The 137,869-nt window shown below is 38.0% G+C and overlaps 16 protein-coding genes and 4 long non-coding RNA genes across 40 annotated transcripts in view; 15 read left to right on the top strand and 5 right to left on the bottom strand.

The window, feature by feature from the left end:
* The first annotated feature begins 3,959 nt into the window (after positions 1–3,959).
* LOC126603838 (uncharacterized) lies at positions 3,960–6,909 on the top strand. The gene is made up of 2 exons (XM_050270828.1): positions 3,960–4,117; positions 5,199–6,909. The coding sequence occupies exon 2, from the start codon at positions 5,457–5,459 to the stop codon at positions 6,675–6,677; it is 1,221 nt and encodes a 406-aa protein (XP_050126785.1). The 5' UTR covers positions 3,960–4,117; positions 5,199–5,456; the 3' UTR covers positions 6,678–6,909.
* Positions 6,910–7,809: 900 nt separating this feature from the next.
* LOC126603839 (uncharacterized protein At5g43822) lies at positions 7,810–10,744 on the top strand. Its single transcript, XM_050270829.1, has 6 exons — positions 7,810–8,127; positions 8,274–8,392; positions 8,695–8,877; positions 9,156–9,212; positions 9,725–9,789; positions 10,170–10,744. The coding sequence occupies exons 1-6, from the start codon at positions 7,990–7,992 to the stop codon at positions 10,211–10,213; spliced, it is 606 nt and encodes a 201-aa protein (XP_050126786.1). The 5' UTR covers positions 7,810–7,989; the 3' UTR covers positions 10,214–10,744.
* Positions 10,745–12,968: 2,224 nt separating this feature from the next.
* On the top strand, positions 12,969–24,123 carry LOC126602605 (uncharacterized). 6 transcript variants are annotated; one of them, XM_050269521.1, is made up of 20 exons: positions 12,969–13,086; positions 16,453–16,532; positions 17,161–17,265; positions 17,625–17,681; positions 17,791–17,861; positions 18,484–18,583; positions 19,115–19,185; positions 19,290–19,390; positions 19,465–19,568; positions 19,656–19,709; positions 19,849–19,904; positions 20,096–20,134; positions 20,234–20,384; positions 20,679–20,860; positions 20,946–21,013; positions 21,337–21,409; positions 21,485–21,546; positions 21,637–22,564; positions 22,772–23,062; positions 23,625–24,123. In XM_050269521.1, exons 2-20 carry the CDS (start codon positions 16,458–16,460, stop codon positions 23,899–23,901), a joined length of 2,865 nt encoding a protein of 954 aa, XP_050125478.1. In that variant the 5' UTR covers positions 12,969–13,086; positions 16,453–16,457; the 3' UTR covers positions 23,902–24,123. The 6 variants fall into 6 exon arrangements, with proteins under 6 accessions (XP_050125478.1, XP_050125479.1, XP_050125475.1 ...); XM_050269522.1 differs by lacking the exon at positions 16,453–16,532 and adding an exon at positions 13,682–13,761 and having other exon boundaries at positions 13,050–13,086; XM_050269518.1 differs by lacking the exons at positions 12,969–13,086; positions 16,453–16,532 and adding exons at positions 13,487–13,538; positions 13,682–13,761.
* A 1,865-nt stretch (positions 24,124–25,988) lies between these two features.
* Positions 25,989–27,684, top strand: LOC126602213 (mitogen-activated protein kinase kinase kinase 18-like). The gene has a single exon (XM_050269044.1). It carries the CDS (start codon positions 26,420–26,422, stop codon positions 27,470–27,472), a length of 1,053 nt encoding a protein of 350 aa, XP_050125001.1. The 5' UTR covers positions 25,989–26,419; the 3' UTR covers positions 27,473–27,684.
* An 8,609-nt stretch (positions 27,685–36,293) lies between these two features.
* Positions 36,294–38,390, top strand: LOC126604404 (pentatricopeptide repeat-containing protein At3g62890-like). The gene has a single exon (XM_050271653.1). It carries the CDS (start codon positions 36,402–36,404, stop codon positions 38,304–38,306), a length of 1,905 nt encoding a protein of 634 aa, XP_050127610.1. The 5' UTR covers positions 36,294–36,401; the 3' UTR covers positions 38,307–38,390.
* A 1,216-nt stretch (positions 38,391–39,606) lies between these two features.
* On the top strand, positions 39,607–50,796 carry LOC126604402 (uncharacterized protein At5g08430-like). 6 transcript variants are annotated; one of them, XM_050271649.1, is made up of 12 exons: positions 39,607–40,142; positions 40,467–40,663; positions 41,606–41,685; positions 42,232–42,419; positions 44,001–44,895; positions 45,616–45,728; positions 46,210–46,269; positions 47,297–47,347; positions 48,068–48,138; positions 48,847–49,103; positions 49,197–49,352; positions 49,991–50,796. In XM_050271649.1, exons 2-12 carry the CDS (start codon positions 40,569–40,571, stop codon positions 50,482–50,484), a joined length of 2,460 nt encoding a protein of 819 aa, XP_050127606.1. In that variant the 5' UTR covers positions 39,607–40,142; positions 40,467–40,568; the 3' UTR covers positions 50,485–50,796. The 6 variants fall into 6 exon arrangements, with proteins under 6 accessions (XP_050127606.1, XP_050127607.1, XP_050127605.1 ...); XM_050271648.1 differs by having other exon boundaries at positions 39,613–40,142; positions 40,488–40,663; positions 49,191–49,352; XM_050271647.1 differs by having other exon boundaries at positions 39,613–40,136; positions 49,191–49,352.
* Positions 50,797–55,792: 4,996 nt separating this feature from the next.
* Positions 55,793–62,213, top strand: LOC126605541 (uncharacterized). The gene is made up of 15 exons (XM_050272957.1): positions 55,793–56,050; positions 56,974–57,093; positions 57,211–57,281; positions 57,366–57,471; positions 58,559–58,642; positions 58,723–58,841; positions 58,958–59,059; positions 59,417–59,533; positions 60,095–60,160; positions 60,262–60,328; positions 60,777–60,830; positions 60,920–61,009; positions 61,256–61,303; positions 61,406–61,444; positions 61,612–62,213. The coding sequence occupies exons 1-15, from the start codon at positions 56,039–56,041 to the stop codon at positions 61,717–61,719; spliced, it is 1,203 nt and encodes a 400-aa protein (XP_050128914.1). The 5' UTR covers positions 55,793–56,038; the 3' UTR covers positions 61,720–62,213.
* Positions 62,214–63,675: 1,462 nt separating this feature from the next.
* LOC126603342 (ETHYLENE INSENSITIVE 3-like 1 protein) lies at positions 63,676–67,531 on the bottom strand. 3 transcript variants are annotated; one of them, XM_050270151.1, is made up of 2 exons: positions 67,364–67,531; positions 63,676–66,265 (listed from the first exon to the last, which is right to left on the bottom strand). In XM_050270151.1, exon 2 carries the CDS (start codon positions 66,117–66,119, stop codon positions 64,140–64,142), a length of 1,980 nt encoding a protein of 659 aa, XP_050126108.1. In that variant the 5' UTR covers positions 66,120–66,265; positions 67,364–67,531; the 3' UTR covers positions 63,676–64,139. The 3 variants fall into 3 exon arrangements, with proteins under 3 accessions (XP_050126108.1, XP_050126109.1, XP_050126110.1); XM_050270152.1 differs by lacking the exon at positions 67,364–67,531 and adding an exon at positions 67,207–67,303; XM_050270153.1 differs by lacking the exon at positions 67,364–67,531 and adding an exon at positions 66,721–67,169.
* A 2,991-nt stretch (positions 67,532–70,522) lies between these two features.
* On the top strand, positions 70,523–73,220 carry LOC126605339 (uncharacterized). Of its 2 annotated transcripts, XM_050272710.1 has the most exons (5): positions 70,523–70,820; positions 70,905–71,077; positions 71,277–72,410; positions 72,498–72,635; positions 72,727–73,220. In XM_050272710.1, the coding sequence occupies exons 2-5, from the start codon at positions 70,946–70,948 to the stop codon at positions 72,889–72,891; spliced, it is 1,569 nt and encodes a 522-aa protein (XP_050128667.1). In that variant the 5' UTR covers positions 70,523–70,820; positions 70,905–70,945; the 3' UTR covers positions 72,892–73,220. The 2 variants fall into 2 exon arrangements, with proteins under 2 accessions (XP_050128667.1, XP_050128668.1); XM_050272711.1 differs by having other exon boundaries at positions 70,523–71,077.
* Positions 73,221–76,971: 3,751 nt separating this feature from the next.
* LOC126601675 (pentatricopeptide repeat-containing protein At5g65560-like) lies at positions 76,972–82,099 on the top strand. Of its 4 annotated transcripts, XM_050268415.1 has the most exons (5): positions 76,972–80,020; positions 80,118–80,261; positions 80,933–81,049; positions 81,455–81,522; positions 81,647–82,099. In XM_050268415.1, exon 1 carries the CDS (start codon positions 77,208–77,210, stop codon positions 79,923–79,925), a length of 2,718 nt encoding a protein of 905 aa, XP_050124372.1. In that variant the 5' UTR covers positions 76,972–77,207; the 3' UTR covers positions 79,926–80,020; positions 80,118–80,261; positions 80,933–81,049; positions 81,455–81,522; positions 81,647–82,099. The 4 variants fall into 4 exon arrangements, with proteins under 4 accessions (XP_050124372.1, XP_050124371.1, XP_050124374.1 ...); XM_050268414.1 differs by having other exon boundaries at positions 76,972–80,261; XM_050268417.1 differs by having other exon boundaries at positions 76,972–80,261; positions 81,689–82,099.
* A 606-nt stretch (positions 82,100–82,705) lies between these two features.
* On the bottom strand, positions 82,706–92,004 carry LOC126601678 (membrane-bound O-acyltransferase gup1-like). The gene is made up of 19 exons (XM_050268423.1): positions 91,786–92,004; positions 91,648–91,706; positions 90,510–90,691; positions 90,377–90,425; positions 90,017–90,120; positions 89,858–89,922; positions 88,894–88,964; positions 87,830–87,889; positions 87,597–87,710; positions 87,302–87,426; positions 87,131–87,182; positions 86,404–86,466; positions 86,146–86,255; positions 85,965–86,057; positions 85,766–85,847; positions 84,175–84,252; positions 83,578–83,653; positions 83,443–83,492; positions 82,706–83,073 (listed from the first exon to the last, which is right to left on the bottom strand). The coding sequence occupies exons 1-19, from the start codon at positions 91,877–91,879 to the stop codon at positions 83,032–83,034; spliced, it is 1,569 nt and encodes a 522-aa protein (XP_050124380.1). The 5' UTR covers positions 91,880–92,004; the 3' UTR covers positions 82,706–83,031.
* A 1,589-nt stretch (positions 92,005–93,593) lies between these two features.
* On the top strand, positions 93,594–101,526 carry LOC126601677 (general transcription and DNA repair factor IIH subunit TFB1-3-like). 2 transcript variants are annotated; one of them, XM_050268421.1, is made up of 20 exons: positions 93,595–93,976; positions 94,343–94,421; positions 94,640–94,704; positions 94,813–94,876; positions 95,413–95,539; positions 96,661–96,736; positions 96,930–97,025; positions 97,229–97,273; positions 97,419–97,475; positions 97,639–97,794; positions 97,902–97,967; positions 98,284–98,407; positions 98,578–98,634; positions 98,772–98,881; positions 98,989–99,180; positions 99,281–99,394; positions 99,573–99,650; positions 99,780–99,827; positions 100,628–100,687; positions 101,167–101,526. In XM_050268421.1, exons 1-20 carry the CDS (start codon positions 93,875–93,877, stop codon positions 101,251–101,253), a joined length of 1,803 nt encoding a protein of 600 aa, XP_050124378.1. In that variant the 5' UTR covers positions 93,595–93,874; the 3' UTR covers positions 101,254–101,526. The 2 variants fall into 2 exon arrangements, with proteins under 2 accessions (XP_050124379.1, XP_050124378.1); XM_050268422.1 differs by lacking the exon at positions 101,167–101,526 and having other exon boundaries at positions 93,594–93,976; positions 100,564–100,675.
* A 4,578-nt stretch (positions 101,527–106,104) lies between these two features.
* Positions 106,105–110,065, top strand: LOC126601676 (pentatricopeptide repeat-containing protein At1g10270-like). 3 transcript variants are annotated; one of them, XR_007615785.1, is made up of 3 exons: positions 106,106–108,420; positions 109,586–109,809; positions 109,846–110,065. XR_007615785.1 is itself a non-coding variant. In XM_050268420.1 (2 exons), the coding sequence occupies exons 1-2, from the start codon at positions 106,249–106,251 to the stop codon at positions 109,610–109,612; spliced, it is 2,187 nt and encodes a 728-aa protein (XP_050124377.1). In that variant the 5' UTR covers positions 106,105–106,248; the 3' UTR covers positions 109,613–110,065. The 3 variants fall into 3 exon arrangements, 2 of the variants coding, with proteins under 2 accessions (XP_050124377.1, XP_050124376.1); XM_050268420.1 differs by having other exon boundaries at positions 106,105–108,420; positions 109,598–110,065; XM_050268419.1 differs by having other exon boundaries at positions 109,586–110,065.
* Positions 110,066–110,858: 793 nt separating this feature from the next.
* On the bottom strand, positions 110,859–113,881 carry LOC126601679 (glycosyltransferase BC10-like). 2 transcript variants are annotated; one of them, XR_007615787.1, is made up of 3 exons: positions 112,932–113,881; positions 111,778–112,497; positions 110,859–111,115 (listed from the first exon to the last, which is right to left on the bottom strand). XR_007615787.1 is itself a non-coding variant. In XM_050268424.1 (2 exons), exons 1-2 carry the CDS (start codon positions 113,460–113,462, stop codon positions 111,856–111,858), a joined length of 1,173 nt encoding a protein of 390 aa, XP_050124381.1. In that variant the 5' UTR covers positions 113,463–113,880; the 3' UTR covers positions 111,634–111,855. The 2 variants fall into 2 exon arrangements, 1 of the variants encoding a protein (XP_050124381.1); XM_050268424.1 differs by lacking the exon at positions 110,859–111,115 and having other exon boundaries at positions 111,634–112,497; positions 112,932–113,880.
* Positions 113,882–117,858: 3,977 nt separating this feature from the next.
* Positions 117,859–119,871, top strand: LOC126601681 (uncharacterized). Its single transcript, XR_007615788.1, has 3 exons — positions 117,859–118,166; positions 118,249–118,354; positions 119,727–119,871. It is a non-coding gene; the product is annotated as an uncharacterized LOC126601681 (long non-coding RNA).
* Positions 119,872–123,640: 3,769 nt separating this feature from the next.
* Positions 123,641–124,083, top strand: LOC126601683 (uncharacterized). Its single transcript, XR_007615790.1, has 2 exons — positions 123,641–123,717; positions 123,857–124,083. It is a non-coding gene; the product is annotated as an uncharacterized LOC126601683 (long non-coding RNA).
* Positions 123,962–124,541, bottom strand: LOC126601684 (uncharacterized). Its single transcript, XR_007615791.1, has 2 exons — positions 124,331–124,541; positions 123,962–124,197 (listed from the first exon to the last, which is right to left on the bottom strand). It is a non-coding gene; the product is annotated as an uncharacterized LOC126601684 (long non-coding RNA).
* A 2,435-nt stretch (positions 124,542–126,976) lies between these two features.
* On the top strand, positions 126,977–128,026 carry LOC126601682 (uncharacterized). The gene is made up of 3 exons (XR_007615789.1): positions 126,977–127,555; positions 127,687–127,750; positions 127,847–128,026. It is a non-coding gene; the product is annotated as an uncharacterized LOC126601682 (long non-coding RNA).
* A 6,137-nt stretch (positions 128,027–134,163) lies between these two features.
* LOC126603972 (probable polygalacturonase) lies at positions 134,164–137,461 on the top strand. The gene is made up of 5 exons (XM_050271004.1): positions 134,164–134,928; positions 135,189–135,309; positions 135,642–135,816; positions 135,958–136,028; positions 136,327–137,461. Exons 1-5 carry the CDS (start codon positions 134,479–134,481, stop codon positions 136,959–136,961), a joined length of 1,452 nt encoding a protein of 483 aa, XP_050126961.1. The 5' UTR covers positions 134,164–134,478; the 3' UTR covers positions 136,962–137,461.
* A 46-nt stretch (positions 137,462–137,507) lies between these two features.
* LOC126603973 (photosystem I reaction center subunit N, chloroplastic-like) overlaps positions 137,508–137,869 on the bottom strand; it is a 1,056-nt gene continuing 694 nt past the window's right edge. The window contains exon 3 of the mRNA XM_050271005.1: positions 137,508–137,761. Coding sequence (XP_050126962.1) covers positions 137,672–137,761 — 90 coding nt within the window. The 3' untranslated portion in view covers positions 137,508–137,671. The remainder of the gene's footprint in view (positions 137,762–137,869) is intronic.

Consider the following 137,869-nt stretch of genomic DNA (forward strand, 5'->3'; position numbering starts at 1 on the left):
TTGATTCTAGGATCGGGGTGTGTCAATTTTAAAATGGTTAAAAGCACTTTTAGTGACAATATTTTTTTATTCAATCTTTTGGTAAAAATGCAATGGAATCATGGAAAAGCACTTGAATTGTTTTTTTTTTGACAAGCAACAATAAATTTTGTAACGATCCGTCCCCAAAAGTTACAGTCTTTATAATTTTTAAAGTGAATTTATGAAAATGCCCTTCAAGGCAAATGCATTGACTTTTGTTGACTACCTTGTCAAGTTACGTAAGATTCATTTTCTTGGCGTATCCTCGTATTACTCGTCGCTAAGGACACATGGGCGCAAACGGAATGCAATTTGGAGTTATAACGAATGAGATATTAACGTTTAAAGTTGTGGGTATTTTAGTAAATTAATTAATATCAAGAAAGCTCCAGATTTTTGGAGCCAAATCTAGAAAGCAACATGTGTGGCTGAGATTGAAGGAAAAGAAAGATAAGCGGTGAAGATGAAAGATAAAGGAGAGAAATGAGGGGTGGGACGCCCAATTAGAAAGAAGAGAAAAAGAGGGTGACCAATGGGGGAGAGAAGAAATGAGGGGAAATGAGAAGGAAGAGAGCACGGGATCACCTTGATTTGTTTCCAACCTGCCGACCCGGTTCCTTAACCCGGTCCTATCCCCTTCATCCGATGTCCGTTTGAGGTGATTTTGGTGTCTAAGGAAAGCTCGCATCAAGCCCAACATCTCTGTGGTGTTAGAATTCTAGATTTCTAACCCAAATTCACAAATTGAAGCCACAAACCCACGAAAGCATCCGACGATTTTAATCTTTTTTCGATGGCTTCGGCGAGTTTCACCGTCGATGACCACCACCAAAAGACTCCTCTCAACCCCAGGAGCAAGGCCTAAGCTTTGGTAGAGGCATCGAAGTTCGATTTGGTGGCGAATCAACAACTACCCAAATTTAAGGCTTCCAGCGGGTTTTCGTAAAATTGGGGCTTTTCCCGGCCAAATTGGCCTTAGTCACATGTATGAAAGTTGCTCTACTAACTAAGATCTTCATTTTTGTGAAGTTTGAGAATTTTAAAAAATAGTTGAATTTTCCGGCAAGTAGGGGCGGCCGACTGCCACCTGCGGCGGCACATGAGCCGAGACGTCCCATGATCTTCCTAAGCTAAATTTGAATACCCTGGTTCCATTGGTGAAGTCCGATTGACGAATTTTCGTCATTTGAACGTAGTTCCATTAAGGTCCGCCACTTAATTATTATAGCAATCAACGATCTGACCATTGGATCGTCATCAAACTTTGATACGTTATAATACGTAATATTTGAGGATATTAAAAACTTACGAATCAGGAATCTGACGTACGGATCTTCTTGAATAGGATATGTAAGTTATATGTTCTATTGATAAGAATTCTAAGACATGATTTGATAATTGTTCTAGGCGCCGATTGTTTGTGACACCTTGTTGTTTGTGCTAGGGAGCTGTAGCGCGGACTCCAGGTGAGTGGGCTTTTGGTTTTCTATATATACGTATATATATGTTTTCCATTTTCCCAGAAATTGTTTTAAATGGATTTATGTTTTTAAATGCCATGTCAATTGCATTACATTTTAGTATATGCATTAGTATAGATATGCATATTATTGCATGACGCTGTGGACGCCCAGGTAAGCTTCGGGTGAGTGCATATTGATGATAGTGATTGCAGTGTGTATGGTTATGTTTAGATGCATTTAGTACTCATTATCCTGCACCTCGGTGTTGGTGCTCCGCCCGAGGCCAAGGCTAGCCTTCACGTGATCGTTCACCTCCCACACCACACGCTCACCTTGGATCCAAGGCAGGTGACAGCCTGTCGTACATACCACATTAGGTGGTTCCGACACGTAGGTGACTTGCAATACTTCGCACAACATTCACGTGATCGTAGCACTTGAGTGTATTTATTTAGACCCAACTTGTCGTACAAACCACATTAGGTGGTTCCGACTTATGTGTATGAATTGGTTAATGAGTTGTAGGTTCAGCCGTACAGGTCACGTTAGGTGACTCTAGCTGGCATATCATTTTACATTGATATATTTCACCTAGCTTACTTATTTCATTGCTGAGATACTTGACATGGCATATACTTGGTTTTCATTACTATTGAGCATGATTTCTATATACGTATGTGTTATTATTTTCTGGGAAATTATATGGGTTTTACGGCTAGGGCAAAAGGTTTTTATTAAAAAAACTTTATTTTTAGGCCCACTCGCTATTGTTTTGCACCCCTCCAAGTTTTAGCTGGTGAAAGTTCGTATCGACGAGGGTTCATGGCGAATCTCAATATAAGTATGATCCTTACCCACACTACTGTATTTCACTTATGCTCTGACGTCGCGTGTGAAATGGGTTCATTCTCGCTCATAGCGTACTTTTGTCTTTAGTCACTTTTAGGTTTAAATTTATTCACATTTTTCACATCACTATACTTAATGGTTTCGTCACCTTCTAGGTGTCGGCCATCACAGCTCGATTCGGAGTTCTACTGGACATTTCGGGTCAGGATGTGTCAAATTTCATTCAAAAGAATAACGTTTGAGAACACATTACAAGCACAGAAGGGCAAAAGCATCCCCCATAACTCACAACTCAACCTTGAACATCTTTTAGAAAATGATCGGCCATAAGGTCGGGATCCTCGAACCTAGACTGAGACCGAATCATGCAGAGTCATCCAAATTATTTTCTCTAAAAACTCTTTCAGTTATTTTAAAAGCACTTCTAAACGACTACATAGAGTCAACGAAATTCCATAAAACTTCATAGGGTTATAACTTTTTTTCAAAATTCTTTAAATTCCTAACTAAAACTTGCAAGTGGTTGGTCGGGTAAGAAGAGCAACCCAACCTTTTACAATTCAAGTGCGGGTTCAGTATCAGGTTTACTTTTCTTTTGTCAACATAATCGGGTTTTTAATTCGATAGGAAAATATTTATAAATAAAATTGTGGTTGAGGGGAGAGTCGGAGACTTGTGTAAATATTAAAATGATGACATGGATAGAATTTTCAAAAAGGTTAACAAGTTGTGTTCTCTTATTTATAGTAAAATAATGCTAAAATCACTATCACTATTAGCCAAGATTTCAAAGGCTCGTTTTGAGTTGCTTGAGTGCATTTTAAAAGAAGCACTTATTTTGTGCTTTTTATTTGTTACTTTATCGACTATAACTGTTTGAATCAAATTTACGCGCCTCCGCGTACGATTGAGTCATAGCATTGAAGAATATTTTTGTCAATTTGTATTTTGTTTGACCTATTGTGAAAGATGCATGGTATCTACTCTCTACAATCATTGGAGTAACTTTTACCATGTACGACACCAAGCCAATGGTGATGCTCATTAGTTAGCTCGTTATGCTCTTCACTGTGACTTGTTGTTTAACTATTTTGAGAATCCTCCAAATCTCATTTCAAAATTTATTATTTAACGAGTGTATCAATTAGTTGTTTGTTTGTTGGAGAAGTTTTATATTAATGCGGTTTTTTCTTATTGAATATACCTTTGTATTTAGAAAAAATTATTTTTAAGTTGTATTGTTCTTTACTTGTATGTGAAGTCTTAACTTCGATTATCAATGTCATGTTCTGACCAAATTATTACAACTAACATATTAAGAAATTAAAATTATATTTTTGCAAGGGGTTATGCTGTTTTAGTCAAAAATGTGTAGAAGAGGAAACTCGAGAATCTACTGCCCAATCTCCCAAAGAATTGTCCTCAACGGAAAAATAAAACAAAAAAATAAACGGCAAAAAAAAAACAAAAAGGAGAAAAAGGAAACTCACTGTAAACGCCGCCACGACATTGCCACGTAGGCTCGATAAGAAAGCGAAGCAAGTCTATTCAGATTTCGAACCACGAGGCTCGGACGACACAGCTGGAAACAGCCTGTCACCAACAAAGTCCCACTCACCTATTCCCCTAACTATGCTCTCTCTCTCTCTCTCCAGTCCCTCTGTTCTCTCTCACCCTCCCCTCTCTCCTCTCTCCATCTCTCTGTGCAAGTTAGGGTTTTCTGATCTTCTCGTCCGATTCTGCAATTCAGGCCTCGGCTTCAGCAGATCACGATTCTCGGCTCTGTAAGATCTCGATTGATCCCCCTTTTGCTTTATTTCGTACTAATTTGTGCCATCGTTTCTTAAATTTAGGGTTTCTAATATGTTTGCGGCTTGCTGTTCTCTTTATGTTATTCATAGTTCATTTAATTTTTCGGGGTATAGTTATTTTTTAGTCATTTTTGTGACTTTTGTTTTCCTGTACTTTCTTCTTGAAATGATTTGGAATATAATGTTTGTGTAAGGTTTACTATTTTGAAATTCGGTTTAATGTTTATGGACTGTTTGGTTGCTGAGAAATGGTAGGAAATGAAAAGAAACTAGATTATAAATTTAAACTATATTTTCCAGTTTTTGGGTCTATTATAATGGATATCAAATAAATGAACAACCTTAGGCTTCCTGGTTTCGTTTTTGTTTTCTTTTTTATGATTTGTTTGCACACGTCTATATAGCTCGATAGAATATCAGTAGTGTCCTTGAATGAGATGCAATACTAAGATTTTTGTCAGATTATAAGAGTATAAGCAGTTTAGAGCAAACACTCTTTTGTGAGAAGAGAGATATTGTAGCTTGATTGATATTTTCATAAGCTTTAATCGTTCGAAACTAGTTCTCACAATGCTGAGGGAAGAATGTTACGCAAGCAATGAGATTCCATCCGCGCTTCTTCTCTCTGGACATGTGATCTACAGATCTCTTCTATTACAAAGAGTAGATATTTGGGTGCGCAGACACTTTGACGTGCTCTAATTTTTTTATGCAAAAATTGGTACTTGCAAAATCTGACATATTCATAGAATCTGTAATCACTTATCATTTGCCTCGAGTAAAAGCTATTCTTTCATGTTTCCTCTTTTAAGTGGTATGCACTTGTCTTTATTATGTTTTGACAATCTTATATGGGGTTGGTTATTTTGTGTGACCTTTTTACCCTTTCTTACAGGTATGCCAGTTATAAATTTTTATTGGTGTAGTATTTTTTAGCTTCTTGTTTAATTAAAGTTTAAGTTGTCTGAGTTATGTTGATTGTAACCATAAATTTTTTAATCTTCAATCTCTGGAAACCCTGTGTGCTCATGGTTTTCTTCCATCTGTTTTGCAGGTGTGTGGGTCACATAATCAACCTAAGAGCCCAACATTGTTCAGATAGTGTTGGTGCTGTATGGTTGTTCATGGGAATGTCCTGGAAACATCAACTTCAGTAATTGATATATCTATGGGTGCGATGAGAATCTTCTGGTATTACTATTTAAACTGCTTTGATAGTTCTCGTTAATTCTGGGAAGGAAGCGTTTACGCTACCAGAGGATCATTGTATCCATGCTGGCAGAGAGCATGCGTGGAATCTGTGCTTCGGGTAATGCCCCTGACGAGTATTGCTGCCGATACACTCGGTGTGTTGACCATATGTCTAGTTGCTCTCTTGATCCTTCTTGGTTTCCTCTGCATTATATACTTGTTTTACTTTCGCTCTCGCATTCGTAGTCAGGGTTTTATTCAGCTGGGTTATTTCAGTGGCCCTTGGATTATCCGAATCACTTTCATCGTGTTTGCAATCTGGTGGGGTTTCGGTGAAATTGTCCGTTTAAGTCTGTTGAGACGTGAGGGGAGAGTGTTGAACGCCCTTAACTTGAAATGGCAGGAGACTCTTTGCAAATGTTACATTGTCTCAAACCTTGGGTTTGCAGAACCATGCCTATTCCTGACGCTTGTGTTTCTACTTCGTGCGCCCTTGCAGACAATGGAGACTGGAATTCTAAGCCAAACGTGGAATGGGAAAACAGCTGGTTACGTTCTTTTCTTTTGCCTTCCAGTGGTTGCTCTTCAGCTCTTTGTTATTTTAATTGGACCCGAACTCTACAGGAATGAGAGTTTACATAAATTGCCTTCCTACTTCACAAGTACAGTGAACAAGACTGATCACATTGCCCTCTGCACTTACCCCTTGCTGAGTACCATCCTCCTTGGGATTTTTGCAATCATTCTTACTGCCTACTTGTTTTGGCTTGGAAGGCAGATTTTGAAATTGGTCATCAACAAGGGTCTACAGAAGAGAGTTTATACATTGATATTCTCGGTTTCAAGTTTCCTTCCATTAAGAGTTACTTTGCTTGGTTTCTCTGTTTTATCTAAACCAGAGCACATTCAGTTTGAAGCTCTTGCTTTCTTGGCTTTTCTTGCACTTTTATGTTGTGCCGGGGTGTGTATATGCATGCTTGTTTACTGCCCAGTTGCGGATTCTTTAGCCCTGGGGAGTTTACAGGACTTGGAGAGTAGGAGAGTTAATGATGATCAAAATGATACCATTTCTCTTATTGCTAACCAGAGTCATATGGAGGGAAGTTCTGGAATCAGCCCATGTAGAAACTCTGATGCGTCAGCAAAGCGTGGATCAATTTCGTTTCGTACTTTGGAAAGGGAGGAGGGTTCTTCTAGGGTACCCTTTGTGGAACTGAGCCTCTTCTCTCCTAGTCGAGATGCATCACCCCCGGACTCACCTCCGCTGCTCGGGTGGCCCATGCGCCCCCTTCCATCATCTCACTCACCAGTAGTTGAAGTTCACGGAACCACAGCTAGATAGAAGCATGCAGCCGCAACTGAGTTCGCCTGGTCAATATCAATATCAATTTTGTGGTAAAGAAAAACTGATTGTAAAGGGTTTAAATTTTTGAATAAGGATTTTTGTTCTTGGTTTGTTTTTTGTTTTTCTAGTTTTCTTCCGATTAGTGATGGGTTTTTGCTTGCTTGATCGAATTCATGATATGATCTCTCTCTCTCTCTCTCTCTTAATCCACATTTCTTGTTTGCTGAAATGAAGATCTAATTGTATTATTATATGCAAAACCTTTCGATTTTGATTCGAATCTGTTGAGTTGAAACATGATTTTGTTTTCCAGTTGGATGAGATTAGCTACCAAATTGTAGACAGACTCGTTAGCTCTAAATCTGCAAGACTGGTTTGTTGTTAATCAATCCATCGATCGTGTGAGTGGTTGAAGTTTTCGGTTGTTCCGTGGTGTAATGTAATAGTAATACCAAGTATTTTAACTGAAACCTTGAAATTGCAAGTGACCTTATATCACAGTAGTGGAAAAGAGTGTTGTTCTTGTACCACGGCGTTGGTTCGAATTCTGTTGGCTCCTTAATCAAATATTTAATCTAACAAATCTATCGTTTAACAAAAAAAAAAAAAAAATCCTTGAAATCTCTCCAGTTTCACTGAGGTTTCTGTGCGGGGGCGATGTGTTGCTTGTGTTTCTGTGTGCTTAATTGCTTATTTTGCAGGATGGCTTGAGAGAGTATTGCTCCTCCAGCTCCCCCTTTACATTTTTCCATTTGAAGTTCCATCTTTGTAATTTTTGGTTTGAACTTTATTGCGGGTCCTCAATATGCTACTTCTGCTATGGGACCTATAGCTTCACAAGGGGTAGATTATAATGAGTAAATTTTAAAGTGGGACGAAAAGTTTGCGTTTGTGGGAGTAATTATAATGAGTAAATTACATTTTGCATTTTCAAGTTTTGATTTTATTACAACTTCACACCTTAATAAAAACACTACAATCTCATATACAAATTTAAAATTTTACTGCAATGTCATACATTCCTTGGTCATTTCCTCAATCATAATTATTTTTAAAAGGTTAATAATGATTAGGAAGAAAATAATTTAAAGTTAAAAAGTAAATGGGCCGCCCACCCACCCTTGCACGGTTCCACCCTACTACCCACCCATCGTCAATTCATTTCCGCCTCACCACCAACACAGCCGCAGCCTCATGCGAAAGAGGTGGAATCTCGAAATCGACCCGTCTCTACAAGCAAACCAAAATTTTAAAATTTCGGCTACGCTGTTAGAGTCCGTCTCTGACACTCTGTGTGGAGTGTGGTGTCATGGGGATGGAGGCGATGGTGAAGAGGTATCAGCAGAGGTTCAGGAAGGTGAAGGATGAGATGGATAGCTGGGCCCTGCTTCAGTCTCGCTTGATTTCGCAGTTCAGGAACGCCTCCTCCATCATCCAGAGGTTGCAGGTCTCGAACCCCCTCTTCTTATCCATTTGTTTTTTCCATACGCAGCCACGAAAAACAAACCCACCCCAAAGAAAAACCATTTCTTGATATGCCTTTTGTTAATTTACAACTTGGGTTTCATTTCTTAACTTTGCGTTTTTGATCAGGTGCTTCAAGATTCCAAGAACTACGGCCGTTTGAAAGATGTCGTTGGTATTGAAGAGGCACTACTGGCAAAGCAGATGGAATCATTGCAAAACATCTTCCTTTCCATGAAGAAAACCATGTAAGTTTCCTCCTGTTATCTTCTTTCTGGTACTGGTAACCGGGACTACGGCAGTCAGACATGGCCCAAAACCGAAAGCAGTCGCTTTTTTGGATTCATACAGCTGACCCCACTTGGTGGGATAAGGTTTTGTTGTTGTTGTAGCGGTAACTGAAATTTATTATGAATGCATCCATTTCAGTCCTAAACCATGATTATTCCAATTGAAAGCATAGCGTGCTTATTTGCGTATATCTAGTGCTACCAGTCATTTTTTAGGTGGAAAGGGGGGAAAATGGTTAAACTTGTGTTATTATTTTCAGGGAAGAGTTTCATGCTATTGTACTGTCTCTTGGGAAGATCCATCGTGATGGTAGGCAGATGGTAAAAGGCGGTGCTTCTGGTCAGCTGAGTGTAAAACAACTGCAGCAACGAATTGGTGTAAAGCCCAGTCTTGCAGATTGCTTAGATGGGCTTATGCTTCTCCAGGACATGCATTGCTCTGAGTATGTAACTCTTTGGTTTCTTAAATGATAATTGTTGTGTGCTAGCTTTGAGATGTCAAATGAGGTTTCGCCAGATGTCATTCCTATTTTTCTGTGACTTTATGGTAATTGGATGTATTGGAAGTTTAATCTAAATTGCTGCAAAATGTCTGGTCCTCTCCTGCCCACACGCACAGTCGCACACCACGCACCAATGTAATTAAACTTTCTTTTGGGGTTATATATTGGTTGAGACTTGAGATCATGAATAATTTTATCTTTTCCCCTTCCTTTATCAGGTACCTTTTGAAGTCATCATTGGTTTCAGCACTGTCAGAACTGACCTTGAAACCCAGGTGTGCGAAGTACTTATCTTCTAACCAGAACTGATACTTTTACCTTTCCAATTTGTTTAGGAACTTGATCCTTCCAAATGTGAAGAGATTCTGTTGTAGTTTGGAAGATGTTATTTAATGCAACTTTTATTCTTCTTTAACATATAACGTCGAGGGAGAATGAACTGTTAATACCAGCAGCCAGCTATGTTGAGATTCCAACCCCTCGCATCCCACCCTGATTTATATATTTGTAGTTCAACTTTCTCAATTTCTGAGTTTCCATTCCTTTTTTATCCGGGCTGGGGGATTTGGGAGCTGAGATCAGTAGACTGAACTTTATTTGGACCTCCATTCTACTTGAGTTTTTTATTGTTACAGTTACAAGTCTACTATAAATTTGGCACACTTTGGAACTCAGTGTAATCTGCAGATGCGTCAGCCATTTTTTAACATGGTCATATTTCAACATATTTCTTCCTACTTTTAAGAACTAAGCTTTTGTACTTGACGTTTGTTCATCAATTTTCCAGTGACAGTGATTTGGGTGCACTCCAGCAGCTCTTGGTTGATCAGCCTAACATCCCCAAGGAGGAAGGTAAGATACAATATGTGATAGGGTTAGACCAATCTTTTCAACTATATATATGCTTTGAGCCACTTTCCTTCCATTTTCTTGTACAAATATTTGTGTTACGACTGGTTTTGACAAGTTAATTGACGTGGAATTGAAACTGAAACCTTTGTCCTTTTGTTTCATTTGATATTTGGTCAATCATCTATCCTTTATGGTCCATGCGATTAAAATATTCCGACTTCTACTTACCTCGTTCTGTTTTCTCTTCAATAATTATTCAATTTGTGTCTTTTCGATATTGTTTATTTCATGTAGTTGTCATCTCTTTTAAGTTATATGGATGACACTGAAGTACGCAACTCATGCTCTCCTTGGTAATTCTTTCTCTTTTCTTTTTGCAGTTCAATTCATCTTTGATATCATATTTGCAGAAGAAATCTGTTGATGTTCTCTGAAACATTTCTGCCAGCTTTCCTAGATCTGGAAGGAAGAATTCATTGAAAACTCGAAACCAGTCAACACATACTTGTACTCAAACGTACCATTAATTCATGCAAGAGTTATTTGATTTGGAAAGTACCAGTGATGAGTTAGACAGCAAAAGGTCCCTGCAACGTTTTATGTTTGGAAGGGCCCCAGACGGAGAATTCATTGTAACTTGAACTCACCAGTATATTCCTGGAATTGACGCAGCAGAAGGTTGGGATACGTAAGTTGCTTGCCTCTGAAGAAACGACGTGTATCAGCACTTCTGTAAATTCTCAGTCCATGATGTTGAGTTGAGTTATTAACATTGTGCCTATTCGATTATGATTTTCGGGCCTCGTGTGTGAGCCGTTTGTCCAGTGTGGCACGGACTGCCGGGGATCAACTACCCTTTACTTTTTTATCCGAGTAAATCCCATAACTTTGAGATGGTTTTCTTGTTCTGGTATATAGTAAGATGAATATGCCTGAAGCTATCAGTTAGTTTTTACTTCTCAGTATTTTCAGTCCTGTGGCGGTTAAGTACTTGTCAATTTTTACATCCGGATCCTCTTTGTGTGGATCCGGGGATCCGTCAATCTTGTCCGTTCATCGTACATCGTGCGGTTAGAAATTATCTTAAATATTTTTATTTAAAATTAAACATAAATAGTATTTGACAAAAACTGATCGTATGATGTACGATGAATGAACATGATTCACGGATCATTGGGATCCTTTCCAAAAAGATTCGAAGAGGATCCTGTTGGGAAGTAAAAAACAAGGTTTAGTTTGATGTGGTACAATATTTGGGGCGTACGTTTTGGATTTGGATCCTCGCCGGATCCCCTCCTTGGGGATTCTAGGGGATCAATGAATATGGACTGTTGATCAAAAATCGTGTAGTCACAATTTTTTCATTTTTTATATTTTTCAAGCAAAATGATGCTGCTTTACTTTTAAAAATATAAAAAACATTTAATTGGGACCGCACGATTTTTTATCAACAGTCCGTGTTACTTAATCCCTAGGATCCAAATCCGTATGTTTTTCGGGCTGGTTTGGTATTGATGTGCTTTGAAAAAAAAATGTTTTTGTTGTGATGTGAGAATAAGCTCATTTTTGTTGCTTCACGTTTTCAGTTTTTTTTTTTCTTCATCCAAAACTATGAAAATAAGTTGTTTTTAAGTGTTTACCAAACATCATTTTGAGCTCAATTTTTTTTTATATCAACTTCTTATAAAAGCATCTCACCAGTACTTACTCTTATGCAATTTTTTTTTTGATGGGGTGTGCTATCCACACACTTCTCTTTACTTCTTCCACATCCTTTGTTAATTTCTATCCTTTAATTTTCTTCAATTCATTCGATCCGACGGTCGAAAATTAAGGGCAGTTTTGGATTTGCATAAAGATTTTGTAAAAGTAGCCTTTAAAAAAAAAAAAAGTAGCTGTTTTAAAAAGTTGGAACCTGTTTTGGACTTGCATAAAGTTTTGTAAAAGTAGCTTTTTTTTTAAAAAAAAAAAGTAGCTATTTTAAAAAGTTGGAACCTGTTTTGGACTTGCATAAAGTTTTTGTAAAAGTAGTTTTTTTTAAAAAGTTGGAGCCGGGCAAGGATGACATGCATAAATAAAAAAATAGTTAAATTTTTTTTAATGGTATTCATCTTTATTTGTAAATGAGAGATTTTAAATTTGATTCTTATCAAAAGTGGATATGAACTACATTATTGCTAACTCATTGTGAGGCTAAGCCTACCTCCTTCTCTTAGTGTAATAATATCATTTGTTCCAAAAAAAAAAAAGTTGGAGCCTTAATTATGTTTGGTAAATGTAAAAAAAAAGTTTTTTTTTTCTTTCAAAATCATGGGTCCATGATAGCAGAATCAGAAATAGCACTACACATGCTTCTAAAAAAAATGGTTTTTTTTTTTCATTAAAGCAAGTGAACTATAGTTTACCAAAAACTTACCGATTTTTTTTCACTGCTATTTAATTTCACAGCACAATAGAAGTAATTTGAAAATAAAAAAAAAACACAACAACCCCAAACTAGTCCTAATAGAAATGAAAGTATACTTATCCTTTTTTAAATGCAAATAATGTAAACTACAATTGATTTGTACTGAATGCAAAATAACAGATACGATATTATGACCAACAAGCCTAACTCACGTTTAGAGTGTATAATTTCTTGATTACCATATCTCAACAACTATACTTTAATTCGACATGAATCACCTTGGACTCTCTTTTAGCGTCGCAAAACAAATCAAGAAAAAGGAAAAATAAGAAGCCCACCGTTTTATGAGAAATTGAAGCCATGTACTATTTCAAAATCTTTATTTATTGACAAACGATAAGGTAATCCCACTGGTTCATGTTAATTTATTTTCACACAATATTTATTTTTACTTAAGCACATTACTTTTCCAACAAAAAATACTTAAGCACATTGCTTCCAAACTTTCATTTTTAAGTGATACATTGGCACAAGATTAAAAACATTCACGAATATTAAATTAATTGTCACATCACCATAGAAGTCGTTACAGTATAATATGTTTTTACAGTGGACCCCTAAACCATTAATTTGAAAACCGAGACCCCTACGCATCTCACCAACCGGCGAAAAAGAAGAGAAATAATTCCTCAAATATCAATGTCGTTGTCATGCTGTCGGAGTTCCAAGATTTTTTCTTGCGTTTTATTGCGTTCGGATTGGACATGCATGCCGGTCAAAGGCCGGCCTTTAACCTTTATGTGACCAAACCGTTAGCATTATTCACCATCTCTCTCTCCCTCTCTCTCTTCTGCGTCTCTGGGTTGGAGTTCCAGTCTGATAACTGTCAGGTTTGAATTATATACACAGTTTTGTTCATCCCTTCGGGTCGATTCTTTTGCATTTTCAAGTCGATATTTTTGTTTATGTTTATCTGGATTGTTGGGTCGGGTTCATGTTCAGTTGAAATCGGTCATGAAGATTTCTTATCTTGATTTGTATTCTTGTTTATTTCCGCAATTGGGTTCTGTTTCTTTTGTATTTTTGTTGTGAAATTTGAGGTTGTGTGAACTGCAAATTTCAATAATCCTGCGGAATCAGGATGCATTGCAAAGTGATCACCTAAAGTCAAAGGAACGTGGGTCCTACAGTTTTCCAAAACATGACTATCTGGGTTACCACTTCTGTAATTTTGATCATCTTGCAGAGAATTCTCTGAAATTATTTGCAGTAGTTTTATTTTATTTTATTTTGGTGGATGAGAGGATGGAAAAGGACATTTTCTTGTTGCCAACTTATCGAGGTAAAATGGTAGCTGTAATTTCAATGCCTGTGTTGATGTTCTTAACTTCCAGGTAACTGAAGGCACATGATAAGATGAAGAACATTATTAATTAATCATGTAGCTGCGGTCTGTCCGATTAAGTACTGTTTTGTTTGATACAGGAAACATGCCTGCGAAGAAGATACTGGAGAATGGGTTTGCTGAAAGAGATCACGAGCTTTCGGATTCTTCACTTGAAAAGGTATGATCAATACAGATTATTTGTAGATATAATAAGACAAAAATGAATAGTAATATAAAATATTGACGTAGCTTAACCGTGACCATACAAACAGGAGGGCACGGAGAGGGCACCAAAAGTGGAGGGCAGACAATCCTTGTCCGTAATTTTGATCATTTTGCAGAGAATTGTTTGAAATTATTTGCAGTAGTTTTTTACTCTAAAAAGACATTTTAACGAAAAATACATTTTTACTCTAAAAAGTCACTTATGTTACTATTCACTTACAACACATTTTTGTCATTTTAATTAAAACTTAAAGTTTTCAAACTCTTTTTATTAGTTTTCTTTTTGTTGTAAAAGTAACTTTTTAAAAAAGTTGAAGATTGCGCAAGGATGACTCGATAAATCGAGAAATGATCCAATTTTTTTTTATAGTGGTATTCCTCTTCACTTGTAAGTGATATGTCTTAAGTTCGATTCTCGTCAAAGTCGAATATGAAGCTGTTTGGGCCCAAAATTACACAATCGGTTTGAGTAATTGAGGCCGTTAGATGAGTAGAGTTTTAGACCGTTGGATGATAAATGGTTTTAATCATAATATTATCTCTTAATATGTGTTAGATTATCTAAACCTAATATTAGCTATATCCAGCTGGTTGTTTAAAGATAGATGAGATGCAAATTATATTTCCAAAGCAAGTAATGCAGTTCAATTTGATTTGAGACTCTTGGAGTTTGGACGCATGGTGGATTGGAGGATTAGAGCGTTTTATCAAGAGTTTTAATATATTGTGGAGTTGGTTGGCAAACGGATATTGATTGACACAGAAGATTAATGCATGCATTTAAATGGGATGCCAAAATGCGTAATCAGCAGAGAATCAACTCCACATGTGCTTGGAGTTGGTTAGCCGTGCATGCAAGATGTGGTATATTTCAAATTAAGATGCTTATCAGCATAAAGATATGTGCTAATAATTGGTACATGCTATTAATTAGCACATGGTGGTGCCGTGCTGGTAAGTGATAAGGCATAACAATCTTTCCTTTTGCATGAAATTGTTATGCAAGAGGAAGCGTTGGAATTGATGGCAGTTTTACAACACGACGACTATCAAGATGATAGTTTTATAAATACGAGATGCGTAGAAAACAGAAGCATCTCCAACTCAACACACAAATTGCCCTGCGCAAACCCTCGTTCTACGCGAAACCTCTAAAGTATCTTGAGATTTTTTATTTTCTTTTTCGCCAACACATTTTCAGTTTGAATAAACAACATTGTTAAGGCAACCAGCGAACATGAATCACCTTAATTCAACATGAATCACCTTAGACTCTCTTTTAGCGTCGCAAAACAAATCAAGAAAAAGGAAAAATAAGAAGCCCGCCATTTTATGAGAAAAATTCTTTATTTTTATTTTTGACAAACGATAAGATAATCCACTAGTTCATGTAAACTATGGAATGGGTGCAAGAGCAAATGCTTTTACTTAGCTGAGCTACGAGCCTTGCATTTTAATTTATTGTCACACAATATTTATTTTTACTTAAGCACATGACTTTTCTAACAAAAAATACTTAAGCACATTGCTTCCAAACTTTCATTTTTAAGTAATACATTGGTATAAGACTTAAAACATTTACGAATATTAAATCGTCACATCACCATAGAAGTCGTTAATATGTTTTTACAGTACCATTAATTTGCCTACCCGAGTATATTTTGTTGCTAGAACACTAAAAATTGACAACTTAATCAATCAAACAACACTAAACCTCCGATAAGTAAGGATTAGAAAAGATAAGAGTGTTAAAATAATGAACATAAAAGTCTCATTCCGAAATTTAAACGTCAAGAAAACCGGGACCCCCAGACATCCCCACTAACCAGCAAAAAAGAAGAGACATAATTCATTAAGTATCAATGTCGTTGTCATGCTGTTGGAGTTCAAGACTTTTTCTTGCGTTTTATTGCGTTTGGATTGGACATGCATAGCGGTCAAAGCCCGGCCCTTAACCTCTATATGATCAAACCATTAGCATTATTCACCATCTCTCTCTCCCTCTCTCTTCTGTGTCTCTGGTTGGAGTTCCAGTCTGATAACTGTCAGGTTTGAATTATATACACAGTTTTGTTCGTCCCTTCGGGTCGATTCTTTTGCATTTTCAAGTCGATATTTTTGTTTATGTTTATTTGGATTGTTGGGTCGGGTTCATGTTCGGTTGAAATCGGTCATGAAGATTTCTTATCTTGATTTGTATTCTTGTTTATTTCCGCAATTGGGTTCTGTTTCTTTTTTGTTTTTGTTGTGAAATTTGAGGTTGTGTGAACTGCAAATTTCAATAATCCTGCGGAATCAGGAAGCATTGCAAAGTGATCAGCTAAAGTCAAAGGACTGTGGGTCCTACCGTTATCCAAAACATGACTATCTGGGTTACCACTTCTGTAATTTTGATCATCTTGCAGAGAATGCTCTGAAATTATTTGCATTAGTTTTGTTTTATTTTATTTTGGTGGATGAGAGGATGGAAAAGGACATTTTCTTGTTACCAACTTATCGAGGTAAAATGGTAGCTGTAATTTCAATGCCTGTGTTGATGTTCTTAACTTCCAGTTAACCGAAGGCACATGATAAGATGAAGAACATTATTAATTAATCATGTAACTGCGGTCTGTCCGATTAAGTACTGTTTTGTTTGATACAGGAAACATGCCTGAGAAGAAGATACTGGAGAATGGGTTTGCTGAAAGAGATCACGAGCTTTCGGATTCTTCACTTGAAAAGGTAGGATCAATACAGATTATTTGTAGCAGCATTCCCTGTTTGTTTGAAACAAGTAAATTGAACCTGTTTTTGATGTGTATTAAAGGTTTTGACTTTTAACTCGTCCTTATATTCTTCAAAAGATGAAATTCGTGTACTTATCCAGCTAATTACTGACTTTGCATTCTCTTACGAAAAGCCTGTGACTTTTAACTTCTGCTGAATATGTCTTAGAGGCTTTAGTTTCAGCATCTGTTTCGTATGCATCTTAGAGGAGACGGATAATTGTGACAATGCAACTGTGCCAATAAATGAAGTAATTGTATTCAGTCTAACTTTTCAATGTCTTCAAGTATAGAAAGGAAGGCTGATTATATCGCATCATTTTATATTGAAGACCCACTGTGTTCATGTCTCTACTCTTTAAATATGAAAATTGAAGAAAACGCTTAGAATCTGTCACTGGGGAATGGTGGATTTGGCCAATAAAAATAGTGGGTTTTTTTTTTTTTACTTAACATAGTCTGTGTGATGTAATTAAGATCTGACAAGTGACCTAAGACTGTTGATTGAAATTTGTTTGAGACTTGAAATTTTGTGCTATTTGGCGCTCTCTAATATGTATTTTCTTTTGTTTATCTGGATTAAGGTCGACCCTGGGAAGCCTGCATCACTGACATGGCAACGAAAATTAAACAGCAAGGGCAGTGCACCTTTGCTATTCACTCTAAGTTTAAAAGAGATAATTCATTTGGTAAGTTTGCAAATTTCAATATAAATGTTTATTTAAAATCCTATGGGTCGTGCGATTTCATGTTCATATCTTGAGTTAGAAACACTTAATTATGTACTCTTTTGGAAACAGTTAAGGTCTTTTAAACAATATAGAATGAATGAAGTTTGAAGTACACCATATATGAATGTACGAAGTTTAAAGTGCACCATATATGAAGTTGAACAAATGACGTATTGACTGGAGATATTTCGCATGAAGTTTTGGCCTTAGGCCTTGGTGATGCAGCATATCACTGACTGGTGACTGCCATTTGATATCTGACCTTTACCTTCTCTTATTGTTTCTCTCAACAATATTGCGTGTTTCGTTTTTGGTAGGCTCCAATAGGTATTCGCCTATGGCGTCATTTACGAGAAGAAGCTGCTAACAAAAGGGTAATCTTCTTAATGAGCATAGTTACTTTGATGATTGCTTATTTTAGGGGATCCATCTACTTGGATTTCTTCCTAACACGGATGCACCCTGTTTGTTTTTTATCTGCAGGAGGGCTTCATTGATCCCTTTGCCAAGCGCCATCTAACATCTAGTCATGGTGTCCCACTTGGTGGTATTGGGTAACTCATCAATCTCTCTCTCTCTCTCTCTCTCTCTCTCTCTCATAAGCATAACCAATTGCATAGTATAGAAGTAAGACAAATTTTTATGCATATGTCTATCTTGTTGTGTGTATTTGAAGCTTGCTGGTTACATGTAGTTTAGGGTCCGTTTGAAAACCTTATCATTTTGGGTTTCAGTTTTTACTTTTCTATTAATTTGATAGAGAAGAAATATAGGGAGAAGGTCAAACTTTTATGGGTGCATAATATTGGCTTTTTTGGGGCAGTTTGCTTGGAGAGAAACAAGATGATTTTTTAAGACGTTGCTGGTGGTGGGGCAGATAGACATATGTTGTATATATCATACTTGAATATACATTTATTTGCATATCATATTTGAAGGTTCATTTTTTTATAACCAAAGACATTGTTGAACGTCACAAGATGCAGGGAATTATTATTGAAGCTAAATATATTTACTGTACTCTGTATCTATTTACCGTTTCTCACAGGAGAACTTTTGGTTTTCCCAATTTATTTCTTTTGTGTGTTTGTTTCAGTTGTGATCTGTTTCAACCATTTTAGCAGATCAGTTTGTTTGCAAATGTGTCTTATATAATCCCTTTGTTTGCTTTCTTAGGGCAGGAAGCATCGGAAGAAGTTACAGTGGGGATTTTCAGCGGTGGCAGCTGTTCCCTGGAAGATGTGAAGAGAAACCTGTTTTAGCAGATCAATTTTCTGTAAGTTAATTCTTATAGAAAGAAAAGTAGAAAATTATGTAAGTTTATTGCCGGCCATCTCAAGGCATTTCTTTGCTAATGCCTTCAACAATCAGAAGTTAGATAATATACACATCCTCTTGGGGAGAATTATGTACTTAATGGAGTGCAACACTCTAGAAGCATAATACATCTCCTCATGTGTTAGACACTGATGCTGAGTCTACAGTTGTTCAGTTAAGTGTGCAGAAGAACCTGCAAATTTAAGTCCATGATTTCTTTTGGAATCTTTTTCAAAAATCAATAGTTTTATGGTACCTCATTACATAACCTTCATTTGATTTTTCCTTAAGTTATAAGATGCATAAATGTCTGATACAACCTCAATAGACGTCCTTTTAGCTTCGCTCTTATCCCTTCTGGAACCTTCTGATGATATTTCATCATCATTTTAACCCAATAGTTGCAGTAGCCTTTCTTATTAGACCTTTTTTTTTCAAGATGATGTAAAAGTTTCTTCCCTTAATTACTGAATCACAAATGCTGTGCCAGGTATTTGTTTCCCGCACCAATGGTGAAAAATATTCTACTGTGCTCTGTCCGAGGAGCCCAGATGATCTGAAGTAAGTTCCTAAACATGAAACAAGACAACTTGTTTACTTTTCATTATAATTAGGAACCCCTATGAATGAATGAACGAATTTACTGATATTGTGTGCATGAACAGAGAAAGTCAAGTTTCAGGGATTGGATCTTGGGACTGGAATCTGAACGGGGATAATTCTACATATTATGCCCTTTTTCCAAGGGCTTGGTCTGTTTATGACGGTAAGATACATCAAATGTTATACATCTGAGTGGTATTATGTTCTTTGTGGGTCATAATTTTCTCTTTAATGCAGGTGAACCTGACCCAGCTCTCAAAATAGTCTGTCGTCAAATTTCACCTTTTATCCCCCATAATTACAAGGAGAGCAGCCTACCTGTTTCAGTTTTTACTTATACAGTAAGAATGATTCTGTGAGAAATATGTTTTCTTAAAATCTGGTGCAGCTGTATCAGGAGTTTTCTTTTTCTTTCTCTCTCTTTCCAGCTATATAATTCTGGGAAGACTTCAGCTGATGTCACACTGCTTTTCACCTGGGCAGTAAGTCATTTTTATTTTTTGTGAATTATTTTATTTATCTTTTTCTTTTTGTATGTTTTCTTGGCAATCTTGAATCTAGACTTATCCCATGAGATGCCATTACAACTAATTCAAAATCATTTCGGCATGTCCCATTCAGAATTCTGTTGGAGGGCTTTCTGAATTTTCTGGTCATCACTCCAATTCAAGAGCATTGTAAGATCTTGTAGTTAGCTTCACTTCTCTTTGGATTTCCAATTTAGACCTTTGAGTTTTCAAAATAACATGCATGTGTACTTATACACATGGTGGTGCATATAAATTTTTCATGATGTATCTCTAAATGTACCCTATTGCTCATCACCTTAACTAAAATTTATTCTAACCCACAGTATTTAACCTTTTAGGATGAAGGATGGTGTGCATGGCGTACTTCTACATCACAAGTAAGTTTTCTTTCTTGATGGAAAACAATTATTGAAATGATTTGCTCAATTTACGACATGTTTGATATTTTATCTACATGTAACACTCATTATTTGCAGATACAAGACTGCAAGTGGGCTGTCCCCAGTGACATTTGCAATAGCAGCACAGGAGACTGATGGTGTTCACGTATCAGAGTGTCCTTGCTTTGTAATATCTGGTGACTCAAAGGGTGTCACGGCTAAGGACATGTGGAGTGAGATAAAAGAGGTCAGCAGATTATGCTAACATTTTCATGTCATAGAAGTGTCTTCGTCCCTTTGTATTTTAATTGTTACAATGAAGTAGTTTATAAGGCTAGATTTCACTGTTTCAAACGACAGTTTGATTGTACCAAATATCTGGTCTATATACAACAATTTTGTCTTTTTATGGGAGATTTTCATTTAATCATTTGATGCTCTTGAAGGAAATGGTGCTGGGTGGGAGACCCATTTGATTTTGGTGTATTCGAACTTTTCTTATTCTTCATAAACCTTGATACTTGTGCCTCCTTTGTTACAGCATGGATCCTTTGATCGTCTTAATTCTGCAGAAATGCCATTACCTTCAGAACCCGGATCATCTATTGGGGCAGCCATTGCTGCGTCTGTGGCAGTTCCATCTGGTGAAGTACGTACTGTAACATTTTCATTGGCATGGGATTGCCCAGAAGCAAAATTTACGGGTGGGAAGACGTATCACAGGTGGGTGGCCAAACACATGGGGGAAAGATATGATATTGTAGAATAGTATTTAGTTATTTACGTGCTGAAATTTGTTTATAAACAGGCGGTACACTAAATTTTATGGAACACATGGGGAAGCTGCTGCAAATATTGCTCATGATGCTATTCTTGGTAATGGTTGATTACATACATTTCATGTTGGTGAATTTTTTTAAGGCTGTTAAATATAATTATTTATTTGAGTGTACCTAATCCATGGTCAGTCACTCTTACATAACCCTTGTGTCATCATCCAACCCTAAAGGAACATTGGTCTATAAACTAGGAAGTGGTCACATAGTATATTGTCGCCTGGTCACACAAAGGAGTGTGAAACTCACCTACTCCTTTAACTAGGAAATCCTAATTCACCATTTCTTTTGTTATATTATCCATTGATTGTCATCGGTTGCCTTACATCCTTTGTTTTTTGTTCTATTTTCCTTGAAACGTAGAGCATCGCCATTGGGAATCCCAGATTGAAGCATGGCAAAGACCAGTTCTTGAGGACAAGAGACTTCCAGAATGGTGAGTTTTAGATGTCTAATCTGGTTTGAGCATATGTCCGATAAGATTCCTAAGATTTGTCAAAGTTCTCTGCAGGTACCCTGTCACTCTGTTCAATGAGCTATACTTTCTAAATTCTGGGGGCACAGTTTGGACAGGTATTTGTTAAGTTTGAGATTTTTCGCAGTGAAATTTGACAGTTATAGTGAAACATTAGCTCATTTTTTTTCATATAAATCGTTTTGCAGATGGATCACCTGCAGTCCATAGCTTAAGAAGTATTATAGAAAGGAAGTTTTCCCTTGATAAGTCCTCATTAGGTTTGAAAAGCATCATTGATGCACCCGAACAAAATGATACTGCTATCGACATTCTTGGAAGGATGACATCAACACTTGAGCAAGTTCACATGCCCATTGCAGCAAACTCTGCATTTGGAACAAATCTCCTTCAGGAGGGAGAAGAAAACATTGGTCAATTCCTTTATCTTGAAGGAATTGAATATCAGATGTGGAATACTTACGATGTCCATTTCTACTCATCTTTTGCACTAGTCATGCTATTTCCAAAACTTCAACTCAGCATCCAACGAGACTTTGCAGCAGCAGTAATGATGCATGACCCCAGTAAAATGAGACTTCTCTGTGATGGAACATGGGTCCAAAGAAAGGTTCTTGGAGCTGTTCCTCATGATATCGGCCTCCATGACCCCTGGTTTGAAGTAAATGCTTATAACCTGTATAACACAGATAGGTGGAAAGACTTGAATCCTAAGTTTGTTCTCCAAGTTTACAGGGATGTGGTTGCCACGGGTGATAAGAAGTTTGCAGAAGCCGTTTGGCCCGCTGTTTATGTTGCAATGGCTTATATGGAACAATTTGATAAAGATGGAGATGGAATGATTGAGAATGATGGCTTCCCAGATCAGACTTATGATACGTGGTCAGTCTATGGTGTGAGTGCATATAGTGGTGGGCTGTGGGTAGCAGCATTGCAGGCTGCATCAGCCATGGCACGAGAAGTAGGTGACAAGGGTTCAGAAGTTTATTTTTGGCAAAAGTTTCAGAAGGCAAAAGCCGTGTATGCGAAATTATGGAATGGATCTTACTTTAATTATGACAACAGTGGTCAAGCTTCTAGTTCATCAATTCAAGCTGATCAACTGGCCGGACAATGGTATGTTGTGACTCAACTAACATTTTAGATATTTTGAATGTCATCTATTCATGCCAATTAAAAGATTCCTTTCACAAAACCATCACACACGGTGAAGTTATTCTCTTTAGTAATGACCTATTCAGTACTTTGGGGAAATCATGTGGTTATTTGTTCTTTAGTAATGCATGGCGATGAATTAAAACTTACTGTCTAGCTACTTTGTAGGTATGCCAGAGCATGCGGTCTTTTGCCAATTGTTGACGAAGACAAGGCACGAACTGCACTGGAAAAGGTTTATAATTACAATGTCCTAAAGTTTAAGGATGGAAGACGAGGGGCTGTTAACGGGATGCTACCTAATGGAAAGGTTGACATGTCAACATTGCAGTCAAGAGAAATATGGTCCGGAGTTACATACGCTGTAGCTGCAACAATGATTCAGGAAGATGCAATTGATATGGGATTTCATACTGCGGAGGGAATTTATGAAGCTGGATGGTCCAAAGAAGGACTTGGGTGAGTTAACTTACGATCAGTAATCCGAAAGCTCAAGATTGGTAGAAGTCGGACATCAAATAACCATAGGGTGGTTCTTGTGTAACCTCCAAATTTGCTCATATTAACCCCTCCCTTGTGCATATTTCGTTAACCAGATTTATCCCTGAAAGAAATAGTATAAAAGAAAAAACCTCTCATCACCACAACCACAAGTATCATCTCTGTCTCCAAGTTCAGTTGAACTTTTAACCGATAGGAACAGCTTCAGCCTGGTATCCATATTTTTTAGTTTTACCGTCACATAGTTTCAGATTGAGTTTCTGAGAGCATCATATCTGTTTAAAGAGTATGTCGGGTGTCAGCTTAAACAAATGCCAATACATGACTTCTCTTCCAAGTTTCTGAAATGCGACCATACTGGAGATTGTCAACAATCTCATTGAAGGGAGTCAAGGGATATATGATCCATTAAATGTTGGCTCACTTATTGTCAATTTCTTGCTAACTCAACGTATTGATGTACATGTTATCTGCTCTCTGTTTCTCGCTTCCTAACTCCTTTATCATTTTATATCGACAGATACTCTTTTCAGACTCCTGAAGCTTGGACCACCAGCGGCGAATACAGATCTTTAGCTTACATGCGCCCTCTGGCGATTTGGTCAATGCAGTGGGCTTTAACAAAACCACCGCTGTTCAAGCAGGAGACGGAATTAGAAGTGGATGAAGTTATTTTGCTTAGGCACAAGGCTGGATTCTCGAAAGTGGCTCAGCTTCTAAAGTTGCCACCAGACGAATCGTCAAGAAGTATTTTGCAGACTGTTTTCGATTATACCTGCAAGAGGATGTGGCTGTGAGTGATATTTCTGCCCTCGTATAGCATCTTGAATCGTGATTCTTGTAATAAATCGATGCTTATACCACATATTGGTGCTGTACATTCAATAAGGAGAAAACCAATTTGATTAGAAGGTATTTGTGTATATTACCACTCTATAAATCTCCTAAGTTGTATAAAAAGATCTGCAACTTCTTTGTGCTCTTCAATTTTCCTTATAAATTTTGGATCCAACTTTTAATAGTGGTTTGTTTTTATCTATATCTATATTATTAAGGCAGAAGGCATTATGGTTCAATGTTTTAAAGGGCGCCCCTTAGGGGCACCTAGGCGGCCTCTGATGCTGGACGTGAGGGTCGCCGCCTCTGTTTTGAGGGAGTGGGCGGAAGGCTTTGTCGGAGCCGCGCCTCAGGATGTCCAGGCATCTCTGTTTGGCTGCTTTTTTTTTTTTTTTAAATTTTATTTTTTAACTCCCAAACCCAAATTTTGGGTAGGTTTTAACTGTCTCATACCTCTTCCTTGCACTATCGTCTCTCAGCCTTTTTTTTTTCTGATTTTTATTTATTTTTTATAATGAATGTGTGTACTGTCTACATGCATTATTATGTATGTATTTATAATATATGTGTGTGCTCAAGGTGATTATTGATTAATAATCTTTTTTTAATATAATATATGTGTATGCTTAGTGTATATATTAAAAAATTTAGGTCCCGTGAGGCTTCCCCTCACACCTCACGCCTAGGCCAGACCATCCCTCCTCGCCCACGCCTCGGCCTTTTAATTCATTGTTATGGTTAAACATTCAAATAATCTCAAATTGGCCTCTGTTAATACAACCAGAAGAAAAAAAATCGAATATAAAAAAGTGTTCGAAATCAACGGAAAAACTTGACCATGAAACATCAAATTGTATATTTTAAATATTATTTTCTCTATTTTTAAACATGTTCAAAACATCTTAAGAGGCGTGTAATGCCAATTATAAAAAAATATATTTCGCATGCGAATAATAATGTGATTAAATTAATTATCAAATTATTGTTTTTTTGTTTAAACAAACGATATTATCTACACTAAGGGGATGATGGGTGAGTTTAGCCTCACAATGGGCTAGCAATAATATGATTCAATAAATTTTTTATTAAATATTATTTTCTCTATTATTACTGTAAATTCTATAGAGACCGATTTTATTATGTGAATTCAGCTGCTTTAATTGGTTTATGAGGGATTTCGTCTAGCATGATCTAAAATTATTCATTTACTTCAAATATTTGACTTTTCTTTTGTCAATTTACGCATATAAACACATTTAAAAAGTGTAAGTCGCACGTAGTACACCGTGATTCAAAAAATGCTTTCTGCACACGCGTGAGCGCTTTCATGAAGGCTAGTCTATATTATTAAGGCAGAAGGCGTTATGGTTAAACATTGAAATAATCTCAAATTGCCCTCTGTTAATACAACCAGAAAAAAACAATCGAATGTAAAAAATTGTTCCAAATCAACGGAAAAACTTGACCATGAAACATCAATTGTATAATTTAATGACCACAAAACAGCAAAGAGTTGCATTTTTTTTTTCTTATGTAACTAATTGATCTGTATACCCGTACACAAATACATGGAACAAAACAATAATCTGTGAGTTGGGAGCGACGCACGTGATAAAAAGGAGAGACTAGTTTCTAGGAACGACGTTTTAAACTACCATAATCCATTAATTCGTAGGGACGAAATTTCAACTTGGGTGAAATGAACGGCAAGAAATTTAGTGTCTCAATAACCGCTCTTTTTTATGTCCGAAGAAAATGAATTAAGTTGTAGTTACCGCCACGTGGCAGGTACCCATTACGTCTGGCCAATAGGACTCGAGGGAGTTCCACAAGGCTAGGATGGCCAACAGTTTTTTTTAGGGAACTTTAACGAAAAGCATCCGGTACTGTTTACTTTAACGAAAAGTCACATTTTTACACTAAAAAGTCAATCTTGGTACTATTCACTTTACTCTTTATTTTGTCCTTATCATTAAAACTCAAAGTTTTCAAGCCCTTTTCATTAGTTTTCCTGTTTTTTTTTTTACTTCCCATCAGACTTCATAAAAATTCTAAATCCCACATCAAATTGTATCTTAAACAAAAAAAGAGGAGAATATCAAACTTGTCTGCTTAGTAAAAACTTCAAGAGAAATCTCTTGCTGCTAGAGCGGTTTTCCATCGAGAGGGAAATTGCTCTACCATCATTACAGTTTTTTTCTTGAACTTTCTTTAATTGTTTTGAAAAATCTGACTACCATCAAAGTACGAATTAATTCCTTGTTTTGTTTACGTTTCCGATTTCCATTCAATCTGGAACTGTAGCCATGTTTTTTTCCATCATCCTGTTTTCTTTTGTCCTTCTTCGAATCCCCTATAAACCCAGCGGTTTTCGATATTCTACCATTCATGGTGTTTTTCTCTGCATGTTTCTAGAGGCACCAGAAGCATCATTTTTTAGTTGAGTTTTCTTGTCCGGTTTAAAATATCAAAAAGGACATGGCGGCGAATCGCAATCAGTGCACATCTCCTCTACCAGGTGAGTGGATGAAGGGCAAACTGGTTGGGTCTGGTTCTTATGGCAGTGTTCATTTGGCCATGAACAAAACCACAGGAGCGCTTTTTGTTGTGAAATCTGCGCAGTCAAGGGATGGAGTTGATGCTCTCGAGAAAGAGGTTAAGATTCTCGAGAGTCTGAATTCCCCATACGTTGTTAAATGTATGGGGAGGGAAAATGGTGAAGGGAAATGCATCAATGTGTTCATGGAGTATATGGCAGGGGGTAGTTTGTCAGATGTGTCACAGATATTTGGCGGCGCATTGGAGGAAGAGGTGGTTCGGTTGTACACCAGAGAAATTGTTCACGGCCTCAAGTATCTTCATGAAAGTGGGATTGTCCATTGTGACCTCAAGGGCAAGAACGTGCTCTTGGGATCCTCCGGGAATGTCAAGTTGGCGGATTTTGGTTTTGCGAAAAGGCTAAAGGACTCAAAGGTTGACGGGGCTTCGGTGCAGCATTCTTTGCAATGTATTGGCGGAACTCCATTGTGGATGGCTCCTGAAGTTTTGAGAAACGAAGAGCTAGATTTTGCTTCGGATATCTGGTCCTTGGGATGCACGGTGATTGAAATGGCTACCGGGAGGCCTCCTTGGGGGAATGAGATTTGGAATCCAGTTGCTGCTGTTTTGAAGATTGCATGTGGCAACGAGAAGCCTCATTTCCCGCAAAAGCTCTCGGATGAAGGATTGGATTTCTTATCAAGGTGCTTGGAGAGAGACCCCAAAAGGAGGTGGTCTGCTAAGGAGTTGCTCAACCATCCATTTGTGTCCGGAAACTCAATGCGAGTTTCAAGAAAGGGCGCAGCCTACTCACTGGCAAGCACATTAGACATTAGTCTTTATGAAGAGGCTTCTGACTGTTCAGATGAGGGATTGAAGATCCATGATCGCGATGAGTTCCTCAGCAGCTCGAGTAGACATCCTTTTTCAAGAAGGCAGCATGTATCTGAGAATCACTTGGAGTCGTCAGGAAATTGGATTACTGTTAGGTAAATGATTACGAGATCACATTACCGCAGCAGAAGAATAAAAACACAGTTTGTACATGATCAGAAATTTGTGAAAAGATGTAGAGACAGCTAGCCAGTAGAGAGAAAAAAAAACAGGTTTGTCTGTTTTTCCAAGTAGTTATTTTTGTGGAGGTATATCCTCTCTTTGTTCGTACACTCATAGATTTGCAAGCAAAATATTCAGTTTAATTTCAATCACTCTTCATATAACTTTCTCTCAGCCATTTTCTAATCAGTTTGATTCCACAAAATGAGAGATGTAGAAACTAGAATCACAAACAAACGCGATGTATATGAATTTTGTTCCATTCCAACATTAACATTCCTCTACAGCGTTTAAAAGTTTTCATGAAAAACGCATATCCAATGCTCGTTTAGAGTTTAAGGTTTAAGGTTGTTTAATTACTAAAGCGTTTGTACATAACATAGTTGAAAACAGTTAAAAGAACCGGTATAAGTATAAAGAAACTATTGCCAAACCCTAACTGTTATTGAACTCGGTATTAACAGTTGATACTTGAATTCTCTGCAACTATATCCACCAAATAGTTGCAAACGAAACATTAGTTTACGAACTTGAACACAAGAAACAAGCACAGATCGATCGAGTTCAAATAAGAAGAGGTACTAATATAAAGATTTATATAAATCCTTCCCCCACAAATAGACGACCAATTCACCATAATGATAGGCACAGGAGTTCATTTGCAAGGAAGCAATGCTTAAGCATTCAACATGCTGGAGTTTTTCTTGCACTCGTACAGCTTATCATTATCCATGTACCACTGACACTTGCTGATATCACTTAAAAATTCGTTGATGCACTGCACAAAGGTAGTCATATAGTTATTTGCCCAAAAAACCCAAAGGTCATCATATAATTAGTTTGTAGTTTTCGAAAAAAGTGAAAACTGCAAACGGTCCTTGACACAATAAATCTCGAGGAAAATAATGAAGGGAAAAGGACGTAGCGAGCATTGCATACATCTTGGAATGCCTTGGAGTGATACTGCAGGCATCTGAACCACTGATACTGCTTGTGTTAGCCATGGTTTGTAGTGTGTAGCAGCAGGAGCTGAAGGAGCAGAAATAGAAAGAACAGCAGGAGCAGCAGAAGCAGCAGCGCAGCTTCATGTTGGATAGTGACGCGACGAGTGTTGGTGTATAATCCTTTAGCTGAAGCTTGGCAGCAAGAATCAGGTTTCTATGTTTTGTTTCAGTTTGAATGTGAGCCATTGGATCATAGTCCACATGGCATTTTAATCTTGTATCTAGTCTAAGTAATAGAATAAGCCAAGTGGCATCATCTCATAGGGTGATAGCAATGAATGGCTAAGATTGTATTATATGTTGAAGAGTGAAGGATCTCCCTTCCTTTCTTCATATAACGGTTAGATTGTATTATGTGAAATCTTAATGAAATTCGAAGAGACATTTTGCAGCTTCTTCTCTCTGAAACTCTCTCCATCTTTGAAGACAACCTCCATTGAAACACATATTGAAAACACACACACAAACACTAACATGGCCTCAGAGCCTGGTTTCATCGTCTAATCTGGGCGTGAAATCTGTGCGATTGAGCTACATCTTTGAGCTTCAATCGAATCTGGAAATTGTGATTTCGTGTATCCAAGTCTCATATGGCTGGGTCCGGCAATGTCGAGCTTAGAGCTCCCGTCTTCAATGGAGAGAACTATGAATTTTGGAGGATTCGTATGACAACTATACTGAAATCGTATGGTTTGTGGGAGTTGGTAGAAAATGGGTTTGAACCACCAGATCCGAAGTCTGAGAAAGCTGTGGTCGATGAGACGAAGAAGGAGACGACGGATGGAGTGTCGTTCAGTGAGATCCTGATGAAGGATGCTCGTGCGCTTGGAATGATACAAGGTGCAGTATCGGATCAGATTTTTCCCAGAATCGTGAATGAAGAGACATCCAAAGGAGCTTGGGATGTTCTAAAGGGTGAATTCCGAGGAGATAAACAAGTAAGAAATGTAAAACTGCAAGGTTTACGTAGAGATTTTGAATATACTCGTATGAAGGATAGTGAATCATTATCTGTGTATCTCTCTAGATTGTTTGATATCATTAATCAAATGAAAAGTTATGGAGAAGAGCTATCTAGGGAGAGAATTGTGCAGAAATTACTTATTAGTCTTCCGAAAACATATGATGCAATTTGTTCTGTAATTGAGCATTCTAGAGATCTTGAAATTATTGAGGTGCAGGAGGTTGTAGCTTCTCTAAAAGGATTCGAACATAGGCTTGATTTACATACTGAGTCTTCGACTGAGAGGGCATTTGCAAGTCTTAATGTAGCATCTAAGGGTGTCAAAAGTGGTGGATTTTCTGGGAATCAAAGGTCTCAAGAGAGTTGGAAATCAAGGGGGAAAAATTGGGATTATAAACCAAACCATGTTCAGAAGCAGAGTAATACTAAAAGGAATTGGGATCACAAACCCAATTATCCTCAGAGACAGAACAATACTCAAAGGAATTGGGATCATAGGCCTAATTATGTCCAGAAGCAAAACAATGCTCAGGGTGATTGTAAGTGGTGTGACAGGTTGCACTATGGGAAGTGTTGGTATGAAGGTAAACCAAAGTGCACAGGCTGTGGTAAGCCAGGTCATTCTATGAGAGACTGTCATGAGAATAAATGAGTGCAGAAGGTTAATTATGTGAAGCAAATGGGAGAAATAGGATCACTGTTTTATGCCTGCAATGCAGTGACCGATGTGCAAGTCAATAACTCATGGTACATTGATAGTGGTTGTAGTAACCACATGACAGGAGATGAGAGATTATTGGTCAATGTTCAGAGAGATTTGACCTCCAAAGTAAAGATGGGAACTGGAGAAATTTGTCAAGTGGCAGGAAAGGGAACCTTGGTGATTGAAACTAAATTGGGAAGAAAACATATACAAGAAGTAATGCTTGTTCTTGGACTTGAGGAAAACCTTCTAAGTGTAGGACAAATGATGGAAAACGGTTATTATTTGTTGTTTGGAGGTGATGTAGTGAATATTTTTTATGGATGGTCACTGGACAATTTAGTAGTGAGGGTACATATGACCAACAATCGATGTTTTCCTTTGACAATGTTGCCTGCAACACAGTATGCATTAAGGGCAGGTATCACACATTGTTCTCAGATATGGCATAAGAGGTTGGGTCATTTGAATGAGAGAAGTCTCAAGGTACTTGAGGAACAGGGGTTGGTGCATGGATTACCTAAACTAGAAATGTCCCAAAGTGTGTGTGAAGGTTGCATGTTGGGTAAACAACACAGAGACTCATTCCCTTCTCAATCGACTTGGAGAGCTAAAGATCCACTGGAGTTGATCCATACTGATATCTGTGGTCCAATGCAAGTAGAGTCTCATTCTGGAAACAAGTATTTTCTGTTGTTTACAGATGACTGCACAAGGATGTCATGGGTGTATTTTTTGAGAAACAAGTCTGAAGCGTTTGAATGTTTCAAAAAGTTCAAGGCAATGACTGAGTTACAATGTGGATATAAGGTTAAATGTCTCAGGAGTGATCGAGGAGGAGAATTCCTTTCTGCAGAGTTTGACAAATACTGTAATGGACAAGGAATTCAGAGACAATTGACTATGGCCTACACTCCTCAACAAAATGGAGTGTCCGAAAGAAAGAATATGACTGTGGTGGAGATGGCAAAGTCAATGCTACATGAAAAAAACCTTCCATATGCATTTTGGGCAGAAGCAGTGAATACTGCAGTCTATTTGATCAATAGGTGTCCTACCAAAGCTTTGAAGAAGTCAACCCCATTTGAAGCTTACAGTGGCAGAAAACCTGGAATAGCTCATTTGAAGATATTTGGCTCACTGTGTTATGTGCATATCCCTTCCAATCTCAGACATAAATTGGAAGAAAACAGTCACAAGTGTATCTTTGTAGGCTATGGTTCAAGTGAGAAGGGTTACAGATTGTTTGATCCCATTTCAAGGAAGATTGTTCTCTCAAGGGATGTCACATTTGATGAGAATAAATCTTGGGATTGGAACTGCAATATAGATACTGGAGTGACATTTCCAGTTATCACTGAACATAAGAATGCTAATGAAATCTGTAAGGTTGATGAAAATTCTCAGTTTGAAGAATACAATGTTTCTCAAAGTGAGAATGTGCTTGAGAGATCTCCAACTTATGATGATACACAGAAGAAATGGAGAAGTATCAATGACATCATGGCTCAATGCAACATGTGTGTTATTGAACCAGAAAGTTATGAGGATGCAGCTAAAGATGATTCATGGAGGAGTGCAATGAAAACTGAATTGGACATGATTGAGAAGAACAACACATGGCAGCTTGTTGAGAGACCATATGACAAGCCTGTTATTGGTGTTAAATGGGTCTATAAGACCAAACTTAATCTGGATGGCACGGTGCAGAAGAATAAAGCTCGGCTGGTGGCTAAAGGCTATTCACAAAAGCCCGGAATCGACTATAATGAAACTTTTGCCCCTGTGGCAAGGTTGGATACGATTAGAACTTTAATTGCCCTTGCTGCACAGAAGAAATGGAACTTGTATCAATTAGATGTAAAGTCTGCATTTCTCAATGGGGTACTGAAAGAAGAAGTGTATGTTGAGCAACCTCAAGGCTTTGTGAAGGAAAATGAAGAAACAAAGGTGTACAAGTTGAACAAGGCTCTATACGGCTTGAAACAAGCACCAAGAGCCTGGTATGAAGAGATTAATGCATACTTCAATAGCGCAGGGTTTGAGAAAAGTTCAAGTGAGGCAACTTTGTATGTCAAGACAAGTAAGGACTCAGGTATCATTATTGTCTCTCTATACGTAGATGACATTGTATATACTGGTAGTAGTCCACAAATGCTTGAGGAATTTAGAAATGACATGATGAAACACTATGAGATGACTGACTTGGGCTTATTACATCATTTCCTTGGAATGGGTGTGCTACAAACTGAGAACAGCATTTTTATACACCAAAAGAAATATGCACAGAAACTAATTGAGAAGTTTGGTCTGAAAGAATGCAAGTCAGTTGCTACTCCACTTGCAATGAATGAAAGGTTGAGCAAAGTTGATGGAAGTGAACCTGCGGATGAAGGAGAATATAGGCAGCTTGTTGGAATTCTGCTCTATTTAATTGCAACTAGACCTGATGTGATGTTTGCAGCAAGTATGTTGGCAAGGTTCATGCATAATCCCACTAAGAAACATATGGGAACAGCTAAGAGGGTACTGAGATACATCCAGGGAACAATCGATTTTGGTATTGTCTTTGAAAGGGGAAAAGCTATTACCCTAATCGACTACTGTGATAGTGATTGGGCTGGAAGTGAGGATGATATGAGAAGTACTTCAGGGTATGCATTCACACTAGGATCTGGTATGTTCTCATGGGCTTCAATCAAACAAAACACTGTGGCACTGTCTACTGCAGAAGCATAATATGTTAGTGCAGCAGAGGCTACATCACAAGCAAAGTGGCTGAGATTTGTTCTAGAAGACTTTGGAGAAGAACAAGTGGAAGGAACTCAGATCTTGTGTGATAATACATCAGCCATTGCTATGGCAAAGAATCCAGTCTTTCATCAAAAGACAAGACACATCAACAGGAAGTTCCATTTCATCCGAGAAGCAATTCAAGCCAAAGAGATTGAGTTAGTGTACTGCAGGACAGAGGAGCAGATTGCAGATATACTTACTAAGGCTTTACCTAAAGATCGATTTGTGTATCTAAGGGAGCTACTTGGAGTTAAATCAGCCAAGGATTAGAAGGGAGTGTTGGTGTATAATCCTTTAGCTGAAGCTTGGCAGCAAGAATCAGGTTTCTATGTTTTGTTTCAGTTTGAATGTGAGCCATTGGATCATAGTCCACATGGCATTTTAATCTTGTATCTAGTCTAAGTAATAGAATAAGCCAAGTGGCATCATCTCATAGGGTGATAGCAATGAATGGCTAAGATTGTATTATATGTTGAAGAGTGAAGGATCTCCCTTCCTTTCTTCATATAACGGTTAGATTGTATTATGTGAAATCTTAATGAAATTCGAAGAGACATTTTGCAGCTTCTTCTCTCTGAAACTCTCTCCATCTTTGAAGACAACCTCCATTGAAACACATACTGAAAACACACACACAAACACTAACAACGAGGACCCATCAAAGCATCCACAGCCCTGTTGGCCACGGCATATCCAATCGCAAAAGCCGTACCTGCATGCAACAAGACCAATTCGAATGATTGTATTGTAATTATGCACGGTTATTATAAGCGATGTTTTAAAAGGCGAAAGCGTGGGTGAGGCGTTTGATGGATAGTCTCGTCTAGGCGAAAGCCTTCACCTCATGAGACCTAATTTTTTAATACATATTTTATACATATAAAAATATAATAGTCACAAACAAGTTTAACTTCACATAACCAAGTTTTAATCAAGCAATCAAATTAATCAATTTCAAACATCTATACTTAAGCAAGTGCATATTTATATGAGAGTCTTGGATAATATTTGGGTGGGATAGGTAATCTTAAAAAAACGAGAAATAAGGAAAAAATATAACAAATTAAAAAAAAGAATAATATAACTTTAAGAAAATAATAATCCAAATAAAAAGATGTTTTCTTTTCTACGGCCAATCATGAGAATATTCAGGAAAATAATAAAAACAAAAACAAAGCAATGCTTATCTAATATATATCTAGTATATGAGAAAATAAATATTAGAAATAAAAAGTGAAGAGAAAAGAGATAGTGGGGTAATAAATGTCTTTAAAGTGAGATTAGTTTTAAAAAGTAAAGATAATGGGGTAATAAATGTGGCAAAGTGAGGTCAGTTTAAGTATTAAAAAAAGAATAAAAATTAAAAACACAAACTCAGCCTAAAAAACCTAGTCGTCTTCTTCATCTTCTTAATCTCCTTTGTTGGTGTTCATGGCCTGTAACTCAAAACAGCTCTGCAACTCTAAAAAAATTCCTGATTTTTGAAACTTATAAAAGAAAAAGGGATGCACAATCGACGCCTCAGGTGCCTAGGCGCCCCCCAAGAAGCTTAGGCATGCATTTTGCCAACTCCCTTAAAACATAGGCAAAAATGGTGCAGCCCCACCTCCAAGGCCGTCTAGGTGCGCCCCAAGGCGAGTCTTTTAAACCACTGATTATATAAGCAACCAAACGAACAAAAAGAAACTTACCTATCTACGTATGTACGTGCTCTGAATGAACAAAAACATAAATCCACCATTACCAGTTGGAGCTGGAGCTAGAGATGGAGAACGATGAGCTTGGCGAATTGCATGTGCATGGTAACCTAGAGCCGGAGATGGATAGATTCAAATATCTTTAAATTGAGTATTTTATATAGTTGATTTTGAGTGTTTAAACATGAATTGTGAGAGATTTTGCACCAAAAATACATTTTGTAGAATATAAAGACGATAATTTGGTGTTATGGCAAGGGAAAGAAAAACAAAACAAAATAAAAAAAATTAAAATAAATGTTATGAAACTTAATGTGAATGCCACATATGTAATTATGTAAGGTAGCAAATCAAGTTAGACTTTCGATGGCAACCTTTAAAAGTCTTAGATAAAAGTCCTAGTATGGTAAGTTTTTCCCCATGCATGTAAGGATGTGTCAGATGAAAATCTCTATAAATAGAGGTGTGTTTGTAACCTTAATACAAAGAAATTTTTAGCTGTGATGAGAACACGGGTGATACATCACATGTTTTTATGCAAGTGGTGAGAAATTTTATTTTTTTTAAGTTATTAACTTTTTTAACACACATATCCCACCATTTATATAGCGACCACCTCGTGTAACGGTTACATTGAAAAATCTCTCCTTAATACAACACACTAGATCAAGAGTAAAAAGTAATAATACATATATCTCTTCCTTCTTTTTACGTGCATCCTTTGTGTGATACAGTTACAAAACAATCAGTGTGATACATGACACCCGTTCCAATTCTATTTATAGCAAGGAAATTGTAGCAATGATCTCTCAACTTTAATCAAATTGGAGCAATGGTCCTCAATTAAAAATCTATTATCATTGGTCCCTCAACACATCAAAATGTGTAGCTATGGTCTTTTTCGTCAACTTCGTTAGAATTTTGTCAAAATAAGTTATGTTGGAATGACCATTCCTACAATTGGAGTCTCAACTTATCAAAACGTGTAGCTATGGTCTTTTTTGTCAACTTCGTTAGAATTTTATCAAAATAAGTTATGTTAGAAGGACCATTCCTACAATTGGGGTCCCTCAACTCATCCAAATGTGTAAAGATGGTCATTTTCGTCAGTTTCGTCAAAATTTTGTCAAAATGAGTTATGTTGAAATGACCATTGCTACAATTGGGTTAAAGTTGAGGGATCATTGCTTCAATTGGGTTAAAGTTGAGTAACCATTTCTCTAATTGGATTAATGTTGAGGGACCAATGGTAATTGATTTTTAGTTGAGGGATCATAGTTGCCCATTCTGATGAGTTGAGAGACCAATGAAAATGGATTTGAGGGAGCATTGCTCCAATTGAGTTAAAGTCAAGTGATCATTACTACAATTTATCATCTCTAAAAAATGTTACCTCTCTCATTTTTGCCTATTTACAATATAAAATATATTTAAATAATGGAATTGTTATTAGCATTTCAAAAATCTCATTTTGCACTCCAAACTTTCTATAATTAGAAAGAAAAATACACTTGTGATGAGCGTAGAATGAGATTTTGTAATAATAATTCCCTTAAATAATAAATGAATAAATAAAATTGAGGGGGGGGGGGGGATCGTCCCCATATTTTGTAGAATATCTCCTGCTTTTTTCTCCGATTCAGAATTATGTGAAGGAAGAAACTTGGAGTTGGAGTTGGAGTTGCAGAGAGAAAGCTTCTTTATGTTTGCCTACAAACCCAAATCCCTCTTCCCATCTCTTCCAAAACACATTTCAAATTCCCTACTTTCTCACTCCTCCTCCTCCTCCTCACTTGTCTCTGCACTCCCACCGCGCCCTTCCCTCCGCCAAACCAAGCAAGCCCATGCTCACATCATCGTCTCCGGCCACGCCGCCTACTCTCCCCTCCTTTCCCACCTCCTCTGCCTCCTTTCTCTCTCCCCAACTACTCCATTTCACTACTCCCTCTCTCTCTACCACTCCATCAAATACCCATCTGTTTTCGCCACCAATAACATGATCCGCTGCTTCGCAAAGAGCGATTCGCCTCTCCTTTCCCTGCTTCTCTTTTCCTGCTCCATCCTGCGATCCTGCGTCAAGCCCAACAACCATACTTTTACTTTTCTGCTTCAAGCTTGCAGCAGGGCTATGGCGCTCACTGAAGGAGATCAGGTTCATGCCGTTGTTGTAAAACTTGGTTTTGGCGGGTATGTTTTCGTGAGGAATGCTTTGATTCATTTGTACTGTTCTTGCTCTAGAATTGAATGCTCGAAACGGGTGTTTGAGGAGAATGTTAGTTCCCGAGATGTGGTTACTTGGAACTCAATGCTGACTGCTTTTGTAAGAGACGAGCAGATTGGTGTTGCAGAGAAGCTGTTTGAGGAAATGCCCGCGAGAGACGTGATATCGTGGAGCACGATGATCTCGGGTTACGTCCAAAATGGAGGGTTAGAACAAGGGTTGGAGTGCTTTAAACGGATGAGGGAGGAAGGGATTAGGATGAATGAGGCCACATTAGTCTCTGTTCTTTCAGCGTCCGCGCAATTGGGGTTGCTCGAACATGGTAGATTAGTTCACTCGCTTGCTGAGTCTTTGAATTTTCCTTTGACAGCTTGCCTCGGCACAGCTCTGATTGACATGTACGCAAAATGTGGATGCATCGAACAGTCTAAACTCTTGTTTAAAAACATGACCCAGAGAGATATTTGGACATGGAATGTCATGATCTGCGGATTGGCATCGCATGGCCTTGGGAAAGAAGCACTTGCACTTTTTGACAGGTTCGTTGATGAGGGTTTCCGTCCCGCAAATGTGACTTTCATTGGTGTCTTGGGTGCCTGTAGTAGAGCAGGTTTGGTACGCGAAGGAAGACATCATTTTAAGTTGATGACGGAAAAGTATGGCATATTACCTGAGATGGAGCATTATGGGTGCATGGTTGATATCTTGGGCCGTGCAGGGTTTGTAGATGAAGCTGTTGAGTTGATTGAGAAGATGACGGTTTCCCCAGATCCTGTATTATGGGCAACACTCCTTGGTGCCTGTAAGATACATGGATCAATAGAATTGGGTGAAAAGATTGGGAACAAATTACTAGAACTGGATCCAACCCATGACGGGCATTATGTACAACTAGCCAATATATATGCAAAGGCAAGGAAATGGGAAGACGTTGTGAGAGTTCGGAGATTAATGGTTGAGCAAAATACTAATAAAGCTGCAGGTTGGAGCTTGATTGAAGCACAGGGTAGAGTTCATAAATTTGTTGCAGGGGATAGAGAGCACGAACGCTCTCTAGAGATTCACAAAATGCTGGAGACAATTGGAACACGAATAGCAGAAGCTGGCTACTCACCGAATGTTACATCAGTTTTGCATGATATAGGGGAGGAAGAAAAAGAGAACGTTATAATGGAGCACAGCGAGCGACTTGCGATGGCTTTTGGCCTGTTAGTGACAGAGGCTGGGGAGTGCATTCGAATCATGAAGAATCTGAGAGTTTGTGAGGATTGTCATGAGGTAAGCAAGATAATTTCGAAGGTGTTTGAGAGAGAAATTATAGTGAGGGATGGAAGCAGATTTCACCATTTCAAGGACGGAAAATGTTCCTGCCTTGATTATTGGTAGAGTAGGCTTTGCTTTCTGGAGCTATTACCCTGCCTTGTTCACTGATCTCCGGAAAAGTATTTAGTACCCATTTTGGTCTCCCTATCCTCTTCTTGTTATGCCGTTACCAATCGCTCGAGAACTACAATCTTTGGCTTTTTCAATGTGCCCGGACATGATCACCGTTCCACAATCTCTACCACCACTTTTATGTCACTCCCGTCACCCACCACGACAACTACCTCTGTTAGCATTGTCTTACCTTGCCTACCACTCCCATCCTCACCACCGCCGCTACTGCCACCACCACCTTCACTCTTACTTTGCTACGACCACCTTGTCACAACTATTACCACCACAACCTCCTATGGCCACCTTACCACCTCCTCCCCCAACATGACTTCCACCAACCCCAACATGACTACCACCAACACCACGACAGCTACTATCGATGCCGGGACCGCCGCCGCAACCTCGAATGACCACTTTGTCTTGATCATAGTCATCATTTTAATTAAAATCCAAAATAAGTCGCAAACTCTACTTCCATGTAGAATTCAATCAAAATCCATACGATAGCATGGAAGTCAAATAGCTTGTCGTATAAAGTTTATCATTTCCAGCCCAACACACAACATTCTCGATATTCAAACTTAAAATCTCTTACTTATAGTTAGAAATGAATATGTTAGACCGTAATATTACGTGGCAGGAATACCAAACATTTAAGTTAAAAAGAAAATTGTACCCAAATATGAGTGCATTTTTGCTCACCACCCTCAAGTAGTAATTCTCATCACTATATTTATTACCGTTAGATGAGTTTAATTTTGAGATTTATGCATCAATACAGATCTCAAAATTTAAAATAATTATAATAATATAATTAGCTTGAATTCCTTCCATCCCTTGGATAGATAGAGGGGAGGGTAGAGCTTTTGGTTTGTCATGTTGTCAAAGAGTTGAACAATGGTTTTTGGTGTTGTCAAAGAGTTGAACAATGAAAATAGATGGTGAGTGCCTGATCGAATTGATCGGGTCATGTAGGAACAAGGTTCAATTTTACCGGTCTGTTAAAATGCCTTAGCTGCATAAATGACTGCACTTCCACTTGACACCTATTGTAATGATAAACGGCTTGTCTAGCCATGACCTTCTCTTGAATTCTCAAAACTTCTATCGCTCCACTCCCACAGGGGTAGAAAACTCATCGTTGTCTTGGATGTGCTACCGGAGGCTCTGGGGAAGGCGGAATAGGACAACACTTATCTTGGGGTTCTGAAGCAAAGATATCCACGTGGCAGTTCGTCCTATTAAGATATTCACGACTAAGAAGTACTGGATATTTTTCAAAATTTTAACCAATTGTATTACACTTGGTCTACCTGACAGTATAACCGACGAGAGATTTTTCAAAGTATATAGAATACCGACACATATACCACCTGTCATTATCGATGATTTGTTTTTTTTTTTTTAAATTTCCGGACATTTCTCCACTAGAAGGTGGCGGTGACCAAAAATATTCTCTCACCCGAATATAAAGACAGTGTAAAGTGGAGGAGCAGAGCGACGGATGGAATTCCGCTTTCTTTCCACCCAAACCAAAATGTTCGAGGCAAAATTCCAGATTATTCTTTTGGCATTTGACCCAAACAGCATGGCTTTATTATGAACTGGCCCCCATTCAACGCAAAACGTCTGTTTCTCACCAATATTTTTTGTTTCAACTCTCACAGCGCTAAGCACTCTCGTCTTTGTAAGCTCCTCGTTCCCTCCTCACTGGGTCTTGCGTTTACAGAAAGCGCCATTGCTGCAAACGCAATGAACTTCTTCTTTGAAGGCCTAAGGGTAAAGGTACTCTCTTTTGTTGTTTCTCTCAACTGGGTCTCTTACATTTTCTTTGTTTATGGATTCTGTAATTTACTAATTTGGTAGAACTTGAATACATGAAATGCCGCATAGAAAGATAAACATTCCCAGAAAAAATAAATTGAAGAAGAAGCTTATTGATTAGAATTTGGAGCTACTGCATGTAATTGTTTGAAATAGTTCTTGCTTTCATGCTTTCATTTCGGTAACTGGGTTCTTTTTCTTTTCCTTTTTGGTACTAGCATTTGGGTTTTTTTTCAATAGATGATGAGGTTTTTCCTTGTTTTGTTTTTGGTACTGTGGTGTTAGGGGAAGCTGTTGATTTGACAGGTTTAGGGGAAGCTGTTGTGATACAAAAACTTGGGTTGTTGAATTGGCATTTTGGGGTTGAAGAATAGAGGGTTGATCAAAATGCCGAGAAAGAGTAAAAGAAGAAAGGAAGAAATTTGTGAAGATTATTGCTTTCGATGCAAAGATGGAGGAGCTGTGAGGATATGTGATTATAAGTGAGTTCTGAAATTTTACCGAAAATTGAAATACTAGTACTTCATATATTGCATTGAGGAAGGCAACTTCGTCTTTCCACAATGCTTTACAGTAGGTTAATTCAGTGGACCCTGGAATCAAAATCCTGCAGCACATGTTTTTTTGTTGGTGCTTATAGATGGCTTTATTTAAATTTAAAACAGGACATGCTATATGAATGATGTATTCATTTGGTAGTGTTTCGAGATGTTCTGTTGAATAGCATGATTTCTTTCCCCACAAAATTAGCCATGCACCCATCAGATTTTTTGTTGACTTTTAACTATGTTTAGTATAATGGTTTTTTGGGATTCAGAATTTAGGGTTCTTAGGATTTTGAGCATTTAACTCTAAATTCAGGAGTCCGCAATTGGAGAGCCCAAAAATTAATTTAATTAAGAATGCAATTCTCAATTTCTCATTCGTTACATTCCGTTACATTGTAATTTTAACTTAATTGCGGTGTATTTTTAAGAAGTAGCAGGCATGCTAAGATTTAGGACCTCCGGCAACCTGAACAAAGAAAGAATTAAGAAACTAAAATTTAAAAGTGGGACAAGTATGAATAACTATTAGAAATGCATTTTAGGACTGATTCTTATCATTAAGTATTTTAATAAGACCATATCATGTTCTATGTCATTTGATGAAAACTCAATGGTTATAATGAGAATGGATTACAGAATGTAGGTAGACGGTAAGCTTTCTGTGAACTTTTCAAATTTTATCTATGACTTAGAGCATAATTTGTTTCTCATTTAAATACATAAAGTTATGTGGCTAGATATTTCTCATCTAAAAGGATTTAAGATTTTCAAAAGGATGCAACTAGTCAAGGATGAGATTTCAAAAGGAAGAACCCTCCTCCTCTCTAAGTTTTTGCTTTTGGTCTTTTAGTTGAAATGCTCCCTCTAATCTTTCAGGGACTGTCTAAAAGTTTATCATCCTCAGTGTGTCGAAAAAGATGACTCGTTTTTGAAGAGCAAAGATCGCTGGACTTGCAGTAAGCTCTCAATTTATTCTATGATAATGCCTCAGCCTTACAACATGTCATTGTCAATGAAATATGCGCATTTTATGCATGGAAAAAGGTGCGATGCGTACAATTTTCTATGTTATGTTTGACACTCCCAAAGTATGTATGCATGAAACTTGACTCGATGTATTTTAGTTATTCACCATAAAGATGTTCTCAAATCTTTCTTCAACTGACTTCCGCAATTGTAGCTCTCATACCTTGCATTCAAATTGTTCTAAAAAAAGGAGGAGATAAACTTTGGTGAAATGTATCAATTTCATAAAGAATTTAACAGATATGTTAACTCTTGTAGAAGTTTTGATGAAATGTGGCCATGGAAGATAATACTTCCTTCAGTTCATTATTATTTCTTCTTTTTCGAAAATGTAGAGTGTTATCAGTTAATAAAAAGTAATTTATTTACTTGAGGTGTTATCTGAGTTTTAGTATTTATTATCTCGTCTCTTTTTGCTAGCATCCATTTGTAGAGAATAGATTAGCCAGTTAGTAATATGATTTCTTGCATTTCAGACCGCCATTCTTGCTTCATATGCCAAAGAATTCCCAAGTTTTATTGCTTTTGCTGCCCGCAAGCTGTGTGCGGGCGTTGCCTCTGTGATGCTGAGTTTGCTGTAGTTAAGGGGAGTGAAGGATTTTGCAATCATTGTTTGAAGCTTGCAATAATGATAGAAGAAAATGTGGATGTGGATTCTGATGGGGTATGGTTGTTTCTGATTAATGCTAAGAAAAGGCGTCTCTTGTTTCTTCTGCATACATAAATTTTGTTTCATATGAGAAATCTAAAGTAGGAAACTCTCCTAAGCAATTGTATTTAAATACGAATTCCAAAAATTAGATACTAAACCTAATGTATTCTGGGCCAATTAAATTTTCAGTCCTTTTGGTTTGGTCCGTGTTCTACTTTGGTCCTGTAGTTTCAGTTTTGGCCATCAACCTTGTAGTTAACTGATAAATTTCATTAGCAAAAGTCAAGAAGTAGTAGAATGTCCATGTGGTGTTCACATTTGCAGTTGAATTGTTTACTTTTTCTCTGAAGTAGATTCAATTTAAATCTGCTTGTTATGCTCTCGTAACATGGAAATATATTGAGTACAATTGTCTACAGCTACAACAACAACAACAAAGCCTTTTCCCACTAAGTGGGCTCAGCTATATGAATCCTAGAACGCCATTGCGCTCGGTTTTGTGTCATGTTTTCCGTTAGATCCAAGTACTCTAAGTCTTTTCTTAGAGTCTTTTCCAAAGTCTTCCTAGGTCTTCCTCTATCCCTTTAGCCCTGGACCTCTGTCTCGTAGTCGCATCTTCTAACTGGAGCGTCAATAGGCCTTCGTTGCACATGTCCAAACTACCGTAACCGATTTTCTCTCATCTTTCTTTCAATTTCGGCTACTCCAACTTTGCCTCGGATATCCTCGTTCCTAATCTTATCCTTTTGCATGTGCCTACACGTCCAACAAAGCATCCACATCTCCGTTACACCCATTTTATGTACGTGTTGATGCTTCACCGCCTAACATTTCATGCCATACAGCATCGCCGGCCTTATTGCCATCCTATAAAATTTTCCCTTGAGCTTCAGTGGCATACAACGGTCACACAACACGCCGGATGCACTCTTCCACTTCATCCATCCAGCTTGTATTCTATTGTTGAGGTCTCCATCTAATTCATCCATCCAACTTGTATTCTATTGTTGAGTACAATTGTCTATTGCATGAAAAATACCATGAATCATTATCGAAGGATTTTACTCTTTATTGTTCGAAGTTGACCCCACTAAAAGAAATTTATGGCTCCGTCCCTGATCATTCTTGTTTCTAGTCATTGTGCATATTTGAAGTTTCATATTAGCATCTAATGAGGGTAGAGAGTTAATAATCATGTCCATGGTAAATTTGTAAAAATCATATTAAGATTGGGGATATTAGAATCATAATTTTTAAAAATTAACTTTGTTTATAACTTTATATTATTAAGTTGCTTCGTAAAATTTGAGATCTATAGATAACGTAAGGTCCAAAAGAGAAACCTTGAAATACAGGATTTTTTTTTGTTTCTTTTAAATAGTGTATTATTTTGTACTTGAAGTTGTTATTTCTTTCATGTACAATTATTTGTAAATACGGAATTACAGATATAGTGACCTGTGGCCTGGTCACTTTTCTGGCTTGTCATTTTGGTTTGTTAAGGAAAGTGGAGCAGGCCTTCTGTGATTTGATGATATAGAACTCCAGACTTCTCCTCTTTGTCATCTCAGAATGTGCTCTTTTGTTTTTCAGGGGAGAGTTGATTTCAAAGAAAGAAATACGTTTGAGTTCCTATTCATGGAATATTGGGAAATAATAAAAGAGAAACATGGCTTATCTTCAGAGCAGGTTTACTCCGCAAAAGACTTATTGAAGAATGGTGAGAACCATACACATGACTCTGACTTCGATTTAAACGAAATTTCTCAAGAAGAAGAAAGTTTTACTGAATCTGATGAAGAAAGTGATGACGACAATTGGAAAGGTAGAGAAGAATACGTGCCAGTTGGCAAAAAGAAGAGATCCAAGGGAAACCAGTGTGCAATGAAAAGGAAAGCAAAAGCAACGAAAATAGAGTTTAGAGGATGGGGGTCAAAATCTCTCTTAGAATTCCTCATTTCCATCGGGAAAGATACAACCAAGGAGTTATCGCAGAATGAAGTTACCACTATAGTTTCAAACTACTGTAAAGAACACAACCTTTTTCACCCACAGAAAAAGAAGATGGTAATGTGTGATCCAATGCTGCAGTCTCTTTTGGGAAAGAAATCTATCAATATAAATAGGTTATATAACCTTCTGGATGCCCATTTTGCTGAGAATCTTGACTTAACCGAGGAGGATGAGACTGGCAGTAGTTCTGAAGACAATGATAAGAATCTTATGGTGACTTGTAATAGGCAGCCCAAGTTGGTCTCAGATAGACAACCTCAAAAGACAAATGTAGTTCCGGGTGTGCGGAAAACCTGTTTTGCTTCCATAGTTGCTGAAAACATTAAGCTTGTGTACCTGAAGAGGAGTTTGGTGGAGGAATTGTTAAAGCAACCTGAGACTTTTGATGAAAAAGTAGTAGGAAGTTTTGTGAGAGTCAAATCTGACCCAAATGATTATTCACAGAAAAATTCTTACCAGCTCTTGCAAGTCAAAGGTAAGTTCTTAATGATGGCTACTAATTTTGAATGGTAATGATTGTTAATCTTTTCGTCTGATATTAAAGAACTCAATTCTGCTTGCTGCAAATATTTTCAGCAGTTCGTGAAAGTAAGAATCCTGATACAGTAATTTTAACAGGGTTTTTATCCTGGCGTTAGCTGGGGAATACAACTGTTTGGTTTTCATGCAGAGATTACAATGTTTTTTTTCTTATACGAATATTATGACAAAGTAAGATATCATAAATAATGAATTCAATGTGTTAGCTTGATATGCATCATTGGCCCATTCCATACAGTTTAAGCTTTTGGGGATGGTTGTCCAACATTGGGTCATAGTTTTAGTTGCATGAGGTCTTGGGTTGGAAACCAACAATCTACATTTCCCACTTGTTTGATCTCAAAGGTGTATTGTAGGCATTTGCCTATGTCCGCACGAGTGCACGGATCAGGATGGGGTTGTATATGATGGGTGATGGTTGTCTATAAAATCTCATAACCATGTAAAAGTTAGACCACTAGGAGATTAACGAGATGCAAGGCTTAGGTTACCTGATGTGAGATTATTATATTCTCAAGACTAGTTGTAGGATGACCTCACTAATGAGCTTCCAAATGGAGAGGCTCCTGATTCTGATATGTTAGAACTGTAATCCTGCCAGTTTTCTCCTTGGATGATCACTTATGCTTTGTATTATCATTTCATACTTTTCTAGGCACACGGAAAACTTCGAGCAATGGTGAAATGAATACAGAAATTTTCATGCAACTTGTCAATATGCCAAAAGATGTACAGGTCTGCGAGCTGTCAAATGATGACTTCTGTGAGGTAATATTGTTGTGTCAATTTTCTTGTAAGATGGTGAAAGTTAACTGACTTGGCTTTTCTTTTCAAAGAACAAAACTAAAATACTTGGTTCATTCGAATGGCGTTTATGTAGGTCAAGTTTTTTCGTTGACCAAGGTTTGTCAGATATAACATTTAGTTGTTCATGTTTGTTAAGGGCACTTACTTTGATTCTTGTGCGTAATTGTCATTCCTTATGACTCATAGAGATTATTCTTTCTTTTCAAACACAAATTATGGTTACTGTGGCTGAGAACACTTACATACCCAAGACTAGAGTTAGAGTTTAAACCTCCCCCTCTCCCTACCCTTTTCGCCTCCTTTGTGCCAAATAGTAAGAAAAACAAATTAAAGGTGCAAACTCAGAAACCAAAATTGCATGAATCAATTAAAGTTACTGCTTTTTATATTTTGCAAGTATTTTTCACAGAATGAGTACTCAGTTGGATTGTATGTTATGCAGGAAGAGTGTAAAGATTTGCATCAGAGAGTGAAAGAAGGAAAGCTTAAGAGGCCCACTGTTGTAAGTTTTTGTTATGCATAATCAATTTAGTGTTTTCTGAAAACTTGTAGATAAATGAAAGCTTACCTTTACAAAAGGTTTTAATTGAACTTGACAAATTTATGCAAATATTGAATAAGATTTTAACCTATCTAGAATGAAAGAAAGCGGTGGCTTAGGGTAGGTAATTTGGTGATGGGGTCCTTCTTGGAAATGGTCCCGGAGTCTTAATATGGAGAGGGGGTTCCCTTTGGCATGCTCTGAGAAGTAAAAATAGTTTATATGGTAATACGTTGGGATTCCAAATTAGTAGTCTTCCCTTTTTCCTTTCTTTTTTAAATAAAAAAAACAGGAGTCCAAATAAGTGGTCAGGGGATCAATTTGTTGCCATGGAAAGATATTGAATATAATTCACCAGTTTGTGAATTATATTGATAATGACATTCAATCTGTGATACATCACATTGATATTGATAATGACTCAACCAATTTGTCCATTGATTCATTCCAGAATTACAAAGATTCTTACTCTCGTGGGTTATGACATTAACTCGTCCTCTTCTTTCGTTGTTTTGTGGTGGGAAATGGAGAAATATGTCTGGTTTTGCAATATTGGGCGGTGGAAGACCGTTATTCATCATTTTCACGTTTTTAAAGACTTTCCGGTTTTCATAGTGTTTTCATGAATAGCACGTGTGTAAATTCTTATTTTCCAGCCTGTGATGTCACTTTTCCTTATATATTTACATTTAAAAACATATTTCTTGTACAAAATCAGATGATCCAACTTGATAAATAATTTAGACAGCCAATTACAAACTGTCTATATCTTTTATTATTTTGTAGTATTTCTGAAAGCATTCGTCTTTCATTTATAAATATATTTAGATCGCCTATATAATTTGTATTTAAACTCAATTAATATAACTTTAAGATAAATTAGATTAGATATAAATTATAAAACAAATACTTCTGCAATACTTGGGTTTGCTTGCATAGAGTATTTGATATATTTCAACCTGTTAATCAGGATTTTCTTGTTTGATAGGTGGAGCTTGAACAGAAGGCTAGATGTCTGCACAAGGATATAATGGAGCGTGTGCGTTTTCTTGCTTTAACCTCTAACAAGAATATCTGTTTTCTATGTTATCTTAATTTTGAGATTCCCAATAGTTGAAAGTGTGACTATGGATGCCTCACACAAATAAGCTGGGGCATGCTTTGAAAAGATATTGACTTCATATTGTTTTCAGACTGTAATCTACGATTTGAAACTGTAAAAATGCAAATATGTTTTTAACTGCTAGACCAAAAGTCTATTTAGCAGTGCAATAATTTTTTCTGTTTCAGAACACTTGAGAACAGAAACAGTGAAAAACAAAACACCATCTTTGGAAAGTTTTTCAAAATACCTACTTAGAGAAATAAAATTACAACGTCAAAATGAGCAAAAGCAAAGAACCGTAAAAAAATATCACATATAACTGATACAAGTATTATGTTTCTCACTACTCTCTGTGTACTGTTTTGCCTAATATTTATTTAAAATTCAGCCAAACAGGCTTTATGAAATCATGTACGCTTTTTTGGCTTTGTGCTAGGTAACTGTCAGCAACACATCTCTTGTTTATATTTTCTACACTATGCCATTATGGAGTGTTTGACTATTTGAAAAGTGTCTATTGTGCAATGATCTGTTTTTTCATGTGACCTTCATACTCCAGTATTTGCTCATCTTTCTGTTGTGTGTGGATTTTAACGTTCTTGCTTGCCTTTTGATTTTATGTACTTCTGAATCATCTGGTCAAAAACATCTCAGTGGATTGCTAGAGAGCTGTCTCTGTTGCAAAAGCGCATTGACCAGGCAAATGAAAAAGGATGGAGGAGAGAATATCCTTTCATTGATGTTATTAACAACATAACAAAAAAGTTGGTGTATGACATATGTTGGGAAGTTTTAGTATATTATGATTGTTATAGTATACATGTATAGTTGTAGAAACCTGGAGATGTAGGGACAAGTTCATATTGTGAAGCAACGCGTTGACAAAATTTACTGTGCTAGATAGTTCTTGAATATGGACAGATCTGATATGTTCCTTGGGTCTCTTGCATTTCATTCTTTTTAGATATTTCGTTGTGTAGATTGTCTCGAGCTATTAAGTTTCGCATGTGACCCTTTGTTTTTCAGTGACTAGGAAGTATCAAGTGTGCTAGTTGTTATAAAATCTATATTAAGTTGAGATGGAACCAAATGTTTCTAGTCTTAGTTTCTCTCAATTATATATTTTCAGAAAAGGGTATTGGTTCAGCCCTTTGACTAATCCTACTGCAGTGTCTAGCACATTTCCAGGTCAGGCTTTCATCAAATTGAAATTGTTTACATTGTTAAATTAGAATGTTTGCAACATGAAACAAAAAATGACATTCCCTTGTTCTTTGGCTCTGTTTTTGACCCCCTTGTTCATTAGTTTAGTTTTTTCTTTTCCGTTTTACGCTGGCCATGGGTGGTTGACAGTAGACTCATATAATTTATCCCTATGTACTACTTTATCTAGATAAGAAAATTGTGACTCTTGACCTAAATTTTCTGAATACGCTTGAGCAATACTTGGATAAGAAGCTGCTTCTTGAGAAACCATCAGAACAATTCCGATTAATAAATGAGGTTCCAGAAGTAATTGCAGATGTAGAAAAACTTGAACCTACTCCTGAGAACTCTCTAAGCCAGGATCAAACAGAACATGATGGATCACCTGAATCAGCCCCCAGAGCCAGATGGTCTTCTCAAACTCCCAGAACTGGTCTAGCCAACAGAACTGTCTACTACGAAAAGGGCGGAACAGATCCATCAGGTTTGTTAAGCTTGTAATTTTAAATATTGTTAAGAAGCTTCTCTTGGAACACCGTTAGAACAATCAAGATCATTAAATGAGTCGCAGGTACAGAAAAATTTAAACCTACTCCTGAGAGCTCTCCAAGGAAGGACAAACAAGAATGTGATGGCTTTCCTGATTCAGCCTTCAAAGGGTCCTGTCCAACTCCAAACACTAATTTAGCCAGTGGAACTTTGTGTCTTCCAAATGGAGGAACTGATCCGGCAGGTTTGTTCTAAGCTTCTGTCTCAGAATGATGAGTTCTATATTGTTCACTCGGGTTCATTATTATTTCCACTAATCAACGGGAATAAGGACATGCTTGCATGCAGAAACAACGTTCCTAGATCATGACTAACTTTACCATTTGATTCTTAGTTCTGAGAGTGACAAGTATTGGATGTACCTCTCACAGAATTTTTAGTATCTTGACAATTTTAGACGGCCTAAAATTCTACTCTTGCTTCGGTGTGAGGTTGATGAATATGAAATTGAAATTTATGTCAAATCAACTGTCACTCTGCATAAATACTATTTTTGTTAACCCATTCTGTTTTCGATATATAGTGTTTTCTCCCTTGTTGCTTTCTGGTCAGTTTCACTTGGTAATGTGATTTGAGTAACTGGCTCTTTGTGAGGGCAACATCTTTTCTAAAAAGAAAGTGCTCTCAAGTGTTAACATCAACGTAAGATACTGTGCATTGGTAAAAACTGCATAATACTTTAGTGTTGATGTGTAAGAGTTTTATTGTTGGTATGTAAGTGTGGACACCATTTTGATGCATCTACTACAGAACATGGTAGTAACAATTCTGCCGGACTGACTGCTGTAAAGTTGATTAGACAATTTCATATTTTGAGTCCAGAAGTTCGAGGTGGCATTCGTCAAAAGGAGCACCAATTCGTTCAAGTGAAGAACAAGTCTCATAAAGTCTTGTTCTCTGAAGAGTTTATAAAAAAACCTCTTGATTTTGCTTCCCAAGGTAAACCTGATATCGACCTGCAAGAGCCGCACCATTTTAGTTCCGGTGTCGATATTAAAAGGCAAAGTGAAGAATGTGTTGAGCAAAAATTGAAAAATGAAAGCACATCCAAAGCTGAGTTAATTGAGCTAAGCGATGATGATGAAGATGTACATGATGAAGTTAAAGCACCTGCATCTGAAGACCCAGATTCTGCACTATGGCATTGTATGAGTCCTCTTGGTGAAACAAGAGGCCCCTATAAAATGTCATTGTTAAGGCAGTGGAACAATTCAAGTTGCCGTCCATTGAAATTCAAGGTTTGGAAGGAGGGTCAAAGCGAGGAAGAGGCAGTGTTTCTTGATGATGCCGTTCGTCAAAGTCTTCCCAATACGTAGATGTACAGTTGAAAGGCGATGGGGTGCCAAGTGATTTTCCAGAGGCTAATAGGTACGAGTTTTTTTAAGAAATAGAAGAAAACTTTCTTGTGAATTAAACTTTCAGCCTTTAGGGATGATTAAGCAGACATGATAGGGGGGCAATGTAAGTACCAAAAGCAAAAGTTGGGTATATTATGAAATGAAAGGAGTAAAATTAGGAAGAAGGCGATCAAGTGACAATTAACCTTGCAGCTTGTTTTGGTTCTAAAAGAAAAGTTACTAATATCCGTACATCAGTTAAAGTTGCATGGAACTTAGGCTCATTTGAAAGTCTCTTGTTTGGTCTGTAGTGCATCTGTAGTGTTTCCGTGCTTGAGTAGTTGGTTAGTAGTATCCTATCCTTGTAGTTTATTTTTAACAAGTGAGTCCAAAGTTTTTTGGTATTTTGAAAGTCCCTTGTTCAAACATACGCTTAAAGTTTGGGAAGAGGATCCTCTCCGGATCCACTTTGTGGGGATCTCATCCTAGCCTTTCATCATACATTGTGCCACCAATTTTCGTCAGGTACTATTTGTGTTTAATTTTAAATTAAAAAAAAACAGTCAAATGATTTATGACCGCACGATGCACGATGAATGACTATTTAGATCCGGATAGGATCCAAATCCTAAAGTTTGGAATGTGAAACCAAAATTACATCCCAAATTTGCTTCTTCACGAATGTAATGTGGGTTTTAATCCAGTCAGAGGGGCAGTGTGCTTAACTTCATAATGAGTTAGTAATAATGTGATTTAAATTTATCTTTGGTGATAATCGAGCTTAAGACCTTCTCTTATAATGAAGAGAAATATCATCTCAGAATGTAGTACGAAGTGGTCAAATATGTGTTGTTAATAGTATTACGGTGGTTGTATTTGAATAATTTGCCTCAAGTGGTGGTTTTTTCTGATGGATAAAGTATTTATTTTCAACTCACTATATATCGGGTTCAAATTCTTCTTCCACCCCTCAATGTTGATTAATGTAGAAAAATATCGCAATTATTAAACAAGATAATAATAATTCGCCTTTGGATAATCCAAATTGATTCCGAGCAAGCACAATAATTGATTTTTGGGTTAAATATAAATAGTACCTAACAAAAATTAACCGTACGATATACGATGAACAGATGAGATCACAAGATTCCTAGGATCCCTAGGAAAATGATTCTCGCCTAGGAAAATGATCTAGCGAGAATCCTTTTCCAAGAATTACTGCAATCATATTACACAAGCTGACGTGGAACAAGGGGGCCGCCAGGTTAGAATTTTTTAATTATTTTATATAAAAAGATCTCCATAATTAGTGGGCAATTAAGGTGACAACTGAAATGTCCACTGGATTCCCATGTGGTGGCATTAGTCTCTCCTTGTAGTTTATATTTGTCCAAATTGGATTATTAGTTTTTGTAACGATAGGATAGTTGGAAGATGGTTATATAAATAAATTAAGATTTAAGCTCATATGGTGAAGTTTGTTAGGTTTTATGACTAAAATTGAAAATTCCGTTACTTTCCATTAATTCTTAGTATGTGAGCCACACATATTAGTAGGCTAAAACGGAACTCTCCGTTAATTGTTAGCACATGGAGCTACATGTGAGGCTAATTTTATCTTTTTAGTCTCACATGTGAGCCTTAGGTGCTAACAATTAATGGAGATTTGACGAAATTTTCAATTTTGGACCTAAATCCTAACATACTTCACCGTATAGGCTTAAATTCTAACTTTTTACCATAAGGACTATCTTCCAACTATTCTAGCAATACGGACTAATAATTCAATTAAGCCTTTATATTTTTCAAATTTTGTTTGTTTTAATACTAGAAAGTTGCACTATCGCTAAGCAAATAAGTAGTGGCACTACAACTGTTAGAGATTTCAATAATAATAATAATTATTATTATTAATATGGCAAATAACACTTTAAGATTGTTAGATTAAATGTAGATTTATGGAGAATAATCCGAATAATGACTTTGAGGTACGATTTGAATCGTTTCCTTAAAGTGTTATTTGCCCCCACTCGAATGAGTTTGCTAAAGGGTTCTTGGCAAATCACTTCCAGGATACAACAAAGTATGGAATATTCGATTAGCAAAACCGAATTATATTCCCTTAGAAATAACTAGAAAGAAATTGTATGAATGTGATGCGTAGAGAAAAGAGAGCAAAGAAATTATGTAGACAACAAATTTCTGAATGAATTGTGTATGAAACATTATACCACAACATGTATTTATAGACATCAAAGTACCCGTTCATCGAGCCATTTCATTTTAGTTGAAGACACACAACTCTTCTTAATAGTGTTGACCCAAAAGACATGTGTTCTATTTAGAATTTTCAGAAAATAAATATTGACTAACAACAACGACGCTAAAATGATGGCACGTTTTTTTGAGAGAGGATCCTCAAATCACATTCGTTCATCATACACCGTGCGCCCAGTTTTCATCAGGTGTTGTTTATATTCAATTTCAAATAAAAAAATTTACAATAATTTATGACCACACGATGTACGATGAACGAATGTGATTTGAGGATCTCGGAGATCCTCACAAAAAGGATCCGGCGAGGATCCTCACTCCGTTTTGTTGGCCATGAATAATATAAACAATGGTTTGACATTTTGTTAAGGGTATTCAATTTTGTTTGCACTCGAGATTCTATGTTAGAATTTCTTTTTAGTAGTTTAATGTAGATATTTTATAGTTTGTAAAAAAAAAAAAATTAAAATCATTGTTGTTCTACTTACCTTAATATTTTCGATTAAAACAACAAAAAATATATGTAGGATGATTCATGCTTGATTGGAATTCATGTAATATCTTATTCTTTTTTTATCATTCGGTTTTTTATCATATATAAAATGATTTATCATGCGATAGATTTGACTTTTATGAATTGTGAGTTTAGTATTTAGTTGTGGTTGACATATTGTATGACTCAACCCCAAATATCGTTAATATCAAAATATAAATTTGTAACGCATCATTACCAAATTAATATTTTATCAACTAATACAATCGTCACCTGACTGTTGACCCCTAACTACAAGAGCGTTGTAAATATTAGGCATCTTACCCGGTGGAAAAGCTACATCCAGTACCAGACCAATGATTTAAGCGATACGCCCCAAGTTTTTTTTTTTTCAAGTGCAGGAACTCCAGGACCAAAAGTAGTAAGGTTTATTCTCATAGATATAATTCACGTGAATATATGTATGGATTAAGTACCTAACCCCCAAACCTTTTAATTTTATTCTTATTTGGTCTCAACCATTGTAAGCATTCCAAATAAGTACCAAATCTATTAAAAATGTCACATCCGTTAAGCTCTAATTAACTTTTCAAGCATAGATCAAATGCACCAATTGGGTACATCAACAACAACATTAATATTAGCTGCTGCAAAATCTAAATTTCACAAATAGATTATATAATATGGAACCTAATGATCAAACAGGAATTGAATCGAGTTGAATTGAGTTGAAAATGGACCCAAATTAAAATTACACCAGGAGGACAATCTCTTAATAAAGAAGAGGGTTAAGACTTTAGATTCAAAGAGCTTGTTTTTGCTCATGTGATTTCCTTATTCACCTATTCTTGGCTCGTAAAGCTTTTAGTTCTTCTTTGTGGCAGTGAAGATGGTGGCGGCCGCATCATGGCAATCCATATTATTTCAGCAACCTCCATGACCTTTTTCTCGATGTTGGCGGCTTGATTTGTAGGGTAGAGTCAGTGATTTTGCTTTGGGTTAGGAGGTGATGGTTTGTTGGTGGAGGTGTAACCGTTTGTTGGTGGAGACTATGCTTCCATGACTTTCTATTAATTTTAGAGACAAAGTAAGTCTAGTTATCTAACAAACTTTTAACTGTAGGTCAATGGATGTGACATTTTCAATAGGTTGGGTACTTGTTTGAAATCTTTAAAAATGTTGAGACCAATTTGAAATGACACTAAAAGATAAGTACTTAATCCTATATGCATTTATCACCATCTAACCGTCAAAATGGTACATTGTATTAATACATAAAAATATTATAGTCAAATCCTAAAATGTATAGTTTTGTGCAACTAACTTAATTTCCTAAACTAAAATTCCAAATTTACTTTTGACTTTCTTTTAATAATAATAGTTCACTTTCTAAGTTGGAGTCTCTCTTTCTAAAGGATATTCGGGTTAATTTCTTATGCAATGATTGAAAAGAAAAAAACAAAGACCGAAATCAAAATAAAAAGAGAAGGTAAAAAGAAGAAAGAATGATACCTGTTAGAAGCAAGTTATAGCGAGTATAGAGGAAAGTTAGACGAGCGATTAGAATAAGCAAGTGGTGGCGGCGCATTTCCCCTCCACTATCCAAACATTCCAGCGTATATAACACTCTCCCGCGGCGCACGCTTCGGTTTCCACGTCTCTTTCAAGTCGTCATCGTTATTTATTTTTTTATTTTTTTAACAAACAATATTATTTACTTATTAAAAATAAGAAGTTTTAATAAAAAAACTCATTTTAAAAAGCTTACGGTACTGTTTACTTTAACTAAAAATCATATTTTTACACTAAAAAATCAAACTTGGTACTATTCACTTTACCCTTTTTTTGTCTTTATCATTAAAACTCAAAGTTTTCAAATCATTTTCATTAGTTTTCCTTTAAAAATAAACTAACGTTTTGATTTTAACTCTAATTTAATTTAAAATAGTGTTATTTATACACACATTTTTATCTTAATTTTATTATTTGATCATATTGGATAAGGGAAAGAGTGAGTTTAACCTCACAATGAGCTAGCAATAATGTGGTTCAAATTCGTCTTTGGCGAGAATCTAACCTAAAATCTCTTACTTACAAATAAAAAGAAATATCACTAGAACGTAATACTAAGTGGCAAAAAAACTTGCTATGTTATTCATTAGCATCACCCTTTAATTAAGGACATAATTTTGCTCATCAGCCTCAAATAATAGTTATGCTCACCACCGTATTCATCATGATTTTTTATTTTGAAATCCGTGTAAGAAATAAATCTAAACTTAAAAATGTAAATTTATACAAAAATAATAAGCAGCGTCGTTACCACCATACAACGCACTCCTTAATTTAAACCCACTTCCATGCCTCTTCTTCACCTCTCTCAGTCTGTCCCCCTTCCAAATACACTAATTAATTATGATTATTTATTTATTTATTAATTATTTAATAGTTGGCTAACTGTCTCTGTCTGGTCTGCTTCTTCACCTGGGTTTAGAATTGAAACTTGGAAGTGCTGGGTTGGGTGGCTGTTTGCTTTCGGAAAACGACATCGTGTGATAAGGGCTTGGCACCCTCTTTGCATGCGTGCCTTTTGGCATATTACTTTTGGGTGTCGAAAGACCGACTTTTTTCTGTCCAATTCCTTTCTTTCCTTTCACATTTTTGTATTTACGAAACTTCGAACCCAATCAAACAAAGGAAACAAAACAGAACTTGTCTTTTCAACTTCTTTCTTCTTTTCAAAGTTCCCCGAAAGTTGCAGCGCCAATGATTAATCCTGTAAGCCTCCCTTTCTCTCTCCTCTCTCTCTCTCTCTCTCTCTCTCTTCTCTGATTATCTTTATCTGTTTTCCACCAACCGACTTGATATTTATTGTTTTCGGGTTTAAAGAATTTGGTTTTGTTTTGGAGTTTGAATGCACCCAATCCATTTTTCTTGTGTGCTGTTTGGTTGCTGCGAAAAAAGTAGTCGTTTTTTGCTGTTTGGTTGCTGGGAAAACGTAGCGGTTTGTGCTGTTTGGTTGCTGAGAAAGAAAAAAAAAAGGAGTTGAAATGGAAGGAAAATGGAAGTGTGGGTTACCCATGAGTTCAATTTTGTACAAGCTATGGAGATAAGAACTTGAATGTTAGCTGCGACTTTTGGTTTGTTATTTTGTTTCCTGAAAACAAATTATCTGGATGAGACTTTGTTAATAGTTAAGAGAACAAAGAAAAGTCTTCAAATTTGAGACGGAATTATGATTCTCTGCGATTAAAGTAGTAGGCTTGCAGCACATTAACTTGAGAATTTATTCGGGACAGCGAAAGTTGTGTTGCTATGTAGAAATTGGAATGGTGAATCGGTTGAATTGTTTTTCTCTGTTTGCTTATTGAGAAGGTTTGGAGGAAACTTACTGTTTGTTGTCTTTTAACTGCCAAGAGTTGAATCCCGCATAATTGATGGAAAATTTGCATGTTAAGTATTGACAAGAATTTCTTCGGCTAAGAAATGAATTCTTTTGCATTGATTTTAGTTTGGATTCTGGACGAATGTTTATGACTACTTGTGCATTGAAATGACTCCTATTTTCGTTCTTCCTTCATCGTGTTCTTTCCTATTTATCCTCTCCTGTCCTGATATTACCGATCAGCGCCCTTGATGGGATCAAGTGCAATACAGCGTGACTAACTTTTAAGATTGCTTTACTCATTGTTTCTTCTCAGGCCTCTACGCTGTCAGACCCAAAGAATAGGTCATTCTACTGCTGTCTCGTCATTGTATCTTCATTGATCTGCGGGGCTTACTTCATCGGTGGTGCATCCATTGCTCAGGAGTATAAGGAAGTATGTCTTTTTGTTCTGCTAGTTGTGTACAGCGTGCACCTTTTACTTCTATATTAACAAAAAAACAAAGTTCTGATGCCTTTTCTGTATTATCTGTTATCAATTAAATTGTCCCAGAAATCTTTCTTGCAGAAATTAACAAGATGGAAAGTGATCTACAATACGCAGAATACAACTTTGCATACATGTTTGCGTCTTACCGGGAAGATTAAGTGTTCTTTTTATGGCACTTTAAGTTACTTCTATTGCTGAAATTTTTCCCCTCTTCATCCCCAGAATCGATGCCAACCTTCAGGGAGTGAGGCATTACCGAAAGGAATTGTTGTCAAAACATCGGACTTGGAAGCGCTGCCTTTATGGGGTTCATCTGTGAAAAATGTATGCTAAGCTATGGCGAGTTCTACTTGAATGCTAGATTCATTCCGTTTATGAAACTATATAGTTCTTTCTTGTTGATTGATAAATGATAACGCATACTCATCCTTTGTATGAGAAGCATGACTTTCATGTTGCTAAGAAGTGTGTTATCCCATCTTCCGTGTGCCTTTTATGTATCATTTAATAAGTGAAGGGCATATTAGTATGCTGGAAACATGTTACAGTAATTTCAAATATAAAGACAAAGCTCTAAAATGTAATGAACTGTTCAAGTCCCTTTTTTCTTTGCGATATTTTTAGATGCAAATTTTCATCTTACCTTGCTTAGTAACCTTAGATAATATGGTCCCGTTTGATAATATTTCATTTTCTTAGTTTTAGTTTCACTTTTTGTGATCTCAGAGGAACAGATATGGGGAAAATGAGGGACGAAGAAGAATGATGGGATGAGAGGAAAATAAATAAAGAAGCATGAATGTAAACAAATCTTAAAACAACTTAGCATTCATTTTGTGTGCCTTTTGCATTTGTTCTACATCTCTTTTACCATCATTTCTCCAATCTTCTATATCCCTCATCTCTCCAATCTTCTACATCTCTTCCAATCTCTCCCAACTTAAAATGGTTGCTTGACTGGATTTGTTGTGCTTTCTATTTCCTTCCGGAACAAAATTGATTGTGGCATCTACTGTCCTTTTAAATTAAACAAGCCCTTGCACCTGTTTGCTTTGATGTAAATCATTATCTCAAATCAGTATGGAATTTTTTTACATATATGTTTCTTTGCAATAGACTGCAAAATGTTGGAGAATATTTTTTTGGACTTTTTGTGCAAATAAGAAAGCTTGAAATTTCTAGTTTAGGGACACAAATTCTTGCTTCCACCTGGTTCATTCCTATTAGTACTCATTATCTGCCTCGGTAATACATTAAAATGTGTTTGTTTGCATATATATATCTATATATATTTTTCTTTTATTCTTTTCAGGTGTTTTAGCCGACCCCACTTAGTGGGAAAAGGCTTTGTTGTTGTTGTATTCTTTTCAGGTGTTTATACTGCCTAAAATTTGCAAAATTCTTATTTCAGGAAAACTCAAAACCTTCTAAGAGCTTGCTGGCAATTGCAGTTGGAATAAAGCAGAAAGAGATAGTGGACAAAATTGTCAAAAAGGTAGTGATATAATTGGCTCATACCCTTCACATTAGAATATTTTCTCCATATTATTCTAAATATTTGCCGTTGTAATGCAGTTTCTATCAAGTGATTTTGTTGTAATGCTTTTTCATTATGATGGTGCGGTGGATAAATGGAGGGATTTACCTTGGAGTGATCATGCCATACACGTGTCTGTGATGAATCAAACAAAATGGTAAACGGTTATTCTCTCACATGGTTACTTAAACTATAGCTAGTTACCCTTGGGTGGGAATACTCTATACGTGTGCAGATTACATCTTAATGAAACAGTACTGTATGATGACATAGGTGGTTCGCCAAACGTTTCCTGCATCCAGATATAGTTTCGGAGTACAAATATATTTTTCTTTGGGATGAGGACCTTGGAGTTGAGAATTTTGACCCGATGCGGTAAGCATTGTCGCCTAACTTTTTAGAATGATCTTGGCATCTGTATAGTGATTACTGATGAATATTGCATATCTTGTCTGCTATGATCCTAATATAAAATAGACAATATGACATACACATGCGTTTATTTTCGGCTTACAAGACTTCTGACTGGACATCTGTACATATAACTTTAAAAATTTCCCATTTGATAATGTTCATGTTGACTGGAATATGGTAATTAAAATGTAGTTAACTGGAATATGAAATGGTGTAATCACAAAGTCATTCAATCAATGTTTGACAGACAAGAAAATAGGAAACTGATTTGATATCACACAGATATGTAATGCATTGTGTTTTGAACATGTCCTTCAGATATCTATCCATAATTCAAGAAGAGGGACTGGAAATATCACAGCCGGCACTTGATCCTGACAAGTCAGAGGTGTATCATCCAATCACTGCACGTGTGAAGAATTCAAAAGTGCACAGGTTAGTGTAGGATGTTTTCTGGAAAGTGGATTTCCTTGGTACCTGTAGTGTCTAATATTGAAGAGACCAATGTAGCTTAGGACTCTTAGTACTTGGACTGCATCCTTGCTTTAAACCGATCTCTATACATACTATAGTCTTGAACTTCCAAAATGAGAAAACCTAGAAATTCCAAATCGTATCATCTCTTTTTATTCCAAATTCTCTCTTCTTTGGTTATCTTATTCAAAACCTAGTATACATAAGTTCATTTGGAGGTTTTAGTTTTGTGGAGTTTTCTTTGTTCTGTTGGAATAACAGTTTTGTAGAGTTAGAGCTACAGTTGACTTTGAGAAGAATGGCCAAACCATATGTACTTGCTTTGTGCTCTTGTACTGTTACTTTATACTCTCTCACTCTTGCAGTGGTTCTTTTCATCAATTGCTTTCTGGCATAGCGACCGCTTTTTGGGATTTTGTATTAACTTGTACTTCTCTCAGTTTAAGATTTTATTTCACACTGTGGGATATCAAAGTATACATAGAATCGACTTTGATCTGTCTTTGCCTACTTTTTCAACAGACGGTTTTATAAGTATAAGGGCAGTGGAAGGTGTGACGACCATAGCTCTGCTCCTCCTTGTGCAGGGTAAGCAACTGCCTATGCGCTATTCTCTGCGTTGTAACTTTATCAAGCATTACTTTGCTGAAAAGTTTCCTTCGGGTGTTTGGTATGGTCTGTTATAACAGTTGGGTGGAAATGATGGCACCTGTATTTTCAAGAACTGCTTGGCAATGTGTATGGTACATGATCCAGGTATACAACCCCTACAAAACCAATACCAACCACCTTCACAGCATCATTACTTATTTTTTGGTAGTAAACAACAGTATACGACAGAAATATTGATGAGTATGTGCAAATAGATTTCATTATTTAAGCCCCGCCATTTTTTTAAATAATGGTGATGCTGAATAATCCGTGTAAGTTAAACACAAAAGGATGGCTTGTAGTAGAAACAACCATTAAACGGAAAAGAAATATTTTGGAGAATTTGTACTATTTTCCAAGAAGAGAATCTGGTTGGTCAGGTCAGTAGCCTTGCTATCAAGTATACAGTTACTATGCACTGTATTTCTTCTGAAGTTTCGGAAGTCAAATTGGATATGATAAATCTGTACTATATTTCTATTTGTTCTTTATAGTAATTTTCCTAGAAGAAACTTTCTCGTGATTATTCTCTGATTATTTATTATCCCTACAGAATGATTTGGTCCATGCATGGGGCCTGGATGTGCAGCTTGGTTATTGTGCACAAGTAATTTTCCTGCCTTATAGCTTCCATTTATAATTCTCTTAGTTGTTGTTCACAAGTACTTTGTGATAACAGAACCTTTTATCTTTCAGGGAGATCGAACACAAAACGTTGGTGTGGTTGACTCAGAGTATATAGTTCATCTTGGTCTTCCTACGCTTGGTGTCTCAGATGGAAATAAGGCAAGCATCATGGCATCTTGGGTCGTTTAACTATTTAAAATAGTAACGTGGAAGACTTGTCTTGATTGTTATTCCATACATCTACAGATGCAGCATCATTAGTGTGAAATACTTGGATTGATGCAATATGCAGTCTATAAACATTTCAAACATACTATTTATTTTGTTCTAGCAGGATAAGCTCGCCTATGGTCTTGACGTTCCATATTATTTTCTGACCTCTTTTCCATCTGTTCCTTTGCATAGGTGACTAATTCCCCAGATCCTTCTCAGAAAGGGGACTCGAAAGCATTGGTGTGTTTTGAATTTTTCCTGTACTAGATTGTTTTGTTTATTCAGTCAGTGTATTAGATTCTTTATTGACCTATAATGTGAGTTCATCATTTGTAATTTCAGGCCCCATCTGCCTCCGATAAAGTCAATGATAGATCTAAAGTAAGCATTCTTAATTTGTCTAATTTCGCAAACTGCTCTGTCCCGTTACAATCTTGTATTATCTCCCTCTCCGTGCACACCCACACATTGGCAGACAATGTAAATATTTTGTAAATTCATATACATTGTTTGCAACTACTTATCCGGTGAATGTTATTTGTTGGCAGGTTAGGATGCAGTCCTTTATTGATATGCAGATCTTTAAGGAAAGATGGAGTAATGCAGTAAAGGAGGAAAAATGTTGGGTTGACCCGTATCAACTAACAACAAACTGAAGCGAGTGTAAATCCTATTTATAGGACATCCATCATGCAAAATGCAAGGTTGGTGGCCATTCTTATACAGACAACAGAAACCAGAATAGCGTAACCGTGCATACATTTATCGCGTGAGAATATATCGCAATTGGTGTATAGAATTTTGTGGTGAGCCAAATTCATTTGAAATGCCGACTGACATGGAAGTTGTGATGTGAATTTAACTCACCAATGTTGTATAGCTGGTGTTGGTGCCTGGTGACACAATGCATTGTTGTATTCCAGGCAGGAATGATCGGACCAGCTTTCGTGTTGTGATCATTGTAAATTTCAGCATATAAAAGGATCTTCCTGTCGATGTGTGTAAACCTATTGATTCATTGATTTTTTATAACGTGTGTAAAGCGGTTCAGAATAATGTTTAGGGTGAGGGAGGTTTTGAGCTTCTGTTTTGTTCTGCGAATTTGCTGTCTGTTGAGATGCAATTGTGAGTAAAGCCACCCGTTTATCTTTGTTGGTTTCTCTCAATTACAACACAGATATAAGATTATATCTCAATACTGAATGACATGAGGTTTCGATATACAAAAACGATCTTCAGGGTTGCGTAGCGTCTGTGATAATACGTAGGCTCTTGCATGCGTGGGAGGCAAGTAGAATCCTACCCTAATTACAATTGAAAATTATATTTCCGTAATACATGTGATAATTACGGATGAATACATGCACCACAAACTGGGAAAGCCTGATCGAACAAGTTTGGAACAAAGAAAACCATGGTGAGGTTCATGAAGCGCCTTGTTAAGGAGGTCAGCAGGCTGATCGTAGAAGAAATCTAGCAAACTCAATGACTGCCAGGAGCTACATTTTCCAGGAACAAAATGATAATCAAGTTCAATATGACGTATGCGAGCATGATGAACTGGATTAGAAGCAAGGTAATCGGCACTAAGATTGTCTCAGTGCAGTAGGGGCGATGCCGATGTGCTACTTCATGGCGCTCTAAACCATTATGTTGACATCATGTGGCACTCCTCTGTTTGACTCTACCTCGGCGGCATGTTTTAAAGAAAGCAAATTTCTTAGTGGATGTCATTACAAACGTGTGCTATTCTGTTCGTGAGCACTATTTATGGATTTAAAACTCCCTTTAATAGAAAAAGGAAAACTAACGAAAACTTCAAAAAAACTTCTCTTTTAACAAAAAAACCTTTTTTAAAGGTATAGTGAATAGTGCCAGTTAAAGGTAAAAATTCGGTTTTTCGTTAAAAATGAACAGTACCTGGAATGTTTTGTTAAAACTCTCTATTAAAAACCACACACCGTTAGTCTGCTAGGAATGCTGTTTTTCTTAAGACCGAGTTTTCATCTATCTACTCGTACGAACGCGCGTTTTCTCGAGGAGCAGAGAACCCACAATGCATCTCTCGCATGTCAACGGTGAGCAGAGAACCCACAATGTATCCCTCGCATGCCATCACGATTGTGGTCGAATAGGTCAAAGATTCGGGGGTGGTAGAGGGATTAGAGACGACGCTTTCATTGCTTTCTTTACGTCTTCGAATTGGACACCATACATGATTTGTATGGCACACCGGTTTATGTGTTGCACCGACTTTATGAACGGCTAGATTGAATGTTTGGATTACAGCATGCAAATCTAACCGTCCATTTAAGCGGTGCATCCCAAACACCGGTGACTCATGCATTGTAGAATTTTCGTGCAACGGATCAAAATAAATGTAGCCGATAGCAAGAAAAGTTAAAATCAATCTCTTCCAAAGAAACAAGATACATGTGCAGTTAAATATATAATAAAAAGGAAAACTAATGAAAAGGGATTGAAAACTTTGAGATTTAATGATAAGGACAAAATAAAGGGTAAAGTGAATAGTACCAGGATTGACTTTTTAGTGTAAAAATGTGGTTTTTCGTTAAAGTGAACAGTACCGGGTGCTTTTCGTTAAAATTCCCTATATAAAAACCACCACATATATAGATGTCTTCTGTATATACATTACATAACTACATTCCAACATCGACTTAGCAGACGGAAAAATGTTTCCAACATTTCAACAAAAAGCACGGAACACCAGACTGGGTTTTCCGGTCCTTTATTGGATTTACTCAATACTGCAACTAGATATACCTATTCTTAGATGAGAGTTGCGGTACGGGAAACCCCGAGTTCTCGAGGGTTATAAACGTCTAAAAAGTCCAGCAGATAAATAAGCAACTAAACACAACAAGGCTTCTTTATTTGCTCAACCGTGTAAAACACCCGCAAACACAGATTTGGGTTATGACATATTAGGCATATAGACATCTAACAAGTCCAAAAGATAAGAGAAGCAAGTAAAGTTGAAAAGAAGCTTCACCTAAACTGTGGGACTCCAACGCGTATATATTGGAGCAGTCAATATAAGAAAAAACCCACTTCATGGGAACCAGGGGTCTTGGTTCAGAGGCGGGTCCATAACATTATAACCAACAGGTGACAAGTGCAAGGTGGAGCCAAATCTTATGTCGACATCTTCGTTGGAATTGTTACCAAATGGAGAATCAAATGCCATCAACTGATCAAACTGAACTTCCGGGGATGAAAAATCTGGATGAAGCATAGGCATTGGGGACTGTTCCGACATGTTCATGTTGCGTCCTATGTCCAGCCCTTGACCATATAAGTTATCATTCATTGGAAATTGAAAGTTAGCCTGCTGCTGATTGCAATCATCTACATCATTTATGTTTCCAGGATTGCAGTTCTTGTTTTGCTGTATATTACTATCATAGAATGACATAAGCTCGGATATCATTTTCTGCCCATCCTCAGCAATTCCAAGCCCCGAAGAATCAAACCTACCTGACTGGTTCACTGGTTGTTGAATTCCAATTCTCGAAGCATCGAACCTATTTGACTGGTTCACCTGCTGTTGATTTCCAAGTCCCGAAGCATCGAACCTACTTGATTGGTTCACCTGCTGTTGATTTCCAAGTCCCAAAGCATCAAACCCACTTGACTGGTTCACTGGTAGTTGAATTGCTGGTGTTGGTGGTTGAGCAATGGGTAGAGAGAAGTCCACAGGTTTCTCATTGTGAAGCTGAAAGCTTGACATTCCCAGAACTTGTGAAGAATTATTCCGGTATGGACAATTCAACTGATGATTGTTTCTTGCAGTTATGTCGAGAAAGCCTAGGCGATAATCATGATACGGGCACTGCAGATATTCGCAGGCGTAATACTTCTGATCTAACATCATTTGTGGCTCTTCAGCCAGCTGCTTCCTCTTCGGACCAAAATCCGAGTTGATCTCGATGTGCTCTCCCTTAACCTGAGGTACCACCTGCCTCTCTCTTTGTCCAGTCGCTCCAATGATGAAGTGATTAACAAGAGGTTTGCAATCCTCTATTTCAACATTTTCGTCATCATCAACCCCTTCAACATCATAATCACTAGTACCACTGATTGCAAGAGACTCACTCCCACCAGCAAATGGAGGTGGACATCTATCAGGATATAGCCTCCGGGCCAGAGCTTCCTCCTGGTTTATAATGGCTAGCCAAGTGGCGCTCTCCTTAGCAGTCATTTTGTCTTGCAAACATTTGGACTGACGAACAAGCTTGCGGATCTTTGCAATATCTGGCGACATGTGCTTAATCACAGCCGTGAGAACACCAACCTTCCAAGCCTTCTTCAGATCATGAGGCTTCTTGTATGGGGGAGGACACTGATCCTGGGGGAGATTTAGTTGCGGCCACCATTCCTCGTTACCAGTAGGCCACCAAGGAGGAGAAACACCCTTCTCCAACGGGAAACGTCTTTGGGGTGGATTGCAGTGCTGCATCAAAGCTGACAAAAGTGAACCAAGAGTGGTGTCTTGGAGCTCCTGTAAGGTGTGAGGAGTGGATGCCACTGCACTGAAGTCTTCATTCTTCCCAGGGATTGAATGATCTGCCTGATACTTAGAAATCGCAGCCGGGCCATTACGATCAAATCTTACTTTTTCCTTCCACCATGCTCGCAGATTGTCAGAGGCGCCACTCACTGGTTTTCCTTTTTCAGGGATAATTCCATAAACAAAACCCTGAGCTTTGCAAACTTCCATCATTTTCAGCATATATTTCAGGATTCCATCTTGTGCCCGTGACATCTTCTTCCTCCGCGCTTGTTCCTGTGATTGACGCTGTCTTGCATTGTCAACTCCTTCCTTTCCCTTAGTTTGTTCTTTCAGCCTCTTCAGTAGCATTCGATCTCTCCACATCCTCTTCTCGAGCTCATCAACATCCATTTCTTCATCACTATAATCCTCCTCCACAGTTGCCTCTTGTTCATGTTCTGGAGCTGCATCCCCTTCCCCAGATGGAGCCAAAAGATAGTCAAGATTACCAGAGAAACCTAACTCCTCAAAGATCACCATTTAGCACCGACACAAACCACGTCAACTTCTCCGCCCTTCTCTCACTTGTAAGAAGATTTCCAATCTTGCGCACAGTACTTAGCTTTAAAACTTCTAAGAGCCAAGGTTTGGCACTCAACCCGGAAATGTAAAGAAAATCAAATCTTCTGCAAATGAAATAAATTACAAAAAACTCAGTTCAACCCAAAATTGTAGCAAATCATAGATCAGGTACAACGAACTAGCAGTAATGACTTTAATTCAATGAAAGTTTTAAGTTTACGGCTAATCACAAATACGGCTAATCACAAATATAATACCGTAAAGAAATCAGAACCGCTACCATATATTATATGGGTATCAATCCAGCAACTAATGCAAACAAGGGAACGTAATGGATCTCCTTGTTTTCACATTCAAAATGAAAAAGAAAATAAAACAACCAAAAGATAATCCCAACACATGCCCCTCATCACTACAAGCAACAAAAGATGTGCGGTTCTTGAATAACCAATAAAAAACGAGAAAACAACAAAATGAAGAAAAACATATGATATCCACCAGGGTCACGAAAATCGCAAGGTAGTAGCAATAAAAGCCAAATATAAGCAACGCGTAATACCCTTCAACCGCGAACGGACTAAAGCTGAAAGAACAGAGCCAAGCACCTCCAGATCTACCATCATCCAGATTCATTTTCTTTACAATAACGCATTACTAACGAGTATTGACAGCACCAAGTTTCGGGTTTTTAATTACTGTTTACACAAACTGATATAGCTGATAACGCCGGTTTACAGCAAATATACCACCTATCAAACCACTAATCCGTTTTCATCATTTAATATAAATCCGGAAATTCAACGGATCTATCGATCCAGATCCAAACATATCATTTCCAAATTTTGCAAAACAAAATATTAAAACACAACGAAAAAAAAAAAAACCCTGGAAATATAAATCACACAGAAAATTAAAAACTATAGTAAACAACAAGGAACACCAAACAAAACCCAGATAGAATCTATTACATATAACTGGAAATGACTAAGAGAAGAACCCTAGAGTGTATGATGCAGTGGAACCAAACAGATCAACCATAAAATACCTTGAAAAGTCACAAAATTGAGGACAAATATATTTGTTTATTAATTAAGCAGATAAGAACAGATTAACCTAAACAATAAACAGAACAATCAGATATGAAAAAAAAACTAGTACTTAATAAATAAATAAATAAATAAAAAAGCAGAAAATGAAGGTACCTGACTGATTGATATCATGTGGTTGTAGGAGGCATTGGAGCTCCTGAAGCACTCTCTGATTGCTCAGACAGAGAGAAAAGAGAGATTTTTTTTCTTTTCTTTTACTGGTCAGAGGAGAGAGAAGAAGATAGAGTGGTGGCCACTAGCTGGCTGTAGGGACAAGGATATCAAGAGAGGCAAGCAACAGTGACCTATTTAACTAGGGTTAGGTTACGTTTTAACCGCGGTCGATGCGTGGGGTAATCTCTTGGTTTTTGGATGTGGAATAAATGAAGGGGTAATTGATTTCATTTTTGTTTGTTTGGGTTGCATCTTCAGAGAAATGTCAAAAAATCTATTCAGTAATAACAGTAAAATAAAAAGACAATGCTAATGATTTCTAATCGAAATGTCAATTTATATGTAGCATAACGTGAAATAACAGCCAAACTTTAGAATTTATGAGAGTGTCATGTGGCTTTCAAATTTGATATCCCGAGTCGTATTATTAAATTTGGATAGAATAGTTTACAACATTCACTAGGATATAGAATAATTATTTAGAAAATTATGTAGCTTTCTTTAGAAATGTTTTTTTTTTAATTGAGGTACACATCATTAGTGTACAAACTCTAGTTTTTTTTTTTTTGTAAAAACATTATTATCTACACTAAGACCATCTCCAACTTTTGGAGATAAAGCTTAAAAATTTAAGCCAAAAAATTTTAAGCCATAACCTAAAAATCGTTTTCTCCTCCAATTCTTATGGCTTAAAATTTTATCTCGAGATTATTAACTAATGATTTTAGCCTAATTTTTTTTCAGTAACTTTTCTGAAAATAAAATTTATATAGACTATCCTAATTTATTTTTATGAAAATTTTAATCTAAAAACTATTCACATTCCAATAAGTAATTAAAATTCATACAAATACACATATATTTATAAAATTTTAAGTGAAATTTGATTTTAAATAATTTAAGACGTTAGATTTACTTTTGAACCGTCAAATCTTTTTTATTACCATTAGATTTGATCTCATTTAATCACAGTCGTTAGATTATAAGTAAAAACACAAAAATGTTTGAAATATGACAGTTTAGTGGGTCTAAAATAGTTTTAAGTCATGCTTAAATCCTGTGGGAAATTAGCCCAAATATATATTTTCTTCCCATGACTTTAGTTTAGCCCAATAGTTGGAGATGGTTTGGGGGGATTTTAAGGCTTATATTTTAGGCCAAATTTTTTTTGTAGTCCCTGTGGTGACACACCACTTTTAATGTAACCCTTGTGGTGAAAAAGCTATTAATTAAACCCCTGTGGTGAGCTCTGTTAGCAATTAAGGTCCAAATCCAAAATTCCGTTAGTCTTCTGTTAAATAAAAACTATCAAAACTAAGTTTATTTATTTTAGAAAATAAAAGGACAAAAACATGATTGAATTAAAAAAAAATTACAAATAAAGAAAATTGTGAAGATAAAAAAACTCAACAGTCCCCGTATCTCATCTCGCTCCCAGCCACCACCATAGCCATTGGTGGACGTCCACCGTCGTTAACCATCACCTCAAATCCTATTAACCTAGTATTGCAGATCAAGCCAAATCCATTGTGAAAAACACATCCCACCCCTCAAATTTGCAGACCAACCAAAACCCAAGTGAAACTAAACTCGGAAAACCACTTCAATGGCTAGGAGAAGGGGTGAAGGTGAAGTCGCACCTAATTTCTTAGGTACGATTTAATTTCGTTTCAAAATCCTAATACTTCTAATAAACCATTGTTTATTTTTCAATGCCAACGCGTCTTTGATCATGAGTTAGAGTCTTAGTCTTACTTGAATTTTCATTCTTGTATCACTTTGTACATGTTCGAATGCATATATGTCTTTCAATTTTGTCTTTAATTGGTAGTGTGGTTTGATGTAGGCCCTAGTTGGCCAGTACTGCAATGCATAAGTGATTTTTTTGTATTACATAGGTTGAGATACATGTGCTATCAAATTGCAGGGGCTGATTTGTTTACACTCAAGTTCATATGCGGAGGGCAGATGATATATTTTGATAATGTAGATCCAGACTTGTTGTCAACTCATGAACTCAAGTATATGATGGAAGAAGTTGGATACAAACATGTGAAGAGATTTCATTTCACCAAGCCAGGAGAGGACCCTCAATGTGCTTTGCATCCACTAGATGGTGACAATGACATATCAGCTATGATTAACATTATCCCTAGTTCAAGGGAAATGACAATCTATGTGGAGCATGATGCGGACAAGCCAATTTTAGTTCCAGAACCAAACTTTAATGATTTTTTTCATGAGATAATGGGTGATGCGTCCAGTCAAGTCCCAGAAAAAGTGTTCTCTCACATTCAAAGCAATGCTCAGGTACAAGATGAAGTTCTTAATAGCCTATGGTCAACTGAAATTCCTAACCCTAATGTAGATAAGGGTAAAAGGGTATATGGAAATGTTTTAGAAGAAAGTGGGGAACAATATGAAGTCAATAGTGAAGGGCTATATGAAACCTTTTTACAAGAGGATGGGGAGATTGGTTATCGGTGTAATCATGGAACAGATAGTGATGATTCTGATTATGAGTTGTATGATTCTGAAAATGATGCTGCTATGGAAGATGATGATTTGTTGTTTGCTAAGTATGTGGACATCTCATCTGTCAGGACAAACACGAGACCTGTTGTAGAGAGGACTGTTACACCTAAAAATATTATTGATAATGAGCTACCTGAGGAGAAAGAGCACAACTCTGAGGAATTGCATAGTCCTCATAATTCAGATGATGATGAAGATTCTACTGAGAGAGATCCTGAGTTTAATGCAGAAACTGATATGGATAAACCTAGTTTCAAAATTAGGATGAGGTTTGCACAAGCTAAACACCTGAAAACCGCCATCAAGAGGTATTCGATTTATGGGGGTTATGATATTGATATGAAGAAGAATGATAGGGGTAGGGTTACTGCAGTTTGTGCAGTAGGGTGTCCTTGGAGATTGCATGCAAGTGTAATGCAAAATGATACCACTTGGCAAATCAAAGTTCTTAATGATAAACATATATGCAGTAGAGTGTGGAAAAATAAGTATGTGACATACAAGTTCATTGCTAAGAAGTATTTGAATCGATTTAAAGATCATCCGGGCATGACTGTAAAAACTTTACAGGATGTAATAAAAAGGGACATGGAGTTGGATGTTGGGATTAGTCAGTGTTTTAGAGCAAGGACAGAAGCCCTACAAGTGTTAAGAGGGTCATATGATGAGCAATATGCTAAAATTTGGGAATATTGTGAAGAAGTAAGGCAAACAAATGTGGGAAGTACTATGAAAGTGAGTGTAGATCCTCCATTCTTTAAGAGGTTATATGTTTGTCTTGATGCTTGCAAGAAATGATTCAAAGCAGGGTGCAGACCAGTGATCGGGGTAGACGGTTGTCATCTCAAAGGACCATACGAAGGTAAATTATTATCCTCCATCATTTTATATTATGACTTAAGTTGGTCAGAGACTCCATACTTAGTTTCTCTAGTTATTGTCACAGGTCAACTACTTGCAGCAGTTGGTATTGATGCTAATGATAATATGTTTCCAATAGCCTATGCTGCAGTTGAAATTGAAAACAAAGAAACATGGTCATGGTTTTTACAGTTACTTATTGATGATCTTGGACCAGTTGAAGAACACGGATGGACATTTATTTCAGATCAACAAAAGGTGACACTAAAACTAGTTCACCAAGACTGTTCTATGAATAAAGTTGTTTGCCAATTGATATGCTATATTGAAAAATACTACACAACTGAGAAGAGTAGACGTGTAATAAAATATAATTACATATTTAACTGAAAAAACCGATGCTCTATGTGTTTTATTTATTGCATCTAGTTTGACAGAATGCTCATTGCACTTGTAGGGTTTGGATGTAGCTTTTAAGCAAGTGGTCCCAAGGGCAGATCATAGATGGTGTGTGAGGCACCTATATGGAAACTTCAAAGCAATTCACAAAGGTAAGACACTAAAAGATTTGTTATGGAGTGCTGCAAGGGCACCTAATCGTGTTGAATTTGAAATAGAGATGGAGAAGTTGAAGAGTGTCAATGACAAAGCATATAATTGGTTGGCAGCAAGAGATCCTATTAGGTGGGCTAGGTCAAGGTTTAGCACTAGGGTGAAATGTGATATGCTTCTTAATAACCTATGTGAAACATTTAATAGCTGGATACTTACTGCTAGGGATAAACCAATTTTAACCATGATGGAGATGATAAAGTGCAATTTAATGAGAAGGTTGCAGGCTAAAAAGACAGAAATGAGTACATGGCCAAGAAGAATTTGTCCTAAAATTCAAACTAAGCTCAACAAGGCAAGATTTTCTGGTAGAAATTACTTGGCTGCACATGCAGGGAATCTTGTATTCCAAGTTGGGACTTACTTGAATGATCAGTATGTTGTTGATGTTGGTAATAGGACTTGTAGTTGTAGGAGTTGGGATCTGACTGGAATCCCATGCATCCATGCTTGTGCAGCATTGTTTCACCATAGAGCAGACCCAGAGCAATATGTGGATGAGGTGTATACTAAAGAAACTTACTTGAGAGCCTATGACTACATGATTTTTCTAGTTAAAGGAAATAACATGTGGCCTAAGTCTACCAACACACCATTACTACCACCATTAGTGAAAAAACAACCGGGGAGGCCTAAAAGGGTTAGGAGAAAAGACCCAGAAATGGAAAAAAAAGTCATTGATCCAAACAACAAACAATTAGCAAGTCGAAAAGGAAAGACAATAAGGTGCAGCAAGTGTTGGCAATGGGGCCATCACTGGAATTTCTGTAAGAACGAGCCTACGGATGTTCCACCTGGTGTATATGTGGACAAGAGGTATATGTATCCAAGACCTCATACTGAAGTCAGAAAAGGTAAGAAAGCTAGTGCAAATCCCATTGAAGTTGTTGTTGATAGTGGTAATGCAACTGGCAATTATCATGCTTATGGACATGAAACTCCTACTGCAGCTCAAGCACCTACAATGGCCAAACAACCGGTGAGCTACTTAATTTTGTACTTCTATGCAAATGTTGCAACTCCACTTGGATGACATTATTGTAATTTTTCTTATAAAAATATCTAGGCTATAAGGCATACACATGTGGAAACTACACGAGCAACAAGCCAATTCAAGATGGCAACTGCAACCACTGAAGGTCTAATGAGTGACATTTCATATCAGTCAGTTGGAAATTCAGCTCTAGTGCATACAAGGACTAAAGTAAGTCGTTTATTTTGTAGTTCTTCGCATATTATCTAGACACTTAGATGCTATTTTATTATTATAGTATTTAATTGTACAAAAATAACAGTGTAAGAGGCAGACAACCGTTGAAACTGTTGGAAGTTCAGCTCCATTAGTTGTATTGCCTTCAGTGATATCATCCAATTCCAACTTTGCCAATGCATCTTGGAGACCTCCAGGAATGACCTCTGAAATATCATCCAATGCTAAGAATCCTTGGAGACCTTCTTGAATGTCCCCAATGCACAATATGCAAAACCAACAAGTGAAAAAGCACCGTACCTTGCAAAAGAAATGACGTAGCGGAGGAAATTGATTTTATTTTGTGGGAGACAAGATTATTTGTTTATTTTGTGGAAGACATTTTCAATGGCATTTTGTTAAGATGAACCACAATATATTGTGGAAGACATACTTTTGTCTTTGCTTTTTTTTTTTTTTTTTAGGCTGGACATAATTTTGTCATCAGTGTGCAAAATATATTATGGTATGAAAAATGATGAAATTTTTTCTTTTGTGAATGGTTAATTATATTATCTCTCTTTTTCACTTGGGTTTTGGTTAGTCTGCAAACTTGGAGGGTGGGATGTGGTTTTCACAATGGGTTTGGCTTGATCTACAATTTGACTAGGTTAATAGGATTTGAGGTTATGGTTAACGACGATGGAGGTCCACTAGTGGCTATGGTGATGGTTGGGAGCCTGAGATGAGATACGAGAACTGTTGAGTTTTTTTTATCTTCACAAGTTTCTTTATTTGTAATTTTATTTTAATTCAATCATATTTTTGTCCTTTTATTTTCCAAAATAAATAAACTTAATTTTGACCAATTTTATTTAACGGAAGACTAACGGAACTTTGGATTTGGACCTTAATTGCTAACAGAGCTCACCACGAGGGTTTAATTAATAGCTTTTTCACCACAAGGGTTACATTAAAAGTGGTGTGTCACCACAGGGACTATGAAAAAAATTTGGCCTATATTTTAAGTTTTATCTCATGGGTTGAAGATGATCTAAAGAGGTATGATAGTGGGCTAAGTCTCACAATGGTCTATCAATAATATAGTTCAAATTCGTTTTTTGTGAGAATTGAACCTAAAACTTCTCAATTACAAATGAAAAATAATATCATTATACCGTATTACAAAGTGACTTTATATAACCTCTAGTTTAATGTCTCTTTGTTGCTTCAAGGACTTTGTATGTTATAGTTAGATGTGACGCCTCTAGTTTAATGTCTCCTTGTTGCTTCAAAGACTTTGTATGTTGTAGTTAGATGTGACGCTAGTGTGTAATTTTTTTGTTGTTGATGTCTCTTGATGATATCAAGCAACGTATTTTTAAATTAAAAAAAAAAGTTTTTCTAAATATTCACCTTTGAGTTTGGATGGATTTGTATACTATCCTATGTTCTATCTTAAATTTTTTAATAAAGCATCTTACTTAACAAAAATTTGAGAATAATATACTCCATCTGACATGGCCCATTTTTTAAGACAGATGAACAGAAAATGGTATAAATTGTTTCTTAATTTTAACTTAAATGAAGTAATAGTTTATCAATTAAAAATTCATGATCATTGATCTTTTTTTTTTTTTGAAGTTTTAACGAAAAGCCCATGGTACTATTCATTTTAACGAAAAACCACATTTTTACACTAAAAAGTCAAACATGGTACTATTCACTTTACCCTTTATTTTGTCTTTATCGTTAAAACTCAAAGTTTTCAAGCATTTTTCATTAGTTTTCATTTTTTTTTATGTTGAAATGACCATTGGTCTCTTAATTCATCAAAACGTGCATCTACAGTTCTTTTTGTCAACTCTTTCAGAGTTCCGTTAAAATGAGTCATGTAGAAAATATCATGGCTATAATTAGATTAAAATTGATGGACTATTGCTCCAATTAAGTTAAAATTGAGAAATCATTTCTCCAATTGTGTTAAAGTTAAAGGACCATTGATACAATTTTCTCATTTGGTTTTTCATATTTGCCCTTTACTAACGAAAGTGACGAAAAAAATGGTAGGTGCACGTTTTGATCACTATTGCGTGGGCAGCAAATAGTTTTATCTTATATAGCTGTGAGCATATAGACTCAATGAAACGGATTATTATGAGGTCAATCTTTTGAGTTATATGGCTATTAGATCGATCCAAATGTCAATTCAGAGAGACAATGAAGAAGGCACCATAAATGTCAACGAGGTATGTAATAATGTAGTAGCTAATGTCATTCGTATTCATTAGATAGATAAGATATTGTTAATATGTCGTTGATTTTTAAAATTAATAAATTTTTGGATAAATTACATTTTACACCCTCAAATATGGGGTTAATTACAACCTCATACAACATTTTTAAAACATTTCAATTTCATACATTTAGTTGTATTTTCTTTTCAGTTTCATACATCCGTTAAAAAATCTGTTAAATTAACTGTTAAGTGATGAAGTAGCAAATGTAGGGTTTATATTTACGCTGACATAGCTGTCAAATTTGCATCATGTGAATAAAAAATAATTATTTAATAAAAAATCAATTTATATTATAATTAAAAACTAAAAGAAAATTGAAAGGGGTATATGGGCAAAGCTTAAGCCCAATAACCCCATATGTTCCTTGATTTCATCCCATCTCCTCTGTGCTTGTCTGCAACCAATAATCCCATCTGGGTTTGGGAAGCTTCTTATGTCGCCCTACAGAACTTCAACCTTTTCTTCTTCGTCCAACCTTCTTCCTCCCTGCAAATCTCACGCATTGCACAAGACTCCCTGAACTTCCTCCCTCCATCGCCACGCACCAACACACTTCAAATCCCTGCCTCGAGATGAACTAAGTCCGGGATGGCGCCGGATAAAGAATTTGAGGACAACTACACGTTCTTTAGTGAAATCAGGTCCCTAAACGAAGTGGATATTTCGCCATTGATGGAATTGAGGAAAGGTTTAAGGTTTCAAGATTTTCAAGGAGTGTGAGGGAACTGGGTATCTTCCCCCGAAGCTTATTGCCGGAAAAATCGATGTGGGTAAGGTTTAAATTCATGTGTTTCAGAATGTTGCCGGTTAAATTGACGTCGGAAATGGTGATTGACCTGAGCTTCTTCAAGCTTCCGATGATGATGATGAAGGATTTGGAAGCCTTGACTTGGATGTTGGAGACGATGAGCTCGGTGAGGTTTTGGAAGCGAGCGAGCCAGACGCAAATGAGGCGGCGAAGGAAGTTGATGCAGGTGAAGGAGTGGAGGGAGGCGACGAGGTCGGCGGGGAAGCCGATTGGAGCAATGGGGCAGTTGAGGGACTTAAGGGATTGGAGGGTGGAGAAGGATTTGAGGGCGGTGAAGGAGATGGCAACGTCATCGGAGCAATTGGCAAGGCGGAGGGAAAAGAGGTGGCAGAACGGCTTGGAGGAGTCGCAGCGGGTGGCGTTTGGGTGGAGTCGCCACCTCTTCTGTTGTTATGCCATGGCAGAGCCGCCACCTCCTTCGTCGATACGCCACCACACCCACCATTCTCTCTCCCATGTGACCACTTAAGTTCCCTATTTCAACCACGGAGGCTCTCGATTTCGACTGATTCATGAAATTCCTAATTTCAAACCATGCTAGATTTGAATTGTTAGGTTTCAATTGCTGCGATTTGGTTGTGGGTGAGGGTGTCGTGTCGAGGGTTAATGGTGATGGAAAGGCGTGTTCTTGGTGGTTATGGAAGATGGGGTTGATCAGAGGGAACAGAGGTGTGGGCATGGTAGAGAAGCGAATGAGAAGTTGACCAGAGAGAAGAGGGGTCGGGTGGGGTTGAATTTTTTTTTGTTGACATTTTAATTATTTATTAAATATTTCAAATAATAATATTTTTTTTTATCCACATGGCGCAAAGTTGACATCCGCCTCATTAAAAAGTGGGTCCTATATCTGCCACATCATCACTTGACAGCCATTCTAATAGATTATGTAACGGATTGTATGAAATTGCAACTAAATCATATTTGAGGTATGAAATTGTAATGTTTTACGGATGATGTATGAGGTTGTAATCTCACTTATACTTGAGGGTGCAAAATGTAATTTATCCTAAATTTTTAGTACTAGTATGGCAATTTTTTTTTTTGAAAAAATAATAAATATTTGACACATTTTTTCTTTTGTTAAATTAGATATTAAATTAAGAAGTCAACGGGATTTGAACTCACTGTCAATGTTAAGTTGTTAATATGACACAGGTAATGCAATATCGTCGTTAGAGTTTTTAGCGGGTAGATTTGAAAAAGCCCACTCATTATAGAAGCTTGGGAGGGCCGGAAGGGCCCATGAGTTGAGCCCAGACCGCGAGGTGTGAATTCCCCATCCTCAGCAGCTGTCAGTCAGCACATCACCAGCTGCAGAGATTTCTCTAAATGCCAAAACGAACTCCAAACAAACCTACGATTTTCTCTTCCCTCTTCCTCCTCCTCCTTCTTCCCACTCTCCAACTCATACACCATTTCTTGGTCTGCACACGATGAAGTGAATTGGGTCGGGTCTTCCACCAATGTCCGAAGAAGAAGATGATGAGAAAACCCATGGCCGTCATCTGCCACCCACCTGAGCCCTTCCTCTTCCTCCTCCTCAAACCCTTTTATTCCATTTCCTCCCCCGCCACCGCTCCCCTTCCCCTCTCCCCCGAACCGCACGATCTCTCCGCCCAGCTCTTCTCCATTCTCTCCCGCCCCAATTGGCAGCGCCACCCTTCCCTAAAAAAACTTGCCCCCTCCATATCCCCTTCTCATGTCTCCTCCGTCTTCGCTCTCAAACTCGACCCCCAAACGGCCCTCGGATTCTTCAACTGGATTGCCCTTAAACCCGGATACAAGCACACTGTCCAGTGCCATTCTTCCCTCCTCAACATTCTCCTTCCCAATGGGTTTCTCCAGGTCGCGGAAAAGATCCGAATTTCCATGATTAAGGCGTCCAGTTCCCCACAAGATGCCGTTTTTGTGCTCGAATATTTGCGGGCATTGAATGGCGCCGAAGAGTTCGAGTTCAAGCTCACCCTCAGGTGCTACAATTTTCTTCTAATGTCATTGTCTAAGTTTTCCCTGTTTCAAGATTTGAAAGCTCTGTACTTGGAGATGTTAGACGATATGGTTTCGCCAAATCTGCATACTTTTAATACCATGATCCATGCTTACTGTAAATTGGGTAACGTGGCCGAGGCGGACTTGTATTTCAGTAAGATAGGGCAGGCGGGTTTGCACCCCGATACGTTTACCTACACTTCATTGATCCTGGGGCATTGTAGGAATAAGGATGTGGATAGTGGTTGTAGTGTTTTCAAGCTAATGCCGCAAAAGGGTTGTCAAAGAAATGAGGTTTCCTATACTAATTTGATTCATGGGTTTTGTGAGGCTGATCGGATCGATGAGGCTCTCAAGTTGTTTTCTCAAATGGGGGAGGATAATTGTTTTCCGACTGTGCGTACATTTACAGTTCTTATTTGCGCCTTGTGTAAATTGGGAAGGAAAATAGAAGCTATGAATCTGTTTAAAGAGATGACGGAAATGGGTTGTGAACCAAATGTTCATACTTATACTGTGCTCATTGATAGCATGTGTAAGGAAAATAAGCTTGATAAGGCAAGAAACTTGCTAAACAAGATGTTGGAGAAAAGGTTGGTTCCTAATGTTGTCACGTACAACACAATGATTGATGGGTACTGCAAGGAGGGAGCAGTTGAGGCTGCACTTGGTATTTTGGCTTTGATGGAATCGAGTAATTGTTTTCCAAATGCTCGGACGTACAATGAATTGATTTGTGGATTTTGTAAAAGGAAAAATATACACCAGGCAATGGCACTGCTTGGTAAGATGCTTGATCGGAAACTCTCACCAAGCCTATATACATATAACTCATTAATCCATGGGCAATGTAAAATAGGTCATTTGGAGAGTGCTTATAGGCTGCTTAATTTGATGAAAGAAGGCGGTTTGGTTCCTGACCAATGGTCTTACAGTTCTCTCATAGACACACTCTGTAAGAAGGGGAGACTGGAAGAAGCTCATGCCCTGTTTGATTCTCTCAAAGAGAAAGGCATAAAGTTGAATGACGTGATCTTTACTGCTTTGATTGATGGTTATTGCACGGTTGGGAAAATTGACGATGCCCATTCTTTGTTTGATAGAATGCTTGTAGAAGACTGTTTGCCGAACTCATACACTTACAATACCTTGATAGATGTGTTGTGCAAAGAAGGAAGACTGAAGGAAGCATTATCACTGGTAGAAAAGATGGTAAGTATTGGTGTGAAAGCTACAGTACATACTTATACAATTCTAATTAAACAAATGTTGAAGGAAGGGGACTTTGACCATGCTCATAGGCTTTTAAACCAGATGGTTAGTTCTGGTAATCAGCCTGACCTATTTACTTACACCACCTTTATTCATGCATATTGCGGCATAGGAAATGTAGAAGAGGCAGAGAAATTGATGATTAAGATGAATGAAGAAGGAATTGTAGCAGATTCGTTGACTTACACATTGCTAATTGATGGATATGGACGCATGGGATTAATTGATTGTGCATTTGATGTTCTTAAGCGCATGTTTGATGCTTCTTGTGATCCTTCGCATTATACCTATTCCTTTCTGATCAAACATCTTTCAAATGAAAAGTTGACAGAGACAAGGAATAATATACTGGGAATGGATTTGATCTCAAATGTCTCCTTGATTGATATTGCTGATGTGTGGAAGATAATGGATTTTGACATTGCTTTAGACCTTTTTGAAAAAATGACTGGACATGGTTGTGCACCCAGTACCAACACTTATGACAAACTTATAGTAGGTCTTTGCAAAGAGAGGCGCTTGGAAGAAGCCCAGAGGTTATACAGTCATATGAAAGAGAGGGAAGTTTCTCCCAGTGAGGATATTTATAATTATCTTCTTAACTGTTGCTGTACATTGCAAAAGTATGGAGAGGCAGCAATCTTGGTGGATGCGATGATTGAGGATGGTTATTTACCGACATTGGAGTCCTCCACGTTGCTTGTATGTGGGCTTCTTGATGAAGAGAAGAGTGAGAAGGCAAAAGCAGTTTTTCGTACTTTGCTTCATTGCGAATATAATTACGATGAAGTAGCTTGGAAAGTTCTCTTTGATGGTTTACTTAAGAGGGGTCTTGGCAATATATGCTCTGAGCTCATAAGCATCATGGAGAAGTTGGGTTGCCGGCTTCATCCTCAGACATATTCAATGTTGATTGAGGGAATCGATAGTCCGTAAAACTGCTGGGTTTTTTTTCTTCTGGGATTTAATTCTTTATCTGTGAGCACTACTACAAGCAAAGTGATTTTAAAACTTATATTCCCAGATATCTGGTAAGCACTATGAATTGTGAATACAGAGTGTTCACACTATAAGATGCTACAAAGATCATTATTTATGTCTCAGGAGAATATGATACTGGATTTGCAGTCTTTATTTGCGCTGTGAATGTACCGTCTCTTCAGTGAGTGCATATATGTTTCTCTGGGACGAGGACCTTGGCATTGAGGATTTTGACTCAAAATGGTCAGTATAACCAGTACAATCCGGTAAAACGTTCTTAGCATCCATGTGGTAAGTGCTGTTATATTTCACTGTTTTGGCTGATTTGATGTTTTAGATAACTGATGCATGAAATACCCACAGATTTATGCATGCTTATTTCCTGCTCACCGGCCAGTAGCCACTAGGTACTAACTGCAAATTGGGAATTGGAAATATTAGAATTTTATGCTTTTGTTTGATGTGGGTGCACAAGAAGTTAAGACCTAAAATGGTGGAATGTCAAATTACCGTTTCAAAGCCATTCAGTCAACGCTTTATATAAAAGAAAATTGGGCACTGGCTTTATATTTGACACATAGACAAATGTGAATGTACATTAAGGCATGATAAATTTCCCACAAAAAAAAAAAAAAAAAAAAAAACTCCACTCAAATGCATACCATGTAGTAATATCTCATATTGTTTGCCCTTCCCATAAAAAGTAAAAATAAAAAATCTCACATTCTTGGAAATGAAGGCATTATTTTTTCCCCCAAAAAATGCATTTAAATATCATATCACTAGGTGATTTTCGGATCTTCTACTGAAGAAAAAGAACTTTGGAAAGAAAAACTAGTACAGGCGATGAGGCCAAAACCAATTTTTGTATTTTGTACATACTAGACACAATTTCACGTAAATGATTTCTTTGTTTATCCTTTTTGTGCTATTGCATCATGAGCACGTTAAATTTTGTGTAGATATCTAAAAGTACCACGGGAAGATGGACTTGAAATATCAGAGCTAGCTATTGATGACGCCAAGTCAGAGCTGTATCATTCAATCAATAGATGTATGAAGAAATCAGAAGTGCAGAGGTTAGTGTATTTCTTTTTTCTGGACAAGTGGATTTGTACCTTTTTTTTTGTCTTTTAAACCATAAGCATGTCTACCTTCATTTTGTTCAAGTCGAAAGTTTTGTTATCACTAGCCATATGGTGTCATTGTACTGGGGAGAGTCTCAAACCCCAAACCCTAAATTAAGGTTAAAGTTTTTGCTTCACATTCCTCTTAACAGCGCCATCTTAGTTTTTCCAAAATTATCTCACATTTGATCATCCTACTCCTTGTTAGGCCAAAATTAATAAGGGGATATTGAAAGGTGTTTGATGTATAAAAGTGGTGGTGCAAGTACAAATCCTTTGCTGCTTCAGTTTTGACTTCACTATGCTTGGCAAAGATTTGTTTTGGGAGGTAATTGATTGCTTATTTTGTGCTGGCAGGATGAGCTCAGCTTTGGCGCTGATGTTCGATGTTGTTCACTCTTCATTCCATCTATTCGTTTGCACAAGTGAGTAAATTAGTAATGCCCTTCCTCCTCAGAAAAAGATTCAAAAACATGTGTGTTTGAATTCTTTGTTAATTTGTTTTCTTGCATTGACAATGGAAACACGTCGCCTTTCATTTTCTTCCAGTGGAACCACTTATCTAGTTAGTGTGACTTATCGGGTTGCTAGGATGCTGGTCCTGTATTGCAATGAAGATCTCGTGCGGTAAAAGGGGTTAACAGTGTTTGGTTGCCCCATGCATATGCCAACTATATTAGCAAACCAAATGCAAGAATGCAAGGTCGGTGGTCGCCATTCATATACTCATCAGAAAACAGAAATCAGTACTGTATGGCTGTGATTGTGCGTGCAGATTATCGGGCGCAGAACCAGCTGAGCTGGGGGAGCTTGGAGGGAAGTGGCTGGTATTTACTCGATCGTACAGCCTTACCTGCTGACATGATATATCTCAAACAATGTATAGAATTTTCGTGATGATTTCAGACAGCAGATGACAAATATTTCAAGTCTGACGAGCAATCAATTTACGATGTATTATGTTCATGTCAAGTTTCAACGTAATGCGATCCCGTTTAAAAAGATTGTTCAGTAGAGGACGTATGGTTGTACATTTCTTCAGGTAAATTATTAATGTTCATCAAATTGCATTTGTGTATACAGCAACCTCATCATCTCTGCTCCTACAAGCTTTTTCTTTCTATTTGTAACAGGTTCGATTTGTGCGCGTCGTCCTCATCCTCGTAGTTTTATCGACCCCACCCCGACTCATGAGGACATCACCAATCCGGATCCTCGATCAGATTGGTTGTTGGCTAATTAAAACAAACTAATTGGTAATCAATACTACTAATTCTCAACAAACTGGATTTGGATGTGGCTTACACCAAGAAACCAAAGTTGATGTAGGCGATCGTTAACGAGACATTGCTTCAAATTCCGAAGCATCAAGTGGCAGAAATGAGAGAGGAAGTCATAAGATTGATTCCGAGAGTGATATATGCAGATCCAAGGGCATCCTGATTGGAGACAGTTGAAGATGCATTCGAAATAGCAGTTAAGGGAGTGCTTGGCAAAGTACAGAAAACTAGGAAGGACATGAAAGAGGGTAAAGATCCTGGCAATGCTTTCTGGGAAATAAACCCTACTGAATTCGATATGCCTAAGCTCGGGATGAGGGGAAGAAAATTTAAACAGAAGTATAACCGATTGTTTCTTAATAAGCAACAATCGTGTTACAATGCAAGTATTTCCAAAAGTTAAATCACATTTGAATTTGGAATTAGCTTTCTCTACATTTATATAGTACCTTCCTTGTCCTAAGTGTATACCAGAAAAGAACGTAGAGTGATGAATGATTACTTTTATCCGCCATCGAGGTCCTTGGCATGAGCCAGCATACATTAGGTTACAATGTTGGCAAACCTGTCTCCTGTTTGAAACTTCTGGACCTCGGTTTCCACACCAGCAATTAGCTACTGGAGCCAATTAATCAAACCTTACAGCGAGCCGATTTAGCTGCTACTTTGCTTTGCATCGCGGATGTGGAACATAAGCTGCAAGATATGCAACTTCAGACCAATCATAGAAATAGAGCAGACACACGCACTATGATATGTATACAATTGTCTGCTTATGGAAATGTTCGGGTTTAGGGTTTATATCAGAAAGAAAATTGAACGAAATCCTGAAACGTCATTTTGATACAAGATAAATATAAGCCCAAAATACATAAGAAAATATCTGAACTCCTAATGACTGGGTTCCATTATATTTAGGCATGAGAAGAAATAGTGAAATTACTATAAAATAAATTTTTTACGCATTTTCCATCTCAAAACATATCCACATTGCGAAACTAATTCTAAAAGGCGACATATTTAAACTTCACCGTTAAAGAAATAAGCAGATAATTGTGACATTACCTTTGTCCCTACATAAAATGTCAAAAGCATGCCTGCCAAAACCGGAAGTCCTGTACAAAGAATATCATCAGTCCTCCCAGAAGCAGAATTGTGTAAGGATAACAAGAAACCTCAGGACATGAAAATTCAAGTTACCTTCTCGTTTAAGGAATTGAGAAATCAACCAACTAATCCCAGATGGTCCAATAACAAAACCAACAAGGTTTGCTACCTGCAGAAACATTGAATGCTTGTATTGTTAGCATTTACGAATTCTTGTAAACACATAAGGTGATTCCCAGTTTGCAATACCCACTAGTTTGGCAAATGCGTATAACACGATACATTTTTAAGTGCTAAGTACACTGAAACCAGTGGGATGTGCTAGAGAACCATTGCAAAAATGAAACTCTTAGGCTACCCTTCACTCTTTAAACACATATGTTTCAATAAACTGTCACTGTAAAAAGGCCTTAAGTGGTTTGAATCATTTAGCCTTTCAAAAGAGAAAAAGGCAAACGAATTTCGCAAAGGGAAGGAAAAGACTACTAAATGTTTATATTTGACAAGCAGAGAATTTCAGATATATAAGCATCATCAAATTAGTCTAAAAAATAAAGAGCAAAATGACCTTATTATTACTTCCTTTTCACTCAAGCAAAAGTGCAAATATCAAAAGTCAATACCAGCATCAACAAGAATATAAAAATAGTTATGATTGATATATGCTTTAATCAAATGCAGGATACAGACCATGAGACAAGTGATAGTAATTGCACCAGCAACCGCACTAAGTTCACGAACAACAAATTCCCCATGAGTACTCTTAACCTGACAACAAATACATGACAAAATCAAAATTGTTAAGCTCGACAGATAAAAATAAAGGTTAACATACTCCTCTTCTCTTCCTCTCCCTCCCTAAGCTTCGTATGTGTGTAAGTATAAAATAATGAACTACAACGAGAGAAATCACAAAGCAAAAGGGTTGCCAACATGGTTGAGTTCTAGAGCAAGTTTGTGATTTTTCTTACAAAACCTTCAGGTGCGTTTGTTGCATCAGACTATCTCGGACTGGACTAGCTTTATAGACTAAGCTGGACTGACTTAGACTAGACTAAGTTGGATTGACTTAGTGAAGTGCTTGGTGCAGAGTCGGACTAAGAAGCATAATTAAGGACAAAAAGGAAAAAAGTCTTTGTTAACAAAACTTTCTCCAGAATTTTCTAATGCAAAGAAATTGAACCCAACATCAAAAATTTTTGTAGAATCCAACTACACCTAGCAACCAAATTTTACATTCTCTCAACCCAAAAACAAAACTTTCCAATAAATCAATGGAACCCAAAAGCCCAGCTGAAAACCCTTCGAATTTTTCAATTGGGAACTCAACTTACTCATATGAATTAGAAGAACCCAGATAAAAATCACATTGATTTTTCGAACTTTCAAAGTCATATTTCCATTGATTTTCAATCTTTCCTCATTTTCCAAATTACCCCTCCACTCCTTTCTCTCCCCATCCCCCCTCAAACTATCAAATATGCGACAAAAACTTAACCCCTTTTCAGGAAGCCAAACATCCACTTTCTATAAAAGAGAGAAAGCACTGAAATTTCCACAGAGCTCCAAGACTTGTCGGTCATTTGAGTTCTTCAAATTCAATGTGATTTTTCAACTCGGGACTCAAAATTCAACTTGGAAGTGGGCGTCTGCCATGGCCAAACTCTCGATCTGCTTCTTGGCTCGCAGAGTTGGCAGTTTCTCCATCAACACCCCAATTTTGGCTGTAACATCCACCGACAGCGGCGCCTCTTCAGCTGTGAGCTCCCCCCCTGACTTAGGCAACGAAAGAGCAAGCACTGCGATGCCCTGGTGACGATGCCGCAAAAGAAGCGGGGACTGGATGTTAGTGAGCAAAACTTGGGGATTGGATGTCGGCCTTCCTTTCTAGTCCCCCTTAATACCAAGCGAAAGCTTGGGATTAGACTTAGCGAACCCCGGAGGGCCTCATAGTCGAGGCGAGTCCCACTTATTTTAGTTCGAGGACATACCAAACACAGTATTATAGTCCTACTTAAGCTAGTCCCTCTTAAGGAGGTGAAACAAACGCACCCTCAAAGTACAAGATTAAGTCCACGATTTTTTTTCGCCTAAAGGTTGAAAGTCAGGGTCCAGGCTTCAAATTGATTACCATCCAACAAATCAGAAACCCCTAATCCGCAAGCCAACAACAGCTAACTGATTGGCTTTATGGGAGGGACGAGAATTGGGATGATCATCCTCCCATAAGTTAAACCAAACAATAGAAAAACAGCAATGGTAATAGGAACAAAGAGGTCACCTGAAATGCATTGGTTGCTGATTTCAATATCATTTCCGGAATAAAGAATAAGCATGTCAGCCATGCCCACGAAAGAAGCTTCCTAATGCCAAAGATAGAAATTAAGTTAGAATAAGGAACAAATTTCAATAAGGCTCTACTCCCATTTGACAGAAAGCTAAGATGTATTCAATAAGAAAAATTCAACAGCAACAAGTACCATTCTAGATCATGCCAAATGGCAACAAATGTGAATACAACCCATACATTGAGAAGCTTCCTCCGAGTGCCCCCAAGAGGAATGTACAAATACCTATTGTTTTCATTTCCCAAACAAACATGTCAGAGTTAGAAACAGGATTACAAGAGAAATTTGAAGCACAACAGGTTGAAAGTTTCACCTCACAAGCCATTTGTTGTAGGAAGCATGCCAGTTCTTCCAAAAAGTTTCCAAGTTGTAGCAATTATTTATACACCTCGGCATATTCTCAGGGACCTCAATGCCACATATCTGCAGTAATTAGAAAAAAAATCATTGTCCCACTGCAAAGCAATATCAATACTAAAAGATACAACTAATTTATAGTAGACGGACAACCCAGCAGTAAACGCCAAAGTTCGGAAGAAATGGAAATAAAAATTTATTGACATATACACACCAGTGACCAGAACCGGAAATAGCGCCATATCAGAAAAAACTTTAGCCACATGAAGATTAAAACCTGCACCATCATAAGAAAGTAAATCACCTTTACCTAAGCTAAAACAAATAGATGAAGTCACCTAACAACTAGAATGGAAATCCAGACAAGGTGAAAGGAAAATACTAAAAGACCCAATTAAAAAAAGGGTCTGATAAAAGTTCACCAAATAAATTATTATATCCAGGTAAAGTAACCAAGTAACTTTACTTTGCAGCAGACAGCAGAGTGTATGAATATGGTGAGGAACTTGAAAATACTTGCATAAGAATTCTTACATCATATCTATGAGGAATGTAAAGATTACAATTTAATGATTGATACTATTACAAATGAACTTATTACAAATAACACTTTGGGGATTGATTTAACTTTTAATAGCTAACTCTCTCATGCATTTTTCTTTGCTCAAAGAAGGTTATGGATACCACGTATTTTAAGATATACTTGTTCATTATTTTTTATATTCTCATAAGTAGGAACTATCACATTATTAAACATTTAGTCCATGCACAAAGAGTCTAAGGTAGGTGTGTTTTGTATTTTCTGGAATTAATTACTACATTACCACCTCAAATTAAAAGAACATTATGCGGCTTCACAATGTATTTCAATCATATAAAAAGCTTGAGATACTAAAATTCTAATCATCAAAGACCTTGATACTGTAAGGATCATCTCTTACCCCATATCCAATAATAAACACATCCATAGGGTATAACTCTTTCCACATGCCACTAATAGGTACAGAAAAAGAGAACCTAGTTAATATCCAAAAGATAGAATACACACATGCGTGGGTGTGCGCACAGACACACATACACAATACAGGGTGTATCTTTAACTAGACACTCACCTGATTGCAAACGCATTGTAATAGAAAAGATGTGTCATTAGTTCCATCAGAAGAAGACTGAACACCCAGCGCAAACCATACCAAGCAATGTCCTTAGCTGAAAAGTTATTTTGAGGAACATCCAACTGAAAGAATATTGCAATAAAGGTAAATACTGAGACTCTGCAGAACATACAAGCATGGACTATCATCTCCAACAATATGGAAAGCACATCCAGTGCACTTGGCAATCCATAAATGACCAAATATTTCAAATTATTTAAAAAAAACAGTACCAATATTGAAAGTGACAGACCTGTGAGGCAAATGCATTGAAGCTTACAATTGGCCCAGTAAGATAAAGAGGTGCATACACCAAATACGCAAGGTAAGTCGTAAAGGCATACATGTCATTCTGGACACCTGTCTCCTGAGTATAACAAACACAATTATGAACACATGGAAAATCCATTTGGATGAAAGTTGATTTAAGGATCCACCAACTGCAATAATACTAGGCTTGCACTTAAGTAGAAAGCATAAGCTAACCTGTAAAACATGGTAACAAGTTTTCCCTGATTTACAAATATTGCAACGCTGAATGTGTTTCTGCATACAAGACCAAGAAACATTAGCACTTTGTAAATAGCTAAAGTGCAAAGTATTAAATCCTTGACAATAATCTGCATGCATGAATAAGCAGAGAAAATCCATCAGAATGAACTAGGAATCACTAAGATTCACGGTAATAGCTTTACATTAAACAAAAGAGGGTTGCTGAAAATATGTTAATGGATACTGGCACATGAATTGGTGTAAGAATTTGTAGTTAATACTATAATAAATTCTGTTAACATAGCAATTGGCAAGCATGTGAAGGACAATGTTAAAGTACCATTGAGTGCAACCACAGAAAACTAACTAGATATCAACTTCAAAAGCAAGCTGCAGAGCAAGAACATTGAAACCATGCAGGGTTGATTGATGTGAAAGTAATAACCACTCTTGACTCTCATCCATAGAACAAGCTGGAAAGAAAAATACCATAAAGTTCTAGAACAAAAAGTAACACAAGCTTGTTATTATTTCAGGCCACAATCATAGGTGGGCTGGAGACTAACCTCTAAGTCAAACCAGTTTGGCTTATACAAAGTGGCCTAATAGGCTTTCAGAGGAAAAAATTAATCTCCTGAAAAGGTTTTGATGTATTAATTACATGGTGTATTTTAGGTTCATTGTTTTGGACTCTCATATTCAATGTCTTTAAGTCTCTTATTGTCACATGATTAGGTGTTGTGAATTTTCTTTTAGGATTTCAAAGTGTATTAGCTGTGAGGCTAGATTTTTTTTCTAATTTCTATGAAAAATGAATCCAATACACCAATGGTTTTTGCCAAAGGCCAGAGAGTGATCCCAGATCACTCTTTTCTTCCTTTCTCTTACTAGTGGCCCGCATCACCACCATAACCAGAAGCGTTGGACGGTTAGTAACATCGTTTCCATGTAGACTCCGTGACAAAGTAATCCAATAAAATACATACCAGAAAAAAAAAGGCGGAGGGACAGAACAGAGAAGATAGCATACACATCACAGCTCAAAGGAACACAAATACCTTATGGTCAAAACGAGATTCTCGATGTGCCCAATGGTAATCATAGCCAAAGCTTATCATCCGCAAAACAACTGTCACAAACAACCAGAATAAGAGATTAAAAAAAACCATATAAAAGAATCACAAATATATACTAATGTATAAAAGCAGGTTGCAACACTACTCATAGTGCTTTGTGAATCCATTCTTTTTTTCTATTAACTTCCATTCATATTATCTCAATTGAAAGTTTTACTTATTTTTATACATGCAATTACTGAAATAAGAATCTAGGTACAATGAACTCGTCTCCCAAAGAGTCATCTTGACAACAAAAACTTCACTGCCTACTTCATAGCTTAATTGGAGGCTCCAAAACCACAATTTTACACCAGCAGACATGAAAGAGATCATAATTACCAAATACAGCCATAACTCGTTGAAACGACTCAAATTTTCAAACATATTCATCCACCATTTTGGTTCTGATATAACGAGCCTTACACACCCTTGACCTAATCCACAAGGCTCCAATCTGTGGCATTGTGGGTCTGCTCCAAACTGCAGTAATCATGGAATAAGTTGACTGTACTTGGTAATTATGGGAACCCGTCTTTGCAGTCTGAGAACCCATTTCCAAACTGCTCCAAGCAGCCAACTTAATATATAAGAGTATTCAACTATTAGATGTTGGGGAGTCCAATCTTATGAGTAGGATTCTCATACTGTAGAGATGGGTGATGTCATTAGGTTCTCAGAAAGTTAGCTGCTTTTTCGGTCTCACAGATCATATTGGCAAACCCGTCTGGGTATTTTGTAGGATTGCATACATAGATTTGTGGCTACATAGTAGATTTGTGTCTACATAGGTATTCACATATTTCACGAAAGGTCATATGCACATGATATGGAAAAGAAGATGAATACACAGTAATGAAAGTATGATAACTAGAATTAAAATGTCAAAATGAGGAAAGCACAATACCAAAGTTAAAGCAAATGTGCCATCTAAAGGTGCCCCGAAAGTTGTCCAAATATGCCCAGCGTTGCCTACATAATAATATGCAGAAGCAGATATATCACAATTTATCTGTTAAGTACCCAATGAAGTACTAAATAGCCTAGCCTAGCCAACAAAACTCACCCAATTATGGAGAATGAATATCCTTCATAAACACGATTGCACAGAAGAAAGAATATGTTGAAAATCCAAAATACAAAAGGGAAATACTTTGTTCGTGCAAATATCTGCAAAAACACAAGTCCAGTAATGTATGGCAAGAACTCAAAACAGTAGGGCATAACTCTAACAAAGCAAGAAACAAAATGAACTCTTGGAATAGGCTCAAAACAGTAGCCCATATAATTGTACATTCCTCATAAGAGTATTTTTCTTTCTAAATATAGAAAGTGTGGAAAGCACTTTTAGATTTTTGGAGTGACAATAACAATTCCCTAAAAGAAAATGCATTGCATTATGTATCCAAGCATGAATGGAGCTCACCTTTACCAAAAGAAAATTCATTGAAGCGATTGCGAGGATAAATATAATGCTTGCAGAAACAACGGAAGTCAGATAACTGCACCTCCTAAGAAAGAGCATATAATCCAAGTACAGTTATGAAGGTAAGACATACCAGGCTCCATGCAGATATGCTAGGTATGTGAAAGAAATCAAAATCCAAATAATGGACATCCCTCTCGCTTTTAAATGAAAGCTTGTCCTCAGCAAATTAGCAATCAACGTGAACATTGTGAAGACACCAGTAAGAACAGGAAAATTTCCTCGAAAGTTTCTCCATTGAGCATCAGAAACATCCTAAGCAGAAAAAGAAAGGTGCTTTTCAGGTAAGAACAGGAATGTCAAAATAAAACTTGTGTAGTTTTGTTAGAACTTTCAGTACATCCAATGTTTTTAACACCATGGTACTGCAGTAAATCAACACACGAACAAGAGTCGTATATAGAAACGGAATAATGCTTCTGGAATTTGAAAATCTATCTGCTAGTGATAACGTCTGCCTCAATCTAATTCACATTTCCAGCCTCAGGAAACTTTCCAAAGGTTGAGCATTAATGTGCTCTGATCCCCTATTTTTCAAACCATTATTTTCTACGATTATAATTGTGAAGGAACAGAATTTACATACATACGTGTATCACGCACACACACACATTATATATATATATTTAAACACCATGCCATTTGAATGGCACCATTGGCCCTTCGGGCAACACTCTAAATTTCATCATACTCCTTGTTTAGCCAGCTCAAAACTCAAGAGCTAAACGCGGATCCCTAAAACCCGACTCCACACCACAACAACAACAACAAAGCCTTTTCCCACTAAGTGGGGTCGGCTATATGAATCCTAGAACGCCATTGCGCTCGGTTTTGTGTCATGTCCTCCGTTAGATCCAAGTACTCAAGTCTTTTCTTAGGGTCTCTTCCAAAGTTTTCCTAGGTCTTCCTCTACCCCTTCGGCCCTGAACCTCTGTCCCGTAGTCACATTTTCGAACCGGAGTGTCAGTAGGCTTAAAACTAATCGAAAAACTTAAAAAAGAACAGGGAAACACACACATACACAGAGAACTAGACCGCCCGAACAGCGGCATGTCACAGTCCACTTCAGAATTTACATATACGTAACAGTTACACTGCACCAGAGAACTTTCCCAACTGTCTAAAGTAAAATTTCCCAAGTTATCTTTGAACAAAAACTGAATTTTATAAAGAGAAAGTAAAAAGTAATGAAATTGAAAGAAGAAACCCACATTGAGGCGATGAGGAATGAGGCATCCAGGACGCAAACCGAAGAGCTTAGCATGATGATCTGCGTATCAGAAAAATGGGTTTTCAATAAATAAATAAAGACAAGAAGAAAAGAGAACAAGAAATGGATGATACCGCACCGCGAGAGAGTTGGAGGGATCGATGGATGATGAAGGCATAGAAAGCAGCTGCGTAGAGAATGAGAAATCCCACCTCTCCTTTCAACAACTTCATAGCTTCTGCTGCTGCTGCTTCTGCTTCCTCTCTCTGTCCTGAATTTCAAACTTTGATTTTGTTGTGTGGTTTGATCTTGGTGGCCAACAACGGCACCATCTCTCTCGTTTCTGCTCTGCTCTCTCAGCTTTGTTTAAAGGGACCTTCTCCTGCCACCTAATAGTAAAAGAGATCTCATAATACCAATAATTACCAGTCTGCCACTATTTTCACTGCCAAAATTCGGAAATTCTTATAGGAGGAAATTGTAGTCTCAATTAAAAATTCGTGATTATTGATGTTCTAACTCATCAAAATGTGCATTTATGATTATTTTCGTCAATTCCTTTTGAACTTTTGTCAAAATGAGTCATGTGTCATGCACGTGAGGCTGAATCAAAAGGCAAATAAATAAATCCAAATAAGAAAAATTATAACAATGTTTCCTCAACTTTTATCCGATTTGAGAAATGATCACTTAACAATTTTGAGAAATACTCTAATTGAGTTAAAGTTGAAGAACTATTTCTACCATTTTCTCTTCTAGGGACTTCCATTTACACTCTCAATTTTGGGAAAAACATTTTAATATATCGGAAACACGACTTGAAACCCTAAGTATCATAATATAATTATTTAATTTTTTGTAAGTATGTAATTACTTGTATTACAACAGAAGTACCGAATCGTGTCCTGGATGAAAAATTCTACAAAGCGAGTGGTTTTTATTTACATTAGCAAGCGTCCACACACACTGTATAAACATTTTTATTTTATTTTATATTTTATCATGAAGTGGGATTAGTTTTTAAAATTCTAAAAAAAAAAATCAGTTATGAAAATTGGAGTAATTATGAGAAGTTTCTTGGAATACTTTTTGTTTTTTACTTTATTTTTTGTTTAATTTTTAAATAGAACATGTTATACTAATTTGGTTGTGAGGGGTCAAATTCAGAGTAAATTGTAGCTATGGTCCCTTAACTTTAACTCAATTGGAGCAATGGTCCCTCAACTAAAAATCCATTACCTTTGGTCCCTCAACTTATCAAAACGTGCAGCTATGGTCCCTCAACTAAAAATCCATTACCATTGGTCCCTGAACTTTAATTCAAGTGGAGAAATTGTCCTTTAACTTTAATCCAATTGTAGCAATGGTCCTTACAATATAACTCGTTTTGACAAATTTTTTGACATAGTTGACGAAAAGAACTATAATTATACACTTTGATGAGTTGAGGGACCCTAATTATATAAATGGTCATTCCAACATAGCTTATTTTGACAAAATTTTGACAAAATTGATGAAAATGACTATAGCTACACATTTTGATAAGTTGAGGGACCCTAATTATATAAATGGTCATTCCAACATAGCTTATTTTGACAAAATTTTGACAAAATTGATGAAAATGACTATAGCTACACATTTTGATAAGTTGAGGGACCAATGGTAATGAATTTTTAGTTGAGGGACCATTGCTCCAATTTGATTAAAGTTGAGGGACCATTTGTACAATTTACTCTCAAATTTATGTTCATGTAATTACTAAATTTGTCCTTTTTTTTTATTTGAGTCCAGTTTTGGTAATGGAGTTAAAATGGTAATTTTATAGTATTTTGATTGTCATCGAGGATTTATTTTAAAAAAACTAAACAAAAGAATTTGAAAATTTTAAGTTTGATCAATAAAGACAAAATAAATAGGAATAGACCTAGGGTGGGTGTGCCTAGCAAATGAACGGGTTCAGTTAAGAGCCCTCGTCTTCCTTCTTCGTTAGTATAAAAGACGCTCACAGTCGGGGACACACAGAAAGTGATTGAAGGAGCTGGGGAGAGAGAGAAAGCGCCAGCCTCTCCCTCGGTCCGTACAAAAGCGCGCGGATTATATCTCCAACAACCCTAAAACCCTAATCCCCCGAATCCCATTTCTGAGACTCTGACAATTTTGATTGATCGATTCGAAATTCTTTTGATTTTTGAGAAATTTTGTGCCCACCAATCGCGAACAACAAGAAGATGTCGTCGTCGTCGTCGTCGTCGTCGTCCAGGCGAGTCGTGAAGCGTGTAAAATACAAGGATGCAGTAAAAAATCCTGGCACTCCCGGCGTTTTAACCATGGTGCCCGACTTTTACTTATTTCTTCAAGTTTTTCTCTCATTCGATCGCATTGCTTTTCGCGTTTCACTAATTACTGCTGTTGTTGTTCTGCAAATATTGTATTATTTTCTACGATTGCTGATTGATGGTTAAGATTTATGGGATTAGGGACATAGTTCAAAATTTCTTACATTTAAGGACATAGTCGATGTGGATAAAGCTTGCAAATCATGCACCAACAGTTGGGTTGTATTAATGAGTTTTGTCCTTGGTTGTAAGGATACCTTTGCTGCAAGTTTTGAGCCAAGATAAAGTTTTTGCCTAAATATGCGACGATCGGATTTCATTGGTTTAATGTTATTTTTGTGAATATGTTGGTCTGTGTAGGTTGAGAACAGGTTTGTGTTCAAGCCAAACGATCCCACGTCTGCCAGAATGCTTGATGTGGAGTTTAGACATATTAAAGGTACACCTCGTAATCGCTGCGGATTTATTTCTATGAAGCAAACACCTTGATGATCATTATTTTGCTTCTTTTTTTTCAAAGTCTTGGTACTTCCAAACTAAAAGACCCATATCTTTGCTAATCTTGATATTCAATCATTCAATTTCTCTGGATTACGTGCTCGCTATTGGAGGTGTTTTTTTAATTCCTTTTTCTTGTTCTCGCTCTTGAACTTTCAGGTCACAAAAACACTAAGGAGGGATCCAAGCAACCACCTTTGCTTAATCTCAGCAGCAGTCGTGAGGTTTTCTTTTAGTTGTAATTTATGTTACATCCTACCACAATTTAGAGCTACTCTGATGCAGTTTCTCTATTCTTTATTGACGGGATTCATGCAACTGTGATGTTCCAGGGTATAAGTTACATTTTTGAGTTTCAAAGTTATCCCGATCTTCATGAATGCCGAGATTTTGTAGGTAAATCCCAATCACATCCAGAACATGTATGAAATTCTATGATGTTGTGGTTCAAAGGCTTATTTTCACATTCTTCTTTTGCTCTATATTGCTTCTTGTTGTTGTAACTGTTTAGTCTTGTGTCGACTGCCTTTACTGGAATGGACTGCATCGTAAGAGATAGCCAGTAGCCATTGTTTTTCTTTAGAAACCACTCAATGACTCATTCATCTGCAAATCTAACATTCTGCTGATTAATTCAACTTCTGTTGTTTAGTTGAATTTTGAGAGTTTTCCATGCAAATACTGCCTGTAGATGTGGCTGTAAGAGGAGGACTGTTTTGATGCCTTTACCTTTTGTAGTTATCTACAAGATTCTACATAACATTCAGTTGCCAACAGTTGTTTTTTTATGCCACATCTTTCCTTACGAGCTTTGTCCACTGAAACTTATTTTGTTTTGTTCTTGTTAGATTATTTGACTTTTCTGTCTGGGTGTGTTTTAGTTAATTATTTACTCTTAGTCTTAGATTGTGCTATGTGGTGTCTTTGAATAGGCAATGCCCTATCTAAGGCTACAGAAACTGCAAAAACTGCTTCTGAGAGAGATGGAGTTACATTCCCTGATGAACAACTCAGTGCAGCAGAAATGGAGCTCCGTATGAAGTTATTGCAAGAGGACAGGTAGCTTTGTCTCCTCCCGATCAGATATCAAACACCAGCATCTCACATTTTGTAGCGCCATGGAATAGTTTTAAATTAATTTTATTTCCTTATAGAGATGTTTTATTTTTAATAATTCTTTGGTTGAACTATAATATGGGTTTTTACTTTCATCTTAATGCTATAGAATCTCAGCAGGACAGAATTAGGATAACCCACCCTTTCTACAAGTTCACACATTTTTATTTTCTATTTTGTACCATATTATATATTACAGTTTTCTAGTCATAGACTTCTGCCCAGAATAAACTACTAAAGATTGTTAATGACAAAGTAAATCTGATGATAGCTATTTAAGAATCAGGACAATACACACCACCAACTCGTATGTTGTTTATACAAGATTGCCACTCGTTTTTATTTTTTATGTACTTCTTCTATAATAATTCTTACATTCTCCTAGTCATAACTTACCCCTAGAATCAACTTTTAATGAAAAATGTTGACATAAATTATATAAATCTAATGATAGCTAGTGAAGAATCATGAAAGCGCTCCATCAACTCGTAGATTATAAGTTCCCACCTGTTTTTCTAGTCATAAGTTTTCCCCCAAAACCAATTAATAACAGTTGATGTTGAAATAATTTAATGTAGATTCTGATTAGTTTGATTCCTAGCATTGATAGGGTACAACTCATACTCACATACAGACCAAACCTGGATGGACTCCACTTCCAAAGTGCTTCAGTCCCTTTTCAGTTTCAGATTGCTGAATTCAAGCATTTGGTTGCTTTCTTGTCTTTTCTGCAAATGATTTGGCCCCTTGGTGTGTGTTTTCGACGAACCATATCCTGGTACAAGGAGTCCACCAAAAAAATAAAAATAAAAAAAGCAACTCCACATGAACAAAAATACCCAACTATCATGTTGCCTTGTTCTGTCTACAAGTTATTTTCTTTGGCCTTTGTTTTCTAGGTGGAAATTTGGGCGGTAATGATAGTTATAAAATCTTGTAATTTATGTTTATGATGAGCTGAGGTTTTGAGAAGGTGTGTTGCAATTTCTTGTTACTAGATTGTTTGCTTCTGAGCTTTCTGTGTATAACTACTGTTTTATGTCACTAAATTTTACTCTTCACAGTGAATTGCAGAAACTTCATATGCAGTTTGTAATCAGTGGTGTCTTGACAGAATCTGAGTTCTGGGCAACTAGGAAGGTGAGATACCGTAATGAAGACAGATTCTTATTCATGTTTATATAAGTTGTGTTTAGTTTTTCTTTTCAACTGCAAGCCTATACATAGTGTTGGTTCCCCCCCACCCACAGTACTACACTGACAATTGAAACAAATTTAGCAGATAGTGTATGGTGGTTACTGTGACATTTCTGCCTTTCCAAATTTATTGCAGAAGTTGCTTGATGGAGATAGCCGTACAAAGCCAAAACAACGGGTTGGTTTTAAAAATTCAATGATTTTGGACACCAAACCTACAAGTGACGGTCGGGTAGAACATTGAACTCTCTCTCTCTGATCCATGATTTGTTTGTTCTTGCCAATAGTTACAGTTGGCACCTCCTTGATGACATTTTAATAGAACTAATTTGTGGATAATAAAGGGTTCCTTTAGGTATCCATAACTTTTTCATATCATCAACTTGTGGTTCTGAAACTAACTACTTTTGTATTTTTGTTTTGGGAATTGTCCAGATGAACAAGGTTACATTTAATTTCACTCCAGAGATTAAATATCAGGCATGGTTCTCCATTTTACACTTCTTTGAGATAATAGTTCTTTCATTTTCAACAAATAGAAGTACTCTGAATGATAGTTTAGCTATCCATATTGAAAACCTCTCTTTGGCGCTTACACTTAAGTTTTTGTTACATTGCTTTTCAGATCTTTGCTCTCAAACCAGCTGTTCACCAGGCATTTCTTAAACTAGTGCCCAGTAAGGTAGTGAGGATATCCAAACAATTCCTTACATAACCACACTATTCCATGTTAGTCATCACCCTTAGTTTGTTTGAGGATGATAATCTGAAATTGAGTAGTTTGTTATTGGCTTTCTTACTTCGTGCAAAGCATTTTTTCTAGCTTTTCCTGTTTATAATTCCAGATGACAGAAAAAGACTTCTGGACAAAATATTTCAGAGCTGAATTCCTCCACAGTACCAAGAATGCTGCTACAATTGCAGCAGAAGCTGCTGAGGATGAGGAACTGGCAATTTTTTTAAAGGAGGATGAAATAGTGGCAAGGGAAGCTCGTTGGAAGGTGCTCTTAAAAAAATTGTTTCCTTTGCCCTCTAAGTCTTGATTTACCTTGGATGCTGCTGGTGCATTTGTTTATATTCATATTTTTATGTCTTTTTGTTTTTCTAGATTCGACGGGTTGATCCAACTTTGGATATGGAAGCTGACCAAGGGGATGATTATACACATCTTCCTGTATGTTTTCTAGAACCTTTCTTGAGTCTTTTATTTTAGTAGCCTCTATGTTTTCATAAAGGCAGCCTTCTAATTTTCTTCATACCCCCAAATTTTATGGTGGTTTGTCATATGATTTGCAGTCATAGATGTGGTACATTGGAGAAACATTCCTCAGCGGTTCCCGTATTTCATATTGATATTCAGAATACCCACTTATGCCTTTGATCCACAATGAATTTTTGTACTTGTGATCCTTAACGTCGTCTCTAGGGATGCCATAAAGTTGATTTCATTTTTACCGTGTCTGATCTGGTTGATACGTCTTAAAAATCAGGATCATGGGATTTTTCGTGATGGTAGCAAAGACATCACTGAACTGCAGAATGAGCAGTACAGGAGGACTTTATCGCAAGACCTTAACAGGCAAGGGGCTGTTGTTCTTCAAGGAAGAACTGTCGGTTAGAGTTTCTCCTGAATCTATTCGATTTTCATTCCTACAATTAATAAATGTTGTGAGCCACTTCTATCTACTTGCATTAAGTATAAATGATTTTGGTGTTGTTTGATTAACTGGCTGAGCTATATTTTTCATCTATTATTTAGTAGATAATTTTGAACCTGACTGCAGATGGGGATTTAGAAGATCCAGAAAATGTTGCAGAGGCACTTATGCGGTCAAGACAGGGTTAGCATTGTCCTTTGTTTCCCCCCTTGGTTTATCCATTGGGATTTTCTACCCATGCCGCCCTCCCCTCAATATTTCGTCTTTTGTCTGATGGCATATCAGCATCTGTGCTTATCTTTCACCGGTTGTTTTTGCAGAGCCTGATGAGAGTGCTGTGCAGGAGAGACTAGATAGGATTACTCGGATGAATGAGATAGATGACCTTCGAGAACCTCGCGATCATCCTGTTGCTCAATTATGTATTAAGGTTCACTTTGACATCATTCTTCCAACAGGCCAACGGTTTTAATGCAGAAGTTACACTCTTTTTGTTTTCTTCTGACGTTGCAGATCTTTCATTTATTCTGAAAACAGGATCCTCGAGACTACTTTGATACGCAACAAGCTAATGCACTTAAAACTTCGGATGACTCACGAATTGGAATTGAACAAAAAAAATGTAGCATGACTACTGAGGAAGCATATGGCTCATTGAGGGAGTCTATATCTAAAATTAAGAGCATTGGATTGAAAAATTCCACGGTTGAATCAGAAATTGCTCTTACGGTAATATAAGTGGCAGGTCTTTTTCTAGATATGATATGTACAGTTATAAAAATGTATACTTCAACTGCCAGAAATTTTACTGCCCATTTATGCGGTGTAGGTTCTTAATGGGCTGACTCAGAATATTTCAAGTACCAAGTATCAACTTGGAAAGAATCCTCGGGAGAGTATTCTGGACAGTTTGCCAAACAGAACGAAAGAGGAACTGTTGCATGTGAGTGAATAACATTCGTTTATTTTCTCTATACTATTAGCTGCTTTGTAAGTAAAGTATTATAGAAAATGTTAACTGCGGCTGGCTCTGTTCTTTTTGACATAGAGTTGATAAAGTTGCATTAGGTTTTGTTTACTTCACAGTTCTTATTTGATTTATGGGTACGTTCTTATTCCAGCATTGGATGTCCATTCAAGAATTACTGCGGCATTTTTGGTCTTCATATCCAATTACGACAGCTTATCTTTCTACAAAGGTTAGCTCTGTTTCCTTTATGCTATATGAAAATCATTACTCATGAACATCACTGTTTGAATCTCTTCAACATGGGTTTTTTATTTAAATTATTTTTGTTCTTTGTGGATTCATTAAATTATTCACGCAGGTAGGCAAACTGAAGGATGCCATGTCACAAATCTATCGACAGCTAGAGGTATGATTCCAGCTATTTTATCTTTTTCTCATTTGTTTAGTTTCCGGGCTATTTAAACATAACCCACATGCATTTTCTAAGCATATGAAACACCTTATTGTGGTTTATAAAAATGGTTGCCAGAAGTTCAAAGCTATAACCGATTTTGGTCTCCTTTAGTGTCATTATTGATGTTGAGCTGTTTTAAATTTTTCATGTGGAATGTGGAGTAATTTTATAGTAACTGCTGAAACCATCCTACTAGTGTTGTCTGCCTCATCTATTCGAGGCTCCTTCACCTCAAAAGTAGTTAGTTCTCTTGGTGCCTTCTTTGCCTCTTGGCTAACATGGTATCATCCTCTATTAAATCCGGTCTCCATATAGCTTTATGACAATCAGTTGGGGATCTTCTGTGAATGTGTCTTATATCAAACTGCCTGTCAATGGAAACCTGGGTGTATGGTGGATCTTCATTGGAATGGATAGATGCAAAGAGATTTGGAGAAGAGAGAGACATTGGTTTCTTATTGGAGGATTTGATGCATAATTTAATTTACTGCTTTGACTGCCCAGAGATTCTTAGCTAGTGGTCCACCTTTGCAGTTCAATATCATCTTAGTTCTGTTTCATGAAAAAGGGTGTAGGAAAAACAGAAAAAGAAAAAAAAATTCATTTTGGTCATCTTTTGAAACTCTCGTTTTTTGTTTTTCATATATGCAATATTGATTTCATGTTTTAAATCCTGCATTTTAATCAGGCTTGATTGTTTTGAAAGAGGGTTTAGGATCTACTTGGTTCACATATCGATTGAAATTTTCCAGGAGATAAAGGAATCAGACTTCCGGCACCAGGTTTCACTCCTTGTTCGTCCAATGCATCAGGTCAGGACCTCGCTTCCATTTTTAGTTTTAACTTTAAGTGAATGAATTAATTCACTTGAATATGAATGCCAAGAAGCTATCTTGTTTATAGGATTTTTACGAGGTGTTATCGATGACCGAGTAAGTTGGAAACTCTCCAATGCTTTATAAGATCAACCTTTTGTAACATGCTTTGCTGCTTGTTCTGTCGGCCAAGTGCGCTCTTTCTGTTTTGTGTATTCTTTCAGCGAAAAAGAGTATTGTCTTAAAGAACCAATCCACTTGCGCAAAACTATTTACTTTAGTGTTTATATTTGATTGTTTTGGTTGCGGTTAGTGGCCTTTATCTATAGGCTCTTGATTGGTAGTGGCCTTTAGTGTTTATATTTGATTGTTTAGTGGCCTTTTTCTATAGGCTCTTGATTGGTAGTGGCCTTTAGTGTTTATATTTGAATGTTTTGGTTGCGGTTAGTGTTTATATAATGATTATTTTGGTGCAGGCTCTTGATGCGGCCTTTCAACATTATGAATCTGACTTGCAGAAAAGAGCTGCAAGGAGTGCAGAGATGCCGAATGGAAATGCGTAGGAGAAAGTTTTCCCTTGATTGGTTCACCCGATGTCCCGCGTTTTATCTTGTTGCGATCGTATACAGCATCCAATCAATTTTGCTATGAGGTTGTGCTAGATTGACGAGGTTTTTTTGACGTTGTAGAATATACATTGATGTTCTTGAGTACTGACCAATTGTGTCCAATTGTTCAGTAGAGGAGTCAACGATTGGGTGGAAGTGTTCTTGTGTGTACTAGCGGCTTTTGCGCAGCATTATGTGTTGCTTCTAATAATATACATTTTTCTCTCCTCCCTTTTTGACTCCCAAGTTTGCGTTTGCAGTAGCCTACTCGGTGGCACTAGTAAGTGCACAAACTATTTGGGAAGGTTTTTAACCGAGGCTCACTACATTAATGTGAAGATTAAAATTTAGGAGTGTGCTTGTGTTTCTTTTTTTGTTTTTGTTTCTATCGTTAAGACAACTTTCATTACAACAAAAACTAGTACAAGGCCCAAAAAGGACCGGGTAAACAACTAAACAACTACAGGGAAAGTAAAAGGCCCAAGCAAAATAAGAGCAACAACTCAAGATACAATGGGAGGCTTGCACAAGCTTAGGCCCAAAGGCAATAGAAAACATACAATAAAAAACCCTAATCTCCAGCAGCAAAGACCACATCGCTGCCGCTGTCACATCCTAAGAGGAAGCCAGATTCCGAATTGAGAAAGTAAACACTAGATCCAAGTCCCCTTCATGAACCTCTGCAAATATATACAAACAAAGTAACATATGGGAAGAGGTTGAGGCTAAGGGGTATGTAAAATATCCAACACTTGGCCTCAATGGAGATTCGGCATGTTGGTTGGAGAGGGGGAAGTGAAGGAGGGAAGTGGATCTGATATCCAATTTCTGCCAGCCGATCCAAGCACATGGTGGGATGGGGATGAAGTATCGCAACTAGGGAGGAGGAAGGAAAATAAAAGAGAGAAAAACAGGCAAAAAAAATGCCGGATAAGAGGCAAGAAGCCCCAGATAGTTGAGACTCAGCTTAAGGAAAACTGAGATTAAACTCAAGGGAGAACCAAGAATTAAAAAGGAAGGGAGAAAACTGGAAGAAATGAAGGAAGAGGAGAAGGGAAGCAGAGAGGGGGAGAAGCAGAGGAGATGAGGGGGAAAGAAAATAGGAAAAGTGCAAAGGAAGGAGAACGAGAACCTGAGAAAACTCAAAGGAAAATGAGAAGATGGAGGAAAAAAAGAAAGGAAGGAAGGAGGAAGGGAGGATGCCTCCGGCACCCAAGCCAAAGGCTAGGGCTGGCGGTGAAATTGCTAGGAGTCTTTCACATAGAGAAGTTTAGAGAGAAAATGGGAGACTTTTTGTCTACGTAATTCGTCCATTCCTATGTTTCTTTTGTTATATTTCTTTGTTTCGTCCTGTGATAATGTTTAAGTAGTGCATCTTTTAATTCTGATGTTTACATTTGAGTTTTGAATGGGCTAATTTGGTCTCTTTACTTTTGAGTGAGAAGGCGAGGCTAGAGCCCAACAACTTGCAAGATGACACTATTAACACTCAAAATTGTAAGGTAAACAATCTTAATTAAATAACATAAGACGGGCGATGGGCTAAAATTAAATAGACTCAAATATGTAAGTGGTTCACTCTTTAAAATTGGGCTACATCCATTATGTTGCTCTCAATATATTGATTTCAAGACTAAATAGCACTCAGCTAATGCATTCACTCTATTTTGTCCAATTCGTTTGACCCTTATTATGGAGGTCTCTACTCGCCCCCTTAAGGCCTCTTAAACCGACATTTAATGTGCCAACCACTTGTTCTATCTTTCTGACCACTTTTCACTTATTCGTCCAGGTTTCTGTCAATGAAGTGACGTTTTGGCAATCGAAAGGCACACACCCTTCAAGGGTCAGGTGGCCTGAGCATCCCACTCTGACTTCGGTTAATCTGCCTTGCCTTGCTGAGCAATGTCTCAATTGCCCTTATGTCCCATCCTAGGTCTCTACCATTGTCTGCAGGTCGCTGAATAGCCTAAGTAGCACAATTCAGTTTTTGGAGATTTGTGCCATAAAGTTGTGAACACACCCATGTGATCTCAGTCTGGTAGTCCTTGTTTCGTCTCGAATGGTAAGGCTGGCTCTCTCCGAATTCCTTGGGCCTTGGTTTTTCTGGCCTTTCCTTAGGCTTATGTCCGTGGGTGGGCCTAATTGGGCCCATCGTTAACAAACGCGAAGCCTTGAAACACCTAAAACATCAGTCCGAAAGAAACCTAATACAATAAGGGGGCGTTTGTTTGCCCTCACTACGTGGTACTGGACTAGACTGGACTAACAATTAGTCCAATCCAGTGTTTGTTTTGTACTAGGATTATCTTTAATGAGACTAAGAAGGACTCGCACGGACAAACTCCTTCGCTAGGAGTTCTTGGCCAGACCCCCCAATACCCATGGGATTGCTAAGACCTCGTCTACTCCGTCCTCATCGTGCTCTTATCTCTCTTGCTCTCTGTTCTCTTGAGCACCGACAGCCACCATCACACCACAACTCGCCAACTCCAGCGAGACCATACCACCAGCCCACCACCACTTTCTCCCTCTCTCCTCACCCTAAACCCAGAATTTCAAACTGAGGAAGATCCCGCTCTTACCATTGTCTGTCCAACTCTAGCCGTCCTCTGATCCACCTTCGAGGAAGATCTCGCACTCGCCGTCCTCGATTCAATACCATCGAGGAGTTGTGTAGGTTAATTTATTTCATTTCCTGTATTTTTTTTTTGTTCAATTTCAAACACGTGATGCAACTCTAAAAAGGGCAGCAAAGCCTTGACTTGCAGCTCCAACACCGTCCCCCTTCTCCAGCCCCACCAGCTTGTTAATCAGTTTTGTGTTAATGGGTTTGATAAAATTATGTTAATTTGGATTAATTTATTAATTTATGGTCAATTACTTGGCTTGATTTGTGATTTTTGCTTTGTTTTTGCTACTTAGTTTCCTTGTCGTCACTTTTGAAAGAGGCTATGGTTTGATTTTGACCATAATCCATCACCAGCGCCTTACCTTTCTAGAAGTGGATAACCCCAATTAAAGTCCTTAAATAAGTTACTCAGACCACAGTATTTCACTGGTCAATTGAAGGTCCTTGAATAAGTTATTTGAGTATTGTGCAATCATACTTGTTCAGGTTTTTGTCATGTGGAAACATCACAAATCTATGGTATCAATCTGCTTATTGTGTTAAACTTTTGGTCTTTATTTGTTTTCCTTGTATGAATGAATTTGAAAATTCTTTTGAATGTAGCCAAGATGGAATGTTTGAGGTTGTGATGTTGGTCTCCATATGTGGAGGAAATTGGTGTGTTTTGGCATTTGGTCTTCAATGGTCAAGTATTTTGGGATCAATTTTGTAGAGTAACTCAGACCGTGAAGATTTTTGTTTGAAAAGAAAAATGATGAATTGCAGCACTACTGTTTCACATTCTTTTTTGTACAAGGAAAGCTATCTTAGCTATGAGTTTGGCTATTGTAGTTGATATGGTTCTGATAGCATGCCAAGCATTCTTTGGATATGGGACATGTCACATACGCCATCTTGAACTCGTTGCTATCTTGGTGCAGAAATATCTTATTCGTGCAACAGTTTGGGATCCTACGTGCACTCGTCCTATTTTTTTGCACAGGAAGTTCTCATTTGTACATGTGGACTCCTGGTGTTACCTACAGTGTGAGTTGGAATTGAGTTGATCTAAAATGGAATTGAGTTGGAAGCTGTCTCCTCTTGAAGGATAAAGAGTTGTTTTGCTGCGCTTCTGTTGCAGTTTTTGAATTGAGTAAATATAGCTCGGATGATTGAGGCAGTTAGTTATTTTCCAGAGTTATTGTAAAAAATTGTAGAATGTACAATTATGCAGTTTACCTTTTTCTGCTGTGTACTTTGTTAATGTAGTATTGGGATCTTTCATTTGTTCTAGTTGGAACATCCAACAGTTTGATTAAATTGGTGACCTTTCCCTCTCTCATTTGTTTTTCCTTTCATTGGATTAGCACTAGTGCACATGGAATTGACTAACTGACTTGCTCCGTTGTGAGGGAAGACATTTTAATTGCTTAGTTTAATATACAAATGGAATGCATAAATTGTCCATAATCTCTACCTTTTGCATATTGTTACTAGTTTTCTTCAAACTAGTTGGAGCAAGCCAATTTACGTGCTAGGAATCCAAATGTAGCAATGATCAATGCCCAGTTATCCATTTGTCATTGTGCCTCGCATCATTGTGGTCTTGGGATTGAATGCAATTTTCACGGTATGGACTGAAATTGGCTTATACATACAAGAGCAATTCCAAGTAATTATTTCACAATTGAGTAAAAAATTGAACTTGTTAGACATCAATTTTCGTTCTACTCAAATACAAGTATTTACCAACACTTTTAACTTTAATCTACAACTTTAAACCAAAGGTGAATGATTAAGAAAAGCATCCTGAACCCTGTCGATTGTTGGGAGAACACTTTGTTATATTGATGTTTGGAATAATGCTACTCTTTAATCATGTATTTTCGTTTTTGTATTTTTATTGAGTCTCACTCTCATCCAATATTATTAATTTTAATAATATCTTTAATAAAAAAGAAACTAAAATAGAACAATAATGTAGTCCTAGTCTGAGCAAACACCAAATTGATTACAGTACTGCTTTCATTATCCTGCTTTTTAGTCCGATACTGCACCAAACGTTTCACTAAGTTAGTCCAGCTTAGTCTAGTCTAAGCCAGTCCAGCTTAGTTCCTAAAGCTAGTTCAGTCAGAGATAGTCCGGTGCAACAAACGCACCTAAGGGCCACTTCCTAGGTCAGCAAACGTGAAAGGAGAGGTTTTTTTTTTGGTCGGAAAATAACGCGGGCAGGGCAAAGCAGATAACCACCAAACCCCTTCTTCCTTCTTCCACTTTCATTTCCCAGATTGCTAGGGTTTAAGTATTTGCACCTCTCTCACCGTCACAGTCTCACAGCAATGTCATTCTACCGCCTGCTCCACCGCTCTCTCCGCCGCCCTTCCACCCCAACAACCCTACCCCTAACCCAATCCCTCTCCTCCCTCCACCTCCACAACCCTAACCATCACATTCCTCTCCATCTCACTACCCCCACGCGCACCTTCGCCTTCTCCTCCGCCGAAGAAGCCGCCGCTGAGCGCCGACGCCGCAAGCGCCGCCTCCGCATCGAGCCCCCGCTCAACGCCCTCCGTCGGGACTCACGCCCCCCTCCCCCACGGGACCCGAACGCCCCCCGCCTACCTGACACCACCTCCGCCCTCGTCGGTCCCCGCCTCAACCTCCACAACCGCGTCCAGTCGCTCATCCGCGCCGGAGACTTGGACGCGGCCTCCGAGGTTGCGCGCCGCTCGGTTTTCTCCAACACTCGCCCCACCGTCTTCACCTGCAATGCCATTGTGGCTGCAATGTACCGCGCCAAGAGGTATAATGACGCTATTGCCCTCTTCCACTTCTTCTTCAATCAATCAAACATTGTTCCTAACATTGTATCTTATAATAATTTGATTAATACTCACTGCGACGAGGGCCGTGTCGATGTGGGCCTGGAGATTTATCGGCATATAATTGCAAATTGCCCCTACAGTCCCTCGCCCGTGACATACCGGCATTTGACTAAAGGGTTGGTCGATGCTGGGAGGATAGGTGAGGGTGTGGACTTGTTGAGGGAGATGTTGAATAAGGGCCACGGAGCGGATTCTTTGGTTTATAATAATTTGATTAAGGGGTTCTTACATTTGGAGAATATGGAGAAGGCTGTTGAGCTTTTTGATGAGCTTAAAGAGAGATGCTTGGTTTATGATGGGGTCGTGAATTCAACGTTTATGGATTGGTTTTTCAACCAGGGGAAAGAGAAGGAGGCGATGGAGTCATACAAGTCCTTGCTTGATAGGCAGTTTAGGATGGTCCCGGCAACTTGTAATGTTCTCTTGGAGGTATTGCTTAAGCATGGGAAGAAGAAGGAAGCCTGGGATTTGTTCGATCAAATGTTGGATAATCACACCCCGCCAAACTCCCAGGCTGTGAATTCGGATACATTTAACATTATGGTTAATGAGTGTTTTAAGCTTGGAAAGTGCGATGAGGCAATTGCCACCTTTAAGAAGGTGGGGACAAAGGTGAATTCAAAGCCATTTTCTATGGACGTTGCGGGGTATAACAATATCATTGCTAGATATTGTGAGAATGGGATGTTGCCGGAGGCTGAGACATTGTTTGCAGAATTGTCCTCAAAGTCATTGACCCCGGATGTCACGACTCATAGGACGCTGATTGATGCATATTTGAAGGTAGAGAGGATAGATGATGCTCTTAAGATATTTAGCAGGATGGTGGAGGTTGGTCTGCGAGTGGTTGCTAGTCTTGGTAGTAGGGTGTTCGATGAATTGATTAAGAACGGGAAGGTAGTAGACTGTGCGCAGATTTTGAAGAAAATGGGAGAAAAAGATCCAAAACCAGATGCCAGTTTTTATGAAGCTGTGATCAAGGGGCTTTGCAACGAAGGTGCGCTTGATACAGGCCGTGATTTAGTGGAAGAGATGGTGAGGTATGGCATTGGTGTTCCTCCAGCATTACAGCAGTTTGTAAATGAGGTTTTTGGAGAAGCTGGGCGTGGTGAAGAGATTCAGAGAGTATTAAATACAAATATGCGGGGATACCAACCACTACCTAGAGAGGCACCACCTCGGCAATTCCAACCAAGATCGCCTCAAATGGCAGGACAGGAGCCTCCGTCAGGACCTTCTCAAATGGCAGGACAATATCGTCCGTCTTCGGCACCGCCCCAAATGACTAGACAATATCAACCGCCATCTGGACCCTATCAGCCACCATCTGGAACGTATCAGCCGCCTTCTGGACCCTATCAAAAGACTGGAACTTACCAATCACCACCAACACCTCTACAGATGGCTACAAGCCAGCACCCCACAGCTCAATCCCCTCAAATGGCTGGACAGTATTGCTCTTCATCAGGAGCCTCCCAAACGGCAGTACCACGCCACCCTCCGTCCAGACTCCCTCATGTGGAAGCTTCGAACCCGCCATCTGAAGCTTTTCAGAGCTTAGTACCACCTGCTCAAGGGACAGGATCTCACCAATCACCATCAGAACCCCCTCAAAATACAGAACAGGTAGCAGCTGCTTGATCCTTAGATATCAAGTGATTGATAGAGATGCCGGCAATTTTGTCTTGATTGTTAAGTTGGCCAATGCTACATTGAACTTACGTTAAGTGTCTCTCCATGCTGTAAGCTTAAAGCGTTCAATTGGGTGTATAAGGGGCTCTCGTGACAGGATTCTCTTTTATATGGTCTATAGCGATTAATAGGATAAGTTATTTATTCTTGTGCTCGGCCATCTTTATGGTTGTTAAAGATTATAACTTATATGAAAATTACCATTCAGTTATCACGTCTTGTGCATGTTAAATATGTGTGTTGAGATTCACAGCCTAAAGATGCACGGTAGGTGAATACATCCTAGTGAATGGTTCGGTTTAGTAGTTTGATTGTTTTTCTTCAAACTGGTTCCTTGTGGTGACTTGCATTTATGCACCATTTGGCACTGCCCCAGCTTTAGTTTTTCAGGGGACTATGGATTCATTTTAATTTCGGGTCAATTCAGTACATGGTGCTGTGACTTTGGCTCGGTTGAAATCAATTTTCCCCCCATTGCTTATGTATTTAATTGTTGTCTATGCATTCTATTGTGTTCTTATACAGTCTTGTTTCATTATTTTTTATTGATAGAAGAAAATTAGTGACTCTGTTATGGCCCCTCATTCTACATCATTTTCAGTATTTTGTTTTGAATCAGTATGTCTCTGTATATTTCATTTTTGCTCCCATTGACTTGGCTCCTTTTTAGTCGACTATGTATTTGTATTTGTATTCAGGCAAGTACTTGGCCTTGGTTTGAGAGATGAAAAATCATAAAAGACCGTCTTATCTCTTACTTTTCGAGCAGGACTTGTTAATGAACTTGTATTGAGTAATGTTTCATTTTTCGCTTCTTTCCTTTGTTTATATGTGCCTGCTAGTTAACTACAATATACTGTATACGTATACACGCATTAATGCATACTATTTGAAATTCTAGGACCGCTGTAGAATAATGTACTGCGGGTTGTGTTTCATATGCGTATAATTCTATGAATGCAATGCATCCTCTCGTCTTGAGCAGTTGAGCTAACGGTTAGGGTTGGGGGGGATCATTTCAATTTTCTTATGAGAGAGCATTACAGATACGAATGATACTCCCCCTTGCTGCAGTCTAATGTTGGAACACAATATCTAGCTTGGATTACAGGTAAAACAGGATTAGGGGTTCCTGCCAAGACTTGATGGGAGTTTCCGGTAAATACCCGCTGTCGCTGTGCCAGGATTAGGGGTTCGCTGCAGTCTAATGTCCTCGTCATGTTGCCGGAGCAACGGACAGTCTCCGCCCTGCTGCTGATTAGTCCACTATATTCTTCTCCAAAGCCGCTTCTCCTTCCCCCATTTTCTCCCAATAAAGTCGAAGTTATTATATTCTGAAAAATGTAGGGGGAATGTCAGTCATGATTCGAAGATGTATTGCCTTTGTTTGGACCGAGATTTTGGTTTCCATTGTTGGTCAGATTTTGCTTGTACGAGTGTTTTTGTAAATGTGAACTTAGAAAAGCAGATACCTGAATTGTAACGCTCGCTGACACTCTAATATATGTAAATTCCACATACGGATATAACAAGAATAATAAGTCAAATTACATGCACAGTCGCTGTAGTTTCACGAGTATCCCATTGGTTGTCATTTGATTTCACCAATACAACACAAGCCAAAATTCGAGGCTTTCTCCAATGTTCATCAAAAGTGCATATTTAAGTTACACATTATAACAGTCACTTAGTACTACGGTTTAGTAATATTTCTCTTCATTTGTAAGTTAGAGGCTTTATGTTCGATTTAACTAAAGGTGGATTTGAACCACATTATTACTAGACCATTATGAGACTTAGCCCGTCCCCTTCCCTTTTAGGATAAATAATAGGAAACTTTCATGAAAAGAGCTTGAGCTAAGTTTATTTTAATAAAAAATCATGTTATAACTTTATTTAATTAAAAAGACTTAAATTTTAATGAAACACCCTAAAATTTTAATAAAAATGACAAAATAACTTAAATTTTAATGAAAAAGACATAATTTTAATATTAAAAAAAAATCTGACATAAGGACATCCTCACACAAATTGTTTATGAAACTTAGGACACTATTTATGAAACTTACTGCATTGTTTATGAAAACTTACGACATTGTTTATGAAACTTACTACACTGTTTATGAAACTTAACAATACTACATTCTTCTCTCTCCTCTTCTTGAATTTTCTTAGCACATTCTCACCTTCCAAACACATTTTCTTCTTCTAATTTTCTTCGATACTCATTAAATTTTGTCTATATCTCTTCAATTTTTTAACTTTCTACACCAATTACTTAATTTTCTTCTATTGTTCGCCCATCTGCGGCTTCCTCTTCTCCTCCACCAAATGAAAATGTTGTGCCCTACAAACACAACACTAATATCAAATTAAAGTAAATACTTCAGTGCCTGTAAATTGACATAATTATTCATTTTTTGTTACAAATTCACTAACATGAAAAAGCATTCGAACCCAACGACTTGACAATTCAAACTTCACCATGTCAACCCAGAATACACAAAGTAACATCCATTGAACACCCATTCAGAATCAATCCAGCTATATGCTGCAACGCTTTCTCAGCATCACTACTCGAATCATCACTATCCTTTGAGCTTATTATAATCACACGTCCCTCATGTCTCTGCAAAAAAAAAAAGCAACAAAATCAGTCAAAAAAACCCAACCGACAAAACCCTAACGAAACAAAACCGATAAAGTGCTACACACAACAATGGCGTCGGCGATTTTGATATTGGCCTTGGTCTCTTCGCGAATCTTCTGGGTGATTCAACACCCTTCCTTCCCTATTACTTTTCTGATCAGCCGAGAGGGAATTTTCTTCAACCTCCTCACCAATCTCAGAACTTCCGGTAGATTTTCAATGCTTTCTCCATTTCTCAACTTCCGACCCGCCGATCGGTGTTAGGTTTTTATTTATTTATTTTTTTTTCTCTCTTGTCTTTATCATTAAATAAAGGTAGCAGATGGTTTTTGGTTAAAACTCAAGGTTTTGAAGCCCTTTTAATTAGTTTTTCTTAAATAATATCGTTTGTTAAAGAAAAAGTTACATATTATAACAAGAATGGTTAAATTATTTGATTTAATGGAATCTAACGACTGTTGTTCTATTGTGTAACTTAAATACGCAATTAATGTGCATTGGAGAAAATTCAAGCCAAATACATTTATATTTAACTTTTGTATAATATTGATGATTTCCTTCCGAATTTTGAGAACCAATTCATCCTCCCAACTCAATGACGGAGAGAACCAACTCGATAATTTCTCAATATCCAAAACTACCTGCCTGTACATTTTTGCATTTGGGACAAAATCGACTCGAGTCCTACCAAAATTCTCCGCTGAAAAAGCCGGAAATTCTCAATATTCCATCACCGCCGCGGCGAGCTTGAGCAGAGGCTCCAATGCGGTTGGTGCAAACTTCCGAGCAAATAGGTAACATATGGATGTCATCTCCGCATTGTACTGACACGGCTCTCCATTGTTCCTTATCGACTGCATGAAATCTTCTGTAATGTTGTCTCCTCCGTACGTTGCAGGGTGCGGACCTCGCAGTGACCAGTCAACCCACGTCACAGTCCGATTCGAATTCAGCGACCCTTGGAGCATGTTGATGTAAGTAGGCAGGTAATGCTCATCCGGGTAGCATGCAGGCAAACAATAGTTGCTGAAGATCGTGTAATACTTTGTTTCCGAAACTATATATACAGATAACGCACGGCTAAGTTCAAACCACTGCGACCCTTTCCTCCACTGATGCAGTTTAATATCGGGAAACATTTTGCGCCTGTAACGCCCGCGGCCATAACGCCCAGGATCATCGTATGACTCGACATAGCTATGGTTTGAACCAACGAGATACTCGTAGACCGTAGTGAAATTATAGATCGGGATGCAGCTCTCCGAGAGAAGAACAAAGCGCTCATTTGAGAAGTCAAGCAAGGCATTCGCTAGAAGGCGCCTCTCTGCATCAAGCAACGTTACTGTCCCCCATGAAACCGGCTGCAGAGAAGAAATTTTTTAAAGTTAAGCATCAGGTAACTCATTAAGAACGTAGACCATACTATCTTCACGAATGATAGATGCACACAAAATAACAGTATATGCTACATACTCTCGGGCCTTTTTTTTCCATCTCCGATTACTCGATAATTCAGAACAATCTCGGGGTACAAGTTTAAGACAAATCTAAGTGATCTAACAATACTGTATACCGCTACCCAACTGATACGTGGACATTACGCCCATTGAAACTCTCTTAAACAAAGAAGAAGGAATTACAACACCATGCTAAAACTTAGTGTTACGAGGACAAACAACTAAATCTACTGTAAGGATCACGAAGATGAAATAACAAGACATGGATTCAGAAAAAACAAGTTTTTTTGCACCAAAGCAATAATGATTCATAGAACTTCAGTTGAGGCTATTTGTACCTGACTGGGGATTTGGCGTAGATAAAAAGGAGAGGTGGTAGATACATTGAGCTTATAACCCGGAATTACGTGGACGTAAATTGAGAAATACTTGTCATGGCCCTGAAAGAACCTCTCCCACAATGGCAGCAAGGGCAAAGGTCCTCTAGTCAAAAACATGAAAGCCACTTTAGGCACTCTCTCGAATGGAAACTCTCGCTTTCTCGGCACCATTGAAGCTCTCCAAAAAAGCTCATCATCAGACAGACCGTGTGTCAAATTCTTCGGCTGAAGAAACGTCTCCATGCTCATGCAATCAACCTTGTCACTAACTGGCACAATTGTACAAGTCTTCTCCTCGTGCGGCATATTGGCAGAGAGGTGATTGATAAACGAATAGTTCTCAGTTTGGGAACCAAAATACCGGCTCATATGCGCCCTCGTTGCTAATCCTATAACGACCCCCATAACAAAAACTATCAAGAATGAGAGAGTCTGCAAGAGTTTGAGCAAACCCGGGTTCTTCTCATAGTCTTCTCTGCCTCTTGCCATGTCTTTCCAGTTTGCAGTAAATAAATTCAAATCTGAATTCCAAGTATAAATTCTCACTACAATTTATGTTATATATGAACACACAAACACTTCAATTCTGGAGAATCAGCAATGATTTATTACTGAAACTGTGAACGAATAGTGCCTCAAACCACAATTAGAAAATCAAAGGAATATAACATAACTCAATGTCCTTTGGGTACCTCTAACTCAATCGATGAATGATGGATGATGAAGATATCATCCAAAAACTATAAACATCCCGGGGCAAATTCTGGGGAGGAAGTAGATGAAGCAGAGAGATTTGATTTGGCGATGAGAAGAACATAGAGAGTGGTTCAGAAGGAAGATGAGAGGGAGTTTGAAAACAAGAACCTACAAATCCGAGCATATACAAAGTGGGGTTGGTGATGATTTTGACTGGGAGAGAGAGAGAGAGAGAGAGAGGGGGAGCGTGTACTTTGGGGGCTGACTATGACTGAATCCGAGTGCTTTCTTTGTTTGTTTACGGTTGAAAGAATGAAATACAGCACCAGCAAAGTGGAAAGTGGAAAGTTTTGGAATTTGGATTTAGATTTACTTTCGGGGGAGGATTATCTCCTCTCCTTATCTCTATTCTCTCATAGTTCCTCTCATATTTCCTCATATTTGAATAGTTTGGATTAAGTTATATCAACATCTTATATTGAGTTTTTCTATAAAAATAATAAGATAAAAAAAATAATATGTAAGAGAAGGGAAGAGAAGGGTATGTGAATAAGGAAGAGAATCTTACTCCGTTTTTCCTGACTTGCGCTGCCCACTTTAAACCCCCAATTTATTTATTTTTTAACAACCGATATTATCTACGTTAAAGATGAGTATGTAAGAGAAGGGAAGAGAAGGGGATGTGAATAAGGAAGAGAATCTTACTCCGTTTTTCCTGACGTGCGCTGCCCACTTTAAACCCCCAATTTATTTATTTTATTTTTTATTTTTTTAACAACCGATATTATCTACATTAAAGAGGAGGGGTGGACTTAGCCTCACAATGAGCTATTGATAATGTGGTTCAAAATCGTCTTTGGCGAGAATTGAACTTAAGACTACTCACTTACAACTGAAGAGGAATACCACTAGACCGTAGTACTAACTGGCTTATTTATTTTAAGGAAAACTAATGAAAATGACTTGAAAACTTTGAGTTTTAATGATAAAGACAAAATAAAGAGTAAAGTGAATAGTAATATGTTTGACTTTTTAGTGTAAAAATGTGATTTTTCATTAAAATGAATAGTACCGTGAACTTTTGGTTAAGACTCCTTTTATTTTATTCACTTCGTACAAATTACAAAGAGCAGCTTAAAACAGTCCAATTAAAACTCAAATGTGTATATCAAAAAACAAATCTTTATATTAAAAAAAAAAAAAAATCTTGTTGCGTAAAAACGATAACGAGGCATAAACATACAAAGAAACACGTCTCGCCTCTTCAATATCATATGTCAATGCATATAGCAAACTTCAAGTTAGTCGTAGTACGCTAATTTAGTAGGGCTTAATAAAAACTTCTCAAAGAAAATCGCACGTAACAAAATTTGGGTAGGAAAATTAGCATTACATATCACTGTGAAATTGTGATTTGACATTATTTTATATCACTTAAATCTAGATTGAGATATGGATGATAAAAAAAATCAAATTGCATTGTAACTATAATTGAAATTCAAATTCAAATGAGTATCATGATTATTTCACGTACACTTGTCTTTAATTCAGATAATCATGACATGCTGCTAAATGTCACTCATGATTTATGGAATTAAGTTAATTTATAATTCAATTTCCTAGACAATTTTTAGGTGATGCAATGAAAGTAAAAATTTTCTAATGATTACGTAAATATATATTTTGTAATAGTTACTTAGTCTCAACTTGGCAGATCTATTAGCTAGGAGTCGCTGCTGGGTTTGTTTTGGGGATCGGAAGGATCTATGGTTCACACCGGCGCTTGCATAGCCTCTTTGCTCGGACAGGGTGGCTCTCGCAAGTATCACCTTACCTGGGAAGGCTCAGGTTCTTCAAAAATAACCGTGACCGACGGGATCTGATTACCTGTGGTGCTGCTGCTGGTGTTGCAGCTGCCATTCAATTCGTGTCCCAGTTGTGGGGTCCTTTTTCCACTAGAAGAAGCAGCTTCATGGTCTCTCTCTCATGCACGTACACACACACATATCTGTTCTGTCGTGGAGGAAAATTTGTTTCCTTTAGCAAAAACTTCTGGGTGGAGGATATTGCGCGCACACACACACATATCTGTTCTGTCGTGGAGGAAAATTTGTTTCCTTTAGCAAAAACTTCTGGTTCTGGGTGGAGGATATTGCGCGCGCACACACACACATATCTGTTCTGTCGTGGAGGAAAATTTGTTTCCTTTAACAAAAACTTCCGGGTGGAGGATATTTTTTCACAACAGCTGTAGTAGCGGTATTGGGGAAGGAGGTCTTATAATGTTTGATGTCAATTCAGCAAAGGTCAGCTATAGCAGCGGGGATCTACGGCAGTCATAATAGAATTCTATGGCTTAACTTTCCTGTATTCTATAATCCTGAATAAAAATATATATAATCATTTTTACAAAATGAAACAAAAATAAAGGACACAATATCCTTCCTAAAACATGACTCTAATAATTACAAAATATTTACATTCTTTTTCTACTAAAATATAGATTCACTGCCAATACTCCCCCTTAAGTTGGATGTAGCATAGATGTTACACATGCTTAACTTGATAAGTGAGTCATCGAACCTCCTACTACACACGACATGAGTAAGGATATCTGTAAGTTGTTCCTCTGAGTTCACGAACGGTATTGACACAATCTTCTTTTCTAGCTTTTCTTTGATAAAATGTCTATCAACCTCAACATGCGTAGTCCTGTCATGCTCTACTGGATTCTTAGCTATTTCTCTAGCAGACTTATTGTCACAATACAATTTCATTGCCTCCTTCTGTTTAAAACCAAGACCCCAAAGCAACTTTCATAGCCAAAGGATCTCACACACACCATGTGCCATATCCTTATACTTGACTTCAGCCGAGGACCGTGATACCACATTCAGCTTCTTGCTCTGCCACGTAACCAAATTACCTTTAACAAATGTGAAATACCTAGACGTAGACCGTCTGCCAATCACATCACTTGCCCAATCAGCACCAGTAAATCCCTCAATCCTCATATGTCCATGATGTTCATACAAAACCTTTCCCAGAGCAGACTTCAAATATGCCAAGATTCTCATTATTGCCACCATATGATCCGCACTTGGTGAGTGCATAAACTGACTAACCACACTTATGACATAGGCAATATCCAGACAAGTGTGAGACAAATCAATCAGCCTCCCCACTAGCCTTTGATATTTACCCTTGTCAACTGGTTCCTGATCTGGATAAATCCCCAAATAATGTTTCTCTATGATGGGAGTGTTCATAGGTTTACATCCCAGCATGCCTGTTTCCTTTAATAAATACATAACATATTTACGTTGAGAGAAAAAAATACCTCTAGATGACCGAGCGACTTCCATTCCAAGGAAATATTTCAAATCTCCCAAATTCTTCATCTCAAATTCAGCGGCAAGACTTTGTTCTAATTTCATCATCTCCTCCGAATCATCAACCGTTATTATCATGTCATCCACATAAATAATTAAGGTCGTCGCCGTACCACTTCTTCATTTCACAAATAACGTGTGATCAAAGTGACTTTGATAATACCCAATCCTCCTCATAACTTGAGTGAATCTACCAAACCATGCATGAGGTGATTGCTTAAGCCCATAAAGTGACTTTCGCAACCTACATACTTTGGTTTTCCCTCCGGCGTTATATCCTGGAGGAAAATCCATATATACTTCTTCTTCCAGGTGCCCATGAAGAAAAATATTTTTTACATCAAACTGTTTCAGTGGCTAATACAAATTTGCAACTAAAGAAATAAGAACTCGTACTATATTCATCTTTGCTATTGGAGAAAAAGTTTCCTGATAATCAACACCATAAGTTTGTGTATAACCCTTTGCTACTAACCTTGCTTCATACATGTCCACTGATCCGTCTACCTTGTATTTGATTGTAAAGACCCATCTACACCCAACCGGTTTTTTTCCTTTTGGTAGCTCTGTTACCTCCCACGTATCATTCTTATGTAGTGCCATCATTTCTTCATCCATTGCAGCAGCCCATGTAGGATCCTTCAAGGCCTCCTCAACTCGGGTTGGTGCTTGGATTGCTTCCACATTATTTACCTAGGCTTGACGTTCCGGTGCAAGGTTCGAGCATGACACATAATTAGCTATTGGATACTTCACTTTTCCTTCAAAAGAAAACATGTCAGGTGGAACACCATTGTTAAATCCCACCCCCATTTTATTTAAAAATGGTTTTTAGTTCTTAATTGGTGAGCCAAGGGGCCCACCCTTTTATTTTTGTATCCCCCGTGACCCTCTCCTTTCCCTCTTTCCCTCTTTCTTCGTCTCAACCCTCCCGTGCATCTCTCTCTCCCTTTCTCCCTCAAGCTCTCGTCTCTCTCTCTCCCCCTGGATTCTCGAAGACCTTAGCACCATCAGGAGGGACTCCCCACGAAGCAGGGACCCCTGCCCTGCGAGGTAAACGGCACGGAGCAAAGCTCCGACGAGTTTTCTTCCTTTTTCAGTAGGGGTAAGTCTCGAATCTCTCACTCTCGTACCTAGCTAAATGTTTGGTCGTGATTTATAAGCGTGAACCTTCCATTTTTACGTAGGTTTTACCTTGGAAACGTTTTGGGTGAGCACACCCATTTTTCCGGCGAACCCGTGCACTCCGAGGGCATTTCTGGTCACCTCCGACCGAGTTACGGTATTTGGAAGGTAGAAATCTCTTCCTCTCTCTTTGTTCTTCATTTTCGTACCAAGATCGGAGCTTGAAGCCCCCGTTTTCAGGTGACCGGAGCTGTAGCAGCTCCGGCCTTTTTCTTCCTCGGCACCAGGCCGTCTGGCCTCTCCCATTTCCTCCTCGGGCCTTAGGCCCGTGTGGTCTTAAACCCAAATCCCCAGCCCCTTTTTCTTTTAATTTTGTTAGTTTAGTTTTTAAAAACCCAATGGGCTCGGGCCCTAGTTTTGTGAGGCCTTGGGCCGGTTTAATTAAAGGGCTTAAGCCCTGTCTTTTTTTTATAAGGCCTTAAGGCCTTTATATTTTGGTGGTGTGTGTGTGTGTGATTAGGCATGCACATGCATGCTGTGCATGTGTGTGTGTGTTTGTTGAATATATGTTTGGGCTTAAGCCCAAACTCCTTTCTTTCACCCTAATAACCTTTTAACCCAAAACCCTAAACCCATCCAAATCCCAATCCCCTATTTTAATTTAATTCAAACTCAATATTTTAGAAAATCCTTTTATTTATTAATTATATTTTTGTACTTAGGGACAATTATTTTGATGTTCTGTCTTCGCTAGTGGCGCAGCTTTTGGCGGTTAAGTACTGTGAGTGGACCCCTTCTAAAATTACATGATTTTATAGTAAATGCATAATTGATTAGCATGCCTACGAATTTATGATTTGATTTATGTGGAGCCTGTTGTTTTAATATATTGATTATCGTCTCGTGTTTTTGGTGAGGAATTAATTGTTGGCTTATATTGAGCTATATTTTAATATATCGTATTTTCTATTAAAACCATGAACTGGTAGACTATCTGATAAATGGCGATAGGATGCTAGAACATGATTTTGAACCCCTCTTTATAGTGTAGACGATGATCGGTAACCTACGCTATGAAGTGGTATTTACGAGAGGCGTAACATTTTGTGCGTATCTAGTAGACATTATGCCGCCTGGGGCGAGGATCTGGTGTTGGCATTTAGGCCGGGAGAAATAATCCCTAGCTACGGGCTGAGGGACATGAAGAGGCATTGGGCCGGGTGGTAGTTATCTCTGGCTACGGGCGCAGAGACTTAGGTGCAGGCATTGGGCCGGGAGTTATATTTATTCGGTGATCTTACTAGCAGCACACCGCGTTTACGAGACGATCTACGAGATGTTTTACGCGATGATTTATATGATGTTTTCCGCGTTATGGCTTTTGAGATATTTTGGCATGCTAGGATTTTTATTAAATCCATCACTTATTATGCTAGTAGTTTTCATTATATAAACTTTGGGGGTTTATACATTGATAACTGTTTTATTATTATTATATATAAACTTGGTCCACTCACCTTTGTTTTGCGCCCCCATTCAGGACTTAGAATCAAGGCACCTAATCCCGACGTCAAGGCACTTCCGCAGCAGCATCTTCGGATCCTCTCGATGTAGGACCCACTCATCTATTCATTAAATTTTATCTTAATTCTTTTTAGTGATTAGGTTTAGTTGTATGCTCTGAACACGTTCCTAAATTGTTAGTTCATCGTATTTCAAATTTCTAACCCTTATTTATTTCTTATTCTTAGCTTTTGTATCAATTAATGGCTTTCGTCACCCTTGGGTGTCGGCCAGCACGTATCGGTCCTGGTATTCGGGGAATATCAGGGTCGGGGCGTGTCACCATGATTTTGCCTTGGCGGCAACTTATACGTACTCATAATATTATCTGGATTAGTTACATGAGCATGAGTTGAACTTACCTCAGGAATATTTAGAGAAGACACATTGGGTGCACTATTGAGCTCGAAAGCGAGGGGGGTACGAGTTCGGTAGCTGCTGGTTCGGCAGGCTCCTATCAATACTCTGCATCATACTCGGCAGACTGTTGCCGAGAAGCATCAACTGTTTCGGTGCCTGACAACTGAACATTAGTCCAATTTTCGACAGGTTGTTGCCGAGAGCTCTCACTGTCTTCATTCTTGGCACTGTCTTGCCGATAGCCTTCACAATTTTCGTTTTCAACACACGCTCCTCCTGAGTTACATATTACATTGTCTGGTATCTCCAACCACCCAAGATCACCACTAGTATTCTCCCCCTGGTGATCAGAAGGTGATGGAATCGAAGCATAAAAAATACTCGGATTCTGAGAAAGTAACATCCATGGTCACATACATGTGTCGAGTTTCAGGGTGGTAGGACTTATACCATTTCTATTGGGGAGCAAACCCAAGAAAGACACATCGGAGAGCACATGGATCTAATTTACTACGATGAATCTTGTGAATATGAACATAGGCTACACATCCAAACACACTAGGAGTGAGAGTATTAGTGGACACTACGGGAACAAATTCTGTCAACACTTGGAGAGGTGTACGAAAGTCCACAACTCGGGATGGCATACGGTTAATCACATACACGACATAAGTAACGGCTTTAGGCCAAAACCGTTAAGGCACAGATGCACCAATAAGCAAGGCACGAGCAGTTTCCAAGATATGACGATTTTTCCTCTCAACAACCACATTTTGTTGCGGAATATGTGGGCAGGTAGTTTGATGAATAATTCCACGATCTTGTAGAAACCGGGATAACTCAGAATTTATGTACTCTTCACCATTGTCAAAATGCAAAATTTTAATATTAGAGGAATACTGAGTTTTAATCATCTGTTGAAACAGACGAAACACATCACAAACCTCACTTTTATTTTTCAACACATACAACCACGTCATATGAGTGCAATCATCCACGAAAGTAACAAACCACCTAATTCCTGTAGTAGTACTAACAGGGGAAGGCCCCCACACATCAGAGTGTACTAGCGCAAACGGAGAAGATCTTCTATTCATACTTGGACGGAATGAAGCACAATGACTTTTGGCTAAAATACATACTTCACATTTTAATTCTGAGTCTTCAATACCACTGAACATATCAGGTAATATATGTTTTAGATAACCAAACGATGCATGCCCCAAACGACGATGCAATAACAATACCTTCTGTAGATTACTATTACGTGACACATGAACCAAATTAGCTCCTCCAGGAACCACGTCATCCACATAATATAGCCACTCTCTCTTAGTGCCATGCCCAATGATCTCTTTTGTTTGAATATCCTGAAGCAAGCAAAATGAAGGATATATTAATACAACACAATCCAATTGTTCAGTGACTTGAGGTACATACAATAAGTGATGGGACAATGACGAAACCAATAAACAATTATGTAAGGGAAGAGAAGGTGTAAGAGACACTGTTCCCGCTCCAACAACAGCAGTAATACCATTGGCAGTTGCCACACACTTTCTATAAGGATATTTCATGGACTAAAACAAAGTTCTATCATACGTCATATGATCCGTTGCACCGAAAATCCAACCGGTATTGGTCATTGTAATAACAACTGTCACATCCCGGCCCGGGGCGGACCACTTCCCGGGCCCGCTCCACCACCGTAGCACGATATTGTCCGCTTTGGGCTTACCATTCCCTCACGGTTTTGTTTTTGGGAACTCACGAGCAACTTCTCAGTGGGTCACCCATCCTGGGAGTACTCTGGCCTCCTTCTCGCTTAACTTTGGAGTTCCTACGGAACCCGAAGCCAGTGAGCTCCCAAAAGGGCTCGTGCTAGGTAGGGATGAGAATATACATTTAAGGATCACTCCCTTGGGCGATGTGGGATGTTACAATCCACCCCTCTAGGGGCCCGACGTCTTCGTCGGCACACTTCTGGCCAGGGATTGGCTTTGATACCATTTGTCACATTCCGGCCCGGGGCGGACCACTTCTCGGGCCCACTCCACCACCGTAGCACGATATTGTCCGCTTTGGGCTTACCATTTCCTCACAGTTTTGTTTTTGGGAACTCACGAGCAACTTCTCAATGGGTCACCCATCCTGGGAGTACTCTGGCCTCCTTCTAGCTTAACTTTGGAGTTCCTACGGAACCTGAAGCCAGTGAGCTCCCAAAAGGCCTCGTGCTAGGTAGGGATGAGAATATACATTTAAGGATCACTCCCTTGGGCGACGTGGGATGTTACAACAACTGCACAACACAACAAACTACGCAATTGCAGCTAACAGTTGCAGGCAACCACGCGACACAATACTGCAATTCCAGCAGTAAACAAGCTGATCCACAAACATAAATAATTAGCACAAATTGTAGCCCACGATATAATATAACAATTCACGTGCCGCAAGAGCAGCAAATCCCCTTTTTCTTTTTCTTGCTTTGGTCAACATATTTACATGTTGCAATCATGCATCAAAAAGCATCAAATCCCTTTTTATTTTTTTTATCACTAGCAGCAGCCAAATCACAGTATAAAAAACCAAAGGCAATTATCTAAGGATAATTACCCACTGCACGCACAACAATCACAATTGTTTACCGGGAACAGTGCAACTACAGACTGCAACACAACATTACACGGCAGCAGCAGAAATCTACGTCTGTAGCTCTTACACGGGCATATATCATAGCAATTGCGAATCGTGATTACAAGTAGCAGTAATTGTAGAACAAACACACCAATACACGACACAATTGCAAAAGCACAGCACCACACACGGTAGTAGCAAGATCACACTGTTGCAATATACACGGCTTGACCGATTTTTGCAACAAGCAACCCAGGAACAAGTTGACCGAACACAGCAGCGGAAGAAAAAAAATTGTTTTACAATTTATAGGGTTACGACAAACTTGGCTTTGATTCCAAATAGAATTTTACGGCTTAACTTTTATGTATTCCATTATCCTGAATAAAAGTACATACAATCCTTGTTACAAAAGGAAAAAAAAATAAAGGACACAATATCCTTCCTAAAACATGACTCTAATAATTACAAAATATTTACATTCATTTTCTCCTAAAATATAGACTCACACCTATAGTCATATCCCTTGGTGATGCGGGAGGCAGGCCTTGAAGAAAACAATTTGAAGACCCAAGGGCCAAAGCATAGTAATGGTCTTCAAATTGTTTTCTTCAAGGCTTGCCTTTAGTTGTTTCTCCTTCTAAAATCAAGCGTTTGGTTTGGTCGTGCGAGGAATCCACGATTATGTTGAGCAAGCTCCGTTGACCCTGGTTAAGCAAATCCCAGGCGACCTATCCCTCTTCTCTTCGAGACCCTTAATTCTTTCTTGCATCACTTGGAGTTATCGGAGGCATTTTTGGAGGATTTGGACATTCAGGAGGAAGAGATGGAGATGTATCTTGATCTCCACTCCCTTTATTAATACCTCACCATACACCATAGTTGAAATAATGTCCCTTGCTAAACCTTCTACTTTGTTTCGGGAGCTTGGCTTCAGGCACTGGCTGGTAGTGTCTTAATTAGACAAAAGGGTATGTCTCTCTCTGTTAACAATTCAATATGCATGTGTCTAGTGTTTAGTGATTATTACACCGATGAAAAAGAAGGTGAAATGCCAACTTACTGACAGTTTAGAGTTGTAACATTGTTCTGAATCATAACATTTTGCAGAGGCCTCCAACCGTTAGAATCTTGATGCGGCACGATTTCATGCCGGAGCACATATTGGTACTTTTTCCGCAGTTGAAACCTCACGAGTAAAAGTAGCAATGCGCGTAAGCAAACTGACATTTTCATTAATTCTTGTTTTGTAATGCAATGCTATCTTGGATTATACAAAGCCTTGTTTGATCAAATTTTAACCTTTAAGAGTCAATAGTATTTTCATTTATGGATTACTGTGATACACAAGTTTTATTAGTTTCTATTGGCTATTAGGATGTAAGATCTCTTGAGTTTCAGAAGCTGGGAAATGCAGGTAGCTCCAGCTGCCCGGCCACCTTTGTCTCCACCTCCATCATTAATTCGACTGGAGAAATCCAATAACAAAAACAAAACTGCAAATTGAAAATAGAAACGAAACCACAACATGCAAATCATTTAAAACAAAAAAACAGATCGAACGAGAAAGAGAGCGTTTTATACTGCTAGGGGAAATTGAGCTCCAGATGCGCAATGCTGAGAAGCTCGCTCACGCTTATCGGATCCGATCGATTCAATTCATTCGAAAAATGGTGGAATTCGAATTGAATTGAAAACGAAAACAGAGATTGGGTTGAGAGATGAGAAAGGAAGAGAGAGAGATTTGATTGGTTCGATTGCAAAAATGGAATATTGTTTTCGTGCAAAGAAGAGATCGAGATAGGGCAGAGAGATCGGGAAAGGAAGAGAGCGTTTAAACAGGCAAATGTTTGCCGTCAGGGGCAAAATTGGGAACTCATTATTGCTTAGGTCGGTCTTATTGGGCTAGTTTGAAGTTGGATTTGTTTTAGCCATTAAATAAAGTTATTAAAGTGCTTTTGGTTAAAATTCAATGTTTTGAAGCTCTTTTCATTAGTTTCTTTTAATAATTTTGTTATAAGGGAGCTGAGACAGAAATCTAGTGGCTGACTTGGGAGAAGAGAGTTGCTTGTAGACAGTTGTTGAACTTTTATTGTAGAATACAAGTTTTAAATGTTGTTGTTTCCCCTTCTTGTAAAGTACTATGTAAATTACTTTGTTTAGTGAAATGCTTTCATTCAACACTTTCACCTGTTATTAGTTAAGTTTAAGTTATCCTTTAATTCACACCTTAAAAAAATTTAAGATGTGATGTGGAGATTCAATACATAGCATCGAAAGCTCAGGTTGTAGATATCTTTACCAAATGCTTATATAATCCTAGTTTTTACAAAACTTCAACAATCTTAGGCGAGGAATCCCCAATTGAGAGAATCTAAGTTAAGCCATACAGATCGAGTGCATGTGTCATGGTCTTATGGTACATTACTTGAATTCTAGTTCCTGCAGAAGAAAATGCTTTGACTATGTGTTTTATTCTTCTCATTCAGAGGTATATATAATCATATACAATCCTACTGTAAACAGAAAAGAATAATTACAAGATAATTACAAGACAATATCTCCTAAACTAGGAAACCCAAGATTAAAGGGATCTCGAAATAATAGGAAATCTATACAAAGGCGACACCTGCTGTGTCCTTAAATTGATTTGGCTCAACCCTGGAAGATTTAATTAATGGTTCTTCAGGTGTGTTTTTACATTTGGGGTTGACTGCTGCAATATTTTTAGGGATGTGCTATCCACACACCTCATTTTACTTCTCACACACCCTTTGATAATTTATGTCTGTTGATCTTCTTCAATTCATCCGATCCGACGGTTGAAAATTGAAAAAGTGTGTGAAAAGTAAAATAGGATGTATGGAAATCACACCCCTACTTTTATGTTTGTTTTGTTGAAGAAGGAACAGCGGTTGCTAGGAAGCAGCGCTGGGGAAGAGGGATTTAATAAAGAATATCGGAACAAACAATGACTTTATTTTGTCATTACGAACAACTAGAATTATTGTACCGTTTTTGTTTCTTGTGTTTTCGGAAATAAAAAAAAGAAAAGAAAAGGGACAGATGTCAATTTGAGAAGCAGCAATTGATCCTCCTAGACTAGAGACTCCCGTGAAGAGAGCGGCTTCCTTGCTTCTTCCCACTTGCCTCCATTCATGTCAGCCAAATCTACCAAACTAGTCTCCTCCCCACAAATCCCATTTTATTTTTCTTATTATACCCAAAAAAATATCCCAATATTTAAATAACCTCTTACCATTCAATCATATTCCACCACGTAATCTACCACAAAATTGTAGTTTGGAGAGGCACGCGATGCATATGAACAAGTTAATTTGAGCATCTCCAGTTGATTGCTATCCAATTGTTGACCTCAAATCTTCTGTACTCGTGACCCTTCTATGCCATGTTTATTTGAGTGATAAATGTCTATCTACTAACTTCGACTAACAACAACAACAACAACAACAAAGCCTTTTCCCACTAAGTGGGGTCGGCTATATGAATCCTAGAACTTCATTGCGCTCGATTTTGTGTCATGTCCTCCGTTAGATCCAAGTACTCAAGTCTTTTCTTAGGGTCTCTTCCAAAGTTTTCCTAGGTCTTCCTCTACCCCTTCGGCCCTGAACCTCTGTCCCGTAGTCACATTTTCGAACCGGAGCGTCAGTAGGCCTTCTTTGCACATGTCCAAACCACCGGAACCGATTTTCTCTCATATTTCCTTCAATTTTGGCTACTCCTACTTTACCTCGGATATCCTCATTCCCAATCTTATCATTTCTCGTGTGCCCATACATCCCACGAAGCATCCTCAACTCCGCTACACCCATTTTGTGTACGTGTTGATGCTTCACCGCCCAACATTCTGTGCCATACAACATCGCTGGCCTTATTGCCGTCCTATAAAATAAAATTTTCCCTTGAGCTTCAGTGGCCTACGACGGTCACACAACACGCCAGATGAAGTCTTACACTTCATCCATCCAGCTTGTATTCTATGGTTGAGATCTCCATCTAATTCTCCGTTCTCTTGCAAGATAGATCCTAGGTAGCGAAAACGGTCACTTTTTGTGATCTTCGCTAGATTGCTTCGGTTATTAGTGAGGATAAGTATATAAATGGATAGAGATAGGAAAGCAAACACAAGATGTACGTGGTTCACCCAGATTGGTTACGTCCACGGAATAGAGGAGTTCTCATTAATTGTGAAGGGTTTACACAAGTACATAGGTTCAAGCTCTCCTTTAGTGAGTACAAGTGAATGATTTAGTACAAATGACATTAGGAAATATTGTGGGAGAATGATCTCGTAACCACGAAACTTCTAAGTACCGGAGTGTGGTATCGTCTTGACTTTCCTTATCTGTCTCATAGGTAGATGTGGCATCTTCTCTGGAAGTACTCTTCCTCCATCCAGGGGTGGTATCTGTAACTGGTGGAGATGCACAAGGTAATGTATCAATGTCACTTGAAGCTTACTTGTAGTTTCAGGCTTAGTCAAGCGCGATACAAACCATGTAGTAGGAGTCCCCCAAGTCGCCGAGCTAGGGGATCTGCTGAAAGAGGTGATAGACAAGGTAAGCAATCAGAGCTCCGGCTGATTGTTCACATTCTCCCTATCTTGCAGGCAGCATGAAGGATAAAGAGAAGAAAAATGAGAAGAGATGATATGGGATACTTTTGCTTTTGAAGAAGTAACTTTCCACAGGCTTATTCTTGAACTGGGCTGGAGGGTTTTCTGGTTTCCTCCAGAGTATAAGGCCGACTGAAGAATTTGAGGGTCAAAACAAGTCCATCAAATCTAGAGTACGTTCGACCCTGATGATATGTGATACTTTTGCTTTTGACAGAGTAGTGGATGTATCGGCACGTGTGCTGTTACGCTTGTCTCCACATGCTTCCTTGTATCCTTCTCACTTGCCCTATCTGTTCCTCAGGCAGATGCGGTATCTTTCCTGGAAGCATAAGATGTTGAAGATGAGTACTCGAGAGCAATGCCAGGTAAGTAATCAGGTAAGGGGTTCCAGGCAGTCAGTTCCTGGCTGGAAGCTTGATTCCAAGTGCTGACTTATTGCTCTCTTTCTCCTTGTCTTGCAGGTAAGAACAAGGCCAAAGGAAAAGACGGGGAAAAAACATGATATGGGATACTCTTGCTTTTAACCCTGATGATATGAGATATTCTTGCTCTAGTATAGCTTGTTTACAGAGGTATTATCGGGGGGAAAGAAAGCTGAATATTTCGAAAGGCTTCGTTGGGAGTGCTCTCTCAGATAAGAGGAAGGGTTGAGCATTTTTGCAGGTCTGCCTGTCCGTTGGGGATGGAGGTCGACATATATAGGAGTCTCCCTAACATCAAGTAATAATGCTATTCCTTTACCCTACTTGGTCATAGCACGGTAGTGGGAGCTGCCAGCTTCACAAGTTTTAACTCTGTCAGAGCACTTTGAAAAAGTGGTCTGTCGTATCTGGAAAGCTGATGTTGCGTGTGAAGATTACAGACAAGCTTTATCCAAGGAGATCCAGCTCTTGAAGTTGGGAAAGTGGTGCCTCTTCGGTTTTCGAACAAGCAATCCTGTCGAGGATCCGGCTCTCGAGATTCGGAGAACGATGCCTCTTCGATTTTTGAGAAAGCAATCCTGCTGGGGGTCTGGCTCTCGAGATTCGGAGAGCGATGTCTTCGATTTTTTAGAAAGTAATCATGTTGGGAGTCTGGCTCTCGAGATTCGGAAGGCGGTGCCTCTTCGATTTTGGAGCAAGCAATCTTGTTGGGAGTGTTTTCTCGAATGTGAGTAAAGGTTGGGCATGTTTGCTAGTCTACCTTGCCACGAAGCACAGAGGTTGACACACAGGGACTTTCCAATTATCCAGCAGTGGTACTGTTCCTTTACCATCTCTTCGATTTTTGAGAAAGTAATCATGTTAGGAGTCTGGCTCTCGAGATTCGGAGGGCGGTGCCTCTTCGATTTTGGAGCAAGCAATCTTGTTGGGAGTGTTTTCTCGAATGTGAGTAAAGGTTGGGCATGTTTGCTAGTCTACCTTGCCACGAAGCACAGAGGTTGACACACCGGGACTTTCCAATTATCCAGCAGTGCTACTGTTCCTTTACCCTTGTGGGTAATAATATGGTAGCTAGACCTTCAAAAATTATGTGTCTAAACTTTGTTAGTGTTGTTTTTTTGCTATTCTTTTACCCTTCTTGGTCAGAGCGATGTAGTGGGAGCTGCAAGCTTCACGTGTCTCAATTTTGTCAGAGAACTTTGGCAAAGTTATATGTGGTACCCATGAGCTACTGTTGCGTGTGGGAAGTGGGTGATTGAACAGTATAATTCATGTGCTTTCTACTTCGCCAGAAATCTTCGACAAAATGCCCATAATTTCCGCAAAGCTGAGTGTGCGTGTGACAGGTGCTGACAAGGCTGGAAAAGTAGGTGCCTCTTTGATTTCTGAGATCGGCCCTCATGGTCTCTGAGCAGCCCAGCTTTTGAGAAAGCAAGCCTCTTCGATTTCTGAGATCGGCCTTCGTGGTCTTTGAGCAGCCCAGCTTTTGAGAAAGCAAACGCCTCTTCGATTTCTGAGATCGACCCTCGTGGTCTCTGAGCAGCCCAGCTTTTGAGAAAGCAAACGCCTCTTCGATTTCTGAGCAGGCGCCTCTTCGATTTTTGAAGCTTCGTCGAGTGCAGATTTTTATAGGGGCTGACATTAAGTTCCAAAACACACTTGAATATCCACCAGTAGAAGCTCCATTCTTGCACTTCTAAGATCTTGATTTGTCCGACCTCTTCTCTCTTCAACACCTTTGAAAATGTCTGGCCCCTCCGACCGTCGTTTTGACTTGAACCTTGTTGAAGAGGCAGCCCCGCCTTCTCCAGACAACATATGGCGCCCATCCTTCGTCTCCCCTACTGGTCCTCTTACCGTTGGGGATTCCGTGATGAAGAATGATATGACCGCTGCGGTAGTGGCTAGGAACCTTCTCACTCCCAAAGATAACAGACTACTTTCCAAACGGTCTGATGAGTTGGCTATTAAGGATTCTCTGGCTCTTAGTGTTCAGTGTGCAGGTTCAGTGTCTAATATGGCCCAACGCCTATTTGCTCGAACCCGCCAAGTTGAATCATTGGCGGCTGAAGTGATGAGTCTCAAACAGGAGATTAGAGGGCTCAAGCATGAGAATAAACAGTTGCACCGGCTCGCACATGACTATGCTACAAATATGAAGAGGAAGCTTGACCAGATGAAGGAATCTGATGGTCAGGTTTTACTTGATCATCAGAGATTTGTGGGTTTGTTCCAAATGCATTTATTGCCTTCGTCTTCTGGGGCTGTACCGCGTAATGAAGCTCCAAATGATCAACCTTTGATGCCTCCTCCTTCTAGGGTTCTGTCCAGTACTGAGGCTCCGAATGATCCCCCTCCGGTGCCTTCTCTTTCTGGGGCTCTACCGACTGCTGAGACTTCTCCTAAGCAACCTTTGTGAAGGCTCCCTCTTGTTTGTTTATTTTGACTCAAGTATATGTACATATTTGTAATTTATCGGGGATATCAATAAATAAGCTTTCCTTCATTTCAACGTATTGTGTTAAATACATCAAAGCCTTCTTCGCTAAGTTCTTTGAATTTTCTTTTGTTGAAGCTTGTATGTTGAAGCTTTGTGAGTGGAGCATGTAGGTTGAGGTAGTGTTCCCTTAATTTCCCAAGTGAGGAAAACTTCTCGGTTGGAGACTTGGAAAATCCAAGTCACTGAGTGGGATCGGCTATATGAATCTTAGAACGCCATTGTGTTCTGTCCTGTGTCATGTCCTCCGTTAGATTCAAGTACTCGAAGTCTTTTCTTAGGGTCTCTTCCAAAGTTTTCCTAGGTCTTCCTCTACCCCTTCGGCCCTGAACCTCTGTCTCATAGTCGCATCTTCTAATCGGAGCGTCAGAGCGTCAGTAGGCCTTCTTTGCACATGTCCAAACCACCGTAACCGATTTTCTCTCATCTTTCCTTCAATTTCGGCTACTCCTACTTTACCCCGGATATCCTCATTCCTAATCTTATCATTTCTCGTGTGCCCACACATCCAACGAAGCATCCTCATCTCCGCTACACCCATTTTGTGTACGTGTTGATGCTTCACCGCCCAACATTCTGTGCCATACAGCATCGCCGGCCTTATTGCCGTCCTATAAAATTTTCCCTTGAGCTTCAGTGGCAAACGGCGATCACACAACACGCCGGATGCACTCTTCCACTTCATCCATCCAGCTTGTATTCTATGGTTGAGATCTCCATCTAATTCTCCGTTCTTTTGCAAGATAGATCCTAGGTAACGAAAACGGTCGCTCTTTGGTATTTCTTGATCTCCGATCCTCACCCCTAACTCGTTTTGGCCTCCATTTGCACTGAACTTGCACTCCATATATTCTGTCTTTGATCGGCTTAGGCGAAGACCTTTAGATTCCAACGCTTCTCTCCAAAGGTTAAGCTTTGCATTTACCCCTTCCTGAGTTTCATCTATTAACACTATATCGTCTGCGAAAAGCATACACCAAGGAATATCATCTTGAATATGTCCTGTTAACTCATCCATTACCAACGCAAAAAGGTAAGGACTTAAGGATGAGCCTTGATGTAATCCTACAGTTATGGGAAAGCTTTCGGTTTGTCCTTCATGAGTTCTTACGGCAGTCTTTGCTCCTTTATACATATCATGTATAGCTTGGATATATGCTACTCGTACTCCTTTCTTCTCTAAAATCCTCCAAAGAATGTCTCTTGGGACCCTATCATACGCTTTTTCCAAATCTATAAAGACCATGTGTAAATCCTTTTTCCCATCTCTATATCTTTCCATCAATCTTCGTAAGAGATAGATTGCCTCCATGGTTGAGCGCCCTGGCATGAACCCGAATTGGTTGTCCAAAACCCGTGTCTCTTGCCTCAATCTATGCTCAATGACTCTCTCCCAGAGCTTCATTGTATGACTCATTAGCTTAATACCCTTATAGTTCATGCAATTTTGTACATCGTCCTTATTCTTGTAGATAGGCACCAAAGTGCTCGTTCGCCACTCATTTGGCATCTTCTTCGTTTTCAAAATCCTATTGAAAAGGTCAGTGAGCCATGTTATACCTGTCTCTCCCAAAACTTTCCACACTTCGATTGGTATATCGTCTGGACCTACTGCTTTTCTATGCTTCATCTTCTTCAAAGCTACAACCACTTCTTCCTTCCGGATTCTACGATAAAAAGAGTAGTTTCTACACTCTTCTGAGTTACTTAACTCCCCTAAAGAAGCACTCCTTTCATGTCCTTCATTGAAAAGATTATGAAAATAACCTTTCCATCTGTCTTTAACCGCGTTAATGACAAAATAAAAGGTAAAATAAATAGTATCAGGTTTGACTTTTTAGTGTAAAAATATGATTTTTTGTTAAAGTAAACAATACCGCGAGATTTTTGTTAAAACTTTCTTGATAATATCTAAAATAAAATAAAAAAACCAAAAATCAAGAAAAACAAAAATAAAATCTAGCAGCCTCCAGCATCCCCAACCTCGACGGCAGCCCCTACTTAACCACAGCAGACAACCACCATACCCCGCCTTCGTGCTTCCTCTGCTCCACATCGCTGAACAAGGCGTTTCTCTCTCTCTCCTCTCAAAATTGCTACACCATATTTAGGATTTAGATCGATATCGTTCGAACACATCACCACCAAATCAAACAAAATCGTTGATGTTAACTCAGTTTCCTTCCCTTCAGTTTCAAAATCGTACATTTCTAAGTACGGATCGGCCGCCGAGGTTGATCTCGCAGCAGTGTCCGAAGCCATGGCCTCCGATTTTGGCACCTTAATGCATACAGATTACATAGCGAGGGGAGTGAGAGAGGGTAGGGCTTTGATTTTGGGGTGGCTTTGAGATTGTAGGGTTCTGTGCTCATAAACTCACCGATGAAAATTTCAATGTGGAATCTATGGATATGCTCGCCGACAGTGACCAGAGAAAATGACTTAAAGCAACTAAATGATCATGAATTACAGAAAAAAATTCGCAGTAATTGAAAAATCGAAAACAGAAACGCTTGCAATAAGAGATCTAAGCAAGCAAAGGCCGCCGGTGCTGAATGTAACCACCCCAAACAAATACAAACAAATATCCGTAGTTACGAGCAACAGAAACATTAATAAACTAATAAATTTTCAGCTTTTTAGACTAAATGGTCTTTTAGTTTTATTTGAAATTTAAAATTAATAGAAATAATTTTTAAATTTGTTCACTATCAATTATTTTAGTTTTTTTGTAAAAAATTATATTAAATAAAAATAAAATGATAAAAATATCATCAATTTAATAAATCATGGGTCAAATGATTTGATAAAAATTGAGACTGTTTTTATCATTTTAGCTTTATTTAATAGAAATTTTTTATGGAATGATTAAAATGATTGATTGTTCACAAACTTAAGAACTATTTCTATTAATTTCAAATTTCAAAGATTAAAATAAAAAATTACAAATCTTGATCATTTTAACTTTTTAATTTTTTAATTTTTTTTCTGATTATGACCAAATCTAATCACAAACATATAACATGGACGGCTAATATCAATTAATCTAGGATCCTCACAAAAAGGATTTTTATCCGCCTCACTCGACTCCCACCTCCCACACCGAACAATGCGGATCCAGTTTTTCTCCTACTTTCCGAATTCAATCCTATGACGACAAACACAACACGCTAATACAAACAGTATGCGCAGTACGCGTCTCCCTCCCCCTATCTTACGCACCCCCCCTTTCCCTCCCCCTCCTGCGCACCTCACTGTTCCATTGCCGCCATCTTCTCCGCCACGAAAAACACTTTTTTGAAAATCCGACAAAATCTGCCCGACTTTTTTTTTTTCAAATAAGTCGGCCGCAATAAGATCTAAGCAAGCATAGGCCGCAAGTGGCTCAATGTAACCACCCCAAACAAATACAAACAAATGCCCTTAATTACCAGCAACAGAAATATTAATAAACTAATAAATTTTCGACTTTTTTGTCAAAATGATTATTGAGATTTGCATGATTATCAATTTAATTTCTGAAATTTTAAATGATACTTAAATTTGTCCACCATCAATGATTTTACTTCTTTCATGAAAAATTATATTAAATAAGGATTAAAATGAAAAAAATTCTCAATTTAATAAATTTTTTCGATAAAAATTAAGAGTATTTTTGTCATTTTAAGTATATTTAATGAAGATTTTTCTTGAAATAACTAAAATAATTGATTATAAACAAACTCAAAAATTACTTCTATTAATTCCAAATCTCAATAACCAAAATAAAAAATTATGTAAATCTCAATGTCTTTTTCGTCTTATTTTTTTTATAATTGTGACTAAGCTAATCACAAACATATAACCTGGACGGCTAATATCACTTGATCTATAGGGTCCTCACAAAAGGATTTTCATCCGCCTCACTCGACTCCCGCCTCCCACACCGAACAAAGCGGATCCAGTTTTTCTCCTACTTTCCGAATCCAACCCTATGACGACAAACACAACACGCTAATACAAACAGTATGCGCAGTACGAGTCTCCCTCCCCCTATCTTACGCACCCCGCCTCCCTCCCCCTCCTGCGCACCTCACTGTTCCATCGCCGCCATCTTCTCCGCCACCAAAAACACCCTTTTGAAAATCTGACAAAATCTGCCCGACTTTTTTTTTTTTTTTTTTCAAATAAGTTGATGGATTCAGATAAACCCAGCAGCTTATTTCTGGGTAAGGCGATGAAGCCCACGTGGGCATCTCTGCTCCTCGTACTCACCATCATGGTTGTCTTTTCCTACCAAAACTTCTCGACCATGTCGAGGCTTCCGACATGGGTCGGGTCGATTTGGCCAACTGGAGTATCCGAAACCCGATTGGATGCCCCAGCCAGGAGCTGTGCCGGGTTCTTCGAGGATGTGCCGAAGCGGAAGGTGGTGATGTCCATCGAAGCTTTCGGTGGCGTTGGCGACGGAACCACCTCCAACACGGAAGCGTTTAGGAGGGCGATACTCCACATGCAGGCTTTCGGTAATACCGGTGGGTCCCAGTTGAATGTCCCCAAGGGGAGATGGCTGACGGGGAGTTTTAACCTCACCAGTAATTTCACGCTGTTCCTTGAACACGGCGCTGTAATTCTCGGCTCCCAGGTAAAGTAGTCTCTGTTTTTGCTTTGTTTGTTTAACTATTTTACCCTGCGGAATATTTGCGGGTTAAGTCAGTTGGTCAGGACAATATATTTACGAGCTTGAATTTACTTTCTCGTAGATTCAAACAGTAGTTAGAATATTGTCTTTGTAAAAGGAAAAAGAGAGTTGATTTGTGTGGTTTGTTAGCTAATACCATTATTCATTTCCATATGGTGACGACGAATACAACAACGGTTGATTTGTGTCATTTTTATTCATAGGATCCGAAGCAATGGCCTGTAATCGAGCCATTGCCTTCTTATGGAAGAGGGAGAGAGAGGTTAGGAGGAAGACATATAAGCCTTGTTCATGGGGATGGTCTCACAAATGTTGTCATTACAGGTACCCAAAAAACCCTTCATTTATTTTCTTATTCATTTGAGTTGGCTAAGTAGTTGTACCAGTCTTTAATTTAAAAGTTGATAGATTATTAATTTTGGTGGACATAAAAGCTTTTCATCAATGAATTAGTTTCTTGATAGCAACTAACTCACGTTTTATGCATTGTTTTTTGGATCCTGACGTTTGTATGCAATGAATTAGTTTAGTTCAATTTGCTTGTTGCCATCGCTATTAGGTTTCCAAAATATCTGTCCTCTCTTTGATACATAATTTTTTTTTGTAATTATATTTTCCGGAGGGTGCTTTGCGAACGATTATTTGGGTCCTTTCAGGTCATAACGGGACAGTTGACGGTCAGGGAAAAATGTGGTGGGAACTATGGTGGAACAGAACATTGGAGCACACCAGAGGTCACCTCCTTGAAATAAAAAACTCTCGCAACATTCTCATCTCGAACCTCACCTTCCGCAATTCTCCTTTTTGGACCATCCATCCTGTTTACTGCAGGTCTACATCCCCTGCCTTTTTCCTCTTCGTTCTTGTTGTTTTCTACTTGTTATCTATTCAAGTTAATGCTAATCTGTAGTTTATTGGAAATCCAAAACGATAAGATTCTGTTATAAGCTCATTATTCTGTGTTTGTTTCAGTAACGTTGTTATCAAGGACATGACAATCTTGGCCCCCCTTAACGCTCCTAATACTGATGGTATAGACCCAGGTATGCTCCTCTTCTTTCAATTTAACGTAACATCTATGCATCTAAATTATTTATTAAATTTAACATTGAGAAAAGTATGATACCTTTTTTGTGCATATAACTTGTGCATGATGTTTATAAATCAAGTATGTTCTTGTTCTTCCAATTTAGCACAATGTGCTTCATCTAAAGTCTAAACTAATCAAGGAAGTTGGCTTTGCCACCATATAACAGGAAAGATAAACAAAAGCCCAATTCAAGAAGTTAGCGTAAAGAAGCATGTCTCTTTAGAAAATTTAACTTGTATTTTGTGTTTCAGATTCCAGTACTAATGTGTGCATTGAAGACTGTTACATTGAGAGTGGCGACGATCTTGTAGCAGTGAAAAGTGGGTGGGATCACTATGGAATCAAAATGGCTCGTCCAAGCTCAAACATAATAATTAGAAGAGTTAATGGCACCACTCCAACTTGCTCTGGAGTGGGAATAGGTAGTGAGATGTCTGGTGGGATTTCAAATATCACCATTGAGGATTTGCATGTTTGGGATTCCGCAGCTGGGGTGCGGATCAAATCTGATAAGGGTAGAGGGGGTTACATAGCGAATGTTAGTATAAGTAACTTAATGATGGAAAGGGTGAAGATACCCATAAGGTTTAGTAGAGGGGCGAATGATCACCCAGATAAAGGATGGGATCCCAAAGCTGTTCCCCATGTAAAGGGGATTTTTATTAGTAACGTGCTGAGTTTGAATTCAACGAAAGCCCCAGAATTGAAGGGCATTGAGGGGGCATCATTTGAAAGGATATGCTTTAAGAATGTCACAGTACTTGGTCTGGCTCCATCTGCAGTGTGGCGTTGTGAATTTGTTTCGGGTTTTGCAGATGGGGTATTTCCAGTGCCATGTCCTCAGATGGAGGATATGGGCTCGTTTGACTCTTGTATGCAGCGGTGAGTTTCTTTGGATGGCTTTTGGGTACATTTTTGCAGATACGAGGTCTAAGGTTGGAGGGTGAAGTCGAATTACTCTGCAGAAGTTGGGTCTGCTTTTGGAAATGAATGCGAACCACATTGTGGAGATGGGCATAATCAGCTAAGGCATTTTGTAAGTGAGATGTCTAGCTGCTGGTGTTCAATTTGCACATAGAGATGCAGTTTTCTTGTGTATTGGATCCGTTGTGCACAAGCTAGATGGGTGATCTCCAGAATTTACTGACCGGGTTACGTTGCTGTGGTCTTTAATTATTAACCTCGAGAATGATTATTTATTTATAACTGCTGCCTGCGGTGGTGCTACACATACATACTGAGAAAGTAGAGATGATAGCGATGGTGAAAACCGGAGATAAAGCTGAACTGAACTTGTATAGAAATGATACAAGGGTAATGTAACATTGTTTTGTGAACTTCATATTCATTTCGTTTATGATTGATTTATGTTAAGAATTTACAAGATATGTGAGTGTATATCCAGTTCATATATCGTTCAAGATACCAGGTATTCAACCAAAGGTGAAGGATCGTCGAAGCTTTTCAATTAACAAGAAATTCAGCTAGATAGACACATACAGTATTGCATATTTGCTGCGTACATTGTATGATTTAAGGTTGAGAGAAAATTAATAGATTTGGACGGATGGTTGGTTGTCCATTTTGTCTGGGTGATCACCATTTCCAGAAAACATTGGAACCACACTTGTACTTGTCCTTGCCTTCGCACTCCAAACTCAGATCATCAGAGAGAAATGGTACTTTCTGCATCCATACGTACATAACACCAAGTTTAATTAATTAACCAAATTCACTAAACATTGGTGAAACCAAAGAATTTCAGCTCGCTAATAAATCGATTAAATAAAATAA

The sequence above is a fragment of the Malus sylvestris genome, chromosome 15 (assembly GCF_916048215.2).
Source record: "Malus sylvestris chromosome 15, drMalSylv7.2, whole genome shotgun sequence".
NCBI classification, from domain to species: Eukaryota; Viridiplantae; Streptophyta; class Magnoliopsida; order Rosales; family Rosaceae; genus Malus; species Malus sylvestris.

What these genes read in the sequence shown, in the direction of transcription:
- LOC126603838 (XM_050270828.1), top strand. Translation starts at nt 5,457, where the DNA reads ATGCCCCTGACGAGTATTGCTGCCGATACACTCGGTGTGTTGACCATA.
- LOC126603839 (XM_050270829.1), top strand. Translation starts at nt 7,990, where the DNA reads ATGGGGATGGAGGCGATGGTGAAGAGGTATCAGCAGAGGTTCAGGAAG. An exon ending in CCATCATCCAGAGGTTGCAG is followed by an intron (nt 8,128 to 8,273) that starts GTCTCGAACCCC and finishes GTTTTTGATCAG; the next exon opens with GTGCTTCAAGATTCCAAGAA. An exon ending in TAACATCCCCAAGGAGGAAG is followed by an intron (nt 9,790 to 10,169) that starts GTAAGATACAAT and finishes TTCTTTTTGCAG; the next exon opens with TTCAATTCATCTTTGATATC.
- LOC126602605 (XM_050269518.1), top strand. Translation starts at nt 13,502, where the DNA reads ATGGAAAAGGACATTTTCTTGTTGCCAACTTATCGAG. An exon ending in CGGATTCTTCACTTGAAAAG is followed by an intron (nt 13,762 to 17,160) that starts GTATGATCAATA and finishes ATCTGGATTAAG; the next exon opens with GTCGACCCTGGGAAGCCTGC. An exon ending in TGGGGGCACAGTTTGGACAG is followed by an intron (nt 21,547 to 21,636) that starts GTATTTGTTAAG and finishes ATCGTTTTGCAG; the next exon opens with ATGGATCACCTGCAGTCCAT.
- LOC126602213 (XM_050269044.1), top strand. Translation starts at nt 26,420, where the DNA reads ATGGCGGCGAATCGCAATCAGTGCACATCTCCTCTACCAGGTGAGTGG.
- LOC126604404 (XM_050271653.1), top strand. Translation starts at nt 36,402, where the DNA reads ATGTTTGCCTACAAACCCAAATCCCTCTTCCCATCTCTTCCAAAACAC.
- LOC126604402 (XM_050271648.1), top strand. Translation starts at nt 40,569, where the DNA reads ATGCCGAGAAAGAGTAAAAGAAGAAAGGAAGAAATTTGTGAAGATTAT. An exon ending in GTGAGGATATGTGATTATAA is followed by an intron (nt 40,664 to 41,605) that starts GTGAGTTCTGAA and finishes CTAATCTTTCAG; the next exon opens with GGACTGTCTAAAAGTTTATC. An exon ending in CAAATGATGACTTCTGTGAG is followed by an intron (nt 45,729 to 46,209) that starts GTAATATTGTTG and finishes TATGTTATGCAG; the next exon opens with GAAGAGTGTAAAGATTTGCA.
- LOC126605541 (XM_050272957.1), top strand. An exon ending in GTGATGAATCAAACAAAATG is followed by an intron (nt 58,842 to 58,957) that starts GTAAACGGTTAT and finishes ATGATGACATAG; the next exon opens with GTGGTTCGCCAAACGTTTCC. An exon ending in GTGTATGGTACATGATCCAG is followed by an intron (nt 60,329 to 60,776) that starts GTATACAACCCC and finishes TTATCCCTACAG; the next exon opens with AATGATTTGGTCCATGCATG.
- LOC126603342 (XM_050270151.1), bottom strand. Translation starts at nt 66,119, where the DNA reads ATGGTGATCTTTGAGGAGTTAGGTTTCTCTGGTAATCTTGACTATCTT.
- LOC126605339 (XM_050272711.1), top strand. Translation starts at nt 70,946, where the DNA reads ATGTTTCCAATAGCCTATGCTGCAGTTGAAATTGAAAACAAAGAAACA. An exon ending in CTACAATGGCCAAACAACCG is followed by an intron (nt 72,411 to 72,497) that starts GTGAGCTACTTA and finishes AAAAATATCTAG; the next exon opens with GCTATAAGGCATACACATGT. An exon ending in TAGTGCATACAAGGACTAAA is followed by an intron (nt 72,636 to 72,726) that starts GTAAGTCGTTTA and finishes CAAAAATAACAG; the next exon opens with TGTAAGAGGCAGACAACCGT.
- LOC126601675 (XM_050268414.1), top strand. Translation starts at nt 77,208, where the DNA reads ATGATGAGAAAACCCATGGCCGTCATCTGCCACCCACCTGAGCCCTTC.
- LOC126601678 (XM_050268423.1), bottom strand. Translation starts at nt 91,879, where the DNA reads ATGAAGTTGTTGAAAGGAGAGGTGGGATTTCTCATTCTCTACGCAGCT. An exon ending in TCAATGCATTTGCCTCACAG is followed by an intron (nt 87,427 to 87,596) that starts GTCTGTCACTTT and finishes ATATTCTTTCAG; the next exon opens with TTGGATGTTCCTCAAAATAA. An exon ending in ATTTGGCATGATCTAGAATG is followed by an intron (nt 85,848 to 85,964) that starts GTACTTGTTGCT and finishes CTTTGGCATTAG; the next exon opens with GAAGCTTCTTTCGTGGGCAT.
- LOC126601677 (XM_050268421.1), top strand. Translation starts at nt 93,875, where the DNA reads ATGTCGTCGTCGTCGTCGTCGTCGTCGTCCAGGCGAGTCGTGAAGCGT. An exon ending in ATCTCAGCAGCAGTCGTGAG is followed by an intron (nt 94,705 to 94,812) that starts GTTTTCTTTTAG and finishes GTGATGTTCCAG; the next exon opens with GGTATAAGTTACATTTTTGA. An exon ending in CAAGGGAAGCTCGTTGGAAG is followed by an intron (nt 97,795 to 97,901) that starts GTGCTCTTAAAA and finishes TTGTTTTTCTAG; the next exon opens with ATTCGACGGGTTGATCCAAC.
- LOC126601676 (XM_050268419.1), top strand. Translation starts at nt 106,249, where the DNA reads ATGTCATTCTACCGCCTGCTCCACCGCTCTCTCCGCCGCCCTTCCACC. An exon ending in CCCCTCAAAATACAGAACAG is followed by an intron (nt 108,421 to 109,585) that starts GTAGCAGCTGCT and finishes CACAATATCTAG; the next exon opens with CTTGGATTACAGGTAAAACA.
- LOC126601679 (XM_050268424.1), bottom strand. Translation starts at nt 113,462, where the DNA reads ATGGCAAGAGGCAGAGAAGACTATGAGAAGAACCCGGGTTTGCTCAAA. An exon ending in TACGCCAAATCCCCAGTCAG is followed by an intron (nt 112,498 to 112,931) that starts GTACAAATAGCC and finishes TCTTCTCTGCAG; the next exon opens with CCGGTTTCATGGGGGACAGT.
- LOC126603972 (XM_050271004.1), top strand. Translation starts at nt 134,479, where the DNA reads ATGGATTCAGATAAACCCAGCAGCTTATTTCTGGGTAAGGCGATGAAG. An exon ending in ATCCATCCTGTTTACTGCAG is followed by an intron (nt 135,817 to 135,957) that starts GTCTACATCCCC and finishes TGTTTGTTTCAG; the next exon opens with TAACGTTGTTATCAAGGACA. An exon ending in TACTGATGGTATAGACCCAG is followed by an intron (nt 136,029 to 136,326) that starts GTATGCTCCTCT and finishes TTTGTGTTTCAG; the next exon opens with ATTCCAGTACTAATGTGTGC.